The sequence below is a fragment of the Mytilus trossulus genome, chromosome 12 (assembly GCF_036588685.1).
Source record: "Mytilus trossulus isolate FHL-02 chromosome 12, PNRI_Mtr1.1.1.hap1, whole genome shotgun sequence".
Lineage (NCBI taxonomy): Eukaryota > Metazoa > Mollusca > Bivalvia > Mytilida > Mytilidae > Mytilus > Mytilus trossulus.
The window spans coordinates 11,947,480-12,088,972 of NC_086384.1; the positions used below are offsets into that span (position 1 = coordinate 11,947,480).

The following is a 141,493-nucleotide window of genomic DNA, read 5'->3' on the forward strand; positions in this document are numbered from 1 at the left end:
ATATATTACTGTAGAAGCTTAATATGAAATTTAAGCCAAATCAAACATAAACCCTTATTCCAGCCTACGATATGGTTAATAGATTAACCAAATATTAATGTCGAAGTCAGTTCAACCCTCGGAATGGTCTGTACACACAGATTAGACAAATATTAGATGTTAAAGTCGTCTTAACATTTGTTTACATCTTTCAACGGTCATTTGTCCTGTATACTATAATACATGATTTCTAAAGTCTTTGTGATTATGTATGCTGATATGAACTTCTAATCAAATCAAACATTAATTATTATTCCAGCCTACTATATGATTGTTATAGCTAGATTACTCAAACGTTAATGTCAAAGTAATGTCAACCCTCAGAATCGTCTGTACACATAGATAAGACATAGATTAGATTTTAAAGTCATCTTTTGAGAGATGAAAATTATACAATATTTTTAACTTCTTAACGACCACGCGTCTAGCAAAATTAATGCAAAATGTAAAAGGCAAATCTGATAAGCACACACCTAGCCATAATCTTCAAAAGAGGAATCAGTGGTGTATTGTTATGTTGCTTGTCACGAAGGCTTTTAACCTGAAAGTGTCTTTTACATGCACAGTAGTGTTTGATGCGGCACGGGGGTTTAATTGCTATGAGTTTAATGTTTTTATGTGTATATATATTAAGTTATTTCAATTTTGTCTCGTTATTCACAGTACTGTTACATCTTACCAGATCTGGTATATATTTATATAATAGTTCTTGAAAAACTGGTCATTATCGTGATATATGGACTGCCCACAGGACAGTGGTATTGACTAAGATAGTGATAATGACTGAGCCGAAGGCGAGGTCATTATCGCTGTCGCAGTCAATACCACTGTCCTACGGGCAGTCCATGTATCACGATAATGACCAGTTTTTCAAGAACTATTATGTTTATTTCATTGAGAAACCATGTTTTGGAAAATTTTCATAAATTAAAAACGCCTAAAGCGAACTCGAGTAGTTGTACGATTTCTATAGCAAAGAGTGACGACCAGTCGTAGTAATACTACCATTCATTTTAGTGCAACTTTTCAGTATATAAATTCCTAATTAAGTTTTCTTTAATTTTACCGTTAAAGAAAAAATGTAATAAACAATTCAACAACTTAGATATAATATTAAAAACAGGAACATGTTTTATGAAAGGTACATCTGTCTAAACAGAGAAACCACGCCCAACCGCTCATTAACAGAGAAACCACCCCCAACAGTCATTATCAAACTGAAACCACGCCCCAACGATCAATAGCAGACGTAAACCACGCCCCACCGGTCCATATCATGTAAAAGTTCATTAACGACCGGTTTTCTGGTCCGTATTGTTCTGTTAATGACCGAAGGAATTTATTACTGAAGATTAATGAATGTCATGTGACCCCTTTTTATCCAATAAGAGAAACCGATATGAAATAATATATGTTATTCAGGTCTCAGACAGGGTATATATTGTGACATTCCCGGCTTAGAGTTTATATCCCTGAGCCGAAGTCGAAGGGGATATAAGCCCTGAGCCGGGAATGTCACAGTATATACCCTTTCTGAGACCTGAATTACACATATATTACGGATTACCCCTGACTTAATGTTATTTTCCAGTGCAGGTACCGGTTTTTGTTCATATAAGTTGAAAACCGCAATATGTTCGGCATACGCGAAGGATTTTCTTATTTGCTGTGGATATAATTTTTTCGTGTATGTAATAGTTTATAATAACACTTTTAACATTAAATTTAAGTATTAAAAGTGTAAATTGCGTGATTTTGTATCAAAAATGTATTATTGACTGAAGCACGTCATTATTTTCCTTCTGTGAGCCTCTGACAGTCTGATAGCTTTTGACTACGTCACTTAGTAACCGGTGTTATGATGACGTTTTTGAGGTTCCAATTGGGGATAAAAACGTCGTATATACCCCGGCAGTTTCCTGAATATACACTGACATCTCTGTGTTGTTATCCAATCACAAACCTCGACACATTTGTAATCCGTTATAATATATGTTTTGGTATCTTGTTTTGTATGTACATTATATCATTTGGTGTTTTGATTTGTTTCTAAACTTTTCATTTGTTATATTCATATGTGTTGCCATATTCCTATTAAAAAGTGGTTAATTTTAAGTGTTGGACATTTTTATAAACTTTTGAAGAGACGGCATGTGCCAAAGTTGCAATGAAAATCACAAAAAGACTAAGAATGAGACTTTGTAAGATATGAAAATAAAAAAGAGACTGGTTTTACACGGATTTATTTTCTCTCAATCGATTTATAACTTTTGAACACCGGTTACTACATTTGTCTATTTTATTGATGTATTGGTGTTTGCTCCACGTCCAGTTGCAAATTATTCAAAGATATAGGAAGATGTGGTATGAGTGTCAATTTGACAACTCTCCATCCAAGTTACAATTTATAAAAAAGAAGATGTGGTATGATTGCCAATGAGACAACTATCCACAAAAGACCAAAATGACACAAACATTAACAACTATAGGTCACCGTAAGGCCTTCAACAATGAGCAAAGCCCATACCGCAGTCACTGTTGTAAAAACCTAACCTAGGTCATTATTGAAATTTTAGAATTGTGCAAGCGTTGTTGTGTGCGGTTTTAATTGTATAAATTTCAAGTTTGTTATAGTTCAATCAGAATTGATTGTTATGATTCAGTATACATCGTAATCCTTCTGATACAGGATGTCTGTTTTCCGAAATATTTATTGATACTTACATTAAGTTGTTTTGATGTTTCTTTTTTTATATGTCGGTGTTGGTTTGTACACCATAAGGCCTTTGGATATAATAAAAAAAACCAGTACATTTGTACCACTTATCGCGTAGATTGCAAGTAAATATCTTATAAATAAGCTTGTTAGCAATTTGATAAGGGCTTCTAACTTCTTTTCAGGATGATCCAAATCCAATACCTTTACTTACCGATGATTAATTGCAGAAACATGAGACTCAGGGAAATATCGATAGATTTTTAAAATAATAATGAAATACGAGAAATTGATGAATAGTTTTCGATTGGAGGTGAAGACTTAGAGGGCATTAAGAATTGTCATAATATCAAATAACACAATCACTATTTAATGTTCGATGGAAATTAAGTCGGAAATACAAAATCTTTAATGAAAAATTAATATTCTAGTAATTTGTTTTTTTCAAAACTGTAAATATAAACATAAAAAATGAAAAGGAAATTGGAAATCTAGCAAACCCGACTTAATAGGAGTAAACACAGACTGTATAAGGATAATCATATCCAGCTTTACTGGACCGGTATTTTGGTAGTTTATCATTTCACATTCTTAAGTGAGTCAAATGAAGGTTTGTTTGATTCAATATTGAATTTACCTTGACTTGCATGAAAATTTAAAAGAATGTATTACCAAAAAATTGAAATACTTAGTAACATAGATCGAAAAAAATCATATGAAACAATTTACACCTTTTAAAGAAATCTCAACATGCCTTATCAAAAAATGTACGTCAACTAGTTTCTAGATTTGACGTAGCTCTAAATGCTCCCTAATTTGTGTAAAATAATAATATTTTTTTTATAAAAAAAAATTATGTACTTTTCTGATGTGCCATTATTATTGGTCCTATTGACAGATCATATATATTGTACTGTTGGGTGTAAATCATGTTACTATACATAAGTATGTAAAACTAATCACTTTTTAAAAACTGTGAAATCGATACTTCATTAAGGTAATTATTTTAAGTGTTGTCATGCCATGCGAAAACTGTTTCTTCATACCAGATGTTGTTGAAATCTCAAAACAAAAATGTCACGGAGATGTATTGAGTGGACACAAAACAAATATACAAAATGCAGTATTATCATGTTTTTTTTAAATAGCAAGAAATAGTCTTTGAATTTTTCTATAGTTTTGAGAAAGAAAAAAAGTGCGTGGTCTCCGTTTACTACAGTAACTGTAAACATGGTACATTAAGAGGTTTTAATTAAATCACCTATTCGTGTTTTTACAACGGCATTTTGTTTTCTTTTCTACAAAACTTGACTGGAACGCCTCTATATAAAGGTGAGGTAAGACACATTCATATAAGCTAAAATAGTTCAAGCAAATATTTTCAATATTTATTTAATTGTTTCCTGTAAATAACAGCGTAAACAGTTTTTTTTTATATATAAAATTATGTAATTGGTCATGCAATATGAAAAAGAAAATCAATTTACTTTTACAAATTGTGATTTTGATGTAGAGTTGTCTTATTGGCACTCATACCACTTTCTTCTATCTATTAGGCGAAATATAGTAGTACATGTAGTGACGTTGTTTTCTGTACATTCAATGGCAAAAGAACTGCATATTCAAATTGAACAAATGACTGTAAACGTTTCAACGTATATAAATACTTGTACTGTTCTACAACTGAGTAAGATTTAGAATGTGCTAGTTCTTAACATTTCTCAATAAGACACCATATACCACGAAGACTGGCGATGTTGTTGGTGAGAACATTAAACAAATCATTTTGAAACAGATAAGAATATTCACAGATAAAGATACTTTTTTTGTTCTAAATATGTTTTTGTTCTAACTATTTAGATAAACACATGGAAAAGCATTGCACCACCTTGATTTTCTAAAACTTGAAAGATTAGCCTCTTATTTTGGATGGAATATAATAAAAATGTAAAATGATATTGAAACGTAGTTAATGATAACATTGGCATTAAAACGAACATAAAAGGTATAACATTTTTTTTTTGCCCTAACCAAAGTTTTTATATCAAAATGAAGTGTTTTTTGTACAAAAACATGCATTTTATAACTTTTACTGTAGTCGAATTTTACAATGTCAGACATTTCAAAATTAATCTTAAGATGATTGTTCACATCATTGTTGATCGTTATACGCCAAAGAATTATTACTTTGAGCGCAGCTTCTCTCATGCTGATTATCTGCCATCGAGCTGCAGTTATGAGTTGTGGATGACCAATAACAAGGTGTCAATCACATGACTTCATTATTGATAACTTGGTTATTTAAAGTGTTGAAAACAATGAGAATACAAACATCTGTTTTATTGTTTACGAGTACAGTATCTGCATATTTATTGATTAAACTCAGGTAATATTAAAATAATGTTTAACTAGTTCTATTTCAATAAATTATATTTTATATTATTTAATTTGAATTTCAATACTTTTTTCCATGTGTATATATGTTCAAATAACATTCAATATCTCTTTATAAAAACATTGCAAATGAGACAACTATCTAAAAATATTCAAATAAAGTGGATGAAAACATCTTTAGGCAACCGTACGGAATTCAACCTATGTGTATCGTTTGGTTTTTAATTTGTTTTCTTATTTCGAAACAAGTACAGTATATCTTAGCATTTTAACATTTTTAGATTCACTGGGCACCAACCAGTACTTTCAAATATAAATAATATAATATACGTGTTAGTATAGACATTGTTTAGTTTAATCATACCTACTCATTTTAATTGCATTTGCATTTGTATTGATATGTATATTTGATATTTATAGAACGTAGTTATTTCCCTTTAATAAATTATAGATTAATACATTTATGCAAATATCGTGAACCATTTGATAAATCTACTTTGCATTTATCTACCTTTATATAGATTTGAAATGTGTAATATGATATGCCTGGTCCGGAAGAGTTGGGTTATCCAATATTGAATATTACTATATCTACCCTAGCTCAATATTTGACCAAGCCCTATTTTTTATGATGAAGATATTTCGTACTCGTATCAAATGCATTTTGAATACTTTTTTGCAACATTATTTCAATATTTATATATAATTTATATAATCAGGAACAAAATAAACAAACAAAGGGAAACATAGCAAACATATACTTATGACAAACAAAAAAGCATACAATGTATACGTAAACAAAATAATAATAATATAGATTTATAAAAATATAATTTAAAATCGGTGATAACTAGTCCCTTTCATTAGACATAGCGATCGTTTGATTAAGGAACACTCAGCGCCTTATACCCTTTACCTGTTTGAAGTTGATGGTAAACAATGTATTTTTTTACATTACCTTCAAAGCATTTAGATTTTTTATACAATTTTTTTTGATTATTTTCTGTAAACGGTTAAAGCCAGTTTACGGTTGAGGTTTATTCTACAACTCAAAAGAAAATGTTTCTATCATCAAATGTTCTGCAGAACTGACATTAACTGTTTCCACTAGGAATTTGTAGACATCTTCAACGGAATGGTTTGATCTTTTGTATTGAATTTCAAAATTAAAATGGATTAAAATTGATTAGAATAAAAAGACATGTAGTTATTTCCCTTCAATAAATTACTGTTACAGATAAAGGAGTATGTTCGGTAAAGTCCTAAAATGGCCCCTTGTTTTTTGCGTAAATTTCAAATTCGGATTTATTGACCAATATCACAATAAATTATAGCTAATACAGTGACTAGATATTAAATAAGCCATTTTGTTGAAAATTTTACGATTCTGCATTTCATTATGACGTCACAAGTTGTACTCATATTGATTTTTCACCAAAAAATCAATAAAAATGGGTAAATTTCCATAGATTATTGGACAGGAAACATAGAGCGCATACATCGCCAACAAAGATCTTTTGAAATAATGTTTATGAAGACATTTCACATATCTTGTTTGAATATTAAGTTTGTCGACGCCTGCGCTCTATGTTTCCTGGTCCTTAATTTGGTTAAAATCCCTTATCTTGACCTGTTTGGGATGTAAAAATCAACGTGTTAGAATTAAACTTTGACAAAAACAGTTCTGTTTAACTTTCTCACATGTCTTTAAGGCAACTTAAAACATTTATTGTCTTGTAACAATGAACTTTATAATTGGGGCCAAATATGGCACTTACCGAACTTACTCCTTTATGCAAATATTATATACAATTTGATAAATAAACTTCGTTTATCTGTAATTCGTAAATTTTTCCTTTGATCTTACAGCCTAATATTTTCGAGTATCAACGTACTGGCTGTATCACTGACAATATTAGGCAATACATTGTGTGACGTCTTAACTACTGATAAACAGAATAATAGGTAGTTTCGTTTTTGATACTGACTATATCATGTGGAATATCTCAACTCGCCCTAACAGGCTCGTCTTGATATTCAACATGATAGAGTCAGTATCAAAAACGAAAGTACCCATTATTCTATTTGTATCTATCTTTACATAGATGTTAAAGGTTTAATATGGTATGCCTGGTCCGGAAGAGTTTGCTTAACCAATATTGAATACTAATCTACTTCCAGCTCAATATTTATTAGACCAAGCCCTATCTATGTCTTTGTGATGAATACATTTCGTACTTGTATAAACTTCATTTTGAATACCGTTTTGCAGTATTGTTTCGATAGCATCACTGAAGATACATGTATTGTCGAAATGCGCATCTGGTGCAACAAAATTGGTACCGTTGATTTTATTACTACCACTGGGTCGATGCCTCTGCTGGTGGACTATTAGTCCCCGAGGGTATCACCAGCCCAGTAGCCAGTACTTCGGTACTGGCATGAAAATAAGGTTTTTTTGTGTTATTAAAATTTCCTGTTGCAAAATATTAGAAATTATTATAAATTAAGGAATGTATCTCCCTCATGCAAAGCTCTGATTCCTTTCACGAATTTGGCTATACTTTTTGGACCTTTTGGATTAGAGCTCTTCATCTTTTATATATGCTTTGGATTTCAAATATTTTGGCCACGAGCATCACTGAAGAGACATGTATTGTCGAAATGTGCATCTGGTGCAACAAAATTGGTACCGTTGATTTTATTATATCTAATTGATTTAATCTTTGATCAAACTTTAAGTCTCCATTGTAAAACTACTATTGAGACCGGGTACATTCTTAAAAACCGGACGCCTTTATCTTGTACTATTCATTATTTGCCTATGATGATTTCAAGGATCTTATAAAATGACCGGGTAAAAATTAGGCGTTTTTATCTTATAAAATGTTATTTTTTAATTTTAACCTATTTTTCATGTTTATGTTTTTTTCTAGATCTTCTATAACATGTATAAGATAAAGTTAACATTGACATTATGGTAATACCAGGTCAGTCAAGCACTAATTGATACAACTTAGTTAAAAAAAAACACTAAATATTTTGAATACATATTTTTGATCAGGAACAAAATAAACAAATCATAGCATAGCAAATATATACGAATGACAAGACATGTCATGTAATGCTCTAAATCAAGAAAGAAAGGGGTTGTCGCCATATATACTATTGTACTCTTCGTCAAAATATTTATAAATTTCAACAATTGATGAGCTCTAATAATTAAATTGTTCTTGAAAAACTTTGTAGATTTATAAAAATTTTAAATGTGAGGGTCACTCCTTAGTTTGTAATTTAATGTTTATGTTTGTATTATTTACATGTGCTTCAATATTTGATGTAATTGTATATATATTCTCTGTACTATGCAATTTTTTGTAGTTTATGAGAAATAATATTCAATCATTGACAAAAGCATACAATGTATACTTAAACAAGATTATGATAATATATAATCATGACAAGATAGTTTGTAATCGTTGATAAGTAGTTCAGTTCATTAGATATAACGATTGTTTTATAAAGGAATACTCAACTCCTTATACACTCTCCCTGATTTAAGTTGATGGTTAAAACGTGTATTTCAATTTGCATTATCATCCAAATCTCTAAGAATTTCTATACAATTTTTATGGATTATGTTCTGTAAAGGATTGAAGCCGGTTTATGGTTGAGATTTTCTAACAACACAAAAGAAAATAATTCTTCTCTTCAAATGTACTACAGGACTGACATTAACTGTCTTCTCTAAGACATGTTTAAGTGGCTTCAACGGAATGATAGTTATGCTCTTTTTATAGAATTTCAAATTAAAATGGAACAATATTGATTTAAATTATAAAACAATTTGATAACATGTCAATCAACATAAACATCTAATTAATCTGTTTAAACACTTCATCTTTCATTTATTCAACATGACGTTTCGTTGGCAGATAAAGCTTATGGTTTGATTTTGTGAGCTCACGTTGTACGGACTTCTTACTTGTTGAATTTACCTTTGAATTCAGTGTTTTATTTATACCTTATTAATATAGCTTCAATTTTGTGTAATATTCAATATCTAAAAAAAATCATACGGTCAGTTATATCAGCCATTTATATAATGTCAATTAGATTCAATATGAATATGATCCTTCTAATTGGAAAATGAGATGATAAAATGTTTTCTGCGATACTTCTGAATATAAGTTCTAAATTTCATACTTCTATTTCATATTTTTCACATCATATATATAACTATTTTATGTTTTCTTACAGTGATATAAAAAGACATGGATTATATCAGGACTTTACATGTGTTTTGGATATATCTTGTTTTTGTTCGTAAGTTTTTATCTTGATAAACCTGTTTACTCATAACGTTTAATTACATTGATATTAATTATAAAATGATACAGTTTCAATGTTATCAACGCGAATGTATCTTCGTTAAACTGTATCTCCTAACTGAATATACAACAAAATACACGTTTAACTGAACCAATTACGTTTGCGGTCTTGTATGCAACGTTGAACGTCCAAATTTTACTGCTGGAATACATAGACAAATACAAAACAAAAGATGTGGTATGAGTGCCAATGATTAAACTCTACATTCAAGTCACATTTGTGAAAGAAAACAATTAAAGGTCAAAGTACGGTATTAATGAGTGTATTTAGTTTCTGGATAATTATTTCTGGTGTTTTTGTCAACTTTGTATCAGCTCCTAAAACTTTAATTTCTATGAAGCTACTGCAACTTTAAACTATTTACCTATCTTTATTTTGCATAATGTTTTATAATATTATTTTTACAGGTAAAGTGTTTGGACAAGGTAAGATACAAGCATAAAAAAAATGGTTTTACCAGCAAAGATATAAACACGAACACGATAATCGTTTAACAACAAATCCGTCCGTTGGTTTGAACTATTTTGCATATCAATGTCACACTTATTATTTTGTCTTTCTCATCATTTAAGAATCGTAAATGATTGTATGTACACGTTTTAAGTAACTTTAAGTATAAACATGTATATATCCGACAAGTTCACACACATTTGATATATGTAACTTCTATTAAATATTGTTTCTGGAATTGTTCAGAGAGCTTTTCTTTTCTTTTAGCCTTCTACATGGTATTTTATTTACTTATTGTTGAAGACTGGAAGGTGGTCTATAATTGTTAATAGCTACTTCATTTGGTCTCTAGTGGATAGTTGTTTCATTAACGACCTAACCACACACCCTTATTTTTTTAATATATCAACACACATTCTTTTACTATTCCCTCAAACTATTTGTATTAGCAGTTTTCCTTATCATTGTCTTCTCGTCTTTCCTCACAAAGGTTTAAAATTCATAACGTAAAATACCATTACTTTATTCTAGTTAGAAATCAAATTTAACTTATTTTATTATAACCCGAAAAAATCCTTTTCTTATTCATTTCAATTTTAATTAAAATTTAAATGTGAAGTCAGATTCTACCCACACTTGATTTGTTTATGATGAATACTTTATCTATCGTTTTAGACTGTGCAGTACATGATGGTAAATTTTATGGAGATAATACCTGTGCTACTTTACAAACAATTCCACCCTATTATACAAAATACGGTTCAAATATCACTTTGCGTTGTAAGTCTCGATTATTGCAACAATCCGTAGCTGGTTTCAAGTTCTGTCCAGTTGAAATATGTACCCCAGAAGGATGGACAGATGGATATATTTCCTGCGCTCGTAAGTATATATAGTTTGTCTCCTTAGTTAAAGAGCATATTTTGAATTTGCAATAGATAGTGACATATGCATAATATCCTGAATGACCATACAAAGCAGCTAAAATGATATTCTGATGGCTAATATACCGCGTAAGCTATGTGATTCGTTTTAAATCTCGCTGCACATGCTTTGCACATAGATTTGCAACGGCGTTTTCACAAAAGAAACAATTTTGTAAATAAATTATGAAAGATACAGGACATGATATTTAGTATACAAGACGCGCATTAGAAAGATACAGGACATTATATTTGGTATACAAGACGAGCACGAAAATCTTTCGAATCAATGGAACTCGAATTCCAACAGTTACAAGACCACAACAAAAACAAAGTATAAAAGAGGGACGAAAGATACCAAAGGGACAGTCAAACTCATAAATCTAAAATAAACTGACAACGTCATGGCTAAAAATGAAAAAGACAAACAGAAAAACAATAGCACACATGCCACAACATAGCAAACTAAAGAATAAACACCACGAACATATAAACTCATCATAGATACCCAAAAAAGTTAAAAAGGCCAAATAAAGTACGAAGTTGAAGAGCATTGAGGACCAAAATTCCTAAAAGTTTTGCCAAATACAGCTAAGGTAATCTATGCCTGAGGTAGAAAAGCCTTAGTATTGAATAGCATTGCATCTTGTAAATTAGTTATGGAAGATTTTAATTTCAAAAAGGACGAAATCGGGATATAAAAAAAGAAGATGTGGTATGATTGCCAATGAGACAACTATCCAGAAGACAAAAGACCAAAACAAAACAGAAATTAACAACTATAGGTCAGCGTGCGACCTTCAACAATGAGCAAAGCCCATACCGCATAGTCAGCTATAAAAGGCTCCGAAATGACAATGTAAAACAATGAATCTGGTTTTTTTTAAGATTCTAGAATAAAACTATTACCTATCTGACGGCACATTTAGAACGTCTGTAGCAAGTTGCAGAAAAAAAAGTCAGACGTCAGAACATTATCGGAATAGTAGAATATTTAAACTGTAGCTGTCAGCTTTATTTACATGAATGATTATATGTTAGTTTTTAACGATGTAATTTATAATCTAAAACGACCGTAAGAAGCAGAGAGGCAATATAATCCACAGGTACATTAACACTAATAATTCACAAACGAAATGACAAGAACATGGCAAAAAAAAAAGAATAATATCAACAAATAACGTATAAAAGACAAACAACAGTTTACGACACACAAAATAGAACAGGGATGTACGTCAAAGCAACACCAATCCAATGACACCAACCGTCAAAAGATGTCAAAATGTTCAAATACTGTCTTCATAATACATATTTTAGGAACTGAATGCTACCACGAAACATTATCGAAGACATACATGGGAACACGTAGTTGTGGATTTTCTGGGACGCCATGTCAGTTATGGAATCAACAATCACCACACGTGCATTCTCACGTTAGTTCTGACTTCCCTGACCTTGATATCGATCTGGCAATGAACTATTGTCGTGACCCAGGGGGTGCACGTGGTGAACCATGGTGTTATACCACTAATCCAGACGTTACCTGGGAATTCTGTGAAATAACGAAGTGTGAAGGTAAAGATGTATTAAAAGTCGAATGCTAAATAGATTTGTATTTTCATTTTCAGCAGGATACTTTAAAAATGGAATTTGTCCATTTTTCTATACTTATCTTGATTAAAGTCAAACTATCTGATTGATTTTGTTTTCCGTGGTTTAAATGGAAATTGCTATTCAATGTTTAATATTAATAGTTCTTTATCAAACTTTTCAATGATTTTGAATAGTATTGTTCGTTTAGCATGTTGTTTAATATCCTTGGAGTTATATTGTTTTTATTCTGTTGATTTTGATTATTTATGAAGGACACAGCTTTGACTTAAATATTTTTTATTCTTATTCTTATTTTAAGCAATTAAATAAAGATATATTACGAGGGTATACAGAGGGAGAAGGGAATGTTACTATAAAAAAAAATCGATGCAGTTGGAAAACAGATGCTCAATATTTTCAAAAACGGAAAAGTACACACACCACGGCAAAACACTCAATTTAGATACATGACGTGTTGCAGGGTCGACTTTCTTGATTGATTTGTGTTTAACGCCACTATTTTGTGGCAGCCAGTTTTTATTGATTGAGAAAGCTGGATTACATAGAGTGAATCACTGACCTTCGGTATAAAAACTTAAACTTCTAAAAACTGAGATTCGAATCGAACACACTTGCTACGTGCAGAACACACACTCACAACTTCTGTGTTAGGAGGCTGCTGATATAGTACATACAGTTAAGCTACATTTTATCTTAGTAAAACTATTTTTCAAATATGTAAAATTCAAACTTTCCAGACATTACCAAACAAACAGCTACATTTAGTAACTTTAAACAATAACGAAATCAATTGATTTGTATTTAACATGATCATTTTATAACATATCAACTTGTAGAGTTGAATGCAATCAGGCCACCTGGATAAAACGGTTAATGAGTCTCCCTATTAATACTGGTGATGGATAGCGTTGTTAGTTTTATGTAAAAAGTCACAAAAATATTGAACGCCGAGGAAAATTCAAAAGGATAAGTGCATAATTAAATGGCACATCAAACGAATGGACAACGACTGTTATATTCCTCATTTGGCACAGGTATTTTCTTATGTAGAAAATCGTAGATAAAACCTGTTGTTATAGCTAGCTAAACCTCTCACTAAAATGACAGTCACATAACATTCCATTATATTGATAACGATGTGTGCAAAAAAACCATCATAGATACAAATGTCAAAATAGGGGTTTAGCGGAACAGCTATCAACAATGTGTTATAATATTAACCATTATTATACCTCAGTACGTTTTTTCTATATAAAAAGGAATGAAATAGTTGTGCTATTTCATTCCACAGAACCATTTGCCAGTCAATAGTTTCAAAGACTAATGCCCCGGTGAATAGTTTCATAATCATCTTTCCCGTACTATTTTATGCTTTTTTTTCATTGGACGATAATGAAGTCATTGACTACTCTGCTTCGTGACGTATGCTTTGCAAAACATACAAAACGAATCATAAAAAAAGTATAGTTCATCATGTGCAAATACAGTTGTGTGACATTTTTCTTTTCTTTCAGATGATATATATACACATTTAAAAAATTAGTTATTTGTTATATATATATATAAAACACTTAACGACTGTGTTGTTCAGTATAATAAAACACTTAATGACTGGTTGTGCGGGTAATAGCAAGTTTGTTGTCCCTTCGCATACCAACTATTGCTCTCGGCTTTGCCTCGAGCAATAGTTTGTATCAGGGACAACAAACTTGCTATTACCCGCACACCCAGTCAAAAGGGGTATACTATAAAGTTCTTTGAATATTTACAGGACTACCTATGGATTATGGACATTGTGGTAAGTTCAATTATGGCAGTTCGCATATATAAATAGGTGTAATACCACCATTGATTTTTCCCTATTAGTCTTTGTTAAATTGGTACTTTTAAAAAAAATGTACAGTATTTACCTTTATTTCAACCAAAGAAATACTTTGCATGTGTAAAGTTTAATCCTTTCCAGTGATACAGTGAAAAATTCACACAACATTTCATTGCATATAAGAAAATTATCATCACCGGAAGTAAACAACCCAATTTTTACACTATTATTTACTGGTTACCTGCTTTGGTAGCTATGTAACCTCAACGTTCCAAAATATTTTATAAGACCATCAAATAAAAAAAGAAAGATGCTTTCAGACATCCAACATACATATTTACGACTCAGAAAAATTTAAGTGCATTGAAATGCAGGGTTAATTTTCTACAACTGTCAAATTCAAGGGAATATTTTTTAAGGCTTACTTTTGTATGCAACCGGATGTGACGTACCATGATTTGGTGGTATTACACCTATATAGTTTGTACGATTTGCATAGGGCAATTCATATTACGGTTTTGATTCTGCTTTAAGTGGAGATTATCTGGGCACGTGTTGAGACAACGGATTGTTGTTCAAAGTCATTTCTATGTCAAAATCCGACCGTGTAAGGGCTGTTTAGTCAGTCAATATCATTAAAACTTTTTTGTGTCTATATAGTTATGTCAATTGCACTCTATGTTTTTCGAGTAAAGCTTGAATAATTTGTGCATTTTGTAATAGTGTATGCTTCCATTTGTTAACACTCTATACCAATGTTTGCAGATGTATTCTATATATTTCATAGGCCATCACTTTCGCAATTTACGACTTAATATGGAATAACAATAGAAATATATTTTCGGAGAGATGTCAATATGGAACGGAATATTGTTAGAGAAAAAAGTCATTATCATCCTAATCTTCGTTATCTTATTTTCTTTTATAAAATCACAGATTTGTTTCTCCATTTTGAAGCTGATAAATATAAATGATTGTGATTATTGTTTATTTAATGTTCAGTCTCAAAAAGTTCATATATCACAGTGAAACGTTTCTTTTATTAAAAAAATCCGCAGTACAGAAAATATTACCTCATCATGCAATACATCTTTTATCGTATTTGATAAAGCAGCTTCTGGAAACCTAACACCCTTTTTGGGCTACGTTTTATACAGGGCAACTGTAAAAGTATGTTTCCCCTGTTTCATGTATGTCATTAAACATGCGTTAAATCTTATTTTTTTAAACACACGAAAAAAAAGCAGGACATTATACGAATTTGGAACGAACTTAAACATTATTAATAAAAGGCATATACGAATACAACGGTTAATTTAGAAAGAAAGGCGCCAATTTTGTCATTTTTATTTGCCCTGGATATTTGTAATGTCATAGTGGTTTTTTGTACACATGTATAAATGCATATTTCATAGTGTAGTTTTTTTTTTCTTCGTAGACATAGCCACGTTTTCTTTTTGTTTTTACAGCGATAAAAGGAGGACAAATGGCCAGCCGTGATTATTCAAAGACGGATAAAGATTTACCAAACTATTTACAGTTGTATCAACATATGACGAGATCAAAATTAAACTGTGCTGAGACATGTAACTTCAATCCCTTATGTGATTTATATACATTCGATTCTACTGTAAATCGATGTGTTTTGTACGAGTTTAACATGAATGGAAACTATGTATTATGCAGTGGAACAGACAAATGCTTTATTCGACATACTTCATTTATGCTTTTGTAGAGATGTTGGAACACAAGCTTAGTGATAACGTTTGTCTTTTTATTCCTACAGTTATAAGTGTACCTGTATTCTTTGAATAGAGGCAATAAGGTTGTATTTAATCATTTCAATGCATTCGTCTTGAGTTCTTGAGTTACCATCACAGACAATTTGTCGGCCAAAAGTTTTGAAAGGCAACTGCTTTAAAAAAACAATGCTTCCAAAGAGTTATTACTTACCGACATTTATGAAAAAATTGACAAACAAAACAGCATCGATATTGATAATACATTATACAACGAATGAAGATAAAACTGATTGACTAACCAGGAGTATAACAACAATTCAAAGAACGATGCATTTACATATTATCCAGCATAAAGTCACGTGATAATGATTTTCCTGTAAAGTATTAGGGATTGATAAACTTGCGCTTTCTAGTATATTCTCGTATGTATGTTCATGTTTGAATAAAGTATTTTAAATTTCTGTGGATAATAATTAAAAAGAGTATGTTATGCTGTGTATATTCGGTATTTCTGTATTATTAGTATTATTACTTTTGATCGTACCTGTGTTTTCTTGTATTTTGATCAATGGTAGTGTTCATTGTTTTCAATTTTTTCCATTTGATGTTCAACTGTTCCATTTTTTTTGTAATTTTTAGCTCACCTTGCTTGCTGTATAGCTTTTGCCATGTGTTGACGATCGTTGTTGTCTGTTATCCCTCGAAATGGTAACTAGTGTAAAGTGTGTGTTTTTATCGGTCTGTAAAAAAACTTGCAAAGATGCAATGAGTCAGAAGAGCTTTGGAGTAAATGCATTTATTGTCTTGTTCCATGAAAAAAAAAGAAGATAATGACCAGAGTTTCAAAATAAATCTACGTTCCATGTTCATTTAAATTGTCAAATGATTCTGTAATTATGATCTTCTCATCTGAAACTTTTACTTTAATTTCAACCAAACCTAAGGTAAATGATCTTTTAAGTAACAAAGTTTAACTTTTGTGGGTGATGTGAGCTTGTCAATATGGTCACAGTGACTAAATATAGGAAATAAGGGTATAATGCGTTCATTGTCGTATATGTTTGAAAATAATGGGGCAATATGATGGTGACAAAATTATAACAATGCCCACATTTGCTGAATTAATTTTTGAACACTTAAATAATTTATTTAAATGACTGTTTGTTTCTAATTGTCATATTTTTGCCTATTATTTTATAAAAAAAACATAAATTTTCTAGGCACTTTTCCACTTTTATTTTTTGTCTTTCTGATGAGTTCAGCCTTTTTCAACTGATTTTTATAGTTCGTTCTTATGTTGTACTGTTATACCACTGTCCCAGGTTAGGGGAGGGTTGGGATCCCGCTAAAATGTTTAACCCCGCCACATTATTTATGTATGTGCCTGTCCCAAGTCAAGAGCCTGTTATTCAGTGGTTGTCGTTTGTTTTTGTGTTACATATTTGTTTTTCGTTCATATTTTTACATAAATAAGGCCGTTAGTTTTCTCGCTTGACTTGTTTTACATGGTCTTATCGGGGCCTTTTATAGCTGACTATATGCGGTATGGGCTTTGCTCATTGATGAAGGCCGTACGATGACCTATAATTGTTAATGTTTGAGTCATTTTGGTCTTTTGTGGATAGTTGTCTCATTGGCAATCATACCACATCTTCTTTTTTATAAGATCCATTTAATTCTACAATGCGAAACAATCACTATAATAATACAAGTTGAAAAACAAATATCATACATTTGCTGTGATAGGTCTTTGAAGGTCCACACATACTAAGTAGCGTCCTTTAAATGTTGACACCTGTACGGTGTTGAAAGAAACAGTAGATCGTGTATTCAAAATGAAATGATATTTTCAAATCTTAAAATTGTTATTAAATAAACTCATCATAGATATCAGGACTAAATTTTGAATATACGCCAAACTCGTGTTTCGCCTACGAAAGACTCATCAGTGACGCTCGAATCCAAAAAAGTTAAAAAGGCCAAGTAAATTACAAAGTTGAAGAGCATTGAGTACGAAAATTCCTAAAAGTTTTGCCAAATCCAGCTCAGGTAATCTATGCCGGTAGAAAAGCCTTACTATTTCAAAAATTCTAAATTTTGTAAACATTTAATTAATAAATATAACCATATCAATGATAATTCATGTCAGCACAACAACTGATGTCTGGGCTGGTGATACCATCGGGGAAATAAATCTCCACCAGCAGTGGCATTAATTATATTAACTAAAAATCCTTGCAATCACAGGGAAAATTGCGTACTCAAATTCCCTTTTTTTCATTTAACAATTTGGATGAGTTGTATACATTCCACACAAGAAGCGCCAGATGCCATGCAGCCGAATTGTGAGTTTTTAACAAGACAAGGGATCCTAGATATACATCAAGAGCCCATTGAACATCTCCTACTAGTTGGAGACAGTATCCAACAACATTCATGGCAGAAATTCTATTATGAAACGAATTAGTGTTTTTTACATATTCGCGAAGTTTTGCAAGCGTAGCATTTCTTTCTTCATATTCATTTTGCTTGTGCAGAATAAGAAACTTCAACAGCAATGCATAAAAATCAGTATCAAAAGTAGCCCAACTAAGTGGATGATCGAGACTACATTCTTGTTCTGCTAGTACTGCCCTGTGTATTTCAAACTTAATGGGATCTGGAGCCGAGTTGATTTCTGATGGTAAAAACACTAATTCCAAAGCCCCATGGTCTCGTAGTGTTGATGTAAGGCATGGTTGTTCAGAAATAATTCGAAGAGCATAGGCGGGAGAAATATTCGGACTTTGTGGCTCAAATCCGTTCAATTGAAACACTCCTTCAGTGGACAAAACTTCATTGATAAGATTTCGCACACTTCTATATTTGCCTTGACAGAAGTACAGTGTTGCCAATTTAAGCCTTCCTGATGCAGTGTCTATGTTGATGCCACGTTTTAATAACATTTCTGCTTCATGTATCAGTTTTGTTTTTTCTATATTATTTTCGGTTTTGCAGGCCTTCGAATTCAACTGTGAACCCAAACTTATATCGATTAAACGATTTAGAAGTTGCTCAAGTTCAAGATGTTCTGGATCTGTCAAGGAAAATCTTGCTATAAGCAAACGATATTCATGATGTCTTTCGATAGCTTTATCGATGTCGTTTTTCCTGAGGAACTTGAAGGCTGGCTTCATTGCTGATGTGGCTAAGCTAATGATAACACTGAAATACAAGTTAATTATTTCATTTAATAATGCTGGATGTCGCAATGTTGCTGTCAGGACATCAGCGAAGCATTCAATTTCTCCTTCTTCTAGGTTTTCGCTTACTTTACACAGACAGGGGATTTTAAACACCTCAGTCCAAAAATTCTGTAAAATTCGAGATAAAATACTTATCAGCTCTTCTTTTTGCCTCTTATTTAATTTTCCTCGGAAAAGGTTGTTTGTTCTGACAAAATAGTGTGGACAATTTTCGTTTTGTACGCATTCCGAAAGAAATTTCAGACATCGAGAAAAACATTCTCTTATATTATTTGTTTTCCAAAACAATGGATCCGTTTCCTCAGACACCCAAAACATTATTGTCTTTAGTTGATACGATGATATGACATTTGGTAAAACTATTTGTAATATATTTCTTTTAATAAGTTTTAGAAGCATAAAACACTTATACTGCATAGCTGACCAAGTCCAAACCATTTCTTTTTCGATTTGAACGAACGAAAGTCTCCAAATTGTTTCAGATTCATAAGAAGACCCAGTTGGAACAAGAAAACAACCGTCGTCAACACGCTTTGTGACATTCGTCGGTGGCCATAGATATCTTCGTTTTCTTGATAGCCATTCATCCGCCGATTTTGGCCAAGCTTTAGTATAGAGTCCATAAACAAGGTCTGAAGAATGAAACTCTTTAGTAGATGTTTCTGTCATGGCGGGACCATTCCTATATCTTTCGGAAGCAACAATTCCAATTTTTGTTTTAAGTTTTTCTGTACTTATGAGGAGAAAGCCCTTGGAATCAGTATAGCACAGATGTGATATTGGATTTATATCACATTTTGTTAATGGGTGGTATGTTTTGGCGTCAACAACTCTTATCTGTACATATCCAGGTGTTTCATCGCTTTCTATAATAACACCAATTGGAAAGTGTGATTTAACCTCTGTACTATGCGTTCTTTTTAAACGCTCTCCTAATTGATCCACTTTATGTCGATTTGTTTCACAAATAACAGTTATATCCTCATTAACGAACATGATATCTTCATCCGACTCGGAACCGATAAGTGCAGTGCCTTCAATTTGACTACCTATAAAATAACCTCGCATTGGACTTTTTTCTAAATTTGCAATACAGTACATGGCCTCCATCGTTTTGAAGCAAGATATTCTATAATTAATTATATCCTTGGACGCTCCATTTAAATTTAAGCAGTTTATCAATAAAAATGTCTGCTTTCTCTCGTCGTTTGAACTCCCAGTATCATCCATATCCGTTAATTCTATAAAGATAAGTTATAGTTTTTATCAAACTTGTATCATATAATATGTCGTAAAGTAAAGAGTAAAGAGCTCATCGCTAGGATTTCTCAAAATAAACATATTTTAATCCTCTTTATATTACAGTCGATTGCATTGAGTGTGTTGCTAAAGGTAATATATTTAGTTAGCTTGCTTGCTATAGTGTCTAACAAGATTTTGAGAGGTAGACGAAATTGACCTTAATGGGGCTTGCGGGTCTAAATCAATTGTTCTCCCTGTAACAAGTCAGGACAATGGCCATTGTTACATTGTAGTCTGTTTCTATGTGTGTTGTGTCTCTGTTGTGTCGTAGTTCTCTTACATTTGATACGTTTCCCTCAGTTTTAGTTTGTAACCCGGATTTGTTTTTTTCTCTATCGATTGATGAATTTTGAACAGCGGTATACTACTGTTGCCTTTATATTTCCTAATATAGGATTTTTTTTTTATATTTTTTGCATAAATGAACTTTGTCATATACTTAATAGAAAAATGAAATACAAAAAAAATGGGTCACCGTTCATTAGCGCTCACAATCTGCTTGCCAAAGAACCATACATTTTGTAACAGTCTTTTTTTCTGTTGAACTGATAGGAGAAATAAAGGTAATATCGAAATAAAAAAGAGCTAAATTACAGAAATCGCTAAACTTTAAAAAAAAATATTTAGTTTAAGTAAATTTTTTTTGAATACAATAATAAAAAATATAGGTCACTGACGAGTAAAAGAAGATATTTAAATTTTAATGCAATAAAATAGCATTTTTGACCAAAGGGAAATAATTTGGAGCTTTTTCAATGATAAAAACATTTTAAAAGTCATCTTGGGCCAAACCGAATCGATTTTTTATTGATTTTTGTACATATTATAAAGTCATAACTCATAGTGTCATAAATGAAATTTGTAATGAAAAAACAATTCGTTTAAACTTCACTAACTCTGAATGAGAATACCACCAACTAATTTCAGTCGAGTTAAGTACTGAGTCTAAGAAAACAGTAATTGTAATGCCAGGTAAAAAGTTGTTTGCCCTAATAAATTACTCTCCTACTAAAAAGACATAATTGACTCTATGAAAAACACTGTTTCTGATAATCGAATAAAAAGAAGAAGGTCTACCAATTAATTTCATTACAACTTTGTTTTTATATAGGTGATGAGTAGCAAAAATATCCCAAACTAAAGAGATGGGGTATTTTTTTATGTTCGAAGCGGAAGCATCTTGAAAATAAAATTTTGATCGATGCCATTTTGTTTGTTTTTTTTAATAAAAAAAAAATTCTAGACTGTTTACTTACTGTAAATTTTGTATCCGAATGCTGTTTGATAAATATATCTTCACTTATGGAGACAACAGGTTTTCTAGTTCCGAGTCAAAATCTTGAAGGAAAATACTGATTATACTTATTTTGCGCATTAAATTTCTTTTAAGACTATTTTTGACGTAATCTATTATATTTATAGACGAATATAGAAACGGAAGGTAAATACAAACTGGGAAATCCTGAAGTCTTTTATAGTTATACTTCCTTTTAAAGTATCTTATTACCGAAAGATAAAAATACATAGAACAAAAAAAATTAAAATGTATTTCGAAATTTTGTTATCCTTTAATGAATTCAAAGTTCAATATAAGATGGATGTAACCTATAACCCAAGTGTTTACAACTTCATATACAGCTGTAATAATAAGTAAGAAAAGACGGATATTTGCATATTGAATTTATTTTTCTCGTTGCGAGTGTATTCCCCGGATATTGTCATGTTGTTATTGTTGTCATCAAGTGATCGAGCAGTATTTTGAAAGATGTAGATTACGTATTAGCTAGTCCGTGAGCTAAAATGGTCCAACTTGAACTCTAGCCTTGATCGAGAAATCCCCATACAAAGAATCAACCAATTATTTTGTAAAAAAACGATAAATTGACTTGTTTCAATATTTTCTAGGGCAAAATCAAATACATTTAATGGCTTAAACAAAGGAACCAGACTGTCAATACCAGATGCATAGACTGTTTCTGTATTTTACAATGATTTCTTTTTAGAATACAACTCAGCTAAGGCCGTGATCACACCTAACGCCATGGACAGTTAACATGTTTACAATTAGTTTAATGTAATCAGGTAATGTAATATCAAGATTTGTTCACATTTGTATTTAAATGTTCATTACGTAGAATTGTAGACAATTTTTTCGGACAACTTTTCAAGCAGTTAGGGATCGATCATTTGACTTCAAAAAGGAGGGGGGAGGAAATGGATTTTTCCTTAAAAATATTCAGATCCCTAATTTGATAAAAAAAAATCTGGTCATACAGAGGATTAAAAAAAATATTCTGATCAAGAGCTTTCCCAAACATTATAGTGTTAAATATTGAAAAACATTTTTGAATACTAGTATCTAAAAAAACTGAATAAAAACATTGGCGCGTAAAAAAATCTGTTTCAGAAACACCTTTCCCCCTTTTTGAAGTTAAGTGGTTGCTCCTTTATGAAAGCTATTTTGATGATTTGCAGTAGTTTAAAGATACTAAAGATTTCTCGGTTACGCATTAGAAAACGTAAGCTGCATTAGCGTGCTAACAGTCGAAGAAAAAGGACTGCGATATCAAGGATCACTACATTTCTATCTTTTCTGTTTGTTTCTTTTTCTTTTGTTGGTATTCTTTCTCCAAGGAGTATTTGGCAAAAGGAGGGGGTGATGGTTTTTTTTATATTTCTTATGGTATTTGAACGGATCTGAGATACTAGACAAACAAAACAATTTACCTCACACTCTTCTCGGTAATGCATTTATGAGTGAATCGTTGTTTGACCAGTGGCAAATATTTCTGTGTACGTCCAGTCGATTCGGGAAGACCTTGTCCAATGAATTATTTGTTCGGAAATGATGATCCTTCAAATCTTGATAAGGGGTTAGTAAAGCTACGTTAAGTGTTTTTTATAACAAATAAATATATCACGTCTACAAATATTTCTGTAAAGAACATTATTAATAATTGTTATAAATATAAATTTTATTAAAAAAAATCGATTCTTCTGAAAATATGCATTGTAAAAATTAATGTTCTAAATGCCTAGATTTGTGAACACTTAATTAACCTACACAGGGCCTACATTGACTATCAACAGCATGGAGAAAACAACATGATTTAAACTACATGTATGCATTGAGTTTTATCAATAGTAAAGTAATTTTGTTAGGTTTACGTGTGAGTTACACTAACACAACACCAAGTTTTTGTCAATGTAAACACGGCCTAAGATATGCAATTTTTCTTTTAATGATTATAAGTACATGTATCCTTTCTTCCATTGAATCAAATAATTTCTAATTTCATGCTTTTTAATCTGTGCAAAAAAGAATCGATTGTTTGGTTCAAAGTTAAGTAAAGGTAGTTCTCATTTTACAAAGAAGCACTTTATATTGATTCATCTGCTAATCTGCAGGTAAACTATGATGTTTTAATTATTTAATAGACCAATTCAATTCATGTTTTGAAAAAAAAACTGTTGCAAGGTATATATTAGTTGCCGATCGGAGTTGCGGTCAGTGTGCATATAACATTCGTCAAAGATACCATGTTTTTACGCGTGGTTCATGAGAACAAAACTCATTAGCGTTGCTCAAATCAAGACCAAAAAGATAAATCGAATGTAAAACAAAAAAAAACTAATTTATACGGATACCATAGTTAATTAACGTTATTAATTCGAAGGGTTGGAAATTAATAATCTGTTGGTCATTTTTGTAATCTGTAAACCACATGTTTGAATAATCGTTATACACGTCGACATGAGTATTAATAATGTGTTCATTTTCATAGATTTCCTTTTTACAAAACTTAGAATTTTTCGAAAAACAAAGGATAGATTACCTTAGCAGTATTTGACACAAATTTTGGTAATTTTGGATCCTCAATACTCTTAAACTTAATACTTATTTTATAAATATTTTGATATGAGCGTCACTGATGATTCTTATGTATTGACGTATTGAATTATAATCCTGGTACCTTTGATAACTATTTTCCTTCATCGTTTGTTAAATATAAGTTTTTTATGCGAACAATATCAGATTTTAAGATGTGTTACACAAAACATACAATATGTTTTTCTTTGGAAGAAATGTTGTCCAGTAAAACTTATATTGCAATTCAATTTAAGTAATGTTATAGTTTGTTGTTTCCAAAGTTAAAAAAAAATACGACAAATTGCTGCCCATGCGTTCTGAAAGAAGATGAAAGACCAACTCATGTTTATTACTATATGGGTATTTCAAAAATTAACCATACAGAAAAATGCAACAACGATACGTTTCGTGGTTTTCAAAAATCATATCTGAATTTAAGTGTTGGTCGATTTTGGTATGAATATATTATGTTTTGTTCTCGGAAACGATCATATTTAACGAGTTTCTTCTTTTTTAGATAACAATTTGACATTATGATTGATGAAAAATACAAATGTCTTTCCTGTCTTTATATTAAATCTACTACTTCCAAGTAATCAACCATGTTGGTAGTTGTTTCAATTCATTTAAAAAAAATAAAAAAATTGTGTGATCAATCATTGGTATTCGCTAATTCCTCCCCTTTTTATTTAAAGAGACACTTTTCCTTTATTGGGAATACATTTACTCATACACCACATCTCATTTTAGTCAAATCTTACAGACAAAATGACATTAACGTATAACTGATATTTAAACACCACATACCATGCCACTTCTACAAAAGAAGGGATAACAAATATCGTACTCAAATGCTACTTAACAAAGGGATGTTTATATCAAAAATCACAAGCTATCAACCAGCAGAACCACTGAGAAACAACGGCCATTTTCCTGACTGGGTACTGACATTGTATCCGAACAAAATGGAGGGTAAATCCTGGTTTTATAGATAGCTAATTAACATCATACTCGTATGCAAGTTATTTAAAGGACCGTTCTACTGAAACAAATTTTGTGCAAAACAAACCACACAAAGCAACTAAATCTTTTCAAACATACATCAAAGGCATACTACATTAATGACTAGAACATTCAAACGAACATACAAATAAGTATAACAAAGACGCAAACAATACGATAGTACCACCATTATATATTATAATATACACATTCAAAGGATATGGAATGTCGACATTACAGAAACTGATCTCATCACTGTTCAGGGTCAATATTAAATGAAAAAAGTCTAAAAATGAACACCATAGTCATGGCCGTAAATTTTTTAGTGTGAGCAACTCAAAACAAATTGCACAAAATACTCTGTATGTCTTTTTAAAATATGATACACAAATTTCGATTAATAATAGAAAATAATGTGAATCCTTTAATTTAAATAGCATAACTACTAACTTTTGAAATTAGACAGAAGATAGAAGATAGTTCATGAATCTTAATCGAAATATGATCAAGTAAGATCTTGAGTATTTTCCTAAAGTTTCACATCTTATTATTTGGTTGAGAAGAACTGTGGAAAATTCTGAAATGTTTAACTCGAACGCCCAGTGGCAAAGAAATAATCTTGTTGTTCTTGGTGTTCAAGCGGAAAATCTTGTTCTTTTTCTTCTCTCGTACCCTTGTCGTACAATAAACGTTTCCCTGGAGAGAAAAAAAAAACAAATACGAATAAACACATTGCATAAAAAAACGAATTTATTTGGAAAGAATATTTGATTAAAACAAAATACATTCTTGTAGATAATTCACAGGTAGATGTTTAGAGATATGGAGGTAAGTTAATATCTCATCTTATTTTTATTTTAGACCTAAAACGCAAGTTTGATTTTTATAAAACACCGATATTAATTTGATAAAAAAGCAACGTTTTTGAGAAACAAAACAGCGTTATACATCTATCAATAACATTAAGTAAGTTTCTAATGTTAAACCGATCGGTAAACTTAAAATCAGTGAACATCAAACATTTCATATTCGAAGGACTCATTTTCAAAATGACACATTTGAACAATCTAATTAATTTAGTGCCTGTTTCAAAATTAATCTAGTTTGTGCTCTACATATCCGTAAGCAAGGGAATACAGGAACATAAAAAGTCTATTGGATTGTAAATGATTTAATTGCGTTGACATGCAATCAGCAAAAGAAAGATTTCTAAAATTGCATATTTTTGTTTTATTATAGCCTATTATGATTATTCATTTCGAATCCTCGATATCTGATTGGCGGAAACTTGTCATTAATATAAAAAATTACCTTGTAGGCGATTTCAATCCATTTATCAATTGTATAATACATTCTGTTGGAATACCAATTTTGTCTTGTTAGTTCATATCTTGAAAACCTATGTTTTCGCCTGATTTTCCTATTAGCATTCATACTGAATATCACTGAACTATAGAAGTCCATCCAGTATACTCTCCCTGTATTATGATCTGTTAAAACAAACAAAAATGTCATTTTAAGATTTGAATAAAAACAGTCATTAAAGACATTAAAATAAATACTGAATAACAAGACGAAAAGGGATCATACGAAACAATAATCATCATCAATGTTATCATTATGATAATAAAAATAATTAATTAAATACAGAAAAAGCCAGACGTTTATAGTAAAACCTGAATATGAAATATTGTTTGAAACACATTTTTTCACATTTCATTTTTATAAGATACCTGCACGTTGTGTGACCTGTGTAGATAAATAGTAACATATCCGATATTATTTGTGAAACGGTTATTCCATAACGGTCAACCAAACCGTGATGGCGCCCGTAAAATTAACGAAGGGATGATTTCAACTTCACCATTTGGAACTCTTGATTTAATAGCTTCCTTAGCATAACTCTGTGTGACTTGCATGCGTTGAATTTAATTTATGGAGTGTGTATTTCAGTGCTTTTTTTTTTTTGGCGTGTGAATATACGTGTATTTAACGCAATAAGATGTGCAAATCGATAGAGTTTGCAATTATAATGAAGCAAGAACTTTTCAAATGCACCACCTGTACTATTCGTAGTTGATATAGACCTACTTAATTAATTTGTTTGGAAGACGTAATAAAAATGATGGTCCAGTGAAAGGTGTTGTAGGGAAATTAACAAAAGTGAATTTCAACGAGTTTTTTTCACATTTCAGATTATTTGATGCATTACAATGAAAAATTCATACCTCATCTATATAATGTATCTGATTATTATCCTTACCTACTGCAAATGTTAATGTACAGTACTCGTACTGACTTCTCTGACATGTATCAGCATCTAAAGTCTGTCTGTTTTCTCTATCGTTGTCTAAATGTACTCTTTCAAATATATCTTCACCTGCCAAGCCTTGATTGTCAGCCACGAAATATATCCACCTAAACAATTAAAAGCAGCAAGAATAACATCACAATTACAATAATACTGATATCAATTATGATAATAATAATACTATTATTACCACTACTACTACTACTAGTACTACTACTACTACTACTACTACTACTACTACTTCTACTACTACTACTACTACTACTTCAACTACTACTGCTAATACTACTCCTACTACTACTCCTACTACTACTACTACTACTACTACTATTTCTACTACTACTACTACTACTACTACTACTACTACTACTACTACTTCTACTACTACTACTCCTACTCCTACTACTTCTCCTACTCCTACTACTACTACTACTACTACTACTACTACTACTACTACTTCTACTACAACTACTACTACTACTACTACTACTACTACTACTACTACTACTACTACTACAACTACTACTACTACCACTAACTACTTCTACCACTACTACTACTACTTCAACTACTACTACTACTACTCCTACTCCTACTACTTCTACTACTACTACTATTACTACTACATCTACTACTACTACTACTACTCCTACTCCTACTACTTCTACTACTACTACTATTACTACTACAACTACTACTACTACTACTACTACTACTACTACTACTACTACTACTACAACTACTACTACCACTAACTACTTCTACTACTACTACTACTACTTCAACTACTACTACTACTTCAACTACTACTGCTTATACTACTCCTACTACTAAGTCTACTACTACTACTACTACTTCTACTTCTACTACTACTACTACTTCTACTACTACTACTACTCCTACTCCTACTCCTACTCCTACTCCTCTTACTACTACTACTACTACTACTACTACTACTACTCCTACAACTACTACTACTTCTGCTCCTACTACTACTACTACTACTTCTACTACTGCTACTACTACTAGTATTCCTACTACTACTCCTACTACTACTACTACCACTAACTACTACTACTACTTACTACTACTACTACTACTACTACGACTACTACTACTACTCCTACTACTTCTACTACGACTACTACTACTACTAATACTAATACTACTACTACTACCACTAACTACTACTACTTCTACTACTACTACTACTACTACTACTACTACTACTACTACTACTACTACTACTACTACTACTACTACTACTACTACTACTACTACTACTACTACTACTACTACTTACTACTACTACTACTACTCCTACTACTACTAATACTACTACTAATACTTCTACTACTACTACTACTACTACTTTTACTACTACTACTTTTACTACTACTACTACTACTACTACTACTACTACTACTACAACTACTACAACTACTACAACAACACCTACTACTACTACTTCTACTACTACTACTACTACTACTACTACTACTACTACTACTACTACTACTACTACTACTGCCACTACTTCTACTATGATATCATTATGTCATGAACTTTCAATTTAAGTATAGCACGCTTGCATCAAGCTTGAAACATATTCCAGTAGTCCTTGATTTGTAGTTTATCAGAAAAATTCGACAATATTTACATACATAACAATTAAGAGTAGTAATGTATAAAAATCCGGCGAACGAATTGATGAGCTATTTATCTGGGAAAGAATCACACACCAGCACTATATATACAAAATACAATGTGAAAAATGGGACAGTTATATAACAGAGTTCGAATAAAGCTGATTAAATGTCATCGCTCCACCTCCACCAAAGCTAAAATCCCATAACTGCTTAATCATCTATAACAGGCATCAACCTATCAATATGTGTGGTGTGGTTTCTTGACACATATAGTTAAAGTTATATATTGATACCGAAACAATATAATGTCTTGGACACTACATTGGAGAATAATCTAAAATGACACCATTTTTATTTGGTTGTAACATACATTTTTCGGCATTTCTATGCAAAATTAAAGTACAGCCGCTTCAATGTAGAACCAAAAAGACACCATTTGATTTAAAGAAGCTGATGCATTAGCCAAAACTGTCTATGGTAGGATATTAATTGATCCTTGCTTGCCCTCGCATGCTAATACATAAGTTTTTTTTTTTTATTACAACGTTGATGTTGATGGTTTTCATATAATTATATAATATGAATTTTGTTTTGAATATTATAATAAGGTATAAATAAAAGTTGAAAAAGGTAACAATTGACTAAAAGTTTGTCTTTATTCTGGTGATTTTTAGTTCATATAAAAGCTTTCGTTTTTTTTTACATTTTGAGAATTAATAGAATAATTGTGTTGGAAACTGAAATAGTGTCTTTAAATTTCAAACGTCGACAGAGCCAATTGCAACTTATTTTTACATAAAATCAATGTTCACGAATGCAATTTCTTTTCACAGTTTCGTTAATAGAGCGAGCATATTGACTTTCATCATAATTTGCGTGTTTCAATCGTAGGCTAAAATGTATCTTGTATAAATGCATCTATATCTTTGGTAATGTTTTTAAATAACAGGTCACAACATATCAAAAGATATCTATATGGCATATATACGTTATATATTTTATCAGTCTATGGGGGCGTTATCTAAAATATTTCCTTCATTCTTCTTTGAAAAACATACCTGTTAATTGGGTCGATTTGGAATGGATGGTCATCACGAAACTTATTTTCAACACGTGCGAAAAGCTTCTTCTCTGTCCCATCAAGATTAATGACAAACATATCGCTTGTAAAAAAACTACTAAAGTAGCATTTATTATTTATCCAATCTACAGCTATCCCTGTTGCCCAGCCGCCAGAATGTATGGTTTTTATTTCAGAAAATGTCCCATTTGATATTATTGCTGATCGTATTTCGTGGCTACAAAACAAAAAAAATATGAATAGACGGATGAATAGATGAATAGATAGATATATGTATAGATACAAAATTGATAAAGATGCAGTATGATGCAAATATACATACACACATGAAGCTTCCTAGATCACGAATCGCTGATCTAGTAAAAAATCTCATTTCCACATTTTTTTGTTAATCAAGCTAACAATATGCCTACATATTTAAATATGATAAAACTGAACTTGTTTTGAAATGTTAAGATATAGCTTAATTTAGTATTGTTTTTTGTTCAGTATCAAACCTCAAGTTTTGACGTTTTGTATATTAAACAAATACAGGGAAATTGACAATAATTCTTTGGAAATTAGCATAGCTTTGTTACGATCAAAGTATATACCACATTTATAACAGATGTATGTGTAGATATATACAGGAAATCATGGTGTCTGTCTGATTTAACTTACATAACGATCATGAAAACTGTAAAAACAAACACACGCTCGTATACTACTGATAGAAGTAAAATGTTTGATATTGTCTATTTGAGTGAACAGCAGACTGTAGACCAGAATCTACAATTATACGCTGTTATTATTGTCGTGTCATCATATTGCGGGAAGCTTGACTCTTTTGTGTATATTTTATTTATTTTCCCTGTGTTTTTTTTCGTTATATTCTTTTTTCGTATGAGTCATTTGTTCGTGGTCGATGATCTCCTCTTCTATAATGTCGCTTACTCTTCCGATAAATTTACGTTAAGTTGACTTTTAAAATGTCATAGACTGTTAAAAGATATCATCATTGTTTGTCATATACAAATGTGTAAATTCAATAAAGCCTTATCAACATGCAATGACTATTTTTTCTCGGCATATATACCTGTAGAGTCCAGAATCTAGAAACACATTTTCTGTCCAAAGAACCATTCGTTTTTCATAATGAATATCAAAAGATCCTAAAGAACTTTTCCTGTGACTTTTTGTATATAATACATGTTCTTTCAAAGTTCCGCTGTCGAACATCGAAATGCCAGTCTTTGTTAATGCCACTAACGGTGGTCGATCTGAAAACAAAACGTGTACAAAGTGAATATGCAATACTTTCATAAGATATTCTTAAATAGCTTTTTAGGTTTTTTAAAAGTAGATTTTAAACTGGGAATGTGTCATATAAACATCAAATAAACAATATGCAAACTGAATCAGCGAAAAAAATAAACTTAACCAGTCCCTATATATTTAGCCAATGTGTGTGTGGGGGGGGACACAGCAATATGCACAGACAAAATCAGTTGAAAAGTCCCAGTCAGATGTGAGAATAGATAGGTTACAGAAAAAGTTAAGCAAAATGGAAAAGGGAAATTGCAAATATCATTAACATTGCCATTTTAAACAATCTAAAAAAAACTACAGGTAACATATAAAGTGTCGTAAACATGATATTTAAAATATAATTACCTCGAAACGGTCGTTTAGCATAAGAAAGTGTCAGAATTGTTACGAAAATAACTACAGAAAAACAGTAATTCCTCATCTTTCAAATAAACTACCAGAATTTAACGATTAAAGAAATTCAGGCGTTTTTCTCAAATGACAGCTGAAACTATAATACATACAGAACAAAATTTATCATTAAAATTATAATAGAAATTAGATTTTAAAGAATTTACTCAAATAACATATTTAATTTGAAATAATTTCATTGATTGACATTCTATAAACGACACTTACCAAATTATAATAATTGACTAATGAAGGGTAATGTGCTGTTTGACAGATTATTCATGATATGCATTCAATTACCCATATTTACAAGTTTGCTATTTGAATAGATAATGTTATATGTCCTCGAAATACGTCTGTTTGTGTAAAATCAGTCTTCAACCAGACAGCCTGATGTGATGTTTTCTCATAATTTAGAGGCAATTTATTTCATAATTGTGTTATTATAGCAATCCCCCTTGTGGTTTATTTTTTTGTTTCTAGAAGGACACTTATTAAGCTACTATTTGATTTTTTAAAATGACATGAACAAAAGTAATGAATGAGAATAAAATTGAGAATATAAATGAGGAGTATATCAAAAAGACCACAACCCGATCAAAGAGCAGATAACAGTCGAAGGCCATCAATGGATAACACAAAGCGATACAATTTGCACATGGAGGTGTTCCTCTGCTAAACCCTAAACAAAAATATTTAATAGTTCATTGAGAATGGACATATTAATGAACTAAAATTTAAAAACATACAAGACTAACAAAGACAGGAGGCTCATGACTTGAGAAGAGCGCAACATGCAACAGGGTTAAACACGTTTTGTAAGATCTCATATATATATAGCCAATGTAGAATTAAAAAAAACACACAGTAATACATACAATAAAAATCAGTTTAAAAGAATAAGGAGTCCGAAGTTTCAATGGGTAACTAAAGAAACTAAGCAAAATGACAATGATACATAAATTAACAAACGACTACTAGCAGTTGCTAACATGCCTGCTCCGATTGGCAGTTTAACTGATTGGAAGATTATGTTCTGTCATATAAAATCAAGCACACTCCCTCCCGTTAGTGATATAGTAAAATTCCTAAATAAAATACATGAGAATAACAAAACCCGTATCATTAATTATGTTAATGACCTGACAACAGTATCGTAACTATATTCCTATTGAAAAAGTCTGTGGGAATTTCTGGTATCGTTTATATTTACGAATGATGATCCTATACCGATGATAAAAAAATGTGTTGATTAGTTTGTGATATCTAAAACCCTAGTGTAATGATTTGGCTTTCGATAAAATCAAAAACGTTGTTACATACACAAGCGAATGAAACAAGTTGAGATATATAAACACCATTAGATGGTGACAATGGAACGTAACCATCTAAGAGTGGGTAGTTAACAATATAAAATGCAATGAAAATAGAACATCGATCATCTCTTTTAATATATATTGTGGTATCAAGTTTCTCGTTAATGATAAATACATCACGATCCAGGAAAGGGTAGTGTTCATTATTATTAGTATAAGCTTTATTCAATTTCAGATAAATGTCGTTATTATTGAGATTCAATATGAAGGTGATTTTATATCTTTGAATCAGATGCCGTTTCGATGGGACTTTGTTAATTTAAGTCAAAAATTGTAACTCACAACAATACAGAAACAGGTCTGAAATAAGTGGTGCACAGTCAGTTCCCACTGGAATTCCGATAATTTGACGCTAAACGGAATCGTCATAGCGATCACGAATATTACCGAGTAACAATTTAATCGTATGTATAGTATTACAGCAGGTCCAATTGATAGTTATTTTGTTTGTTGTTACAAAAAAGTGACACAAAAGCGTTTGAACATATCTATTCGCATCTTGACTTTTTAAATGCTCATTTATGAATTGTGTGAATTATTATGAGTCAAAGTGGGATACATGGTAGAAAATTCAAGTCGTTGAACAGATTCGAAATCACCAATATAAGCTTGCAATTTATCAAGACACTTCCGATGAATTTTTTTTTGTACCAAGTGTACTGGTAAGTACAAAAGATATTTTAGTAGTGGAACAATGGCTTGAAGACAAAAAACATTTGTATTTGTACGGATTTTGTTTTGCAGCTTAGAAGGCCAGTAGTATATAGTTGGAACCTTCATTGAATTTGGTTGTGCTTGTAAAAAGGTAGCAAAAAGTTTATGTATTTGGTTGTGCTTGTACAATGGTAGCTAACTAAAAGTTTATGTTGGTTACAGATGTCATTTGCTGAAAAATGGAGTCAATTGGAATGTTGGTCATCTCGTGATTTCTTGATGATGTCAACGAATGAAATTTAACTTATTAGTTGGAGACAAACTGACAACGCCATAACAAAACAGAAAAAAAAACGAAAGAGAAAAAAATACTGAGAAAAATAAACTCACAGCAATAAAACCCCACCAAGAATTTGGTATTCTCAGGTGATCCACTGTGTTGCTGATGTATATACAATGTCAGTTTATTTGTCTCATTCGGAGGTCATATTCAAGAAGAAAATAAGACAAGATTAGAGTTACGAAATTAAAAAAAATAGAATGGCAATTGGGAACATGTCGAACAGACAACAACCTGTCCAAGGAGCAAAAAAACGGCCTAAAGTCGAACTTAACAATTGATGACAACATGCCGGTACAATAACAAGCATATTTATTTCATAATCTTTGTTTCTACATGTTTAGGTAATTTTCTTTCAAATAATTTCTGAACTATTTCATGTTGTTGTTTGGTTGCGTGGAACTATGGAATATTCTGAAATGTTGAACTGGAACTCCAAGTGGTAAGGAAATAATTTTCTTGTTTCTGGTGTTTAAGCGGAAAATCTTGTTCTTTTTATCTTTTCGCAATTTCTTCATACCATACAAGTTTCCCTGGAATATTCAAAAATATAAACTGATTTAGATATGAAATAGTATACAAAACTAAAAACAAATGAAAGAAATAACTAAATAAATGTTAGCATCACTCAAGAAAATTGGTGATCGATTTGAGGTATGTAAATTAAATGTATTTTCATGAGATACATACGGTTTAAATTCTGTTCTACGAAACAGACTTTAATACGGTCAAACAATTCTGTTTTTATCCATTTTTTTTTCATTATAAGCAGAATCAATGCAATGTGTATTGTGTTTATATCAGGTGACACTTTGTATGTATTTTCCTGTGTGAAACATACCGTTGCCAGTCACACTTCATTCATATTTATATAGCACAGAAATTAACAACGACTTGATCATTCAAACGAAATAATTTAAAAATATAAGCAACACGGCGGGTGCCACGGGTGGATTTGGATCTGCTGACCTTTTCAGGGCACAATAGTTCATCCCAAGTTTTTGCAGGGGTTAGTGTTGCTATTTTTTTTATCTATGTTTTGTCTTGTGTACTATTATTTTTCTGTTTGTCATTTTCTTTTGAGAGGGTTAGTGCTATAGAACCAGGTTTAATCCACCATTGTCTACATGTGAAAATGCCTGTACTAAGTCAGAAATATGACGGTTCTTGTCCTTTCGTTTTTGATAGTTTTGTTAATTGATTTTGCCATGTGATTATGGACTTTCCGAATTGATTTTCCTCTAAGTTCAGTATTTTTGAGATTTTACTTTTTGTAGCCATAGCGTTGGCAGTTTTTTTGTTTTTATCTATGAGTTTGAATGTGCCTTTAGTGTCTTTCGCTCCTCTTTTATACGTAATGTAAAACTATATCGACGTTTTCATAATTTCGAAATATGTATTGTATACAACCGACATGACAACGATACATCTTAGTGAGTCATTCGACCCGAAGAAGTGGCACGCAACTAATTGTATGATTATTCTACACACACATTTCCCTTTGATAACTTGTCTTTTATCAGCAATAACCCGTTGTTTTCATTAGATCAGAAGACAGTACTTCGATACCGAAATGATATATAACAAACTTTTCTAATATTTATAAAAAAAGAAGATGTGGTATGATTGCCAATGAGACAACTATCCCCCAAAAAAACAAAATGACACAGACATTACCAACTATAGGTCCCCGTACGGCCTTCAACAATAAGCAAAGCCCATACCGCATAGTCAGTATAAGAGACCCCGATATTGTCGTTTATAAATTCATGTCATATAGCTCTTCAACTGCTTCTGTTCTGTTCTTATGGCTTTCAAGTATTCAGCTTCGATGGTTCCTAATGAAACTAAATCCAAAAGAGCAATTTGGACACTTTCAGTTCCAAAGTGATGTTTTAGTTTTTTATGCTTTATATTGATTTTGCTATTCTTTTTTGTCCGTTTGGTTATATAGCTTTGAAAGTATGCAGGTATTGATACACTTGTGACTTTCAGTTTGATATATTCGAGAGTTCAGAATTGACATATATTAAGAACAATCAATTTAAAAAAAAAAGATATTTCCATATTTTTGAACTACGTCGATACCGCTACTAGTTAACTTCTGGTCCATTAGGGTATCATCAGATTAGTGTTCAGTGATTAGTAAGGAAATGATTTTAACACTAACATTTTAAAAGTCGTTGATTTCGAATGTCATTTAGACCCTCAAAGACTCTTAGATTGGCGTACTTTGTGAATATTAATCAAGACATGTACTTCAGGCGCAGCTTTATAACTTGACATTTTTCTTATTAAGAAATAGTTCCATAAAAATGTATTCAATCTAAAAATTCATAATGTGGTAAAAAAAACGTCCGACAAATCCATTACGTTTATGCCTCTAGCAGTCATTTCTGTGTGTTGTATATAACATTACCTTGTAGGCGATCTCAATCCACTTGTCAATAGTATGATGCATTTTGTATTTATTCGATCGAATAGCTCGTTCATATTTTGAAAAGCTATATGTTTGTCTGTTTTCCCCGTTAGCATCCATACAGTGCACCATAGAACTAAAGAAATCCATCCAGAATACTCTGCCTGTAGTATGATCTGTCCAAATACAATTTTGAACTATACGTTTCACATTAACAATTGTATAATAGTTGATAATGTTTGTGATGATACAACTCATAACAAAAATACGATAGGGAACGTTTCTAAAATGAATGGCAAAATCTGTTGTAAAAAATGCTTTTATTTAACTTCATTGTAAATCTGAACATTCTAAAGATTTTGTTATTTCATAACGGAACCAGTAAAAATATACAAAAAATAAAGGCAAAAATAAGAAATTTTTACACTTCGATTCGCCTCAGCAATTTTTTTTTAAAATTCAAATGAGTAAAAGATGTTCTAGGATAAGAGATGTTACTGTTAAAACTTAATATATTTATATATTTCCTCACCTACTGCAAACGCTAATTCACAATTGTACTGGTTTTTATCGAGACAAGTATCAGCATCGATGATTTGTCTGTTTGTTCCATTCATGTCCATGTGTACTCTCTCAAGTATATCATAACTATGTAATGGTGACTTCGCACTTAGAGACACGAAATATATCCACCTTACAAAACAAACCAAGGACAAATGATAATAAGATATAAACAGTGGTAAGATGACAATAGTTGTGAAAAAAGGATGTGAAGATACAAAAGTTATATATGAACTCATCTTGTGGGGAAAAGACCAGCTCCACATGTGGCACCTGTCCCTTTGCTTATGTTCATGTAAGTACATAGCCTTGTTACAAGTTGTAAGTCGGTAGTCACATTCGTGAAAACTCTCAATGCTTGACGAACATTAAAATAATGATCAAAAGACAAATAAAATTACAGTATACAAAACCCAACATAGACAAAACTTAAGACTTAGCAACTCAAACCCCATTATAAACCAATATGGCGATCTCGTGTGCTCCGGAAGGAAAAACAGATCCTGTTCGACACAATTCTGGCTAATGTTGTGCTTTACTTTAGCTCAAAATTACGACTTTGACAAACATGACCAATCTAGGATATATTATTTTGACGATTTTAAGACACCACGTAATAGGGTCAAAGGTTAACTTCTTAGATCATTTGACAAAAGCAAAATTACATGTTATCTTGCTCTGTTGCGAAGACATCTTCCTTCTTTCAAGAGAACACTTTACCAAATGTGTACAGATAACATTTAAAAATGTGTCAGTACCTATTTTAATTTTTTATCTGAATCGTGAAGTCATCATAAGGTTAGGTAAGCCATCCTTCTTTAAAAGTAGACTAGCCCGATAGATGGTTAATATATCTGTCTGTATGTCTGTAGGACTAGACTTCTCCGAGAGGAGGGTAGAACACCTAACATAAAAATGACTTCACGTTTCATCTATAAAAAAAAGCAAGCTCACCACGCCACAATTCTACCTTAACCTACACATGCAATGTATTCTGCTGTAAGTGTACCTGTTCACTGGATCGATTTGAAATTGATTGTCCCCATGTAGCATATTGACGTGTAATAAATGCTGTTTATCCGTCCCATCAAGATTAGTAACATATATATCGCCTGTAAACAATTCTCCAATAAGGTCACTAAAGTATAATTTATCATTTATCCAATCTACAGCGAGTCTTGCTGTCCAATCACCAGTAGAAACGGTTCTTATTTCGGAAAATCCCCCATTCAATAGCTTAGCTGATCTTATTTCATGGCTGGAAATAAAAAAAGTGTTAACGTTTATATGAAAATTAACGATAATAATTGATAGCTAGTAACAGTGGTCGTAAAACGCGTAACCTTTTATAGTGTTTATGGAACGCTTTACGGTTTACAGTGGTTATGAAACGCTTTACACGTTATAGTGGTTATGGCACGCTTTACATGTTATAGTGGTTATGGCACGCCATACCGTTTACAGTGGTTATGGATTACTTTACCTGTTATAATGGTTATGGAACTCTAGCTTTTGTAGTGGTTATAGATCTTTAGATTTTATAGTGGTTATGGAACGCTTTACCTTTTGTAGTGGTTATGGAACTCTTTAGCTTTTATAGTGGTTTTTGAAACGCTTTATCTGTTATAGTGGTTATGGAACGCTTTACCTTTTGAAGTGGTTATGGGACGCTTTACCCTTTTATAGTGGTTAAGGAACGCTTCACCTTTTATGGTGTTATGGAAAACTTTACCTTTTATGGTGGTTATGGAACGCTTTCTCTTTATAAAGTGTTTAAGGAACGCTTTACATTAAAGTTTTACAGTCGTTATGGAACGCTTTACCTTTCATAGTGGTTAAGGAAAGCTTTACCTTTTATGGTGTTATGGAACGCTTTACCTTTATGGTGGTTATGGACCGCTTTCTCTTTATAACGTGTTTATGGAACGCTTTACATTAATGTTTTAGTGGTTATGGAACGCTTTACCTTTTATAGTGGTTATTAAACGCTTTACCTTTTATAGTGGTTAAGAAACGATTTACCTTTTATGGTGGTTATGGAACGCTTTCTCCTTTAAAGTGTTTATGGAACGCTTTACATTAAAGTTTTACAGTGGTTATGGACCGCTTTACCTTTTATGGCGTTATGGAACGCTTGACCTTTTATGGTGGTTATGGAACGCTTTACCTTTTAAAGTGTTTATGGAACGCTTTATCTTAAAGTTTTATAGTGGTTATGGAACGCTTTACCTTTTATAGTGGTTAAGGAACGCTATACCTTTTATATTTGTTATGGAACGCTTCACCTCTTACAGTGGTTATGTTTTGAACATAGCTGTATTTTATATAGTTAGAGGACAGTAATCGAACGCTTTATCTTTCAAAGTGGTCAATTTCTTTGATTTTTATATACAGTAGCTGTTAAACCTTACCATGGTATGGAGAATGGGAATTGAACACTACCGTGTATGGTGGTTATTTGACGTATAGATATGTTAAAATAAATAGATTTACATGCAACATGCAATAAAATGATTATAACCTTCAAGTTACCTATAGATTCCTGACTTTAGCCAAACAGACTCTGTCCAGAAAGCCATTTTCTTTTTATAATGGATATCAATAGATTTAAAATGGTTATAAGTGTGATTTTTCGTATACAATACACGTTCTCGCCATGTTCCTCTGTTAAAAAAAGAAATCCCGTTCTCAGTCATTGCCACCAATGGTGGTCGATCTGAAACCGAAACATGTATTAAAATAGAATTAGTAAAACAATATTATAAGATTTTTAACAGGACCGATCAACAAAATTGATTTTTCATAAAAATACAACTATTGAAGGTTGTTTTGTCATATAATAAAATAATACTGCCATGCAGCAATGTCCTTAGAATCATTATCTTTTCCATAATAAACATACCTCATAGTATAATTTGATAACCGTCTATTGCCTTATTTAAGAATACATTGTGATAATTCTTCGGATATTTTTGTCCAAATGCGAATAACCTCGACAAATTGTACCACCCTCTATTTCAAAACGCCAACTCGAATACTTCAATGTCTGATATCTAAAGCATTCTACATGTTTTTATAAATCAAACAAATGAAGTATATGTCCGTACAATAGTCTCTCTTGGCAATGTTAGGCTCGGATTAACCACTTCATTGTTGTTAAAAATAAGTTTTTATTTAGCATTACAGCCGATTTCAATGAGTGTGTAGGCAAATGTAATATCTTTGGCAGATAATCGATCTATATGTCTGTATGCTTGCAAAAAAAAAAAAAACATTTTAGGAGTGGAAATTTGTGAATGAATTCACTATTATTTTTAAAACACATTTAAAGTTAAAATGTTGTGTCTACATCCTCTTTAAATATAAACAAAAGATGACAACAAAAAGTAAAGAAGCTTTGTTTATAAAGTAATGATATAAAAATATAAAATGTTTGGTATTTGTTTTATTTACCTCGAAAAGGTCGTCTAGAATATGAATATTTCAGAATTGTAAAGATGACAGCCAAATAAAAACACGTATTCCTCATCTTCCAACGAAAATCACATAAATCTAACAAAATAAGAAATTATCAGCTTTCTGCGCTATAAATGTCGTCGAGTTGTTATTGTTTTATCGTAAATGACTCTGAATATGTAGGAATATATAGGGGAGAATTCATGAAAAAGATATTATGTTAGAGAAATTTGTTTTGAAAATTATACACTAAAACAGGGGTTGAGTTTCACAATGTTTCGCTAAATGACATTTATTTAACGACACTGACCTTTCTGATATCGTTCAAGTATTGTTATTAGCCATGTAATAGCTCGTTAGTATTTGTTTCAAAATACCCATAATTGTAAAATGCATTATTTTTTGGCAAATATAAAAAGTTCATTTTTAAATGTGGTCGAAATACGTCTGTAGGTGTATATGGCGTGAAATAACTGAACTAGTATCCTCTCTCCTGACATTTTTGCCATATTTTATGTGTAATATACATAAGATAGAGTGTCCAGTAAGATGTGTTTTTATGGCAAACTGTACGTCACACCAAGTCCACACGAAACGTTCATTTGAAAACTTGAAAACATCTTTCGCCAACACCATTGTTTCGTTAAACAAAAACTGCATGATGTTAAGGGAACGACTATTTAAGTTTAGAAAAAAGGGGGTTCCTAAAAATGTCCTAATCCCCAATTTGATGAATAAAATACTGTGTTCAAGTAGATGACAAAAACTATCCAAATCCAGTTTAACCCCTAACTTCACTGTACCCAAAGTACACCGAGTACCCAAATTGCACCTTTTTAGCAAAGTTGCAGAAGAAATCTTACAAGATTTTCTAGAGACTAAACAATTTGTATTTTTATGATTTGTTACTATGCATGTCTTTCAACCAAGGTATAAAAATATTTAAGAATTGAGTGCTTCTTTTTGTAAATTTATTGGGGTGTAAAAGCGTTGACCGAATGACATTTTGATGTGCGCATGGTCAACGCTTTTACAACCCTATAAAGTTACAAAAAGAAGCATTTGGTACTCATAATTACAGTTTTTAGCTATTACCATGAAAACACGAATTTTATCAATTTTGTATGTTATTCACCTGTGCACTTTATTGTGGGACCAAGTGCTATCATGAGTGAAAAGTGTTATTGAGTGATGCAATTGCCTACGGAATAACACGTGATGTGCAGTTAGCCAATCAAAATAAATTATTATTATGAAACATACATATAATGTAATTATTTAGATATACACACTGAAAAAGCATAGGAGACAACCCGACCAAAGGATAAAACAGCCAAATGCATATATAGCACATGTAGCATAAATTGATAAAAGAATGAATATGATTTAAATGATCAGTCATTTCTATTCCATGATTTTCAAATATTTTTAAACTGACTGAGATTAGCAATTTGTTTAAATCATGATGTAGATTATTCCATACAACATGCATCAGCTGTATATTCATAGTTCTTACCGACCATAGTTTGATGCTGGAAACAGCATGTTCCTGGTTGGTGTAGTGACATATTCATTTATGAGTGTTTTTATCATCGCTATGCATTTTACCAGCTTTTATGCCTAGTTTACACTTATATGTCTTATATGCTTTTAGCTTTATTACGTGACACCTTTTATGCTTTAGTTATATTCTGCTTTTTACCATTATGCTTTTAGTGTTTCATTTTGTGTGGTGTAATTCATTGAATGTGTCACGTATTATGTGTTGAGTTGTTATAAATGTCTTATATGAAGGTCTGGATGAGGGGAAACGGGGGGGGGGGGGGGGGGGGGCGGGCTTTTATTCTGTAAACATTTAATTTTCACCCTGTTTTCTTTAATCTTCAAAAGAATAACCCCATTTTTTCTCTAATCTTCAAAAAATTAGACCACGCATTTCTCTAATCTTCTTTTTTTTGCCCGTTATTCTCAGTCTAATCTTATTTTTTTAAGGGCATTATTCTTTAATCACTTAACCCCATCCAAACCCTCTTATATGTCGGCTAAAAGCTCATTAAGACAAGGTCGTTAACAACTACCATTTGTAAAAGCGCATTAGAGATAATGTTGTATCTGTTTGAATACCTGTCTGATCCCCGCCTACAACTTGCCTGCTATAAATGATCATAAATAAAGCTTAATTATTTGTTATTTATGTTCAGAAACTGCAGTTTCTTTAACGGCAACACTTTTATCATTCTTTAAAAACACACAGTAGACAATTAACAATAGTATCAACATCTGGTTTATTGCACGTTAGCATGCTGTACATAAATTTTGAAATATTATAGAGTGCTCCGAAATTTAACGGAGGTTTATACAGAGCAGAACAATAGTCGCTATTAGGTTGGTTCCTTTCCCCTGTATTCCTTTCTTAGACTATACTTTAAAATCTATGTATCCCTTTGGGAGTGCTCCTGAGAGAGGAGGAAATTACCAGTAACAGTAACAGTAACAGTATTCAACTTGCCCAGTGATCGAAAACGTTTGAGGGAAAACAAAAGCAATCTGTTTTTTTAGTGTTTATTTGTTAAAATGGCCTCTCATATGAAAAGAAGGTATCATCATGTTAAATTTGATGATGACGAGTTTGAAACACCGGCGTTTGAGTTTTTAAACGACAAAGAGAGCAACAAATCTGGCGAAATGAAACATTCTGACGACGACATTCAATTGGAAGATTCAGGGAATGGTAATGCACATTTTCGCAACACATTTTATACTTATGTAATCTGCAGGACGAAATGTTATATTTAAAAGTTACCTGGAGGTCTTATAAGCACTTACCTATGGATACCTATGGATCTTCAGAACAGAACGCTGGCACTGTTGCACCATTATATTCTGCTCTACTTCATCATCGTTGTATATATATTGAAATTGTACGTTTCTCACTTCTGGATAAAATTTCATATTCTGCTTCAAAATCATATATTAATGGTTGGTTGGCCCAACATTTATCTAATCTGTTTTTGAAAGTGTTTAAAGTTTTTGCTGAAATAACTTCTTCAGAGAGGCTGTGTCATATGTACACTACTCTGTTGGTGAAAAAATACTTCCTGAGATCCAGACGACTTCATTGTTTCATAAGTTTCATTGAGTGGCCTTTTGTTGTTTTTATTGTGTAACTAGTGCATCTCTAGCAAACCATTTGTGACTCTGGTGTGATATAACCCGGTCGATAATTTGTACAAATGTACGTCTCTATATATCATGTCACCTCGGAAACAGAGGGTTGGAAGCTTGAGTTTTCGTAAGCGGTCTTCATATTTCTAAGTCTCTCATTGTACATTGTACATGTTGTAGGGAGCATTTTGGTCACTCTCTTTTGCACATTCTCAATACTAGTACTATGTCAGCTTTCCCAAGGATTTTTATAGTAAGATCTTACTATACTAATCCTTGCAGTTACTATGCTTTCAGTGTAGTGTATTCTAAATTATTATGGTCTAGAAAGAAATAATTTATATATTCCTGTTGCTGTTGCTGTGACACCTTCCTACAACTCACAGAAACAATAGCTACAAAGTAAACACGCAATCTTTTAGATTTCATAATTGTTAAGGTAAAATCCCAACTGGGTTTCTGTGTCCAAAATGGAGCTCTTTGAATTCCTTATCAACATGATCAAGCCCCAATTGGTGTTGTTGGGGAAATTAGTGTTACATTGTATTCCTCACCTGGAGCCATCTACAGTACATGATCTATGACAGAGTTAAAATGACTTTCAGATCTATTTAGGTTTTAAATGCTAATGCTTGAGACTCAAAGAGTTTTTCATTAATTATGTTTTATATTATATATTCTACTAGAGGTCGGTCATTTAAAGACGTATCAACCGTATCATATACGTTGACGTATCCGCATCTGCAGATATTTCCAAAAAAACAGTAATGAACCCGAGCTTTAATTTTATGTACTTTCAATAATGCAACTTGGCGACTGAATAATTGATAATGCAAAAAATTTACAAAACAATTTTAAAGAACTATCGAGAATTTGGGAAATATGTAACCCGACTTTTAAAGATATTCCGGATAGTTGGAACAGTTTACATGCATGATAGGAGTGTTTGTGTATGAACTTGTTCTCACGTATAACCAAATTGTTAATTGACAAATAGAGTGATACTCAGTACTTTTTATTACCTTTTATGATAAAATCGCAAATGAACAATACTCAAATTTTCTTACATGTATATTAGAAGTACATTTGATACTTTTTTCTGTTTATTCATATAAGATCTTGAAATATTTTTTTTTGACTAGATTATCAAAGGATTGTGTACGATATTTGTGTACCTGCCCTAGATTGACTCCTTTTTAAGGGCATGTAAAAGTAGCTGATAGAACCCTTATTTTTTTTTTTAAACACCACTATCACAAATATTGAAAGTGTATGTTTGATTGTTTCGAAGAGATTCCTAATAGTTTTTTTTTTAAATGAAGCATGGTCTTATTAATAAGGTCGGGATCACGTACTACTTTTGGATATATCTGCAGATGCGGATACGTCAACGTATACGATACGTTTGATACGTTTGTTAATGACCGACCTCTACTTGGACAATAAGTTAATATGTATCTAATTGATAATGGACATTTTATAATCAAAGTGACAATAATGCCCCAGGGCTTAATCCTTTATCCTTCTTAAATTAAAGACATTGCTAAAAGAGTTGTATTAATTATTTACCTTTCTTTATCTGGATAATAACTTGATTATATTTGTCAACGCATTATATGTATGTAATAATTGATCTTAGCTTATTGTTTAATTCTCATATATATATATATTTATTATTGTTGTGTACAAGTTGTAATGTTGTAATGAGGAAACGAATAGGTAACAGGTTATTTACCGAGCGCTGGAACGGGAACATGCGCGTTAATAAGGTCATTTTATTTATAAGAACACATTATTACCACCAGAGGTATGAACTTAATTGAATTTTTTTTCTAAAAGGTGCAACGTACAACAAACCTATTAAAAGCGAATAAGTAACGAATAGGTAACGAATAAGTAACAGGGTATTAACCGAGCGCTGGAATGGGTACATGCGCGCTAATAGGGTCATTTCATTTCTAAGAACACATTGTTAACACCAGAGACACAATTGAAAATCCTTTTCTAAAAGGTGCAATATACAACAAACGTATCATAATTGAATAGGTAACGAATAGGTAACGAATAGGTAACAGGTTATATTTACCGAGCGCTGGAACGGGAACATGCGCGTAAATAGGGTCATTTTATTTATAAGAACACATTATTACCACCAGAGATATGAACTTAATTGAAAATCCTTTTCTAAAAGGATCAACGTACAACAAACGTATTATAAGTGAATAGGTAACGATCAGGTAACGAATAGGTAACAGGGTATTAACCGAGCGCTGGAATGGGAACATGCGCGCTAATAGGGTCATTTCATCTCTTAGAGTACATTGTTACCACCAGAGATACGGACACAATTGAAAATCCTTTTCTAAAAGGTGCAATGTACAACTAACGTATCATAAGTGAATAGGTAACGAATAGGTAACGAATAGGTAACAGGTTATTTACCGAGCGCTGGAACGGGAACATGCGCGTTAATAAGGTCATTTTATTTATAAGAACACATTATTACCACCAGAGGTATGAACTTAATTGATTTTTTTTTCTAAAAGGTGCAACGTACAACAAACCTATTAAAAGCGAATAAGTAACGAATAGGTAACGAATAAGTAACAGGGTATTAACCGAGCGCTGGAATGGGTACAAGCGCGCTAATAGGGTCATTTCATTTCTAAGAACACATTGTTAACACCAGAGACACAATTGAAAATCCTTTTCTAAAAGGTGCAATATACAACAAACGTATCATAATTGAATAGGTAACGAATAGGTAACGAATAGGTAACAGGTTATATTTACCGAGCGCTGGAACGGGAACATGCGCGTAAATAGGGTCATTTTATTTATAAGAACACATTATTACCACCAGAGATATGAACTTAATTGAAAATCCTTTTCTAAAAGGAACAACGTACAACAAACGTATTATAAGTGAATAGGTAACAATCAGGTAACGAATAGGTAACATGGTATTAACCGAGCGCTGGAACGGGAACATGCGCGCTAATAGGGTCATTTCATCTCTTAGAGTACATTGTTACCACCAGAGATACGGACACAATTGAAAATCCTTTTCTAAAAGGTGCAATGTACAACAAACGTATCATAAGTGAATAGGTAACGAATAGGTAACAGGTTATTTACCGAGCGCTGGAACGGGAACATGCGCGCTAATAGGGTCATTTCATCTATAAGAAAACATTATTACCACAAGAGATATGAACTTAATTGAAAATCCTTTTCTTAAAGGTGCAACGTACAACAAACGTATTATAAGTGAATAGGTAACGAATAGGTAATGAATAGGTAACAGGGTATTAACCGAGCGCTGGAATGGGTACATGCGCGCTTATAGGGTCATTTCATCTCTAAGAACACATTGTTACCACCAGAGACACGGACACAATTGAAAATCCTTTTCTAAAAGGTTGAATGTACAACAAACGTATCATAATTGAATAGGTAACGAAAAGGTAACGAATTGGTAACAGGTAATTTACCGAGCACTAGAACGGAAACATGCGCGATATTATAGGGTCATTTCATCTATAAGAACACATTATTACCACCAGAGATATGAACTTAATTGAAAATCCTTTTGTAAAAGGTGCAACTTACAACAAACGTATTAAAAGCGAATATGTAACGAATAGGTAACGAATAGGTAACAGGGTATTAACCGAGCGCTGGAACGGGTACATATGCGCTTATAGAGTTATATCACCTCTAAGAACCCAGATCTACCACAAGAGACATCAAAACAATTGAAAATCATGTTTTAAAAGGTGCAACGTATGATACACGTATTATAAGCGAATTATAAGCGAGTGATGGAACGAATTTAAAAGGTAATAGCATGCTCCGAAACGATGTACACCCTGCTAACATGTTTAACCCCACCACATTATGTTAGTATATGCCTGTCCCTAGCTATAGACAAGAGCCTGAAATTAAGTAGTTATCGTTTGTTTTTGTGTTACATATTTGTTTTCCGTTTATTTTTTTGTATATGAAATACGGCCGTCAGTTTTGTTGTTTGAATTGTTTGAGGTTGTCATGTCTTGGCCTTTTATAGGTGACTACACGGTTTGGGCTATGCTCATTGTTGAAGGCCGTACAGTGAACTATAGTTGATAATTTCTGTGTGATTTTGGTCTATTGTGGAGTGTTGTCTCATTAGCAATCATACCACATCTTCTTTTTTATGCAAGCGCTAACACGGTGATTTCATCCCGTCGAACCAAGATCCATCTTTAAACATACGGACATAAAGCAGTTAAAAGCATGAAAAGGTAGAATGTATAAAAAACAAATAAGGAACAAATGCGTATCGAACATTAAGTAAAAGAATCGGTTGAGCACAAACACATATAAATAGGTCATAAAAAGATCATTTTACCTCAACAAATTTAGAACTATTACCAGATATAAGAGTATTAACAACTAGATTTGTAATTGATAGCAATAACGAATGGCACCCTTCCCCCTGATGCCATGTGAGCGGCAGCCATTTTGACAATTCCAAAGTCTAAGAGAGCATCTACAGATGTCTAGTAACATTTTTGCAAAGTTTCATTAAGTTTGAACATTTTGAAAATTGGATATTTTTGCTGTTTCCATTGTTACGACGGCCATTTTGAAAATTCCAACTTCAAAATCCAACTCTGCCTATGCCAGTTACTATTCCTGTAAAGATTCATCCAGTTTGCTCAAAATTCTTATTTTTGAAATTTTTGACCTTTTTGCATTGTTTCCATGGTAACAAGACCTATTTTGAAAATTCCAACTCCGAATGCCACATCTTCCAAGGTCGCTTATCATTACTGTGAAGTTTCATGAAGTTTTGAGCATTTTGAGAATTTTGAAAATTTTGGTGTAGTTTCCATGGCAACCTAGTAGTTCCAATGATCGCCAAAATCATCCAACACCTGTATATAGTGGGCACCTACATTGTTTTAAAATATGATGATTCTGAGTTGAAGCATATCCAAACAGTTCAACAAAAATCAAAAACTAATTTTTTTTCACATTTGTGCCGTTTCCATGGTAACGGCAGCCATATTAAACCATGTCATGCCATAATTAAAAAGGGGGAAGGATATTAAAAATCAAATAAGTAACGAATAGGTAACGAATAGGGAATAGGGAATAGGTAACGAATAGGGAATAGGGAATATGTAACGAATAGGGAATAGGGAATAGGTAACGAATAGGTAACGAATAGGGAATAGGGAATAGGTTACGAATAGGGAATAGGGAATAGGTAACCAACTTGGCGCCCATCTTTGTATGATGTGTTGTTTTCTGCTGTTTATTATTGTGTCATATATGTAATTTATGTTTTGATTGCCATAGCATGTAAATGCTTTTTTGCAAATAAATAAATTCATTCATTCATTCAGAACATCATTCTTTTAATATATATTGTGTTATCAAGTTTCTCGTTAATGATAAAGACATCACGATCCAGGAAAGGGTAGTGTTCATTATTTTATTAGTATAAGCTTTATTCAACTTCAGATAAATGTCGTTATTATTGAGATTCAACATATCATCCAAATGTGATTTTATATCTTTGAATCAGATGTCGTTTCGATGGGACTTTGTTAATTTAAGTCAAAAATTGTAACTCACAACAATACAGAAACAGGTCTGAAATAAGTGGTGCACAGTCAATTCTCACTGGAATTCAGATAATTTGACGGTAAACGGAATCGTCATAGCGATCACGAATATTACCAAGTAACAATTTAATCGTATGTATAGTATAACTGCAGGTCCAATTGACAGTTAGTTTGTTTGTTTTTACAAAAAAGTGACACAAAAGCGTTTGAACATATCTATTCGCATCTTGACTTTTTAAATGCTCATTTATGAATTGTGTGAATTATTATGAGTCAAAGTGGGATACATGGTAGAAAATTCAAGTCGTTGAACAGATTCGAAATCACCAATATAAGCTTGCAATTTATCAAGTACTTCCGATGAATTTTGACGCTCTAAAAGTAATTAATTCCACTATCTTTAAAGGCTTTGTTTTAACAATTTATTACCAGGTTTTTTATTGTACCAAGTGTACTGGTAAGTACAAAAGATAGTTTAGTAGTGGAACAATGGCTTGAAGACAAAAAAACATTTGTATTTGTACGGATTTTGTTTTGTAGCTTAGAAGGCCAGTAGTATATAGTTGGAACCTTCTCATTGAATTTGGTTGTGCTTGTAAAAAGGAAGCTAAAAGTTTATGTATTTGGCTGTGATTGTACAATGGTAGCTAACTAAAAGTTTATGTTGGTTACAGATGTCATTTGCTGAAAAATGGAGTCAATTGGAATGTTGGTCATCTCGTGATTTCTTGATGATGTCAACGAATGAAATTTAACTTATTAGTTGAAGACAAACTGACAACGCCATAACAAAACAGAAAAAAAAAACGAAAGAGAAAAAAATACTGAGAAAAATAAATTGACAGCAATAAAACCCCACCAAGAATTTGGTATTCTCAGGTGATCCACTGTGTTGCTGATGTATATACAATGTCAGTTTATTTGTCTCTTTCGGAGGTCATATTCAAGAAGAAAATAAAACAAGATTAGAGTTACGAAACTAAAAGAAAGTAGAATGGCAATTGGGAACATGTCGAAGAGACAACAACATGTCCAAGGAGCAAAAAACGGCTTAAAGTCGAACTTAACAATTGATGACAACATGCCGGTACAATAACAAGCATATTTATTTCATAATCTTTGTTTCTACATGTTTAGGTAATTTTCTTTCAAATAATTTTTCTGAACTATTTCATGTTGTTGTTTGGTTGCGTGGAACTATGGAATATTCTGAAATGTTGAACTGGAACTCCAAGTGGTAAGGAAATAATTTTGTTGTTTCTGGTGTTTAAGCGGAAAATCTTGTTCTTTTTATCTTTTCGCAATTTTTTCATACCATACAAGTTTCCCTGGAATATTCAAAAATATAAATTAATTTAGATATGAAATAATATATAAAACTAAAACCAAATGAAAGAAATAACTAAATAAATGTTAGCATCACTCAAGAAAATTGGTGATCGATTTGAGGTATGTAAATTAAATGTATTTTCATGAGATACATACGGTTTAAATTCTGTTCTACGAAACAGACTTTAATACGGTCAAACAATTCTGTTTTTATCCATTTTTTTTTTCATTATGCGCAGAATCTATTCAAAGTGTATATTGTTGACACTTTGTGTGTATTTTCCTGTGTGAAATATGCCGTTGCCAGTCACACTTCATTCATATGTATATAGCACAGAAATTTACAACGACTTGATTATTCAAGCGTTATCATTTAACAATATAAGCAACACGACGGGTGCCACATGTGGATTAGGATCTGCTGACCTTTTCGGGGCACATTAGTTCATCCCAAGTTTTTGCGGGGGTTCGTGTTGATAAGTCTTTATTGATCTGTGTTTTGTCTTGTGTGCTATTATTTTTCTGTTTGTCATTTTCTTTTGTAGCCATAGCGTTGTCAGTTATTTGTTTTTATCTATGAGTTTGAATGTCCCTTTGGTATCTTTCGTTCCTCTTTTATGCGTAATGTGAAACTATATCGACATATTTAATGATTTCGAAAAATGTATTGTAAACAACTGACATGACAACGATATATTTTAGTGATTCATTCGACTCGAAGAAGTGGCACGCAGCTCATTGTATGGTTATTCTACATACACATTTCCCTTTGATAGCTTGTCTTTTATCAGCAAAAAACCGTTGTGTTAATTAGATCAGAAACTAAGAAAGTACTTAGATACCGAAATGATACATAACAAACTTTTCTAATATTTATAAAAAAAAAAAAGAAGATGTGGTATGATTGCCAATGAGACAACTATCCACAAAAAAACAAAATGACAGACATTAACAACTATGGGTCCCCGTATGGCCTTCAACAATGAGCAAAGCCCATACCGCATAGTCAGTATAAGAGGCCCCGATATTGCCTGTTTATAAATTTATGTCATATAGCTCTTCAACTGCTTCTGGTTTGTTCTTATGACTTTAGAGTATTCAGCTTCGATGGTTCCTATGGAACTAAATCAAAAGGGCAATTCGGACACTTTCAGTTTCAAAGTGATGTTTTAGTTTTTTATGCTTTATATGGATTTTGCTATTCTTGTTTGTCCTTTTGGTTATATAGCTTTGAAAGTATGCAGGTATTGATACACTTGTGACTTTTAGTTTAATATATTCGAGTGTTCAGAATTGACATATTAAGAACAATCAATTTAAACAAAAAAAAAGATATATTTTTTAACTACGTCGATACCGCTACTAGTTAACTTCTGGTCCATTAGGGTATCATCAGATTAGTGTTCAGTGATTAGTAAGGAAATGATTTTATCACTAACATTTTAAAAGTCGTTGATTTCGAATGTCATTTAGACCCTCAAAGACTCTTAGATTGGCGTACTTTGTGAATATTAATCAAGACATGCACTTCAGGCGCAGCAAATTTATAAATTGACATTTTTCTTATTAAGAAAAAGTTCCATAAAAATGTAACCAATCTAAAAAGTCAGAATGTGGTAAAAAAACGTCCGACAAATCCATTACGTTTATGCCTTTAGCAGTCATTTCTGTGTGTTGTATATAACATTACCTTGTAGGCGATCTCAATCCACTTGTCAATAGTATGATGCATTTTGTATTTATTCGATCGAATAGCTCGTTCATATTTTGAAAAGCTATATGTTTGTCTGTTTTCCCCGTTAGCATCCATACTGTGCACCATAGAACTAAAGAAATCCATCCAGAATACTCTGCCTGTAGTATGATCTGTCCAAATACAATTTTGAACTACTAGTATACGTTTCACATTAACAATTGTATAATAGTTGATAATGTTTGTGATGATACAACTCATAACAAAAATATTTAACTTCATTGTCAATCTGAACATTCTAAAGATTTTGTTATTTCATAACGGAACCAGTAAAAATATACAAAAAATAAAGGCAAAAATAAGAAATTTTTACACTTCGATTCGCTTCAGCATTTTTTTTTAAAAATTCAAATGAGTAAAAGATGTTCTAGGATAAGAGATGTTACTGTTAAAACTTAATATATTTATATATTTCCTCACCTACTGCAAACGCTAATTCACAATTGTACTGGTTTTTATCGAGACAAGTATCAGCATCGATGATTTGTCTGTTTGTTCCATTCATGTCCATGTGTACTCTCTCAAGTATATCATAACTATGTAATGGTGACTTCGCACTTAGAGACACGAAATATATCCACCTAACAAAACAAACCAAGGACAAATGATAATAAGATATAAACAGTGGTAAGATGACAATAGTTGTGAAAAAAGGATGTGAAGATACAAAAGTTATATATGAACTCATCTTGTGGGGAAAAGACCCGCTCCACATGTGACACCTGTCCCTTTGCTTATGTTCATGTAAGTACAAACCTTGTTTAATTCGGTAGTCACATTCGTGGAAACTATCAATGCTTGGCAAACATTAAAATAATGATCAAAAGACAAATAGAATTACAGTTATTGTATACAAAAAACACATCATAGACAAAACTAAAGATTGGGCAACTCGAACCCCATTATAAACCGATGGCGATCTCGTGTGCTCCGGAAGGAAAAACAGATCCTGTTCGACACAATTCTGGCTAATGTTGTGCTTTACTTTAGCTCAAAATTTGACGAACTTGACCGATCTAGGATATAAAATTTTGACGATTTTAAGACACCACGTAATAGGGTCAAAGATAAACTTGTTAGATCATTTGACAAAAGCAAAATTACATGTTATCCTGCTCCCTTGCGAAGACATCTTCCTTCTTTCAGGAGTACTTTACCAAATATGTACATATGACATTTAAAAAAGTTTCAGTACCTGTTTTAATTGTTTATCTGAATCGTGAAGTCATCATAAGGTTAGGTAAGCCATCCTTCTTTAAAAGTAGACTAGCCCGATAGATGGTTAATATATCTGTCTGTATGTCTGTAGGACTAGACTTCTCCGAGAGGAGGGTAGAACACCTAACATAAAAATGACTTCACGTTTCAACTATAAAAAAAGCAAGCTATAAGCTAACCACGCCACAATTCTACATTAACCTACTCATGCAATGTATTCTGCTGTAAGTGTACCTGTTCACTGGATCGATTTGAAATTGATTGTCCCCATGTAGCATATTAACGTGTAATAAATGCTGTTTATCCGTCCCATCAAGATTAGTAGCATAGATATCGCCTGTAAACAATTCTCCAATAAGGTCACTAAAGTATAATTTATCATTTATCCAATCTACAGCGAGTCTTGCTGTCCAATCACCAGTAGAAACGGTTCTTATTTCGGAAAATCCCCCATTCAATAGCTTAGCTGATCTTATTTCATGGCTGGAAATAAAGAAGTGTAAACGTTTATATGAAGAATAACGATAATAGTTGATAGCTAGTAACAGTGCTTTATGAACACTTTCCCTTTTATAGTGGTTATGGAACGCTTTACCTTTTATAGTGGTTCTGGAACGCTTTACCTTTTATTGTGGTTCTGGAACGCTTTCCCTTTTATAGTGGTTATGGAACGCTTTACCTTTTATTGTGGTTCTGGAACGCTTTACGTTTTATAGTGGTTATGGAACGCTTTACCTTTTATAGTGGTTCTGGAAAGCTTTACCTTTTATAGTGCTATGGAGCGCTTGACCTTTTATAGTGGTTATGGAACGCTTTACCTTTTATAATGGTTATGGAACGCTTTACCTTTTATAGTGGTTCTGGAACGCTTTACCTTTTATAGTGGTTCTGGAAAGCTTGACCTTTTATAGTGTTATGGAACGCTTGACCTTTTATGGTGGTTATGGAACGCTTTACCTTTTAAAGTGTTTATGGAACGCTTTACCTTCATAGGGGTAAAGGAACGCGATACCTTTTATATTGGTTATGGAACGCTTTATCTTTTATAGTGGTTATGTTTTGGACATAGCTGTATTTTATATAGGTAGAGGACAGTAATCGGACGCCTTTCAAAGTGGTCCATTTCTCTGATCTGTATATATACAGTACATGTAGCTTAGCTATTTAACTTTACCCTGGTATAGAGAATGGGAATTGAACACTACCGTGTATGGTGGTTATTTGTATAGATATGTTAAAATAAATAGATTTACATACAACATGCAATAAAATGATTATAACCTTTCAAGTTACCTATAGATTCCTGACTTTAGCATAACAGATTCTGTCCAGAAAGCCATTTTCTTTTTATAATGGATATCAATAGATTTAAAATGGTTATAGGTGTGACTTTTGTTACACAATACACGTTCTCGCCATGTTCCTCTGTCAAAAAACGAGATCCCGTTCTCAGTCATTGCCAACAATGGTGGTCGATCTGAAACCGAAACATGTATTAAAATAAAATTAGTAAAACAAGGTTATTAGATTTTTAACAGGACCGATCAACAAAATTAATTTTTCATAGAAATACAACTATTCGGATGGATGTTTTTTCATATAATGCCACCAATGTCCTATCATCATCTTTTTCCTTATAAATATACCTCATAGTATAATTTGATAAACTATTGCCTTGTATAAGAATACATTGTTATAATTCTCTTCTGATATTTTCGTCCAAAATCCGAATAACCTCGACAAATTGTACCACCCTCTCTTTCAACACGCCAACTCGAATACTTCAATGTCTGATATCTAAAGCATTCTACATGTTTTTATAAATCAAACAAATAAAGTATATGTCCGTACAATAGTCTCTCTTGGCAATGTTATGCTCGATTTAACCACATCATTGTTGTCAAAAATATAAGTTTTTATTTAGCGTTACAGTCGATTTCAATGAGTGTGTAGGCAAATGTAATATCTTTGGTTAGCTTGCTTGGTAGGTGAACCGTGAAGTCATCGTTAGGTTAGATAAACTACCCTCCATTAAGATAGACTAGTCTGACAGATAATCGATCAATATATAATTCTGTAGGACTATAGGCTACTTCGAAAGGAGGGTAGTATACTTTACCTAACAATAGCCTTCACGGTTCAGCTAGCAAGCATGATAATCTAAGAAATTATCGTTAGCTACACACTTATTGAAATCGGCGGTAAAACTCAATTTCAAACTCGATGTGTCCAAGCGCTTGCCAAAAAAGTTAAAGCCATTTTAGGAGTTGAAATTTGTGAATGAATCCACTGTTATTTTCAAAACACATTTAAAGTTAAAATGTTGTGTCTGTATCCTCTTTGATATAGCATCTAAATATAAACAAAAGATGACAACAAAAAGTAAAGAAGCTTTGTTTATAAAGTAATGATATGAAAATATAAAATGTTTGGTATTTGTTTTATTTACCTCGAAAAGGTCGTCTAGAATATGAATATTTCAGAATTGTAAAGATGACAGCCAAATAAAGACATGTATTCCTCATTCTCCAATAAAAATCACATAAATCTACCAAAAAAAGAAATTATCAGCTTTCTGCACTTTAAATGCCGTCGAGTTGTTATTGTGTTCTCGTAAATGACGTCTGAATTTGTAGGAATATATAGGGGAGAATTCATCAAGTAGATAATATGTTAGAGAAATTTGTTTTGAAAATTATACACTACAACAAGGTTAAGTTTCACAAATATTTCGCCTATGACATTTGTTTAACGACACTGACCTTTCTGATATCATTCAAGTATTGCTTATTAGCCATGTAATAGCTCGTTAGTATTTGTTTCAAAATATCCATAATTGTAAAATGCATTATCTTTTTGCAAATATAAAAAGTTCATTTTTAAATGTGGTCGAAATACGTCTGTTGGTGTATATGGCGTGAAATAACTGAACTAGTATTCCAATGTCATTTCTAATGCCATATTTTATGTGTAAGGTACATAAGATAAAGTTTCCAGCAAAATGCGTTTTATGGCAAACTGTTACGTATGTCACACAAAGTCCACAAGAAACGTTCATATTAAAATTTGAAAACATCTTTCGCGAACACCATTGTTTCATATAAAACAAAACTGTATAAGTTAAAGGAACGACCATTAGGATCAGAAAATGGGGAGGGGTCCTATAAATATTCTAATCCCTAATTTGATGAATAAAGATACTGTGGTCAAGCAGATGACAAAAAAATCCAAATTCAGATTACCCCCTAATGTCACGGTACCTAAAGTGCGCCGAGTACCCAAATTGCACCTATTTAGCAAAGTTACAGAAGAAATCTTACAATATTTCATAGATACTAAACAATTTGTATTTTTATCATTTGATACTATGCATGTCTTTCAACCTAGGTAAACAGTATTTAGATATACTAGTACACAAAACATTCACAGTATTTATCAACAGATGAAGTCATCGTGTATCATCGTACAGCCGAAATAGGTACTAACCAAGCGGGCGTGAGTGATTTTGATCTTACACGGTAAAGAAAAAAAATGTTTTGTTCACATAATATCAATGTGGACTTCAATCTAAACATAATTGCTGTATTAAGAAATGATTTTCTCGAAGGTTGATGTCTTATTATTTTCCCAAAACAAGAACGATTACTAAAAATATGTGAAAATACTTGTCAAACAGGTTGGCCCTCGTCTCATCCGATATATTCTATATTCATTGCAACTCTTTTTTTGATAGAAGGCCACTCTGTGTGTGTAATAAATATAGCTGGTTCAATAATTGTCATTAAAATCTTTCATACATATGTTATTTTTCGATATTTTATACCGAAAGAAACGTTGTGTACGGTGATTAGCTGACCACATAAATCCTTATGTACGGTGCATAGTTAAGTTGTTTTACACCGTACACAAAACTTTATTTTCATACTTGTTCATTACCCCCAAAAGTGTCAACGAATGAGTAATAACAGGTAGATGTATGATTGGTAACTTTTACTTTTGCCATGTATTAGGTTTCGTTCAGATGAAACATGTAAATGTAGTGTTGATATTCACAACTATTTGCTCATAAACAAGTTGAAGTTCATTGTTCTTATTAGAATATCAAAGTTGTTTTATGAATAGGAAAAATCGATGCAAAAATTATTTGGGAGCAGGAAATTCAAATGTTGAGAAATGTACATTGAATATTGATAAAGCAAAACAAAGATCTTTGTTACCATGTTAGTTCAAAATCGGTCATGTCCGCTTGGTTAGTACCTATATCCGGTGTACTGATGATACACGGTGGAAGTGTTTACTGAAAAAGCATATAGGAGACAACCCGACCAAAAAGTAAAACAGTCAAATACATAACTTGATAAACAATGAATATGATTTAAATGATCAGTCATTTCTATTCCATGATTTTCAAATATTTTTAAAGTGACTGAAATTTACAATTTGTTTAAATCATGAGGTAGATTATTCCATACAACATCAGCTGTATATTTATAGTTCTTTATTTATGAGTGTTATTATGATATGCATTTTACTGGCCAGCTTTTATGCCTAGTTTACACTTATATGATTTTACCTTTACTACGTGACACCTAGCTTATGCTTTTAATTTAGTTATATTCTGCTTTTTACCCAATGATTATGCTTTTAGTGTTTCATTTTGTGGTCACGGTGCATTGAAAGTGTATTATGTTTTGTATTGTTATAAATGTCTTATATGTCGGCTAAAAGCTCATTAATTCAAGGTCGTTAAAAACTTCCATTTGTAAAAGCTTATTAGAGATTACGTTGTCTCTGTTTGTATACCTGAACCCCGCCTACAACTTGCCTACTACGATAAATAAAGCTTATTTATTATTTATGTTCAGAAACTGCAACTAGTTTAAAGGCAACAATTTTATCGTACGTTCTTTAAAAAAAAGCATACAGTAGACAATTAATAATAGTATAGTCAGTATTATACTATAAACATCTTCAGTTTATTGCACGTCAGCATGCTGTACGTAAATTTTGAAATATTATAGAGTGCTCCGAAATTAAACGGAGATTTATACAGAGCAGAACAATAGTCACTATTAGGTTGGTTCCTTTCCCCTGTATTCAACTTGCCCAGTGATCGAAAACGTGTGAGGGGAAACAAAAGCAATCTGTTTTTCTAGTGTTTATTTGTTAAAATGGCCTCTCATATGAAAAGAAGGTATCATCATGTTAAATTTGATGATGACGATTTTGAAACACCGGCATTTGACTTTTTAAACGACAAAGAGAGCAACAAATCTGGCGAAATGAAACATTCTGACGACGACATTCAATTGGAAGATTCAGGGCATGGTAATGTACATTTTCGCAACACATTTTATACTTTTGAAATCTACAGGACGAAGTGCTATATTTGAAAGTTACCTGGAGGTCTAATCAGCACTTACCAAGGATTTGTATAGTAAGATCTTACTATACAAATCCTTGCACTTTCGTAAGTTACTATGCTTTCAGTGTAGTGTATTCTAAATTGTTATGGTCTAGAAAGAAATGATTTATTTTCTCCTGTTGCTGTGACACCTTCCTACAACTCACAGAAATAATAGTTAAACAGGTCAGGAATAACCACCAATTAGTGGATTATACTTCAATTGACGTATAATCCACCAATTGAGGTATATTGGAATAGACCAATTGACGTATAACACATTTTTTTGGTAATAAAATTCTAGTGTGAGATAGGAGCATGATTTTGCAACTTGTAACCTATTTTATGACCCTTATTGGGTCCTCCAAAAGTTTTAGTTTAGTCAAAGCCTGCTGCATCTCTTGAGAATGCATGAGTACAACAATTCTTTTGTTGAAACATTTGTACTATTGACCATGATTGACTCTTTATCATGAAAGTCAAGTATTAACAAAGAGCTCCATTCACCTGTTGAGTTGTACTCATGATCACATGACTGCAGACAGTAATGATGTCCTTTGAAAGGTGATTACAGGTAAATTTGCCAATCAAGAATTGACAAGATAACAATAGAAGAAACTGGAAATACAATTATTGATTAAATGCAATATGTTATGTCACTATACTAAACTAGGAATGTTTGACAAGTTTTCATACCATAATATGGTTTTAAGAAAAAAATGCTCCATTTTAGTAGAATAATTTGTTTTGAAAAACAAACAATTATACACCAATTGGTCTATACCATTATACCTCAATTGGTGGATTATACGTCAATTGAGGTATAATCCACCAATTGGTGGTTATTCCTGACCTGTTAAACTAGCAAACTTTTTGATTTCATAATTGTTAAGGTAAAATCCCAACCATGCCAACTGGGTTTCTGTGTCCAAAGTGATGTGATTTTCTGATACAAATGTATGGTGCTCTTTGAATCCCTTATCAACATGATCAAGCCCTATTTGGTGTTGTTGGGGAAATAAATGTTACATTGTATTCCTCACCTGGAGCCATCTTTACATTGGTGTATAACATGCCTACATTTGTTGTCGGAATCATCCGTCATGTGTCCGTAGCAATCCGACCCAAGTATTTCAACATGGTCAATCGTAATTATTTTACCAACCACTGATGAATTGGCAATAAACACGTCACGTCTCCTTATATTTATCGGTTTCTGATTGGTTCATTTTATGGGAAAGTCTAAATGATTCTCATAGTTATGTGATCTTGTTCATGTGTTGTTTCATTTTCATTGACAAATTTGTATCTAACATGTCTGAAAATGGAAACTTGTAACTTATTAGACACACAACTACAATGTAATTTAACACGTCTTGTTAGTTGTTTTTCACGGTATCTTGTACATATTTACTATAAACTTGGGGATAAGTTCTGTTCAAACAAAAAATAACAGTTTTTAAATAAAATCATTTGATTTAAATGACTTTTTTGCTAAACATTTATTTCCTAATTTTCAGCGGTTGGCAAAATTATAACTATTGACATACATGTACATGTACTTGGGTAGTATTGCTAAGAATGATTCCGACAACAAATGTAGGCGTGTTATACAATATTGTAAAGATAAATCAATCAAGATTTATGATATAACAAGTTTTGGTGGGGTTGACAGCCCAGAACGCAGCATATAACAAATATGTCACTGCCCAACATTTTTCTAAAATGCAAGTTAAGTACCTTATTTTGTTATATATTAAGGTATACAGGGAAAAAAATCCTGAAACAAGTGCCTGTGGTGAATGATCATGACATTATGCATGATGATAATCTTTACAATAATTTTGAAGTTTTTCATAATATTTGATCTGTCAAGATGATTCATTTTATATCTGGGAAAAACAGGACATGCATACAACATATCTTTGGTTTTGATTTTTATGTCCTACATTTGTTCACTATCATGACTATGTACATATCCTATAACAAGGTAATTCACCTCCCAAATATCCAACATATACTGGCCAAAAGTCACGTATAAAGACTGGTTGATAAATGTTTAGAAATACCATATAATGTTTTCGAAACTTCAACATGTTCAAGCTTAACTTTATATATAGGAATTGTTGAATAAAATAACTTTTTGTTGATCTATAACCAAGGCCAGTACTATGCTGGTTCCTGACCTGGTTACTCATCTTGCTAGGTTGGGGGAACTAGCTGGTAGCTTTGATATGAATACAGATTCAAAGTTCAATATATAATAATTTTTAATGTTTATTAATCAGCATTCAGTATAGTTATCAATCGCAATAATCACATCATAAGTTCATGAGACATATTAAAACAGTATGTCTAATATCATGAATATCAATTCAATACAACTTCCTAAATCAAAGTCTAAACACAAGTGTAAACTACAAGTGTCAAAATACATGTACAAGTCTATCACACCAGTGTCCAATACGAGACTACATGTATAAGGCAAGTGTCCATTACAAGACGGTCCCTTACTACATCATGTACATGGTCACATGTACATGGTCAACTAATATATATATATCCTTCATTATTTAATTTACATAACATTAATACTCAATATATTTACTTTACATAATAAAGCTTATTTATCTATTTCTCCAAAACCAAGTCTTTGTGACATAACAGTAATAAAATCCTTTTGTATATTAGCACTTCTTTAATCCTTAATTCTCTATTGTCATTTAGACCTCAGGGGTTACATAATGTCAACTTATATTTGTTCCACCTTACAGAAGTTCCAGTGGAAACTTTATTATAACATGTATAAAAAATGTCATAATACCTGTACCTGATGGAACACATATTCTATACATGAACTATTTATTCCGTTAGGAACATCTACTGTAATATTTATTCCTGTGGAAGTTATATTCCAGAATAAATTTTCCATTTGGAACTTACATTATGAAGGAACTTCTATTCCGTGACAGCTTTACCATGTTTACACTTATCTAAAATTGTGAAGATTTATCAAGTAAATTATTTCTAAGCTAGTGCTAAATATCCTAACTAATTCTGAATTATAACAATTATTTGAATTCCACATTTTAACATTCTTGTATCTAAAATATACTGGTTATAGATCAAGGGGAGACTATTCAAGACTTTAAAAAATATAAATCTTAAAATTTGCCTTAACCAGGATATAATTTCTTCCCTATATCATTATATTTTTCTTCATGTATAAACGACTTGAATGTATAAGTACTAGTTTAACCCTAAACTGTCCATGCATCTTCTAATTGAATGACTTAATTTAAAAAAATCTTCAAATGTTTAGCCATGTTAGCAATTTGTATGACTTTCTTTTTTCATTGTATTTAAAACAAAATTAAATGTACCAAGAAAATTACAAAAAAAAACCCAGCTTTACCTTATTATTGGGCTGAATTCCTTTATCAGACAGCTGCAAATTTCTGAATGTTAGATGTCTTCAATAGTTTGACCTAGTTTTAATTACATGATACATATCTTTACTTACAGAGAGTTCTGATGCTGGATTATCTGATGAAGATGATGCCCCAGAGGATGTCAGTTTTAAAACAGGGAAGCAGACAGCATTACAACAAATGAGGGATGCCATCAAGAACATCAATGCTGAGAAAATTAAAACTAAAGAAAAGAGAAGGAAGATAGATGAACAGTTTAAAGAACAAAAGGTATTTCATTGTAGAGATATGGCAATCATCTAGTTACTGGTTACACTTGGATGTCATTTCAATCTGTATGATCAACAGTTTAATTCTTTAAACTTTTTAATGCACATACTGCAGTGGAGGGGGCATTAAATGATCCCCTTGTATGTCTGTACGCTCAAGGATTCAGTGTATGTCCCAATATTGGTTAACGTTCTATCACTTAAGTTTGCCTGAACAAATTGTTTAAAACTGAATCATATTTTTTTTTAAATACATCTAATTTGGACCAATTTATTTAGCCATTTTAAAATTATATTTCTCCATGTTCTCTGAGAAACAAACAGTTTGTATGGTTTGTCTGATGTATTCATGATATTTTCCTCTCTTTTTTTTAGAAAAGAAAGATGGAAGAACTAAAGAATGCAAGACTACCGGAGGATTTCTTGGAAGGAATAGCAGAAAAATTGCCAAGTAGAAAAAACACCACTACTGAGAAAACCAATTCTAAATCTGATATTATAGAGAGAGCCAGTTTACAGGAAGATGGTAATAGTTATTAATCATGAACCTGATTACTATTAATGATATAAACAATACCTGATAACGATGATAATCTGCTACTTGCTCTAATTTTAGGAATTAGTATAAAAAAATGCCAAAATTTAACAAAATTGTTAGAAACTTTTAAATACATATATTTATAAAAGATTGTTTTGCTAAAAAAAAAGAATTATGTGCTACATATGTTCAAGACTTCAAAAAATTCCGAGGAGAACACTTGTATACTATTTTTACTTTAAGGGCAACTTATACATTTTTCACTTAATCCTTTAGACTTCTGCCTACTATTTTCTTAGATTAAGGACAGGGTATGATACTTGAAAAGTATTTGGCAATAACTTCAAATTACAATGCAACGTGTTTATATATAGATATAGGAAGATGTGGTGTGAGTGCCAATGAGACAACTCTCCATCCAAATGACAATTTAAAAAGTAAACCATTATAGGTTAAAGTACGGCCTTCAACACGGAGCCTTGGCTCACACCGAACAACATATGGACCATAATTTGCTATTGGGCTCCGTTTCCTATAACTATAGAAAAGTGATAAAATGTGAATTACTGTAAGAAAACTACATCTAAAGATGCCATTATTTTTATCAACATACAAGTGTATGCTACTCTTCCCTAGAAAAAAAATTAAAATATACGAATTTCAAAGATTCTACAACCGTATTTTTGTGTCGTTTCTCGAGTTACCTTTTGCTTCCAAAGAGCATAACACTGACTGATTTATAGATAATCGTCACCGGCAAATTCGTAACTTTTGCTTTCAAATAACAAAGAACATCGACCAATAAGAATAGTGAGAAGAAAATGCAGAGAACTATAATTATTTATGTAGCAGATGTAAGAACAGTGGCGTGATTTTTGTGTCCGATTTCGTAACGCAATTTTTAGATGATGTAATCTGTTTTGTTGTAATAGAATTCTTAAAAACAATATGCAAATATGAACTCTCGCGAGATGTTCAAACAGGTAAATCCGAGATGATTTACATTCTTACTTTGTTCTTCATAATAATTAAGTTAGAAAATGACGTAATCGTTATGCGTTACATTTCACACGAAACAGAAGTCCAGTTATTTATTAAAATTGTTTTTGTCGTTAAGTTCTAATCATTTCCGGTCATACGTGAAACATGTGACTAACACGTGATAACACCATTACGGCCGGATGTACGAAATACTAGGTCTAAACATTGTTTTTGTTTCCAACGGGATGTTAGCAAACATAATCTGTAGACTTGCTTCGTCTTGTTTAAAAGAGGAAAATACAATTGTCAAAGAGATTGCGCTGGTGGTCTGTTATTTTTCCTATGTGCATAATGTTACATACGATCCTGTGTGAAAATAAATGCCCAATGACTTGACAAAATCGATTTCATATTTAACAGACGTTAGAACACACTTCGTTTCCCGATAATGACGTGAAGACTCCTTGGAAAAATCAATCGAAATTACGTCTCTTATCATTGTACCAATGCTCGTTGGATTGATTTAACTTCAGCAGTAAATATTACTGGATATTTTAGGTGAATAAATATAATTTAATAAAAAATACATGTTAATATACCGTTGCACTTGGAATGTACAAAGTTGGAATCTTTGTCACAGTTTTTAATTAATATTTTTTATTCATGTTCTGCAAACACTTATCAGAAACGCAATAAACTTGTCAAAGGAGAAGTAAACTTTTACCATGCATGACATGAAAGGAAGTACTTTATTGATTTTAGCCCACTAAAGTAGGTTAAAATGTGGAAACCATGTAGATGGTGTACAGGTCACAAGTATCACATTGTGCCTATTTTAAAGATTTTAATTCCAAGTTAAAAGTTTTTTTCTTTACTGGATTTAAAGAATGTTACATTGCCAATGATTTGGAATAAATTGTATATAACTGGAATATCAAAACCAAATATACTCATATGCGGTTTAGCTTAGCGAAAGGTAGTGCGACGTAATCAGTCAAACAAACTTTATTAGATCAACTCTCTAAGGAACGATCGTTTCCATTGGTCAATTCAAACCTTCGACCTCACACCTTCGAAAATAGAACACGTTGAATGGACTGATTATTCACGTATCTGGTCAAGGTCGTTTAAAGCTGCCATCGATGTATTCTCATACATGATTCCAATCACAATTCTAGCTTTTATAAATGTGCATGTGAAATTTATTAATGATTTAATAGTTTTCTGCAATTGGTAGTAAAGTTTAAACTTTAAAATCTTAACAGTTTTCACATCTAAATATTCAATTTAAATGTCTCCTCTAGATCAAAGGACGACATCAAAAGTTCAATGTAGGATAAAAAAAACATTCAAATCACATATTTTTTTCATTTTCTGAAAAAAACGGAGATGGCCAATCATGGCACAGGGGATGATTAAATGTAGTTTATAAACTCCAACGATATACTTCATTTGGTTTTGCTATTCTCGGTTGAAAAACGAACGTAAATTATATATTGTAAATATTTATAGACTGTTGGTTTTCCCGTTTAGATGGTTTTACGCTAGTAATTTTGGGGACTTTTATAGCTTGTTGTTCAGTGGCTCTGTGTTAAAGGCCGTACATTGACCTATGATGGTTTACTTTTGTAAATTGTTATTTGGATGGGGAGTTGTCTCATTGACACTCACACCACACCTTCCTATATCTATGTAAATAGAAACAAACAGTTTTAAAAAAAGGGTTTATTCATTAAATCATTTAAATGTATCGATAAAAAGGTGAGTTTCTTCTTGTACATGCATTTAGTCATCCTTAATTTCTTGATATTTTGTTTATCAGTTTATCATACACGTTTCGTTTTGTATTTCATTGTAAATACGAATACATATACTTTAGTGGCTAGTTCAATAATTTTTACAGCTCTATTCTTACATATAAAAATATAAAATTGAAAGATAAATATAGATTCTTACATTGATTAATTTATAATTTAGGTCCACACATGCATAAGAAATAATCTTCGCCGATGTAAAATTTTAGTTTATTACTACAACCTGCCTTTACTGAATACATTCAGGTGCACCAATGATACGATTAAACTTATTTTGTTTCTATTTTTTAAGGACAATTTTCTCTGTTTATGGTACGCTTATAGCTACATTTTTGTACTGTGTGTATGTTTTATAGCATGAAAATAATAAAAGAGGAATGTCAGTGCAACCCCTGATTAATTATTGGATAAGAATTATGAGATACTTAAGTGACTACGACATTGTTAGGATTATACCCTATCGTCAGTATGAAAGAAATTAAAAGTGGTTCATATATTCATTCGTATAAAAGCAGCACATGTATTTTATTTTATCCTTATATTTCTTATCATGCCGGGTACAAGATAATTGAGTTGTTGCATGCAAAGAACTTAGAATATTACTTAAAACAAAGTATCAGTATAATATTTCGACCCCACTATTTGAAGTTAACAAAACATTTATTTATTTCTTTTGACCAAAGGTTTGTAAAACTATACAAATCATTGTTTTTACGTTCGTAGCGTTCGTAGTAAAATAGTAGATTCCATTGTCAGTCACCTGTGTCAATTCACATGCACACTGACTACATTGTTGTTGTATTTAAATCTTTCGGCCAATGAAATGAGACGTAACAAGTTGTTTGTTTGTGATACGCCAAAATGTTATCAATGAACTATCAAACGCTAAAGTGGACTGCATTTCAGTATATAAATACATTTTTTTGGCTTAAACATCAAGATACAACGATTATGGTATCCTGTATCAATGAAGAAAATATGGAAAATTCTGAATAAATTGTACTAATTGTTTTCAAAACAAGCACATATTTAGGAGTTTTATAATACTGATACATTTAAGATGGATTTTAAGAAAAAGTATACTGTTCAGATTATTTTAAGCAGATTTTGCAATAAAATAAAACTAAAAAAATGCTTTCGGTTTCTTATGGTTTCCTGTCAGGTTTAAAAAAAACTTTAATATAACATTGAAAATAGATTTTAGATATTAACATGAAGCAAGTAACACTAGTAATGGTGTTTATTTATGCCTTTTGAATTATATTGTGCAAAATAAAGAAAATAAAGATTGGTTTCCTGTTTGGTTTCATGTCATGTAAACGGTGAATCAAAATGAATTAATTTTTTCTCGAAAAACTCAATTGTTCCATTCATACTATTCTAACACCAACACAACCCACAAAATAAAAGTTAAAATTTTAGAACTTATAAAAAAGGATACAAAAAGAAACCAAAGGCTGAATACCAAATTATGGTCCATATATATATATGTTATAATTTGCATCAATCTCTCTAAACAAAAGACATTAAAATTATTATTATATTTTATTTAGAAGATGAAGGAAGTTTTGCTGATACAGAAGATGATTTTGACCACAACCCAGATTTCATACCTTTTGAATCAAGCAGGTGAGTAGTCTATAATTATTGAAATAATACTTTCCTTAAAAATAAAAATAATAGGCAGTTACATTTAGGTCTTTCATAGGTATTTATTGATTATCTGTAGAAGTTAAAATCATTTGAATTGAATTCATTTATAACAACTGATCTATAACTGTTTATACAATACATTTCAAATTTGTATGCTCCAACTACGATAGTAGAGGGGCATTATGTTTTCTGGTCTGTGCCTCCGTTCGTTCGTCCGTTCCTTCGTACCCCTTCAGGTTAAAGTTTTTGGTCAAGGTAGTTTTTGATGAATTTGAAGTCCAATCAATTTGAAACTTAGTACACATGTTCACTATGATATGATCTTCCTAATTTTATTTTCAAATTAAAGTATTGACCCCAATTTCATGGTCCACTTAACAAAGAAGAAGATAGTGTGAAGCTCATGTTAAAGTTTTTGGTCAAGGTAGTTTTTGATGAAGATGAAGTCCAATCAACTTGAAACTTTGTACACATGTTAACTATGATATGATCTTTCTAATTTTAATGCCAAATTAAAGTATTGACCCCAATTTCACGGTCCAGTGAACATGTAAAATGATAGTGCGAGTTGGGCATCCGTGTACTTGGGACACATTCTTGTCAATGATTTATGATGAAGATGAGGCCAGTAATCTCCCCTTGTTAACATTTGTAAGTGCTGAACATTATCATCATTTTGTGGGTGTATATTTGTAGACTTTCTCATCTCTTTTGATTATTTATTAGGTCTGACGGAGTTGAGGTACAGCACATCAAAGAATATCAGAAGAAGACGACATCACTTGCCCTCACAGCTGCTGAGTTTAAATACAGACAATTATATGGCAGTAGAATACATAGAGAATCTAGTAAGTGTATCAATGATAGTTGAATGGGATGGATACATGATGTGAATAATAAAGCACTTAAATGCACACCAAAGAGTCCAGTTAAAATCAAGAAAGTGTGAGAAAATATTATATAAGTACTGTAAATTCAGAAATTATTACATGCATTAATTATTACGATTTTGTCATTTTAGACTAGAATTCTATTTTATTTTTGCGATATTGAGAAAAATCCTATTTAATTCATATAAAAATTAAGTATTATTTAATGCTATTATCATGATTTTAACACTGTTAAGACCAAAGACTGTCACATTTTTTGCAATAGTAAAAATATTGCAATAATTTCTGAATTTACAGTAATACAATGTAAAGGGACAAAGAGTTTTGTCAGTCAGTCTAGGTTTCTAATGCAAGCTATCAAAGAATTTTAAAAGTCATGGAACTTAGAATTTGATGAGACTGTTATTAAAGTGAGAGGGTTAGCGCTATAGAACCAGGTTTAATCCACCATTTTCTACATTTGAAAATGCCTGTACCAAGTCAGGAATATGACAGTTCTTGTCCATTCGTTTTTGATGCGTTTTGTTTTTTGATTTTGCCATGTGATTATGGACTTTCCAAATTGATTTTCCTCTGAGTTCAGTATTTTTGTGATTTTACTTTTCCAGTCATTATGACCTAGAGTTGTCTGTTCAGATAAATGTTTTTCAAGAAATCAAATCTGACAGAGTGTTTTTTATAATATAAAAAAGAAGATGTGGTATGATTGCCAATGAGACAACTATCCACAAAGAACAAAAAGGACACAGACATTAACAACTATAGGTTACCGTACAGCTTTAAACAAGGAGCAAAGTTTATGTGACCTACCGAATTAGACTATTTACCGGATTTGTAATCACATAAGCAACACGACGGGTGCCACATGTGGAGCAGGATCTGCTTACCCTTCCGGAGCACCTGAGATCACCCCTAGTTTTTGGTGGGGTTCGTGTTGTTTATTCTTTAGTTTTATATGTTGTGTCATGTGTACTATTGTTTTCTGTTTGTCTTTTTCATTTTTAGCCTTGGCGTTGTCAGTTTATTTTAGATTTATGAGTTTGACTGTCCCTTTGGTATCTTTCGTCCCTCTTTTTTTATACTGCATAGTCTGCTATAAAAGGCCCCGATAAGACAATGTAAGACAATGTAAAACAATTCAAACGAGAAAACTAACGGCCTTATTTAAATAAAAAAATGAATGAAAAACAAATATGTTACACATAAACAAACGACAACCACTGAATTTACAGGCTCCTGACTTGGGACAGGCACAACCATAAATAATGTGGGGGGGTCAAACATGTATAAGACATAATTTAATATGTTTGGCAATAATCTTTTGAATAGTTTAGCTTTGTTTTCAAGAGCTGTGCATACAGATCATGTTGAAGGAGTTTAATTTTTATGCATAAAAATATAGTATATATACCAATACACATAATTAACAGCGCCTGGTGATGTTTGATAGCCTGACCGGATTCCGTCCATAAAGGACCTTCATCAGAGGCAGAATGGTGGATTAATGTTTGCACCCTATTTATATAGATATGGTAACCAGCGGTTGAGTTAACCGGCGGTTGGGTTAACCGGCGGTTGAGTTATCCGGCCGTTGAGTTAACTGGCGGTTGAGTTGACCGGCAGTTGAGTTAACTGGCGGTTGAGTTAACCGGCGGTTGAGTTTACCGGTGGTTGAGTTAACCAGTGAAAAATCCCAGTGGGATTTTCCATGGTTACAATTATCTATATTTAGCTAATGTTCATGTTACAGTAAACTTTTTGACATGTTACGGTAAACATTTTTACACTATACGGTAAACATGTGACCTGAGGATATAACCATATTTGGGCTTTAGCATTGGATAAAGGGTGTTTTAATAACTTAAGAAGTACATAGTAATCATTTAGTCTTGATCTTTGGCTTATGATCCACCTAAATATCAAGTCTTGGAATAGTATTTCATGGTAGTTATGTGATCTTAATGTTTGGCTTATGATACACCTAAATATCAAGTCTTGAAATAGTACTTCCTAGTAGTCATGCAGTCTTGACCTCAGGCTTATGATACACCTGTATATCAAGTCTTGAAATAGTAATTCATGGTAGTCATGCAGTCTTGATCTTTGGCTTATGATACACCTAAATATCAAGTCTAATAATAGTATTTCATGGTAGTCAGGCCTAAATTAAAATATTGTTTGTTTGCTGTCAGCCGACCGACCCAAAAAAATCGCCGCGACCCAAATAATTTTATTGACGTTTTTGAAAAACATTTTTTTTTATTCCGGAATTTTGCCTGTTGCAGTTTAGAATCGAGTGCTGATTTCCGGGTTACATGCGGTTTTGATTTCCGGTAGTCTTTGCAGTGTGTAGCAGGCTATTTGATAAATCTACATCTTTTTATCACTTCGTGCGTTTCCGCAAGTTCCGGTGATTGTTACTTGAAAACGTACATCAACCTAAATTTTGCGGCAAACTAAGTTTGTTACTTCATTTAAACGTGATAAAAGTTGCCTCCAGCAAATGTTTAATCCATTAATTGCATTAAAAACGTCATGTTCCTTTCCAAATAACCAGATAACTTGTCAAACATCGTTTATTTTTGTAAATTTTATTGCAATAGTCCGCCATTGACCGATTTCTATACTACGGATCTGAACCGGACCAGCTATGACCGAAATCCGTACTTTTACAATAATTACTACGGACGCACGGATGGAACAGCTGACAGAAAAATATTGATGCCAAAGGGGGAAATTACGTATTCCGCTCGCATTAAGAGGCTTTTGGTTTCATCTAATTGATTTGTGTATATAATTCCCTATTTTTATTATGGATTGTTTCAAACTATTGATTAAAGTTGCTTAACTTTGAGACTATTATACTATCAATATCAATATATTTTGGCCCAGCTTAATATCTTTTATATTTTTTTGTGAGAAACACAGAATTTCATACACAAGATAGTTTTGAATTAAATTATAATTGATATATTATAATTTCTTTACATTTTTTAAAATAAAATTTTTTTTTTTTTATAGTGCTAGATATTAAATATTTAGTTGGTAGTTTCTCACAAGAACCAGTGGCGGATCCAGGAATTTTCATAAATGGGGGCCCACTGACTGACCTAAGAGGGGGCCTGCTCCAGTTACGCTTCAGTAATTCCCTATATAAGCAACCATTTTTTTTCACAAAAAGGGGGGGCAGGGCCCCCTGGACCCCCCTAAATCTGCCTCTGAGAACCTTAGTAAAACTTAAACAACTTTTAATATGAAATGTTACTTTAATTGTATACTCAGATATGAATTGAACAATATAAAAAGAACATTATTTACATGTGACCCTTTATATTATAGTAAAATCCAAACATTGTAGCGCATCGCGCGAATGAGCACTTCGCTTTCAAATCTCACCACTTCTCCCTATTAATTACAAAAGAGAATTCACCTCCCCCATATAATTCTGAAGTAGTATGAGCACTGTGGCGGTAGTACATTGAAATGTTTCAAAGGTATACAAGTTTAATATTAATTAGCAAATAGAACAACACGACACGTGCAATTGTATTACTAAGCCAGAAAGCACACTACAGAGGGTGATTAAGGATTAAAAGGTGCATATATAATAGCAGTGAATATATCTAGCAGAACACAATAAAGAAAAAAAAGAGCAGATATACACATACATGTATAAAAGAATATATAAGAGGTGAAGGTTATAGCAAGTGACACATAAATGCATGCATATGCAGAGATAAAAGATGTACGCGGCTCCCTTCATTCATACTATTATATAAACATCCAAAATATTTTTCCAGAAAAAAAATAAAATAATTTACCTACCTACCTACCAACATAAAAAATTCTGGGTAGGAGAATGGCAAACAAACAATATTTTAATTTAGGCCTCATGCAGTCTTGATGTTTTAGCTTGTGATACAGCAAAACATCAAGTCAAAACTATTACCCCCCTAACCAAACAAAATTTGGTTCAAGGGGGTGGGGGGGGGGGGGGGCTTCTTATTGAGAATGCTTCATTTAAGCCTTTAGTACTCCTTTCAAGATCAAAGGTAGATGAATATTAATCCTCGGTGTTAAAAAGTTTTCAACACCTTAAGTTTGTAATGTAGGTATTACTTATATACATCAATTTCAGGTAATCGCTAGGCTTACGCTTAGAGCTCCTATGCCAGTGAAAAATCAATAGGCAATATAGGAAAGGTGTTCTGACATAAGTAGTCTCTAAACACATTAGCTCCATGGAGCTTTCGTTAGTAGAAGCCATATTAACTATGTGTATCAGTGAGAAAAATGTAAAAGCATAAAAATATAGTATATATACCAATACACATAATTAACAGCGCCTGGTGATGTTTGATAGCCTGACCGGTTTCGGTCCATAAAGGACCTTCATCAGAGGCAGAATGGTGGATTAATGTTTGCACCCTATTTATATAGATATGGTAACCGGCGGTTGAGTTAACAGGCGGATGGGTTAACCGGCGGTTGAGTTAACCGGCGGTTGAGTTAACCGGCGGTTGAGTTGACCGGCGGTTGAGTTAACTGGCAGTTGAGTTAACCGGCGGTTGAGTTTACCGGTGGTTGAGTTAACCAGTGAAAATTCCCAGTGGGATTTTCCATGGTTACAATTATCTATATTTAGCTAATGTTCATGTTACAGTAAACTTTTTGACATGTTACGGTAAATATTTTTACACTATACGGTAAACATGTGACCTGAGGATATAACCATATTTGGGCTTTAGCATTGGATAAAGGGTGTTTTAATAACTTAAGAAGTACATAGTAATCATTTAGTCTTGATCTTTGGCTTATGATCCACCTAAATATCAAGTCTTGGAATAGTATTTCATGGTAGTTATGTGATCTTAATATTTGGCTTATGATACACCTAAATATCAAGTCTTGAAATAGTACTTCCTAGTAGTCATGCAGTCTTGACCTCAGGCTTATGATACACCTGTATATCAAGTCTTGAAATAGTAATTCATGGTAGTCATGCAGTCTTGATCTTTGGCTTATGATGCACCTAAATATCAAGTCTAATAATAGTATTTCATGGTAGTCATGCAGTCTTGATGTTTTAGCTTGTGATACAGCAAAACATCAAGTCAAAACTATTACCCCCCTAACCAAACAATTTTTTTTAATTTTTATGCCCCACCTACGATAGTAGAGGGGCATTATGTTTTCTGGTCTGTGCCTCCGTTCATTCGTCCGTTTGTCTGTGCGTCCGTTTGTCCGTCCCTCTGTGCGTCCATTCGTCCCGCTTCAAAGTTTTTGATCGAGGTAGTTTTTGATGAAGTTGAAGTCCAATCAATTTGGAACTTAGTACACATGTTCCCCATGATATGATCTTTCTAATTTTAATGCCAAATTATAGTTTTGACCCCAATTACATGGTCCACTGAACATAGAAAATGATAGTGCGAAGTTCAGGTTAAATTTTTTGGTCAAGGTAGTTTTTAAAGGCAGTGCTTTAAGGCCTGACTTTTAAGTCATGAGGTTCATCTTTTCATACGCAATCTTTGCAGGGGGTCTTTTGGCCAGAAATAGATCCGGAAATGTTCGAATTTCTCCTCTTCTTTTTATGGTATGATATGGTTTTTATTTCTTTCATTTACATTGGGGACTAAAGAAACGATCAGTGTGTTTTGTTTGTTTTATAGAACTTGTTATGAGTGTGTATTTTGCATTATAAGCAGTCAACCTGACTACAAACTATCATTATGTGTATTCCGTGCGGAAAGAGGTCGGGTCAATTTCGAGTGTTATCTGACATCTAAAGATTCTTTAATTAGTTCAGATGTTGATATAACAATGAAAAGTCGACTGAACATGATTAATATTGCATCTTCTATAATTCAATGCGGAATTCGGTTTATGAACGAGAAACTGTAAAGCGTTTTCAATTTCGGTATTAGTTATGTATGTTGTCTACGTATTATCCTGGTTCCCGGTACTACGTTCCGGGTATTAGCTTTTTGTGTATGTGATGTGTAACATTACGATCGGGTACCAGCCAATCTACGTGTGTATGTGTACATGATTTCCCGCCAAAATGACCGTTTTACAGCTATGGAAAAAATAGTCCATAAACGTTCCGTATAATGATATGCAAATTCATAATTAATCGTAACTTTTTTTATCTTTGTATAATAAATATAACAAAATGGATTCCACAAAATTGAAAATAGCATTATTTAACGAGGATTTCTCATATTTTTCTCACTTCCGGCGCAGTAATACGTATGTTTTGAAGAAGTTCGAAGAATTTGACAAAGTGAATTGAGAAGGAAACGGAAAGATATAATCCTTGCTATCAGGTAAAACAATTTAAATGTACATAACAAACACATTAACTTCACACAAATAGTACAGGCTTAAGCTTTTTATTGTCTTATACACGACTGTAGTCTAGTCGACGGCGGTGACCTACAAGGTACGGGTCGTACTGGGTCAAGTCTAAATATGTAAACATATCCACGTGCTATTAGGTAGAAAGCATCGTAATGCAATATCTACAATTTTTCCTCCTTTATACATCGTTTAACCAGATATATTTCTCCCTTATAAATCGTTTAACCCGATATATTTCTCTCAAATACACTTAAACACGGGTTGTATGTACGTATCTTTTCTAGTGTTTTCTTGTCCTTATTAAAGTTCATTTGTTGATGTTTAAATATTTTTGAACGACTGAACACAGGAGTGAATGAATGCAACAATTATATATACTGAAGACTTGGGCTGTACAATGATAGTGTACGTATATCATACTGATAATTGTTCTAGCAGTAATTATGTTATTTAGGATGTAATGACAGGAATTCATGAGCTATGCCTCAGGCTTTCTGAAAAAAATATCAATGACAATGTAAACAGGAACAAAACATTGACACGAATGCTGCTCTCTTCTATGTCATAGTTATTTAGGTATGTGTGTTGCACAAGTTTCAAAAAAATTAAGTTATAAAACTTTTTTTCAGGGCACAAACCCACTTTAAAGAGACTTGTCTACTGCCATACCCATCCTAATTTCATGCACCATTTGCAAGCAAGAGACTGAATGGTTTGCAAATTTAAAAATCAGGACGGTGTCCAATTAAAACAAAAGAACTAAACTGGATGAATATTGTAGGAGAAATCTAGAGGAAAGTTTTGATTTGTGAAATTATCTTCCTGAAAAGTCATTCATCCTAGCCTGCAGAAAGGAACTATAACTGTCCACCACCAACTGACGAGCTAATGTTGAGCTTCACATATGGAATTACTCAAATACCATCAATGTCTGTGTTTTCAGCACAGATTTCACAAGTTATGACACAGCTGTGTTTTTTTATACCTGTTTATAGAGTTGTATACTAAATTTTTTTTTTATCAATAAATATATATTGTGTCATTTAAGAACTTGTATTTTGCCAAACGATGCATACTAGTGAATGAAAGTGGTGCAGTTCATTTTGCTTTGGTATATAGAATTGAATTACAATTGTTCATGTTATTGGAATGCTTATAAAGATAAGGAGATGTGGTACAATGTATATGATATTTAGTGAGTTAATCAAGCAAAAGTGAATAAGAAATTGGTATAAGCAGTTACAGGTACATGTACTACTGTACAATCTCAAACAATGAGAAAAACTCATACCGTAAAGAGAATTTTATATTTACAAGTAAGTTTTGTTTTTGCGTTGAATAATTTTCTTCTATTGTTTTAATTGCAAATATTGGAAGTGGTTAAAATGCTAATGAGACAGCTGTTATGGCCACAGAGCCTTAATTGAAAACTTCTTTTTCATTCATACCAGTAGATTTTGCCTGGAGTTAGAAACATATCTTTCAAAATGCACATGGGGGTTTTACATGAAAGATGGTTCATATAGTCATACAAAACCTTCAAGGGGGCCTTCAAATGGAAGCAGGACAAGTCGCCCCACTGGCTAATCGCCCCACTTTTTAAAAAAACCGCCAAAAACTGATTTATCAAATCGCCCCACATGTGAAATTGGTTAAATCATGTTTAATATTACTCCTGCCAACTCGCCCTATTCATAAAAAAAACGGTAATATTTAGATTAATAATATATATATAATTAAAAATAAAAACTCACACCACTTTAATGAAAACTAATGTACACAGAATACAAACAAACCTAAAATTATTTTACTTACTATTATTGATATATACTGAAATTATAATTCTAAAAAAACCCTGATTGTTGAAGAATAACTAAGTTTTGAAGCTTAGTTATTTGCATAACAATTGAAAAGAAACGTTAACCTGTTAAATGTATCATAATGCAATATATGGAATTGAACTTATATTCGATGGGATGACATCTTTTTCCATAAGTGGGGTGAGTTGGCATTACTAAATTCATCCTGGTTAATAATATATTTATCTAGATTTCACCGATTTCCATTAGGTGGGACCAGTTGGCAGGAGTAATATTAATGGGATTTAACACGGTTCACAAGTGGGGGCGATTTGGTAATCCAGGTTGGGGCAGTTTTTTTGTCGAGCCTGCAATTTTTGTCGCAGAAAGCTCGACATAGGGATAGTGATCCGGGGGCGGCGTCGATGTTAGCTCAGTTCTTAAAAGCTTTATATTTTAGAAGGTGGGAGACCTGGATGCTTCATACTTTGTATATGGTTGCCTCATGTTACGAAATTTCCGTCAGTCACATGTCCAATGTCCTTGACCTCATTTTCATGGTTCAGTGACTACTTGAAAAAAAGCTAAAATTTTTGGTAATGTTAAATTCTCTCTTATTATAAGTAATAGGATAACTATATTTGGTATGTGCGTACCTTGCAATGTCCTCTTGCCCGTCAGACAGTTTTCACTTGACCTCGACCTCATTTCATGGATCAGCGAACAAGGTTAAGTTTTGGTGGTCAAGTCCATATCTGAGATACTATAAGCAATAGGTCTAGTAAATTTGGTGTATGGAAGCATTGTAAGGTGTACATGTCCAACTGGCAGGTGTCATCTGACCTTGACCTCATTTTCATGGTTTAGTGGTTATAGTTAAGTTTTGTGTTTTGGTCTGTTTTTCTTATACTGTTTGCAATAGGTCTTCTATATTTTGTGTATAGAATGGTTGTAAGGTGTACAGGTCTACCTGGCAGGTGTCATATGACCTTGACCTCATTTTCATGGTTCAGTGGTCAAAGTTAAGTTTATGAGTTTTGGCCTTTTTTTCTAATACTATATGCAATAGGTCAACTATATTTGGTGTATGGAAATATTTCATGATCTACATGTCAGTCGCGCAGGTTTTATTTGACCTTTGATCTCATTTTTTACAATTCATTGCTCAGTGTTAAGCTTTTGTGTTTTGGTCTGTTTTTCTTAAACTATAAGCAATAAGTCAATTTTATTTGTTGTATGGAAGAATTGTTAGCTGTACATGCCTACCTGGCATGGTTTATCTGACCTTGACCTCATTTTCATGGTTCAATTGTCAATGTTTAGTTTTCTTGGTTTATGTTAAGATTATGTGACAGTTGTAATAAAGCTTTATTATTAGGATTATCAACATAATATCAATGATTAGTAAAGAAGGCGAGACATTTCAGTGTGTGCACTCTTGTTTTTTAAAGTGGGGCCATTTGTCATTGATTCCCTTCAAATATATTCTAATGTGGTTTTTGGCTTCTTCGTGCATTAACAAGCTCATAGCCATTGTTGAATTAATTGTTACCTTTAAAATAGTCGACAAAATTGCTCTTACAAAATTTCCATTTGGGAGCCTTGAGCTCGATGGGGGAAATACTCTGCAAATACTGACAGTTGCCAGGTATGGTCATCAAAAAAGTTGACATGTTACTATGTACATTTACCATTATGTTACTTGGTGTTCTTGCTATAAACACAGTACAGAGACTAGTCAATCTTTGTGAACTATTTTTTATGGGAGTCATAGAATATGCGTATACAATCAATAATTAAAAATAGTCTATTTATATTGGAAAGGAAAAGTTCTTATATGTCTAAAGAAGAGGGACGAAAGACACCAAAGGGACAGTCAAACTCATGAATTTAAAGCAAACTGACAAGGCCATGGCTAAAAATGCATTTCATGGGAGGCACAGAAAATATACTGTAAACATAGACTATAGATATAGGTGAACTAGGTACAGAAGAACTCTGAATCTTAAATTCTACAAACCACCTCTGTTCTATGGAAGATAATGGTATAACTGGACTAGAAATACACACAACCTGTAATTAACTGCCTTTACAGCGCTTTCGCGCTTTGATTGATGAAGTTAAAGTTACATCAACTTGAAACTTATTACACATGTTCCCTATGACATGATATTTCTAATTTTAATTCCAAATTAAAGTTCTGACCCCAATTTTAACAGTCCACTGAACACAGAAAATGATAGTGCGAGTGGGGCATCTGTGTACTATGCATGGACACATTCTTGTTTGGGACTATAATAACGATAATATAGAATTGCTTTTAAAGTTAAAAAGTAAAACTTAATATTTCCTGTAAAGAAATATGGAAGTGCAATTCCCACTTAGACATTTCGTAGTTTACAATAAATCCACGTTTCGGTTTTCTTTTCAGACTCGAAAGATGCATGTTGCATAGCAACAATTTGCTAGATAAAGTCATTAAAAACCTTTTTGTTTGTAAACGTTTGCTTTACAAATCTTTTTAACCTTTACATAACCCGTACAAATCGTTTTAATTTTTTGTTGCTGCAAATCAGTCATACCAGTAATGGGTTCATGACTTCTGAATTTGACAGTGTCCAAGGAAATAAGCTCCACGTGATTTTTAACCCCCATAACAATAACCAAAAATAGCAAGAAAACAGCATAGGGACCTTTATGACAGCTTTTGGTTGGTCATTCTCGACTAAGGTGGGGGAGGGGGGACCATGAAGGCTTTGCCTTTGAATTATAAAAATGGCAATTATTGAAAATAGTGATACTTTTATTTCTAATGAAAATTCAAATAAATATAATTCAAATAAGCAATGAATAAGCATTTTTATCAATCCTTATGTGGAGGGATGAAATATTTTCAATCGCAATACACAGTACACTGTATGGCGTAGACCTGGTTTGTGATGGTGAAAGTTCCTCCATCATTTAATTTCATCCATGGAGATCCCTGATTTAAGTAAATTTGCTTATGTTGTACCATTACTTGAGGAATCTTGCAAAGATTCACTAGATATTTTACATAATTGTTGAAAGTTAAATAAAAAAACACTAAATTTAGAAATTTCTTCATTTTGTCATTGCAGAGTCCTTGCACTTTGATTGTTAAATCATAAAAGGCAATTTTGGTGGTGCTTGGATGAAAGTCATAAAATGGGATACATTTAAAGAATAACAATCTGGCGTTAGCATCACCATAAACATTTTGCATAAAGCTTTATGATCATATATGTATGTTTTGGTTTTTATAGGCAAATCAAAAATGGCAAAAAGGGAGAAAAAGAAAGCAAATAGATGAAGATGAAACGGATACATATAAACCTAAAGAAAGATGAAGAAAGATGAAGCTTTACAGCTCCAAGACTGATGGAAGTGGAGTTTGACATTGACACAATTTCAAATTTTCTCTCATTTGCATAAATGCAATTATGTTTCTTAAGTTAATGTCAAAATATATATAAAATGATAAAATTTGAAACCATTCATTTGTAAATATTTGTAGTATAATTGTGAATAAATAATGTTATAATATCATGAATTGTTTGTGTAAAAAATTTGTTCTTATCAAAATCTCTTTAGTATTGCTTCTTCTGTTAATCCTTCAACATATTTTAATCTTTTAATCAATAATATTCAAATGTGGGCCAGTGATTATCTTGAAGAAAGTTTTGTTTTGACCAATACGAGATCAAAACATGAATATTTCCTTTATAAAAATAAAATATGTGTGGTATAATTGTCAACTAGACATCTTTCCACAAAAACAAGATTATACAGAAACGACCTACTATAGAAAAAAACGTACAGCATTCAACAATGAGCGAATCACATACTGCATGGTCAGCTATAAAATCCCCAAAATGGCAACTGTATTACAATTCAAATGAGAAAATTAAAAGCCTAATTTATGCACAAAATAATGATTGAAGGACAAATATGGCACACATATACTGAAAAAAAACTAAAGGGATCTAAGTCGCCATCTGTATGTACTCGAGATTCCGCCAATCTAGACGCACCCCTTGATTAATTGCAAGGGTACAGCGGATCCATGAACACTCCCTAAGGATTAATGGAGATGTGTCCTTTACAATATTATCCAACCACCAGAACAATCCCCACCCAACACCACCTAAGAGAGCGTGTAGGACACCGGGAAGTCTGTTATTATGGTGGAGGAATCCGAAGTACTCGGAGAGAACCACCGGGCCACTCGGTGGAAACAGACAAACCAGTGAGATATCAGCAGATTGATCTCCAGGTCAAAGTAGGGGACAACTTTGACCAACCGAGTCCCCCAAAGTACCCATTCTAGTTTAAACTCCGGTCTGGGTACCAGAGATGTGTGTGAGAGGGTGAAAATTACCCTTCTGATGTACTGATATTTTTAGCACCCCGAGTGAAAATCGAACTCGGGACCTTCAGCACTGTAGCCATCGGTCTTAACCACTAGACCACGAACTCATATCGTTGTTGATGTTGTTGTTGTGCTGGTAAATTCCTCCGTTGACTTCGGAGCACCCTGTCGTAAACAGGTATATGGTTACCAATCGAAAAGATTGGTGGTGGTGTTCGGAAAAACAATTCAAATATATCATTAAAAGTTCCTTTGTCTAAACTATTGTCTCACACGATATTAAGTTCACAGATTGTTATTATACTCTATTAAGGTTCACTGCCCTAAGATTGTGCAGTTCATAAATCAAATTTCTGCTGATTTCTTCAATGTCTGTGATAATGTCACTTTGAATTTTATATATCCCATTCTGGTTAACATTGAGCAGTCCAGCATACAGTGCATGAGAAGCTCTTCGTCGTTAAATATTTCTTCTGCTGTGTCGGTGCTGATTTTCTAGCCAAGAGCTGCTTTAGTAGAGCTAAATGCTTTGAACGTGGTGACTCTAGTACTATGCATTTAAGGATGAAATAGCATCTGTCCTCAGTGTGTGTTTTACAGAGAAGGCAGGTTTCAGACACTGCATGTTGATTGAATCTTTTTCGATCAGCTTGGAGAGTATAGGTACCTGTTAAAAGTCGAGCTTTGATTGTGGCTTTTGAGATGTCCCTGATGTTGTTCTGAGTTGTTTTCCATATGTTGTGTGGATGTTTGGTAGCCAGTTCTTGTAGGTTTAGATATTTTAATGTTGTTTTCTGTTCAATCTCATCTCTCCAGTACTCTTCCCAGTAGTTGTTGATTGCTGAGTCGATTTGCTTCTTCCATAGGGTTTTACTTGGTGGATTGTTCATAATTTCGAATGCTGTTGGAAGGCTATATTTCTGTAGGATGATCCTTATATGTGTAAACCAGCTATTACTTGTTTCATCCTTCATTGCTAACTGACGTCTGGCAATCTCATGTTCTATAAACTCTGGATGTGAAGCAATGTTGAAAAAGGTGGTCAAGGAGTTTCGCTCTATATGGACTGTAATTGGAGTTGTCCCTAGTCAAGCATAGACTGCAACGTTAGCGCATCTGTCAGGGAGCCCTTGGATCTGTTTCAGTAGTTTTCGCTTGTAGATTTCCAAAGCGTTGAGTTCTTTCTACTGTAATTTTACTAGTTCAAGTCCATTTGTTAATCTAGGCCTGCTAAATGTTGTAAATATTTTATTCGTTACTACAGGATTGATACCATTTTCCCCGTGTAAACCAGCTCCTAGTAAGGCATACATTGTACGTCGTCCTTTTTCTATTCTGCTTTCGATATAATTTTTCTTGTTGGCATTTCTCACTATCCCAATATGAGTTGTTTCCTGGACTTCTGTTATTGTTTCGTTTCCAATTTTCTATTCCTGTGGCTCCCTTCCTCTTTTGGTGTTAAAGATCACTGCATCACTTTTGGAGGAGTTTATTGTGACTTTGTCTATTTTGGTTGAGTCGTTCACTATATTCAGTGCACACTGTAGGTCTATAGGGTTGAAAGAAATCAGAGCAATGTCATCAGCTACTGTGGGTGCCCAAATAAATGTTGTTCCAATTTTGGCCCCAGCATCATGTAGTTGTAATGTTTGAAGAAGTTGATTGTTGTATCTTTTATACAGGGATGGTGAAAGTTTTTCTCCCTGTCTAATGCCTTGTCTGGACTGGAATATTTTGCTCAGGTTGCCTTTCCATTTGACCTTGGTATTAGCTTCTGTTTGTAGCAGCTTAATGAGTAGCCATCTTGTATCCTTAATTCCAGAGTGGTATACTTTTCTGAGGAGTATTTGGTGGTCGAGTTTATCGAATGCCTTTTCTGCGTCCAGGGTTACAACTCCAACAGAGATGTTTTGGTCACAGGCTTCATTAATACCTTCTGTTACTACAAGTCCAGCTTTAACAGGTGATGTCTCTTCTGTAAACCCCCGCTGTAATCTACTTTGTGTGGCTTTGAGCTGATCATTTGTGTCATCTTGGGGAACAGTTTCAAGTATCTTACTCAGTACTGGAGTAACTGCAAATACCTCTGTAGTTACCAGGCAGTTTAGAGTCTTTGTCCTTCTTTAATACTGGAGTTAACAAGCCTGTCTGTAGGTTTTCTGGGATATAGCAGTATATGTGATGATGTTCAGGATGATAGATGTTATATATGTGATTGCGGTTTCACCCCCAAACTTTAGATGTTCTGCAGTTAAGCCAAGGTGGTCTGTAGCTTTTCCATTGGACAGTTTCCATACGGCTTTTCTGATCACATTATCATTTACTTTTAGGATAAGTTGTTTGGATGTTTGGCCTTTGATAAGTTCCTCAATGAGTAGGCAATCAATATTTATCAAATGTTGTACATCTTTGTCATATTCACCGTTGTCCATGGGTGTTGACAAAGTTTCAAAGTGTTTTTTCCAGCCATTTAGAATTTTGTCATCATCATCTAGTATTTCGTCATCTACAATGATTACGTTTGTTTCTCCATGTCTTGTTGTTTGTAAACAAGTTTTTGGTTGAATTCTTGAGATTCAATAATGTTATTGTATTTGGTTTCTCTTATTCTGGATTGTGCTTGTCGCTGGAGTTTTATAAATTTCTTTTTCTTAATTTTCATAACTTGATATAGTTGGTTGTTGGGGTTTCTTTGTGAACCAGTTGTTTTCCAATTGTGGTATGCAATTTTTGCCGCCTTTGAAGCTTCCTCTATTTCGTGGTTCCATGCCCCTCTTCCTTTTGTTCTTGTGACATTCTGTTTTTGAGCATTGTATTTTGGAATAGATGCAGTTCCTGCTTCATGTAGAACATTTGTCAAGTGCATTACATCAAGTGCGATATCAAATTTACAATGTACAGGTGCCTTGTTCGTTTCAAGCAGCTCTTCAATTGTTTGGTTATATACTTGCTTGTCACATTTTTCCCATTTTGGCTTTTTGAATGTTATTTGGCTGGGTATGGTTTTGGGTGTATTTGCCAACTTCTCTACTTTGATTTTACCCATGATTAGGCTGTAGTCAGATGTGTTAAGAGGTTGTAGTCCCATATTTTGTATATCTCCCATTGACTCTGCTGTTTGATTTCTTGGTGTAATGAAGTAATCAATTGTTGCGGAGGCCTTGCCGTCGTAGTGAAAGAAAGTTGCTGTTTCTGGATATTGCTTTGGAATGATCAGATCCTGTTCAGCTATGAAGGATTTTAGTGCTTTGTCGTGATCGTTTTTAGGTTTCCGAAAGAGAGAGCCGTTCATATCACCACCGATTATCAGAAGGTGGGTGTCTCTATATTTGATGATCATTTCTCGTAGACTATCTAGTACCTCCATGTATTTTGTTTTGGCTTGATCTTTTCCTCTGCTTGGTAGTTATACATTTATTTAGCTAATTGGCTTAGGTTTGGCTTCGATTTGAATCGCTACTATTCTTTTGTTCCCATCTGGTAGGCGCTTTATGAATGTGCTTATGCTGTTGTCCCATGGGATAGCAACACCGCCGAAACCTCTTATTCTTCATGCATGGGAGATTTCGTCTTCTTCGTCTGAAAATCTTGCATATGTGTCGTGATTTGGGAAATGTATTTTAAATTCCTCCTATTTTAATAGCAGTGTTCTTGAATAAAGATGATCTTCACCCTTTTCAGTGTGTTCTGTATGTATATAGCATTTCCTCTTACATTCTGTGTATTCAAACTGCCAATTTCTATTATTTCTTTTTCGTTTGGTGTTGGTATACATAATTTTACCTCTGCAGGATCTTTTTACTCGGTTCTAATGGTTCATTATCAGTGTTGTCCCTGTCAGAAGGTCTGCCAGTATCCCCAGGGTGGTTTTGGCTCGGCCATGTCCTATAAAAGAGACCGGAGTTATTCTACCTTCTGCTCCTTGTTTGCTTTTGAGTCTAGTTGTTGGTGGCTATTTTGCTCATTGTTTGCTTGTTGATTTTTGGCCTTTATCTGTATGGATGCAGCCATCATATGTTCATAAGGGTCTTGCTGGTTTTTAATTTGATCTATATCCTCGTTGTATACTGTTTCTGAAGTGTTGTTCCCAGATACATTACACATTGGCTGGATTGTGTTGATGGTTGGCTGTGAGGGTTTTTGTTTCTCCTTCGACTTAATTTCCTTATTTGGAGTATTTCTGTTTCTTGTTTTTACCCCTACTTTGGTTCTTATGATTACTTCAGGTTGTGTCTCTGGTTCCTCGTTATGAGTGTCATTAATTTTACATACATCTTCATCTCGTTTGTTTTGTGCTAGATACTGGTCCTGTGGGTGTTAGAGTTTCTAGCATTTTTTGTTGGCATTCGTAACAGCTTTTTATGTCTGTGGGATCACAGATATTTTGTTTTGTTTATCTTCCATGTTTCTGAAGTCAAGTCTTAGGTGTTCCACTGCGAGAAGTACTCGTTCAATCTTGAGTTGGTTTTGCAAGATCAAGTTGTTTAACTCAGGGCTCTGTTGATTGGATTTCTGTTGTGGTATATAGTCTGCAGCCATTAGTCGTATTCGCATTGTTGCAAGGGTTTTTATCCTTTTCGTTGTTCAGATCTTCTAATCTAGCTATTTCAGCTCGACATGCTGCTAATTGCTGTTCGGTGTCATTGAGCTTGAAGGGTTTTTTCTGCTTCTTTGGTTTCTGGGTTTGTTGAGAGATAGCTTGGTTATCCGCAGCTGGATTAGATTGATTAAAACTACTATCCTCTCTGTTTTCTTCTTGAATTCCAGTTGTGTTGGTTCCATCTAGAATGTTGATTTGCGTAGTATCTTGTATGTTATTTGTTGTCTTCGCCTTCTTTTTCATTACTGTTTGTTAATTTGAACCACTTTAAGAGTTGTTTCATCTTTATTTATTACACTGTTTTCATCTATTTTAGACTCTGTACTCTCCAGTTGCGGACTTTTGTCAAAGATCTTTGCTGTTTTTTGTTTTGCTGTTGTTTGTAGATTTGCAACGGCTTTAAGAATTGTAACATCTTCGTCTATTTCAGTATTTTCATCTATGTTTGACTCTGAGCTTCTGTGTTGTGTTCTTCGGTTACATTCCTTATGCTGTTCCTTTGTCGTTGGGCTGATGGGTCTCTCATCATTGGATTTACTAGTTGGATTTGCATCTGAGTCTTCATTCGTTGAGTTTAGTTCATGACATTCCCTAGGTATTACATTTGTGTCTATGTCTCTTGTATGTTCTTCCAAATTTGTACATTCATCAGATCATGGTAGGATAAATTCATCTATCATGTTATCATTCAGTTGTTTGCAGCTGCTGCAAATAAACTCCAGTTGCTCATTCTCTGTAAATTTCTTTATTTCTTTTTCTTTAAGTTTCTCACATGCAAAATGAATCCAGTTAAGGCATGATGTGCATTCAATGGTGTTCCTGTTTGCCTCCATAGTGCAGATTGGGCAAGTCCATACTTCATCATCTTTTGTGCCGATTTGTTGTATTGTTGGTACATCTTGATTGTTTGTCTCTTTTGCGAAGGTTAAACTGTTATCCAGGCGATCAATGATTGTTCTAATTCTATTGAGCTATTTAGCAGGTTATCTTGTACCCACCCTTGGTTGTTTGACTGATTCAGGTTTTGGTTTAAAATTGGCTGACATTGCTGACCTTGTTCATCAGTATCAGTTGTACCATTATGTGTTTCATTTCTTGATTGCATATTTTCTGTTATGTTGCTGAGTTCTGTTTCAAGCTGTTGTCTTGTTCTATATGCAAGTGATCGATATGTTGGATCATTCTGTATTTCTTGAATTATTCTGTTATGGTCTTCCAAGAACAGATGAGGGTGTCGCCCATTTACCATGAATTTTGCTGTTGTGTGGTAAAGCATGATACAGTATCTGAGTGTACCTTTTCTTTGGGTTGCAGTTTTAGTGTGGATTTGGATATTATGTTCCACGGTAACCCCTTTTTTTATCAGTCCTGTTTGTTACTGTAGCTCTATATTGGTGATTTGGCTCGTTGTGTAGCTTTTCAAAGTACTTGATAATTTTGGCTGAATATAGTTTGTATGTACTTGTATTCATGGTATAATTATGATTTACCAGTTTATTTATGTGCATTATATTAGACGTAAGGTTACATAAGTCTAGCTGTTTTCTAATTGCCCTTCTCTGGTTCAGTTCATATTGTTTTGTTTCAATGCGAGTCTGAGTTGTATTCGGCTCATTTCTGTCTGCAATTCGTAGACTACGTCGTGTTCGATCTACCTGCATGTTTGTATCCATCTTGTTATTTTAATATTCTTTACAGTTCAATGTCACTGATTTTACACTATGATTAGTTGGTGTATTTTATTCTAATTGTTCAGTTTTTCTGATATTTTGAAGTGTTTACACTGTGATGTATTGACTACTATGCTTCACTATTTCTTTTAGATATCTCTGTGAATTTTAATGATGAGTGATAATATTAGCAGAGGGGTCCTAATGCATAAGCTACTATGACTATATTGAACTAATACTAGGTTGATTCTGTGAGTTTGCTTAAGCAGGCTTTATATATATTCTATATGTATGGTGTTAACAATTTGCCAATGCCCTGATGAATATAAGGTGCTATATGTATTATAGAGGATATTATATGTGGATCAATTGTCTTTCACTATCTCTATATCATGCACTGTTTGTTGTTGTTTGTTCAGTTTTAAATACTATGCACTTCCTGCTTCTCTGGTAGATGTAATATATTTTATCACGTTAAAACTATTTTGTCAATATTTAAAAGTATGTTTTGTCTAATATATTTTCATTTGATACGGCTAAGATTAAATTTGGATAAAATGCAGCTTAAAATTTTAAACTCTTTAAAACACTAAAAACGGTTCTTGATAAAACGTAGTAAAAGTTTGTCGGAACTTGTGATTTAAAATATAGAATTTCGTAAAAGTTAAAACCAGAGTTTCCTTTATATGTAGATAGGGCAGTGAACTAATTCGATTGTTTATATTTCAATAACACTATGTACAGTTTATTTGACAGGTCACCAAATAGAAGAAGACGATGTTGCACCACCACCAATAGGATTTTCACTTCGTTTCCACTAAAACCACTATTAAAATCTAAAAAAGTTTTCTCCGTCACCAGGTTAAACTACCACCATTGACCGGAAATTATGATTTTTTTTCATCTTGAATTGCCTTCCCTACTTTAGATAAAAAATAATTATAAATATTAATAAATGACTATATATACCTTACAACAACCCTCATTTTCTTCCGAAATTATTCGTCTATCACATGCATATTTTGATTTGCGGATTAACAGAACCCTTACGCAGCTTCAGTTGCATTCGTGTCAGAATATTCAATTTCCCGGCGAAAGCAACGTATGATTCGGAAACTTCCGGGTTGATGTTATAAACAGGCAAGTGCTGTCCCCTGATTTATTATTACATATCGAGCTCAAAAGTATTAACCATGTTAACGAATAGAACCTTTCTTCAAACGGGGTAACATAAATCATTGACTTTTTCGTAGACACATCAATAAAATGAAGAAGTTACTTAAAATATTGACACGTTCAATGCCGAATGATACGTTGCTTTCGCCGGGAAATTTGAATATTCTGACACGAATGCAAATGAAACTGCGTAAGGGTTAGATGTTAATCCACAAATCAAAATTTGCATGTGATAGACGAATAATTTCGGAAGAAAATGAGGGCTGTTGTAAAGTATATACTAGTAGTAATTTATTAATATTTTTTATTATTTTTTATCTAAAGTAGGGAAGGCAATTCAAGATGGCGACTTAGATCCCTTTAAATTTTTTTTCAGTATATGGATATGGATAGTAAACTGCACATTGCCAGAAAACAAAGAAATAGTGATGGCAACGTTAAATATGTTAATATAGTATTTGCAAATAGACAGGAAATAATAAAAAAAAAATTAAAAACATTGATTTACAAAATTTTACTATGATCTGCTAACCGAGTCCCTGTGATATTTATAAGTCATATATGTTATAATTAAATTTAATGGCGATTTTTATCAATGTTAAAACAAGTCTATCCACAGAGGGTTTTGTGTTAATATATAAAAGCGGCGCCTTATGAATCGTTTATAATCCTAAAATGTCCTCACATACAGAATATATACAGAGCGAAAGTCTTTTATCTGACAAGAATACCCCTATTTAGCGGACAAGTAATTTTTTTTCTTCTGTAACAGTTATTGAATACCAAGAAAGAAAATAAATCCCGAAATTAATTTGAAACTTTGGTACTCAATAGTTTCCCAGCAAAATATTCCAATCCTTTGGGGATAATTAGTGTTCGTCCAGTGGCATATATAACAATTGTGATGACGAATTCCTTCCTTTGTTCGAGAACAATCTTATTGAAATATAAATCTGTGATTTTACTATGTCCACAACTTCGATGAACCAAAGCAAGTTATACCTCGACTTGTATTTAAATCAAATTGGTTCTCTTCTTTTTCTTCTTCTTCTGGTATACAATAGTCTATCGACATTCGATGATTAAATACTGTTGACATGCATACGTGGACTAGTCTTTTTACAAAACTTTTACCCCAATTTATTCGAAATATATGTTTTTTTCTTATGTTCAATGTATACATATATGCGCTATAGTTCCGTAACTTTCTACCCAGTCGTATAAACGAATCGTCGACAAGTGCGTACATTTTTTTAAATCAATTTTTCTGGTATGTTCCAATCTGTCCTTCACTATTGACAATGAGTATATTTGACATTTTCCCAAATTCACCCTTGGAAAAATATTTTATAGATTTTAATTTCATCAAATCTTATTTTTGGGTATGATTTATATTTTTATGAATAATATTCTTTACACCAGAAATGTTATTTATAAACAAGCGTATGAGTTTAGTAATGACAAGTAAGACAAGTAAGAGTTGTATATTATATACATTTGATAGTTCAAAATGGAAAGTTATAAGTTATCGGCCGTGTACACTGATCAATACGGAAGCCGATAAGGGCCATTGAAAAAAAAATTAAAATGATGTCGTAATTACGACATAGCATGTCGTAATTTCGACATAACATGTCGTTATTACGACATCGCTATGTCGTAATTTCGACATGTCATGTCGTAATAACGACATAATTATCATATCGTAATAACGACATAGCTATGTCGTAATCACGACATCGCTATATATAAAATAATATGTATTATCATTGCCAAGAGTCTAAAAAACACAGAAATTTACAACTATAGGTCATCAAAATGCCCCCAATATTTAGAAATGCCCCCGCATAGTCAACTATAAAAGAGGGAGGAAAGATACAAGAGGGGAAGTCCCCAAAATGCTGTGTGGCAGACAATGTTATTAATTTATTATTAGCTCCCTTGGTAAAACTCAAAATTTCATATTTAATGTATGTCATTGTTAAATAATTTACATGAAGCTAATTAATAAGTATCTATTTGTTAATTGCATATAGCTTTTGCTATTGAATTCATTGGTTAAAGAAATTTATTTATATTGTTAAGTTTAATATTTGCATCGTCGCAAAATCTGTGGTTACCTTCTTTGGATACTTTCAGTGAGAAACTCATATATTTCATGGATCCCATGAAATTAATTACAGACCGTGTAAGAAACGTAGAGCCACATGATAATAAATTGAAACATATATGTACTGAGTTGCTATGAAAACGCAACACTTGGTTTTTCAAGAATAAAATTTATATTAGAAATGATAATCTTTCAAAATAAATTGTTCTTGAAATTAACAATTCTAACAATAGATCGATATGAAACAAAAATGTTTCATTGTCATCTTTCCGACGCTATAGGTAAACGAAACATCCAATGTCGAATCATCAACTCACAGTCCTAACAAAACATTTTACAACCCCATTGTGCAACGCAATCTCGACAACGCCGTGGAACTAATCATCACGGACGTTTAATGTGATTTCAAGGAATGTTGTTCCACTTATCCCGCATATCAAACTCAAGCTGACTTTATGATATTGGTGGTGGTTTTCATCGTCTAAACCATGCCCAATCTGATGTAAAATTCGCTCGATGGGACCAGCTATGAAGGATTTTAGTGCTTTGTCGTGATCGTTTTTAGGTTTCCGAAAGAGAGAGCCGTTCATATCACCACCGATTATCAGAAGGTGGGTGTCTCTATATTTGATGATCATTTCTCGTAGACTATCTAGTACCTCCATGTATTTTGTTTTGGCTTGATCTTTTCCTCTGCTTGGTAGTTATACATTTATTTAGCTAATTGGCTTAGGTTTGGCTTCGATTTGAATCGCTACTATTCTTTTGTTCCCATCTGGTAGGCGCTTTATGAATGTGCTTATGCTGTTGTCCCATGGGATAGCAACACCGCCGAAACCTCTTATTCTTCATGCATGGGAGATTTCGTCTTCTTCGTCTGAAAATCTTGCATATGTGTCGTGATTTGGGAAATGTATTTTAAATTCCTCCTATTTTAATAGCAGTGTTCTTGAATAAAGATGATCTTCACCCTTTTCAGTGTGTTCTGTATGTATATAGCATTTCCTCTTACATTCTGTGTATTCAAACTGCCAATTTCTATTATTTCTTTTTCGTTTGGTGTTGGTATACATAATTTTACCTCTGCAGGATCTTTTTACTCGGTTCTAATGGTTCATTATCAGTGTTGTCCCTGTCAGAAGGTCTGCCAGTATCCCCAGGGTGGTTTTGGCTCGGCCATGTCCTAAAAAAGAGACCGGAGTTATTCTACCTTCTGCTCCTTGTTTGCTTTTGAGTCTAGTTGTTGGTGGCTATTTTGCTCATTGTTTGCTTGTTGATTTTTGGCCTTTATCTGTATGGATGCAGCCATCATATGTTCATAAGGGTCTTGCTGGTTTTTAATTTGATCTATATCCTCGTTGTATACTGTTTCTGAAGTGTTGTTCCCAGATACATTACACATTGGCTGGATTGTGTTGATGGTTGGCTGTGAGGGTTTTTGTTTCTCCTTCGACTTAATTTCCTTATTTGGAGTATTTCTGTTTCTTGTTTTTACCCCTACTTTGGTTCTTATGATTACTTCAGGTTGTGTCTCTGGTTCCTCGTTATGAGTGTCATTAATTTTACATACATCTTCATCTCGTTTGTTTTGTGCTAGATACTGGTCCTGTGGGTGTTAGAGTTTCTAGCATTTTTTGTTGGCATTCGTAACAGCTTTTTATGTCTGTGGGATCACAGATATTTTGTTTTGTTTATCTTCCATGTTTCTGAAGTCAAGTCTTAGGTGTTCCACTGCGAGAAGTACTCGTTCAATCTTGAGTTGGTTTTGCAAGATCAAGTTGTTTAACTCAGGGCTCTGTTGATTGGATTTCTGTTGTGGTATATAGTCTGCAGCCATTAGTCGTATTCGCATTGTTGCAAGGGTTTTTATCCTTTTCGTTGTTCAGATCTTCTAATCTAGCTATTTCAGCTCGACATGCTGCTAATTGCTGTTCGGTGTCATTGAGCTTGAAGGGTTTTTTCTGCTTCTTTGGTTTCTGGGTTTGTTGAGAGATAGCTTGGTTATCCGCAGCTGGATTAGATTGATTAAAACTACTATCCTCTCTGTTTTCTTCTTGAATTCCAGTTGTGTTGGTTCCATCTAGAATGTTGATTTGCGTAGTATCTTGTATGTTATTTGTTGTCTTCGCCTTCTTTTTCATTACTGTTTGTTAATTTGAACCACTTTAAGAGTTGTTTCATCTTTATTTATTACACTGTTTTCATCTATTTTAGACTCTGTACTCTCCAGTTGCGGACTTTTGTCAAAGATCTTTGCTGTTTTTTGTTTTGCTGTTGTTTGTAGATTTGCAACGGCTTTAAGAATTGTAACATCTTCGTCTATTTCAGTATTTTCATCTATGTTTGACTCTGAGCTTCTGTGTTGTGTTCTTCGGTTACATTCCTTATGCTGTTCCTTTGTCGTTGGGCTGATGGGTCTCTCATCATTGGATTTACTAGTTGGATTTGCATCTGAGTCTTCATTCGTTGAGTTTAGTTCATGACATTCCCTAGGTATTACATTTGTGTCTATGTCTCTTGTATGTTCTTCCAAATTTGTACATTCATCAGATCATGGTAGGATAAATTCATCTATCATGTTATCATTCAGTTGTTTGCAGCTGCTGCAAATAAACTCCAGTTGCTCATTCTCTGTAAATTTCTTTATTTCTTTTTCTTTAAGTTTCTCACATGCAAAATGAATCCAGTTAAGGCATGATGTGCATTCAATGGTGTTCCTGTTTGCCTCCATAGTGCAGATTGGGCAAGTCCATACTTCATCATCTTTTGTGCCGATTTGTTGTATTGTTGGTACATCTTGATTGTTTGTCTCTTTTGCGAAGGTTAAACTGTTATCCAGGCGATCAATGATTGTTCTAATTCTATTGAGCTATTTAGCAGGTTATCTTGTACCCACCCTTGGTTGTTTGACTGATTCAGGTTTTGGTTTAAAATTGGCTGACATTGCTGACCTTGTTCATCAGTATCAGTTGTACCATTATGTGTTTCATTTCTTGATTGCATATTTTCTGTTATGTTGCTGAGTTCTGTTTCAAGCTGTTGTCTTGTTCTATATGCAAGTGATCGATATGTTGGATCATTCTGTATTTCTTGAATTATTCTGTTATGGTCTTCCAAGAACAGATGAGGGTGTCGCCCATTTACCATGAATTTTGCTGTTGTGTGGTAAAGCATGATACAGTATCTGAGTGTACCTTTTCTTTGGGTTGCAGTTTTAGTGTGGATTTGGATATTATGTTCCACGGTAACCCCTTTTTTTATCAGTCCTGTTTGTTACTGTAGCTCTATATTGGTGATTTGGCTCGTTGTGTAGCTTTTCAAAGTACTTGATAATTTTGGCTGAATATAGTTTGTATGTACTTGTATTCATGGTATAATTATGATTTACCAGTTTATTTATGTGCATTATATTAGACGTAAGGTTACATAAGTCTAGCTGTTTTCTAATTGCCCTTCTCTGGTTCAGTTCATATTGTTTTGTTTCAATGCGAGTCTGAGTTGTATTCGGCTCATTTCTGTCTGCAATTCGTAGACTACGTCGTGTTCGATCTACCTGCATGTTTGTATCCATCTTGTTATTTTAATATTCCTTACAGTTCAATGTCACTGATTTTACACTATGATTAGTTGGTGTATTTTATTCTAATTGTTCAGTTTTTCTGATATTTTGAAGTGTTTACACTGTGATGTATTGACTACTATGCTTCACTATTTCTTTTAGATATCTCTGTGAATTTTAATGATGAGTGATAATATTAGCAGAGGGGTCCTAATGCATAAGCTACTATGACTATATTGAACTAATACTAGGTTGATTCTGTGAGTTTGCTTAAGCAGGCTTTATATATATTCTATATGTATGGTGTTAACAATTTGCCAATGCCCTGATGAATATAAGGTGCTATATGTATTATAGAGGATATTATATGTGGATCAATTGTCTTTCACTATCTCTATATCATGCACTGTTTGTTGTTGTTTGTTCAGTTTTAAATACTATGCACTTCCTGCTTCTCTGGTAGATGTAATATATTTTATCACGTTAAAACTATTTTGTCAATATTTAAAAGTATGTTTTGTCTAATATATTTTCATTTGATACGGCTAAGATTAAATTTGGATAAAATGCAGCTTAAAATTTTAAACTCTTTAAAACACTAAAAACGGTTCTTGATAAAACGTAGTAAAAGTTTGTCGGAACTTGTGATTTAAAATATAGAATTTCGTAAAAGTTAAAACCAGAGTTTCCTTTATATGTAGATAGGGCAGTGAACTAATTCGATTGTTTATATTTCAATAACACTATGTACAGTTTATTTGACAGGTCACCAAATAGAAGAAGACGATGTTGCACCACCACCAATAGGATTTTCACTTCGTTTCCACTAAAACCACTATTAAAATCTAAAAAAGTTTTCTCCGTCACCAGGTTAAACTACCACCATTGACCGGAAATTATGATTTTTTTTCATCTTGAATTGCCTTCCCTACTTTAGATAAAAAATAATTATAAATATTAATAAATGACTATATATACCTTACAACAACCCTCATTTTCTTCCGAAATTATTCGTCTATCACATGCATATTTTGATTTGCGGATTAACAGAACCCTTACGCAGCTTCAGTTGCATTCGTGTCAGAATATTCAAATTTCCCGGCGAAAGCAACGTATGATTCGGAAACTTCCGGGTTGATGTTATAAACAGGCAAGTGCTGTCCCCTGATTTATTATTACATATCGAGCTCAAAAGTATTAACCATGTTAACGAATAGAACCTTTCTTCAAACGGGGTAACATAAATCATTGACTTTTTCGTAGACACATCAATAAAATGAAGAAGTTACTTAAAATATTGACACGTTCAATGCCGAATGATACGTTGCTTTCGCCGGGAAATTTGAATATTCTGACACGAATGCAAATGAAACTGCGTAAGGGTTAGATGTTAATCCACAAATCAAAATTTGCATGTGATAGACGAATAATTTCGGAAGAAAATGAGGGCTGTTGTAAAGTATATACTAGTAGTAATTTATTAATATTTTTTATTATTTTTTATCTAAAGTAGGGAAGGCAATTCAAGATGGCGACTTAGATCCCTTTAAATTTTTTTTCAGTATATGGATATGGATAGTAAACTGCACATTGCCAGAAAACAAAGAAATAGTGATGGCAACGTTAAATATGTTAATATAGTATTTGCAAATAGACAGGAAATAATAAAAAAAAAATTAAAAACATTGATTTACAAAATTTTACTATGATCTGCTAACCGAGTCCCTGTGATATTTATAAGTCATATATGTTATAATTAAATTTAATGGCGATTTTTATCAATGTTAAAACAAGTCTATCCACAGAGGGTTTTGTGTTAATATATAAAAGCGGCGCCTTATGAATCGTTTATAATCCTAAAATGTCCTCACATACAGAATATATACAGAGCGAAAGTCTTTTATCTGACAAGAATACCCCTATTTAGCGGACAAGTAATTTTTTTTCTTCTGTAACAGTTATTGAATACCAAGAAAGAAAATAAATCCCGAAATTAATTTGAAACTTTGGTACTCAATAGTTTCCCAGCAAAATATTCCAATCCTTTGGGGATAATTAGTGTTCGTCCAGTGGCATATATAACAATTGTGATGACGAATTCCTTCCTTTGTTCGAGAACAATCTTATTGAAATATAAATCTGTGATTTTACTATGTCCACAACTTCGATGAACCAAAGCAAGTTATACCTCGACTTGTATTTAAATCAAATTGGTTCTCTTCTTTTTCTTCTTCTTCTGGTATACAATAGTCTATCGACATTCGATGATTAAATACTGTTGACATGCATACGTGGACTAGTCTTTTTACAAAACTTTTACCCCAATTTATTCGAAATATATGTTTTTTTCTTATGTTCAATGTATACATATATGCGCTATAGTTCCGTAACTTTCTACCCAGTCGTATAAACGAATCGTCGACAAGTGCGTACATTTTTTTAAATCAATTTTTCTGGTATGTTCCAATCTGTCCTTCACTATTGACAATGAGTATATTTGACATTTTCCCAAATTCACCCTTGGAAAAATATTTTATAGATTTTAATTTCATCAAATCTTATTTTTGGGTATGATTTATATTTTTATGAATAATATTCTTTACACCAGAAATGTTATTTATAAACAAGCGTATGAGTTTAGTAATGACAAGTAAGACAAGTAAGAGTTGTATATTATATACATTTGATAGTTCAAAATGGAAAGTTATAAGTTATCGGCCGTGTACACTGATCAATACGGAAGCCGATAAGGGCCATTGAAAAAAAAATTAAAATGATGTCGTAATTACGACATAGCATGTCGTAATTTCGACATAACATGTCGTTATTACGACATCGCTATGTCGTAATTTCGACATGTCATGTCGTAATAACGACATAATTATCATATCGTAATAACGACATAGCTATGTCGTAATCACGACATCGCTATATATAAAATAATATGTATTATCATTGCCAAGAGTCTAAAAAACACAGAAATTTACAACTATAGGTCATCAAAATGCCCCCAATATTTAGAAATGCCCCCGCATAGTCAACTATAAAAGAGGGAGGAAAGATACAAGAGGGGAAGTCCCCAAAATGCTGTGTGGCAGACAATGTTATTAATTTATTATTAGCTCCCTTGGTAAAACTCAAAATTTCATATTTAATGTATGTCATTGTTAAATAATTTACATGAAGCTAATTAATAAGTATCTATTTGTTAATTGCATATAGCTTTTGCTATTGAATTCATTGGTTAAAGAAATTTATTTATATTGTTAAGTTTAATATTTGCATCGTCGCAAAATCTGTGGTTACCTTCTTTGGATACTTTCAGTGAGAAACTCATATATTTCATGGATCCCATGAAATTAATTACAGACCGTGTAAGAAACGTAGAGCCACATGATAATAAATTGAAACATATATGTACTGAGTTGCTATGAAAACGCAACACTTGGTTTTTCAAGAATAAAATTTATATTAGAAATGATAATCTTTCAAAATAAATTGTTCTTGAAATTAACAATTCTAACAATAGATCGATATGAAACAAAAATGTTTCATTGTCATCTTTCCGACGCTATAGGTAAACGAAACATCCAATGTCGAATCATCAACTCACAGTCCTAACAAAACATTTTACAACCCCATTGTGCAACGCAATCTCGACAACGCCGTGGAACTAATCATCACGGACGTTTAATGTGATTTCAAGGAATGTTGTTCCACTTATCCCGCATATCAAACTCAAGCTGACTTTATGATATTGGTGGTGGTTTTCATCGTCTAAACCATGCCCAATCTGATGTAAAATTCGCTCGATGGGACCAGCTATGAAGGATTTTAGTGCTTTGTCGTGATCGTTTTTAGGTTTCCGAAAGAGAGAGCCGTTCATATCACCACCGATTATCAGAAGGTGGGTGTCTCTATATTTGATGATCATTTCTCGTAGACTATCTAGTACCTCCATGTATTTTGTTTTGGCTTGATCTTTTCCTCTGCTTGGTAGTTATACATTTATTTAGCTAATTGGCTTAGGTTTGGCTTCGATTTGAATCGCTACTATTCTTTTGTTCCCATCTGGTAGGCGCTTTATGAATGTGCTTATGCTGTTGTCCCATGGGATAGCAACACCGCCGAAACCTCTTATTCTTCATGCATGGGAGATTTCGTCTTCTTCGTCTGAAAATCTTGCATATGTGTCGTGATTTGGGAAATGTATTTTAAATTCCTCCTATTTTAATAGCAGTGTTCTTGAATAAAGATGATCTTCACCCTTTTCAGTGTGTTCTGTATGTATATAGCATTTCCTCTTACATTCTGTGTATTCAAACTGCCAATTTCTATTATTTCTTTTTCGTTTGGTGTTGGTATACATAATTTTACCTCTGCAGGATCTTTTTACTCGGTTCTAATGGTTCATTATCAGTGTTGTCCCTGTCAGAAGGTCTGCCAGTATCCCCAGGGTGGTTTTGGCTCGGCCATGTCCTAAAAAAGAGACCGGAGTTATTCTACCTTCTGCTCCTTGTTTGCTTTTGAGTCTAGTTGTTGGTGGCTATTTTGCTCATTGTTTGCTTGTTGATTTTTGGCCTTTATCTGTATGGATGCAGCCATCATATGTTCATAAGGGTCTTGCTGGTTTTTAATTTGATCTATATCCTCGTTGTATACTGTTTCTGAAGTGTTGTTCCCAGATACATTACACATTGGCTGGATTGTGTTGATGGTTGGCTGTGAGGGTTTTTGTTTCTCCTTCGACTTAATTTCCTTATTTGGAGTATTTCTGTTTCTTGTTTTTACCCCTACTTTGGTTCTTATGATTACTTCAGGTTGTGTCTCTGGTTCCTCGTTATGAGTGTCATTAATTTTACATACATCTTCATCTCGTTTGTTTTGTGCTAGATACTGGTCCTGTGGGTGTTAGAGTTTCTAGCATTTTTTGTTGGCATTCGTAACAGCTTTTTATGTCTGTGGGATCACAGATATTTTGTTTTGTTTATCTTCCATGTTTCTGAAGTCAAGTCTTAGGTGTTCCACTGCGAGAAGTACTCGTTCAATCTTGAGTTGGTTTTGCAAGATCAAGTTGTTTAACTCAGGGCTCTGTTGATTGGATTTCTGTTGTGGTATATAGTCTGCAGCCATTAGTCGTATTCGCATTGTTGCAAGGGTTTTTATCCTTTTCGTTGTTCAGATCTTCTAATCTAGCTATTTCAGCTCGACATGCTGCTAATTGCTGTTCGGTGTCATTGAGCTTGAAGGGTTTTTTCTGCTTCTTTGGTTTCTGGGTTTGTTGAGAGATAGCTTGGTTATCCGCAGCTGGATTAGATTGATTAAAACTACTATCCTCTCTGTTTTCTTCTTGAATTCCAGTTGTGTTGGTTCCATCTAGAATGTTGATTTGCGTAGTATCTTGTATGTTATTTGTTGTCTTCGCCTTCTTTTTCATTACTGTTTGTTAATTTGAACCACTTTAAGAGTTGTTTCATCTTTATTTATTACACTGTTTTCATCTATTTTAGACTCTGTACTCTCCAGTTGCGGACTTTTGTCAAAGATCTTTGCTGTTTTTTGTTTTGCTGTTGTTTGTAGATTTGCAACGGCTTTAAGAATTGTAACATCTTCGTCTATTTCAGTATTTTCATCTATGTTTGACTCTGAGCTTCTGTGTTGTGTTCTTCGGTTACATTCCTTATGCTGTTCCTTTGTCGTTGGGCTGATGGGTCTCTCATCATTGGATTTACTAGTTGGATTTGCATCTGAGTCTTCATTCGTTGAGTTTAGTTCATGACATTCCCTAGGTATTACATTTGTGTCTATGTCTCTTGTATGTTCTTCCAAATTTGTACATTCATCAGATCATGGTAGGATAAATTCATCTATCATGTTATCATTCAGTTGTTTGCAGCTGCTGCAAATAAACTCCAGTTGCTCATTCTCTGTAAATTTCTTTATTTCTTTTTCTTTAAGTTTCTCACATGCAAAATGAATCCAGTTAAGGCATGATGTGCATTCAATGGTGTTCCTGTTTGCCTCCATAGTGCAGATTGGGCAAGTCCATACTTCATCATCTTTTGTGCCGATTTGTTGTATTGTTGGTACATCTTGATTGTTTGTCTCTTTTGCGAAGGTTAAACTGTTATCCAGGCGATCAATGATTGTTCTAATTCTATTGAGCTATTTAGCAGGTTATCTTGTACCCACCCTTGGTTGTTTGACTGATTCAGGTTTTGGTTTAAAATTGGCTGACATTGCTGACCTTGTTCATCAGTATCAGTTGTACCATTATGTGTTTCATTTCTTGATTGCATATTTTCTGTTATGTTGCTGAGTTCTGTTTCAAGCTGTTGTCTTGTTCTATATGCAAGTGATCGATATGTTGGATCATTCTGTATTTCTTGAATTATTCTGTTATGGTCTTCCAAGAACAGATGAGGGTGTCGCCCATTTACCATGAATTTTGCTGTTGTGTGGTAAAGCATGATACAGTATCTGAGTGTACCTTTTCTTTGGGTTGCAGTTTTAGTGTGGATTTGGATATTATGTTCCACGGTAACCCCTTTTTTTATCAGTCCTGTTTGTTACTGTAGCTCTATATTGGTGATTTGGCTCGTTGTGTAGCTTTTCAAAGTACTTGATAATTTTGGCTGAATATAGTTTGTATGTACTTGTATTCATGGTATAATTATGATTTACCAGTTTATTTATGTGCATTATATTAGACGTAAGGTTACATAAGTCTAGCTGTTTTCTAATTGCCCTTCTCTGGTTCAGTTCATATTGTTTTGTTTCAATGCGAGTCTGAGTTGTATTCGGCTCATTTCTGTCTGCAATTCGTAGACTACGTCGTGTTCGATCTACCTGCATGTTTGTATCCATCTTGTTATTTTAATATTCTTTACAGTTCAATGTCACTGATTTTACACTATGATTAGTTGGTGTATTTTATTCTAATTGTTCAGTTTTTCTGATATTTTGAAGTGTTTACACTGTGATGTATTGACTACTATGCTTCACTATTTCTTTTAGATATCTCTGTGAATTTTAATGATGAGTGATAATATTAGCAGAGGGGTCCTAATGCATAAGCTACTATGACTATATTGAACTAATACTAGGTTGATTCTGTGAGTTTGCTTAAGCAGGCTTTATATATATTCTATATGTATGGTGTTAACAATTTGCCAATGCCCTGATGAATATAAGGTGCTATATGTATTATAGAGGATATTATATGTGGATCAATTGTCTTTCACTATCTCTATATCATGCACTGTTTGTTGTTGTTTGTTCAGTTTTAAATACTATGCACTTCCTGCTTCTCTGGTAGATGTAATATATTTTATCACGTTAAAACTATTTTGTCAATATTTAAAAGTATGTTTTGTCTAATATATTTTCATTTGATACGGCTAAGATTAAATTTGGATAAAATGCAGCTTAAAATTTTAAACTCTTTAAAACACTAAAAACGGTTCTTGATAAAACGTAGTAAAAGTTTGTCGGAACTTGTGATTTAAAATATAGAATTTCGTAAAAGTTAAAACCAGAGTTTCCTTTATATGTAGATAGGGCAGTGAACTAATTCGATTGTTTATATTTCAATAACACTATGTACAGTTTATTTGACAGGTCACCAAATAGAAGAAGACGATGTTGCACCACCACCAATAGGATTTTCACTTCGTTTCCACTAAAACCACTATTAAAATCTAAAAAAGTTTTCTCCGTCACCAGGTTAAACTACCACCATTGACCGGAAATTATGATTTTTTTTCATCTTGAATTGCCTTCCCTACTTTAGATAAAAAATAATTATAAATATTAATAAATGACTATATATACCTTACAACAACCCTCATTTTCTTCCGAAATTATTCGTCTATCACATGCATATTTTGATTTGCGGATTAACAGAACCCTTACGCAGCTTCAGTTGCATTCGTGTCAGAATATTCAAATTTCCCGGCGAAAGCAACGTATGATTCGGAAACTTCCGGGTTGATGTTATAAACAGGCAAGTGCTGTCCCCTGATTTATTATTACATATCGAGCTCAAAAGTATTAACCATGTTAACGAATAGAACCTTTCTTCAAACGGGGTAACATAAATCATTGACTTTTTCGTAGACACATCAATAAAATGAAGAAGTTACTTAAAATATTGACACGTTCAATGCCGAATGATACGTTGCTTTCGCCGGGAAATTTGAATATTCTGACACGAATGCAAATGAAACTGCGTAAGGGTTAGATGTTAATCCACAAATCAAAATTTGCATGTGATAGACGAATAATTTCGGAAGAAAATGAGGGCTGTTGTAAAGTATATACTAGTAGTAATTTATTAATATTTTTTATTATTTTTTATCTAAAGTAGGGAAGGCAATTCAAGATGGCGACTTAGATCCCTTTAAATTTTTTTTCAGTATATGGATATGGATAGTAAACTGCACATTGCCAGAAAACAAAGAAATAGTGATGGCAACGTTAAATATGTTAATATAGTATTTGCAAATAGACAGGAAATAATAAAAAAAAAATTAAAAACATTGATTTACAAAATTTTACTATGATCTGCTAACCGAGTCCCTGTGATATTTATAAGTCATATATGTTATAATTAAATTTAATGGCGATTTTTATCAATGTTAAAACAAGTCTATCCACAGAGGGTTTTGTGTTAATATATAAAAGCGGCGCCTTATGAATCGTTTATAATCCTAAAATGTCCTCACATACAGAATATATACAGAGCGAAAGTCTTTTATCTGACAAGAATACCCCTATTTAGCGGACAAGTAATTTTTTTTCTTCTGTAACAGTTATTGAATACCAAGAAAGAAAATAAATCCCGAAATTAATTTGAAACTTTGGTACTCAATAGTTTCCCAGCAAAATATTCCAATCCTTTGGGGATAATTAGTGTTCGTCCAGTGGCATATATAACAATTGTGATGACGAATTCCTTCCTTTGTTCGAGAACAATCTTATTGAAATATAAATCTGTGATTTTACTATGTCCACAACTTCGATGAACCAAAGCAAGTTATACCTCGACTTGTATTTAAATCAAATTGGTTCTCTTCTTTTTCTTCTTCTTCTGGTATACAATAGTCTATCGACATTCGATGATTAAATACTGTTGACATGCATACGTAGACTAGTCTTTTTACAAAACTTTTACCCCAATTTATTCGAAATATATGTTTTTTTCTTATGTTCAATGTATACATATATGCGCTATAGTTCCGTAACTTTCTACCCAGTCGTATAAACGAATCGTCGACAAGTGCGTACATTTTTTTAAATCAATTTTTCTGGTATGTTCCAATCTGTCCTTCACTATTGACAATGAGTATATTTGACATTTTCCCAAATTCACCCTTGGAAAAATATTTTATAGATTTTAATTTCATCAAATCTTATTTTTGGGTATGATTTATATTTTTATGAATAATATTCTTTACACCAGAAATGTTATTTATAAACAAGCGTATGAGTTTAGTAATGACAAGTAAGACAAGTAAGAGTTGTATATTATATACATTTGATAGTTCAAAATGGAAAGTTATAAGTTATCGGCCGTGTACACTGATCAATACGGAAGCCGATAAGGGCCATTGAAAAAAAAATTAAAATGATGTCGTAATTACGACATAGCATGTCGTAATTTCGACATAACATGTCGTTATTACGACATCGCTATGTCGTAATTTCGACATGTCATGTCGTAATAACGACATAATTATCATATCGTAATAACGACATAGCTATGTCGTAATCACGACATCGCTATATATAAAATAATATGTATTATCATTGCCAAGAGTCTAAAAAACACAGAAATTTACAACTATAGGTCATCAAAATGCCCCCAATATTTAGAAATGCCCCCGCATAGTCAACTATAAAAGAGGGAGGAAAGATACAAGAGGGGAAGTCCCCAAAATGCTGTGTGGCAGACAATGTTATTAATTTATTATTAGCTCCCTTGGTAAAACTCAAAATTTCATATTTAATGTATGTCATTGTTAAATAATTTACATGAAGCTAATTAATAAGTATCTATTTGTTAATTGCATATAGCTTTTGCTATTGAATTCATTGGTTAAAGAAATTTATTTATATTGTTAAGTTTAATATTTGCATCGTCGCAAAATCTGTGGTTACCTTCTTTGGATACTTTCAGTGAGAAACTCATATATTTCATGGATCCCATGAAATTAATTACAGACCGTGTAAGAAACGTAGAGCCACATGATAATAAATTGAAACATATATGTACTGAGTTGCTATGAAAACGCAACACTTGGTTTTTCAAGAATAAAATTTATATTAGAAATGATAATCTTTCAAAATAAATTGTTCTTGAAATTAACAATTCTAACAATAGATCGATATGAAACAAAAATGTTTCATTGTCATCTTTCCGACGCTATAGGTAAACGAAACATCCAATGTCGAATCATCAACTCACAGTCCTAACAAAACATTTTACAACCCCATTGTGCAACGCAATCTCGACAACGCCGTGGAACTAATCATCACGGACGTTTAATGTGATTTCAAGGAATGTTGTTCCACTTATCCCGCATATCAAACTCAAGCTGACTTTATGATATTGGTGGTGGTTTTCATCGTCTAAACCATGCCCAATCTGATGTAAAATTCGCTCGATGGGACCAAAATCGGGCGAAACACATGACTTTTGGCCAAGATGTGTGCCAAATGTCTATGTTACCACCACTGACGGTTTTTTTGCACAATGAGTTATTTTTGGTCTACAGAATTCGATATTTACGTTTTACGGTCGTTTAGATGTCACTAAGGAAAGACGTTGGTGCTCTTTAACAATTTCTGCGCAAATGGTTCTTTACGGAAATTGCTCCTAAGGATTTACCATGACCACCATTGAACTCTCGTGACCTTCGTTCACCCATCAGACTCAATATCGAATATATTTAAGACCAAATGTATCGGTCTGGCTAAGCGTTTCTTGCTTTGTGTACCCCGGGATGTCGCTTATCATTTAATGATCCATTTTGGTTGAATTTGTGGATGATTTGGGTTATTGTAGAGGCTACAACTTCAGTCTTCTCGTAGTTGTATGCAGTGAAAGGCTTCATTGGATCATGCCTCAAACTGCATGTCGCTGGTTGTCAGAAATTCCTGGCATTTACTCAAATGTTTATTGCAGTTTCCTTACAATAAGGGCGGGAAAATTCATGACATTAGCCAAGTTTTAAATGACAAAATCGTGAAAATGGTGCGTAGGTTGAAAAGCGGTGAACTCGGTTTATGTACGTTCAAAATAACCCTTAATACTTCGCATTTGTTCCAAAAATCACTCAACCGTAAAGTTGTCGCCAATTGTCTTAAAAGTCATTTTAAACCAACTATACAAAGTTCTAATATAAAGAAAATAAAAATTATAAGATATTTTTGAAAAACAAAACTGTTTTCATTGGCACTCAGTATACATGCGCATTGATATAGAAAGCCAAGCATTCCATCTCCCTTTAAATTAGCGCAAACTTCTTGACTTCTTTGAAATAAAGGTGAACTATGACAGTAATAGCATATGAATATTAGGACAAATCGCGAAGTAAAACATTCTGTGAACTGGAATTAAGTCTTAATTTTGGTGATTGCACTTTATTAAAGTGACGACTTTAAATGATATATTTCGGAGTACTTCCGTAACATAAATTTTAATTCGCATTTTACATTTAGAGGACTGTCTTGGTGTCTCCAATTTTTCTTAGCAAACGTTAGACGAAGTTTAAGTTTAAATAAATCGTTTAAAAGCTATAAACGATCAATAAAAATTGCAAAATTTAACCTGTGTCGAACCTATGTCACCGGGCGGAGTCTATAGCAACATGCACTATTCTTTTTTTCGGCAGCAATCATCAACCTCCTTTTTTAAATTTCAAAACACGATTTGTTTTAATTATCATGAACATTTAATTGAAACTTTCGAACATGTAACGTCGAAAATTAGCGTCTTTAGGATTTTAGACGTTTTCAGACGTTTGGACAAATTGGCTACCGTTTTGTAATGTGTGGAAGCATTTTATTCCTTTAAGAACCAAATATGTAGTAAATAAGAAAAGAATCTTGGCATTTTTTACTCTTCGTGTATCTAAGTTTTGTTTTGATCAATTTTAAGAAATACGCATTAACTGCTTTGAAAAATGAAATATCAACTTGGACAAAATGGCTACCGTTTGAAAAACGACCGTATAGAGAAGATTTTATTTAATCAGCAATATTTGAACTCACACGAGGCATATTTTTGTACTTTTGTTAGATATTAATATTGTCTTACTCTTTTTATTCATTTTCTGCTATATCTACTTATAAAATTCACTTTCAGTCGTTGAGTTAACGAAAAACGTCGTTGGACATTTTTCTTATTCCAGCCTAATATGCAGCCACCGAGTCAAATGAAATTTGGCAAAATAACGGCTTAAACGCCAAAAAGAACCGACACATGTCGTTGTTCCTGCCAAGAATCAAGAAGATCAGAGAATAAGAAATAGGATCACTTTACATATTACATAAGGGTTAAAACCGTTTTCCATAAATGTAACGTTGGATATCCGGGTTTTTTTCACAGAGCTTTCTTATTGAATTTGTTGGTTCGTGTTTTCTAGCATTTTTATTTTGTTTTGCGGATGAAATTTTGAAGATTCTGTTTTAAATCCTAGGGGTTGTAGGAACATCGTGCCCAACGTTTGACAGTAGAAATCAATACTTCACTTGACCCGTATTGCAAGAAACCAACCATGTAGTTTGCGCTTTTAATTAGGGAGACGGAAAGCTTGTCTTGCTTTGGTTGGATTGATACTTCCACATCTTAATTCCTAGAAATGTACTTGGACCTTGTCTGGTTATACGTCCCTTCCCCAGCGGGTATTTGATTAACCTAAGAAAGGTTCTATAAAATATATAAGTTTCTCACTGAAGGTATCCAAAGAAGGTAGCCAAAGATTTTGCGACGCTGCAAATATTAAACTTTACAATATTATAAGTAAATATCTCTAACCAATGAATTCAAATAGCAAAAGCTATGCAATTAACAAATATGTATTCATCAAGCTTCATGTAAATTATTTAACAATGAAATACATTAAATGTGAAATTTGGAGTTTTACCAAGGGAGCTAATAATTAATTAATAACAGCATTTCGGGGACTCTACCTCTGGTATCTTCCCTCCCTCCTTTATAGCATAATGCGGGGGCTTTTCTAATTATCAGGGGCATTATAATGACCTATAGTTGTTAATTTCTGTGTCATTTAGTCTCTTGGCAATCATAATACATATTATTTTATATATAGCGATGTCGTTATATAACGACATGATATGTCGAAATTACGACATAGCGATGTCGTTATAACGAAATGTTATGTCGAAACTACGTCATAGCGATGTCGTAATAACGACATATTATGTCGAAATTACGAGAAAGCAATGTCGTAATAACGACATGTTATGTCGAAATTACGACATGCCATGTCGTAATTACGACATAATTTTATTTTTTTGAATGGCCCTTATCGGCTTCCGTAGAAAACTGATACTCAAAATTTAAAATCGATGGTGATCTCTTATCTAGCTGAATAAAACTTTAATATCTCTAAATTTGAGCATTTTTATACAGAATGAACATAATATCAATTTTTGATTTTTTTTGCGAAGTTTGGAAATAAGATGAAAAAAAAATTACAATGTAAAAGAAATTATAAGGAATTTCAATTGTTGAATATTGAATATTAAACCATCGATTGAATATTTTGAGGGTAAACATATACGCACCTTATCTTGATTATATATAAATACAAACTGGGAGTGTTGTCATATCAGAAAAAAGTAAAATCACAAAATACTTAACTCTGAGGAAAATTCAAAACTTAGTGTCCCTATTCAAAAGGCAAAATCAAAGGATAAAAAACACAAAACGAACAACAAAAACTGTCATATTCCTGACTTAGTACAGACATTTTCAAATGCAGAAAATGGTGGATTGAACCTGGTTTTATAGCGCTAAAACTCTCACTGCTATGACAGTCGCATCTAATTCTGTTTTTTTTTACTACGATGCGTGCACAAAACAGACATGCAACTGCGTATTTGGCACAACCTTTTTGAATTTTGGATCCTCAATGTTCTTCAATTTTGTACTTGTTTGGCTTTATAACTATTTTGATATGAGTGTCACTGATGAATCTTTATGTAGAAGAAACGCGCGTCTTACGTACTAAATTATAATCCTGGTTCTTTTGATAACTACATGGTCGGTAAAATAGTCAAACTATGGTTACAGCAGTCATCACTGTGTTACAATATCAAGACAGACAAACATATACAAAAACATACAAAGCATCTATCAAATAAAAAACACATTCCTTGTTTCGTTTGTTATTTCATATCGGTTGAGAATAATATTCTCTTATTGGATTAAAAGGGGTCACAGGACATTCATTATTCTTCAGTAATAAATTCCATCGGTCATTAACAGAAAAAAACGGATCAGAAAACCGGTAATTAATGAATTTTTACATGTTAAAGACCGATGGGGGTTTCCGTCTGATAATGACCGTTGGGGCGTGTTTTTCCTCTAATAATGACCGTTGGGGCGTGATTTCTCTGTAAATGACCGGTGGGGCGTGGTTTCTCTGTGTATACTGATTTTAAATTACCTTTTAAAAAACATGTTCCTGTTTTTAATATTATATTTAAGTAGTTGATTTGTTTATTATATGTTTTCGTTAATTATAGAATTAAAGATAACTTGATTAAGTATTTATATACTGAAACAAATGCATTAAAATTAATGGCAGTATTACTACGACTGGTCTTCACTCTTTGCCATGAAAATCGTACAACTACTCGAGTTCGCTGTAGGCATTTTAAATTTATGAGAATTTTCCAAAACATGGTTTCTAAATGCAATAATCATATAATAGTTCTTGAAAAACTGGTCATTGTCGTGATACATGGACTGCCCGTAGGACAGTGGTATTGACTGAGACAGCGACAATGACCTCGCCTTCGGCTCAGTCATTATCACTATCTTAGTCAATACCACTGTCCTGTGGGCAGTCCATATATCACGATAATGACCAGTTTTTCAAGAACTATTATATGATTAGTGGGAGAAATCCGAGAAATTATGGACATAATTGTGCAAATCGTGATACAATCATGACATTTGGTATATTGGTGGACTATATGATAATTAAAAAAAGTCAGCTGCTGGCCATAAAAAAGATGGCCACCGTTAATCTTGCAAATGGCGTCTTATCCAATTCGTTTCATTTCGTAAATCTTTTGAAAGCTGTGTAATAAGTATAATCCAATGTAAGTTTTGATAAAACCTTAACTACAGTTTCTAAAGTACGAAAAAACAATTCCTAAATGAAGAAGAAAAGTGAGTTCCGCTCCCAAAATGGCGGTAAAACGTGAAAAATGTCAGTTATATCATTTCTATCAACTAAATAAGAGATAATACTGACTGTTTTAAGTGTAAATGCATATATAGTTTGTAAAGAAAGACATATTGCTTATCTTATAATTATTTGGTATTATCTGACAGTTACCAATACGCTGAAGGCCAGAACGATAGCGTCATAGTTACCAACACAGGTGAATTTTTTGCATCCACATTTTAAAAAATCATGACACGAGGATCAGTGGCCACCAAAGAAGTCCATTTTGGTTTTCGTTTGTCATTGGTTATTTTTTTTTAACCCATCTCATGTGTTCACGACTTGGTATAAATTCGGACGAGCCCAAACATGTCCAACTTCATATGCTCCTCCTTTGGTGTGTTCCAGAAGATTAAAATCGTTTGCATGAAAACAGCAGCATTAATTATGATGCTATTCCACCTACCACAGATAATGATACTGATTTTGTGGTAGGCGGAATAGCATCATAAGGCCGCTGCTTTCATGCAAACGATTTTAATCGTGCCTCCTTAACAGCAAACGGTGATGTTTCCGTACATGATGCCCACAAATACTTCTATGATGTTCATGTCTCTCTTCATACAAAATCGGACAAAAACGTCCATTAAATCGGAGAATACTTGCAATGTCTGCCAAGCTGACCTCTTCACTTTCCGGTGCCGAAACACCCACTATATATATGCACGTAAGAAAGGAAAAGCTGTTACAGTAGGACCAATCAAAGTTAATCTGACATGCGCAGGAAGCCATCGATACTTATCTATTCCTTCAAAAACCTATCTACAATTTGTCTACACCTAATCGTGCGAAAACTGCATTTTCTAATACTACTACATTTATGTCAAAACGATGCAAAACTACTTTTTCAACCATTTTCAGCGGCATGATTATCATAGACAATCATTCGTGTATCTGCTTTTTTCATGGTTATAAAGGGATAGCTGGCAATTATCCGTATTGAAATTGCAAAGAATATTATCACCTTGATGAGTGACATACTCATTTTCATTAGCCTTTAAAGAATGAATTCTGTCGGCCAGAAAGTTGAACAATTCCGTTTTGTTGTCATCTTCAGACAAACTACTCCAAATCATTGGTGTTATTCCAGAACCAACATCGTTCCGTCTAGCACAAATACTTTGCCTATTGTTTTTGTCCCAGCCTTAAAATATTTTTTTAAGTAAACATCAAATCGATGTTTACTCTTATATACTTTTCGAAGGAAGATTTTATGTAAGGCAGTATGATATCATTTGCATAATCATCCAATATGTTTGCCCATAGTTGTGGCAATAAATTAGTCATTGCTTCCCCACCTCCGATAAATGCGTCAGAATTGGAATCAGCTGATGGCAAGTCGCAAAATGGTTATCATCTTAATAACGTGTTATAGTATTCTTTTATTTGTCTTTATTAATATTACTTGTACTGTTAAGTCAGTTTTTTTAGATATTTTTTTGAAGTGACTCTATGGTTATGTAAAACATCATACTTTGAACGACAAAATTATTTCATTTATCAATATTACTTTTACTTATGGATCTTGACATACTATGAATGACAAAACTATTTCATTCAATAATACTACTTTTTCTGTTAAGTCTGTTTTTTATGATATACATTTGACGTGAAACTGTAATTATGTATCCCGTCATACTTTGAACACACATTTATTTTGTCTATTATTATTACTTCTACTGTTAAGTCTGTTTTTAGTTATATCTACTTTACGTGACTCTGCATATATGTATGCCGTCAATCGAACGACAAAATTATTTGTATGTCTACCTGTGCGAATTTCAAACGCGCAATTTTCACCAGTACTGAAAACCTTCTATCCTTTAGGGGTAGACTTTAAAAAGATAAATTATTTCGTTTAAGAAAAGCAATATGAGTATGTTAAATTTGATGTTTACCTTTTTGTGCTTCTTCGTTACATTTGTTGGTTTTATAGTGATATTAAGATGATAGCACAATGTTGATTGCTGTGCCTCTATTTTTGACATTTTAACTCTTTTAGTGTGTTTGTTTTGTTCATGCATTGTTGACAATGTAATGAAATTTGATGCTACTGTCATACAAGTGAGAGGTTTAGCTAGCTATAAAACCAGGTTCAATCCACCATTTTCTTCATAAGAAAATGCCTGTACCAAGTCAGGAAATATGACAGTTGTTATCCATTTTTCCTCAGAGTTCAGTATTTTTGTGTTTTTACTTTTTTTTTAAGTATACCCATTTGCTGCGATTTAATACCAAACCCTGATACAAAAACAGAGGAGCAGTTTGGTTTTAATGGCTAAAGAAGAAATGAAAAGTCTAGAAAAAAAGATTGCAGTTACCAAGTCAGGAGTATGACAGTTCTTGTCCATTCGTTTTTGATGCGTTTTGTTATTTGATTTTGCCATGTATTATGGACTTTCCTCATTGATTTTCCTCTGAGTTCAGTATTTTTGTGATTTTACTTTTTAGTGTTCAGGTTCTCTAGCTGTGCAAAGAAGTTTCCGGTTTCATTTAGCGGCTTTTATATGGAAAAGTTCTATTTCGAATTCATCTGGATAAAAATACCGTTAGCAGATTATCCTTCGTTTCGCATTTCCTTTAAAAGATCGTACTATTTGAACCCAATATCTTGGAGTTTATGTTCATATCTTACCTACTTCTGAATCAACCATTTCCTTAAAAGAGTAAATGTTGTACAAATCTTCTAGAACTGGATTTTCAAACTCGTTTATCACTTAAGAAAGCCTTTAAAGACTTTCAAAGAAATGCTTTTGTGTTTCGTAGAGTCTTCAAGGCGCAGTTCATCTGTCGTAGCATGGCTTTTTAAACTCGTCTACCAGTCTCCTGACCTCTGGTCCAGCTACCATCTTCGTCTCGAAGGGATATTCGATTGAATGTATGGTACAAACATCACCGTTCACGACTCATTATTCTGTGAGTGTGCCTGATCATTTGTAATATAAGAAATCAACTAACTGGTCTTACGTACAGTAAAAAATACCATTTGCAAATTTCATTGCCAACTGTGGGTGATGTTCGTTAAGGGAAACCATATCTTGGAGATGGATCGGTAACCATCGAGCATAATTTACACGATCAAAACCATGATTGGTATCATGTTTGGTATGGACTGTTTGTAAAGTACTAAATCTGAATCATTTTCCTTACACCCGTTGATCAAATATTTGAACGTCACAGAGTCATGAACTATATTTTCTGTGTTTACGCTTTCATAACGGCTGGTATTATAAATTCAACCAAACCGCATGCAGTCATTTGATACACGTGTATATTCCTAATTACATTTGAACATACACGAAAAGCATCTGCCATTCAAGGTGTTGCAAAATTGGCTTCAGTTAGGGCACATGTCCATCAACTATCACGCAATATATCACTCAGAAATTTAAACTAATTAAGCCGTTTTAATGAACAATCCACCAAACACGACGATAAACATGTGTTCTCCGTAAAAAAGTGGCCATTCCAACTGACATTGCTCAGCCAATATTATTATAGTTTGAATGTGTGTGTGTGAATTTTGTTACATTCTCACGCATGCGCAAATATTCATTTCTAGTATATACGACACATATAAAATAGGTATTCTACAAATCTGATAATATTTGTTAGTTAAAGAAGGTCAAAGAAAACGTTTTCTAGAAAAGAAGTAATTCAATTTGGAAAAAACAGCTGTTTTAGAAAAGGTGGTGGCCATCTTGAAAAAACGAAATTTTCTAATTGCCAGCAGTTTTTTCGTAAAAAGTACATAACAATGATGCTTTGTGCTAATTTTATTGCTTGTATCATCATTTGCACAATTCCTGTGATGTGTTTGCTAAGATCCTAGCGCCTCCACTATGTTGTGCGTCAGAAAATGCAAATGTCACAAAAAAGAAATTTTGTCGTTCAAAACTTTTATAATTTCTTATAGAGAATGGTGGTATGCGGCGTTATAAAATCAAAATTTATGTTAGGTATAATTACAGAAACATTTACGCTATAAGAAACAAGGAAACCCCCAAAAAACGCATATTCAAAACACACCAGCAAAAATGAAAGATAATACAAACACATTGACGGGAAGTACCGTGCCACGTCAAATGGATATCACACAAAACAGACCAAACAGTTAAAATAATATAAATAATTGAACAAAGACAAATACAAAACCAATATAACACTGAGTGAAAATTATAAACAGCGTCAGTACGCAGAATCTATACATCAAGACCATCATGTATTATTTGTGAAGTTGATACGGAATATTTATCAACAAGGTACCTTCTGGTGAACTTTAGAAAAAAAAAGGACGAGACGTTCTTTAACATACTCATAGTTCATCAACTTTCTTCTCAGATACTGGTGACATTTTACAAAGTCTGAATAGGAGCTGCAAGCTCTTGAATATCAAATAAGTTGGGAAATTTATATCCCATATGGGTGATCACTCATTGCTACTTTAAATTTATCTTGATTGCTGAATGATAACATTGAATGATTTTTTCAGGAACACATAGAGCAAGATTAATGTCATAACCAACATTCGGTTTTCAAATTAAGGTATTAGAAATCAGGTGGTATAAATATCGTACAGTCAATATCAGACGAATCTCCGTATCGAAAATTGTCAAATAACTTTTTTCCAAGAAATATTGTCGTAAACTAGTTAGAATGTGATATATATATTTATCCTAATTTAGAGTAGTTTCTCGCAATTTGATTGGCTGATATTGTCCTAATAAATTTCAGTACAATTTTTTATTACGTCAATATGAATTATCTCCCTTATTTATTACGTCAATTGGGATCCCTTCTACCATTGACCTAATAATTTAAAAAAAAAACCAGGTTGCTTCATAGTCCTAATATTTAAATTTTTCACAGTTTTAGATTAAATATCTAAAATATATTTGGTTAATATTGTCATTATATTGAATTTAAATATAATAATATGTAATATAACAAAATCAGGATAAATTCGTTACAAAGTGTTCAATTGTCCTAATACGGAATTTCGCCTCACCCGATATAAATTTTATTGACCCGATAAATTCTCGTATTAGGACAATTACGCACTGTGTAACTAATAATATATGTCAAAAGTTGACGCCATTCCTGACAAATATTATCAGTTACACAGTGTGTAAGAGACCTAATAGGATAAATTCAGGGTCAGTAAATTCCATTTGGGATGAGGGCGAAGCGTATATAGCATATTAGGTCACTAGCACACTATGTAACGAATTTATCTTCCCGACTATTTTTATTTGTTGAATTTAGACTAGAGTTGTCTCATTTGCTTTCATAACAAATCTTCTTATTTCTATATTAAAGTGTTCAATATTAAGAACCTTCTTCAATTTGTCTGCATTAAAAAAGTAATGCAAACAATATTAGTTACAGTGCGGAATTGTCCTAGTATGAGAATTTATCGGGTCAATAAAATTCATATCGGGTGACCCGATAAATTCCGTATTAGGACATTTGAACACTGTGTAACGAATTTATCCTGATTTTATAATATTACATATTCATTATATTATTATATTTAAATCCACTTTAGGAAAATATCAACAAATATATTTTAGAAATTAAATCTAAAACTGTAAAAAATTAAAAATATTATGACTACAAAGCAACTCAACTGTTTTTTTTTTTTTTTTTTTTTTTTTTTTACATATAAGGTCAATGGTATGAGGGAGATAATTCCAATTGACGTAATAGATAATGGAAATAATTCCAATTGACGTGATAAAAAATTGTACTGAAATTTATTAGGACAATATCAGCCAATCAAATTGCGAGAAATTACTCTAATCAGGATAACAACTTTTTGATATCGACAACCTTGATATAACAATATTAAACAGAACTTTCAATACGTTAATTTAAATAATCAAACAGTGCTAAGTCGTAAATCCACTACTAACCGTGTATTAAGTTAAGCCCCTTCTCCCTACTAACCTAGTATTGAATATTCACGGTCTCCACGAGGACGCTTTTAACCAATCATATTCCTAGAAATGTATACATGTAGGAGGTAAGATATATAATATTTATAAAACAAAAACACATATCCACACAGTAACACTTATTTATAATTAGTTCTGAAGAACGCATATCATGTTTAATGTATTGTTCGATCAAGTTTGCTATCCAGGATCGATTTGAATTACAAATTGTGTAAATTATATTTTTAAATTACAATAAATAACAAAATAAAGAATACATACAACGTAAATCATATATAAAAAATCTAGACTGATACGATAGAAGTTCAATATTCAGTTGTTTGACTACTGCTGCATATCATGATTTGGAAATCCAAGTAGAATTTTTGTTATTAGTTTTACTATTTTGCTACAGTGAAACATTCGATATGATAGTGTTAATCCAGCACACAGCTTTGTTTAACTATGAAGATAATTCAGGTCCTTAACATTTCAAAATGTTTTGTGTTAAAGGTTCTTCAACATCGTGTATGAATTGGCCATCTAACTATTGTGATTATTTTGAGACGCGCGCCTAATCTGACAAATAATAAACATTTGACGAGTTATATATCATAAAAAGGGATAGGAAGAGATCAAATGTCATTTCAAACTCGCAAGTCGAAAAGAAATCGCGACAACCGCTATGGCAAAACCCGAGAGACAGCGAATAGCCAAACAAGTAAAACCTCTGCACCAAACTTTCTTAAACTGAGCAATACGGACCCCACCAAACATTTCGGGTAAACATTGAACATATTGGTAATTAATGAATGACTCTAAGTTTTGCAATTTTTGCAAATTTGCGATATTTGATGGTGTTTGTACGATGACTACCACTAATTTTCACATTGATACAGTAAATGCAAATCAATACGCTCGGTTGCTGAGCAGTCTAATTAATTTGTTTACTGTATCACTAGCCTGCCAGATACGGGTCCAATCAGGAAAGATGATATTAAAAAAAGCCTTGAAAAGATTAAAAAAAATGGAAAGTCAGGAGGCATAGATGGCATAACAGCTGAGATACTAAAAAAGATACAATATAACAACCACACAGTATTTAAATAAGCTTTACAATATGCTAAGGATTAGAGATGAAATACCAAAAGAGTGGAATAAAGGTCTGATAGTTAAAATAGTAAAGAAAGGAGATAGAAACATGCTGTGATCACTACAGATGCAGAGCACTACTTTCTGTGTCAAGTAAGGTATTCACTAAAATTGTCATCCAAAGAGTACAAGAGGGAATAGACGAATAGCTGAGACAAGAACAAGCTGGCTTCAGAAGGGATAAAAGCACTACCGAACACATTTTTGACTTTAAGAAACATCATAGAACAATGTTCGGAATGGAATGTTCCATGGTACATCAACATTGTAGACTTGAAAAGGCGTTTGATAGCATCTACAGGGAAAGCTTATGGTCCATCTTAAAAGCTTATCACATCCCAGACAAACTCATCACAGTTATAAAACTCGTTCACGACTCATTTGAGTGTGCAGTCATAGACGAAGGAATACAATTGGAATTGTTTAAAGTAAAATCGGGAGAAAAACAAGGATGTGTGATGTCTGGTTTCTTATTGCTGTTATCTATTGACTATGTCATGAAACAAACTATTAAAGATCATGAAACAGGAGTTAGATGTAAATTAACCACAAAACTAGAAGACAGAAGACCTTGATTTTGTTGAAACCTAGCACTACTGTCTTCCAAATCCCAACACATACAACTGAAAACAGATAAACATCAAGAAAATGCAAGCAAAATAGGACTAAAGATTAACAACTCTAAAACAAAAGGAATGAACACCACAAATAACAACCTATTGAAGTTAAATGATAAAGACCTAGTTGATGTTGATACCTTCACTTGCCTAGGAGGAATAGTAACAGCAAAAGGTGGTTGTTACAATGACCATGGACAACAGGATGAAGAAAGCTAAAGGCCAATTTAGCAAAAGCAGATGTTTAAGACAGATACTGAAAATAAGATGGCCCGATACTATATCAAATGAAAACCTCCACATAAAAGCTAGAACACAAAAGCTAATTGATGATATAATAGAAAGGCGATGGAGATGGATTCGCCATGTACTAAGGATGGATACCAACTGTATATGCTAATTTGAACTGACATGGAAACCTGAGAGAAAGAGGAAAGTTGGACGTCCAAAAACCACCTGGAGACCAACTGTAGTACCTGAACAAAAAAATCACTTGAATGGAACAGCTGGCCTACAGCAAGAACAGTACATACAGGCCGTGTAGAATGGATAAAATGTATCAGGGCCTTAAATACCGACGAGTATGAAGAGGATAGATGAGGTGATCACTAGCTCGTCGTCAATACTGAGGTTGCGAGTTCGAATACTGAATATTGAAGGTGCGTTCGATTGCAATCTTAATTAGCTAGAGTAATCTTTTTTCCAGTCGTAGGTTGGTGGTCTTTTTTGGACACATCAGATGAATTAACATACTGACCGCCATGATATATTATGGTAAAGGATATTTTTGCTGAATATCTAATCGGCACGAGGGTGTAAGTTTACACGCAAACATTGTTATTCATTGATATGTTAAGACTTAAATAGTATTGAGAAAAAAAATAATGTCATAGTATTTCACTGATGTTTTAAATCTTAGCAGTTTGCATATTTGAAAACGTTCAAACACAACAAAAATGTAGCTTTTTATTCAAGCCGTGTTTTGCTTAGCTAATGATTTTACGGATACAAACAATACTATAATATTGATATCATTTATCACTACTACTAGCTTTAAAATTTGTTACATTACATATATGTATATATATATACAACTACATTCAACAATCTTGATTATAGTTTATTAGGTATGGATTTTAAATCAGCTAGTTTTCGTACCATTCCTTGCAATATACGATTAACTAGTGTTTAACATTGTTAATCAAATTTACTCATCGAGTAAAATTCCAGTGCCCTTCATCTCCATGATCACCATCTGCAGCCTTCAGACTTCCCAAAATGCTAGTCATGTAAATGAACATGCCGGGACGTACTCGATTGGAGATCATGTATTTTCCATCTGGAAGCCGAAATATATTCCATTCTCTATTTGGAGCATCTTTTTTCATAGTGCCCCATAACTTCATATCAGCCGTTTCCAAATAAACAAAACTCTCTGGCCATTTCACTGATTTGAAGCGGAATGCATTATCAACTCCAGAAATTGCTTCAAACTCGAAACACGTGGCTTGTAAGTCAAGAACGTTATATCTACCTAGAAGGTGACCCCCCCAAACGTTAACCATTTCTACAGAACATTTAGGCCATTTTTCGGAATGAATAACAAATCTCTTTCTATGTAGGGCTTTGGTTAGATCTTGACATACAATTCTTTTAATTTGTAAATATTTGAAAATAGAATTGTGTTCCGTGAGATTGAATAATGCAAAAAATGTTACATTTTCATACTTCGGTTGTTCAAAGATTTTGAGGAACTTTATTTCACTCTCTTCTTCCTTATCAAACACCATTTCAAGACCGGCTAACGTAGGTGACTGCGGATCGATTGAACGAACAACGCAGCAGAGGCGAGTGATGTAAGAATACCTTAAAGTTTGTACGTCCAGGTACATTTTCATTAACTCTATAGTTCTTTTTAAAACATGTTTGTCTTTGCTTGTAATTTCCTTTTCGATTATCTTCTGTAACTTTCCTAAACATTCAGCTCCGTCGTTTATTGAAAATGTCTCTAATCTGTGAACATCAATTTTTGCAAGGTTATCGTGATTCTCTATTCCTTTCAAGTATGCCTCGGATATTTGCAATTTTCTACAGGCTCCGGCAACTTCTTTTTGTAGGTGAAGTATATCAGCAAACTGTGAATCAGTCGATAACTGCTTCATTTGACATGGCCACAGATATTGCAAACAAGCTGCTGGTATTTGCAAACACTCTACACATTTCTGATAGACTTTTCGAAAGTTAATTTTTCGAATGGTATTTCTCATAATTTTTATGATTGTTGTGCATTCAATATATGCATTTGTAATCTGATCTTTATCCAAATTCTTAAAAACTTCCCAAATTTTTTGAAATACGTCAAGTTCCTCATCATCTTCCCATTCTTTGCTCTTTGATTTAACTCGTTGCCAAATGTCTTTATTTATTTTAATGCCTAATTTCGCAAAAATGCTTTCAAGTTTGTCGACATTCTCACCAACAAATTTAGCTATACCCTACAAATTAAAAAAAAAAATTATTATTTTCCCACCAAAAATATGTTATATTTATGTAATAAATCTTAAAATTGAGAATGGAAATGGGGAATGTGTCAAAGAGACAACAACCCGACCAAATAAAAAAAACAACAGCAGAAGGTCACCAACAGGTCTTCAATGTAGCGAGAAATTCCCGCACCCGGAGGCGTCCTTCAGCTGGCCCCTAAACAAATATATACTAGTTCAGTGATAATGAACGCCATACTAATTTCCAAATTGTACACAAGAAACTAAAATTAAAATAATACAGGACTAACAAAGGCCAGAGGCTCCTGACTTGGGACAGGCGCAAAACTGCGGCGGGGTTAAACATGTTTGTGAGATCTCAACCCTCCCCCTATACCTCTAACCAATGTAGAAAAGTAAATGCATAACAATACGCACATTAAAATTCAGTTCAAGAGAAGTCCGAGTCTGATGTCAGAAGATGTAACTAAAGAAAATAAAATGACAATAATACATAAATAACAACAGACTACTAGCAGTTAGCTGACATGCCAGCTCCAGACTTCAATTAAACTGACTGAAAGATTATGATTTCATCATATGAACATCAGGCACACTCCTTCCCGTTAGGGGTTTAGTATCATACCATCATAACATATATGAGAAGAACATAACCCGTGTCATGCCAACAACTGTTTTTAGAATAAATGTGTTTAGTTCCGACGCAAAGACCTTATCAGTGACTCAATATTAACACCAATAGTTATCAAAAGTACCAGGATTATAATTTTATACGCCAGACGCGCGTTTCCTCTACATAAGACTCATCAGTGACGCTCAGATCAAAATAGTTAAAAAGCCAAACAAATACAAAGTTGAAGAGCATTGAGGACCCAAAATTCCAAAAAAGTTTTGCCAAATACGGCTAAGGTAATCTACTCCTGGGGTAAGAAAATCCTTAGTTCAAATATGCAATCTTTAATGACTTCACAACAGTATCGTAATTATATCACTTCTTAATAAGTCTATTCAAAGGTTTTGTAAGTTTCTGAGGTGTATACTGACACCTTTGTGCTTTATAAAGAATATTTCCATAAAAAATTGGATGTGAAATACCTGAACGTATAAGATGTCTGCATGTTGAGCTATATTTACGAATGACGTCTTTATACCGATGGTAAAATTTAGTAAATGTTTTGACTAGTTTGTGATATCGAAAACCCGGGTGTAATAATTTTTCAGTAATACATAAATTTCTCTCGTTAAAATCTAAAACATTGTTACATACACGAGCGAATCGTACAAGTTGAGATATATAAACACCGTAAGATGGTGACAAGGGAACGTCACCATCTAAAAACGGATAATTAACGATAGGAAATGAAAAATCATCCCTTTTATCATAAATTTAAGTTTTCAGCTTTCCGTTAGTGATATAGATATCAAGATCGAGGAAAGGGCAGTGGTCGTTATTAGTATAAGCTTTATTTAAAGTAAGTTCAGCAAGATAAATTTCATTAATATACATACTGAAGTCGTCATTATTGAGAGCCAAAATATCATCCAAATATCTAAAAGTATTATTAAATTTGTTTATCAGATGTTGTTTTGATGGGTCTTTGCTTATTTTTGTCATAAATTGTAACTCATAACAATACAAAAAGAGGTCCGCAATAAGTGGTGCGCAGATAGTCCCCATTGGAATTCCGATAATCTGACGATATCCGGAATCCCCGAAGCGAACAAAAATGTTATCTAGTAAAAATTCAAGGCCATATATAGTATCAAAGCATGTCCAATTGACATAGTTTTTTGTTTATTGCTACTAAAAAATGACCTAAAAGAGTTTGAACATATATATTCACATTCTGATTTTTTGAATGCTCATTTAAATAGGCGTTTGATTTTTTTCTTAATGAGAATGTGAGGCAATGGGTTTATGTCTTACGTAAATGACAGGATTCAAGAACACCAGAAAGAATTAATCCAGCCTGTAATTGAAACAAAACATGCAGTCATATTCGTATTCGAAAATTGTATATGACACTCAATCTGGTTCTACAAAAGAGCTGTTTTTAAGATTTCAATTACGTATGTCACCATTAACAGTAAATCATCATCAAACTACTTGTACATTGTATGCAAGCTATCGTACTCACTGCATTTGTTTGCATCTGTCCTATGTCAGGAACCTTCTGTTCAGTTGATGTCATTTGTTGCTATGGTTCATAAGTGTTTATCGATTATCGTTAGGTTTTTTATAGATAGATTAGACCATTAGTGTTCCTGTTTAAATGGTTTACACTTAGTATTTTATAGTGTCCTTCATAGCATGTTGTTCGGTTTGACCAAATGTTCCGTGTTGAAGACGATGATTTGACCTATAACGATTTACTTTTTTAAAAATTGTTAATTGGACGAAGAGTTGTCTCATTCGCACTTGTACAACAATTTTTATATATCTAGCTATTTGAGCATAAGTTATGCCGTTATTTTTTTTTCTTCGATTGAACTGTTTTACATGTGTCATGGTGGTGCCTTTATAATGCATTGTGGGCTTTGCTAATTTTTGAGGACCTATGGTCGTTCTCCACATGTAGGTGTGTAGTTTCGCATTTTGTCCCCTGTGGATTTTTCAAATATGAGAGCTAGTGTGCAATAAAATTCATATTTTGATAGCTGATTACTACATGTAAAATAGCCTTTCTTTTTTTTATCTTCTTTTTTTACAAACATCGTGGTGATGTAACTGATAAAAATCACTCCATCAACATGATCAATCCTCCAGCCCTTTCACATATTAAGCAATAGATCTACTTATTATTATAGAATATTCAATGAATATAGATTCATCGGGTAATCGGATATTTTTAGCTGACATTTTGGGTATCCGATTGGCAGGAGTCTACTGTACTACCATAAAGATAATTCATAGTATTTTTTTCACTAATTTATTGACATAATACTTGTTGTAACATTTTTTTGTATACAATTAAATCATGTAAGGTGGTATGGGTGTCTTCCTCCATCTTGGATTGAAAAAAACAGAGAATCAAAGGTCCAGATTTTCTATCAAGTTAGCAAAATTTGATGCAGGAATGCAGATATTTTATGTGAATTTTCATTTAAAAAAAACAATTTATAAGAATATAATTTATAAATATTAATATTTTTGCAAATGATGATTATTTTTGTTTTATTAATTTTTTTTTTTCTAATTTGGCATTTTAAGGGGATGTAACTCTAAAACAGTGCATTTTCTGAAGGATTCTACATAGAATTTTCCTATTTTGCATTTTAGCCGAAAAAAAACGTACGGTGACCCTATCTTTTCTTTTGATATTCTCAAAGCTTTGTCTAAAAGCTATCGTTTCCTAAAGTATTTAACAACTCTATCATTTTGTTTAGTTTCTTATTACAAAATGGTGTTTTTTTCATGTATAATCCATACAAAATGTGTCATTTTGTCACGTCCTGTAGCTTGAGAAAATGCGCGGTGAACTATCATTTTTATTATATTTTTCAACATATATCAATAGATAGTACGTTTTGGCAAAGTATGAACAAATTCTATCATTTTTATTTTAGACTCCCATAAAAAATCAATATATTTGGAACAGTTTTTCTAAATGAGGGGTCAAATTAATAAAGAAGATATACATAATTTTAGAAACATCACAAAATTCTTTTGACATGTTTAAATTTTTGAACATTTAATTCTTTATAGATGCATAGTTCTTGGGGAAAAGTTTCATCGAATAATATGAATATAAAGGTGCTCATTTTTACAATGGGTTGTAATGTTCTTCCAATGAGGGTTACCCCTCATTTGGAGTGTTGTTCCCAACCTGTTAAAGGTCCATCTTTGTGCATAATTCAAAATTGGAAATTTTAAACAAGCATCTAATATTGTTACACAAATACATAAACCATGGTCTGCTAGCTACATGTTCATTTTTTCTACCGATTTAATAACTAGAATCATGCAAACAGACTTCAGAAAAAGGCATGTAAGTTTATTATACAAATATGACACTTTTTCTAGACAATCAAGATCGTGCAAAATACTTTGCTACTAATTGTAATGTTTAAAACTGTTGTTGCGCACTAAAAAAAACATGGGTCAAAAGTTGTTGGGTATCTATGTAACAAGTCTTACTATCTTTATGTCCCATTTACGGGCATTGTGTTTTCTGGTCTCTCCGTCCTTCCTGCTTCAGGTTAAAGTTTATGGTCAAGGTATATTTTTATGAAGTTGAAATCCAATCAACTTGAAACTTAGTACACAGTTATCAAAGGTACCAGGAATATAATTTAGTACGCCAGACGCGCGTTTCGTCTACATAAGACTCATCAGTGACGCTCATATCGAAATAGTTATAAACCAAACAAATACAAAGTTGAAGAGCATTGTGGATCCAAAATCCCAAAAAGTTGTGCCAAATACGGCTTAGGTAATCTATGCCTGGGATAAGAAATCCTTAGTTTTTCGAAAATTTCAAAGTTTTGTAAACAGGAAATTTATAAAAATGACCACATAATTGATATTCATGTCAACACCGAAGTGCTGACTACTGGGCTGGTGATACCCTCGGGGACGAAACGTCTACCAGCAGAGGCATCGACCCAGTGGTGTAAATAGTTATCAAAGGTACCAGGATTATAATTTAGTACGCCAGACGCGCGTTTTGTCTACATAAGACTCATCAGTGACGCTCATATCGAAATAGTTATAAACCAAACAAATACAAAGTTGAAGAGCATTGTGGATCCAAAATTCCAAAAAGTTGTGCCAAATATGGCTTAGGTAATCTATGCCAGGGATAAGAAATCCTTAGTTTTTCGAAAATTTCAAAGTTTTGTAAACAGGAAATTTATAAAAATGACCACATAATTGATATTCATGTCAACACCGAAGTGCTGACTACTGGGCTGGTGATATCCTCGGGGACGAAACGTCCACCAGCAGAAGCATCGACCCAGTGGTGTAAATAGTTATCAAAGGTACCAGGATTATAATTTAGTACGCCAGACGCGCGTTTCGTCTACATAAGACTCATCAGTTACGCTCATATCGAAATAGTTATAAACCAAACAAATACAAAGTTGAAGAGCATTGTGGATCCAAAATTCCAAAAAGTTTTGCCAAATACGGCTTAGGTAGTCTATGCCTGGGATAAGAAATCCTTAGTTTTTCGAAAATTTCAAAGTTTTGTAAACAGGAAATTTATAAAAATGACCACATAATTGATATTCATGTCAACACCGAAGTGCTGACTACTGGGCTGGTGATACCCTCGGGGACGAAACGTCCACCAGCAGAGGCATCGACCCAGTGGTGTAAATAGTTATCAAAGGTACCAGGATTATAATTTAGTACGCCAGACGCGCGTTTCGTCTACATAAGACTCATCAGTGACGCTCATATCGAAATAGTTATAAACCAAACAAATACAAAGTTGAAGAGCATTGTGGATCCAAAATTCCAAAAAGTTGTGCCAAATACGGCTTAGGTAATCTATGCCTGGGATAAGAAATCCTTAGTTTACACATGTTTCCTTATGATATGATCTTTCTAATTTGACTGCCAAATTAAAGCTTTTACCTAATTTTCACAGTCCACTGAACACAAAAAATGATTGTACGGATGGGAAATCCATATACTTGTGGGGCTGCTTTTATGGTAATTCAAGTTACCTTTTATTCACCTTCTTCCACCCCAGAGCAATCATCTCTTTGATTTGTATCTGTTAAGAGTCGTATACTAAATTTTATTTTCATATCAATAAATTTATATTGTGTAATTTAAGAACTTGTATTTTGCCAAAGGATGCATAAATGAAAGTTGTGCAATTCAATTTGCTTTGATATATAGATTTGAATTACAATTGTAAATGATATTGTAATGCATATAAAAATAAGGAGATGTGGTATATACATGATATTTAGTGAGTTTATCAAACTAAAGTGCATAAGAAATGGGTATAAGCAGTTACATGTAATACTGTACAATCTCCAACAATGAGAAAAACTCATACCAGTAAGTTTTGTTTTTGCGTTGCATCATATTCTTCTATTGTCATGTTTGTCTTAATTGCAAATATGGGAAGTGGTTAAGATGCTAATGAGACAGCTGTTATAAATGACCACCAGATGTCATTGTTTTCGAAATGAAAAAACTCCTTTTTCAATCATACCGGTAAATTACTTTATCATGTTTATACTGAAATATAATTTTGCTTTGAGTTAAAAAATATGGTAATAAAAATAGTTCACATGTGTAATACTATGTACGTTTACCATTATGCTACTTGATGTTCTTGCAATACACACAGTATGGTGACTAGTCAGTCTTTGTGAACTACTTTTCATAGGTTGGGAGTAATTGAATATGCGTATATTATCAATAATTAAAAGACGTCTATTTATGATAATAAGGAAAAGTTCTTTTAGGTTTTAAAAATGCATTTCGTGGCGAGGTACAGAAAATATGCTGAAACAGTAGACTATGAATATAGGTGAACTAGGTACAAGAGAACTCTTAATCTCTGAAATACTACAAACCACCTCTGTATTATGGAAGATATGATATAACTGACTAGAAATACACACAACCTGTAATTAACTGCCTTTACAGCGCTTTCGCGCTTTGATTATTTGCTTGCTTCCATAAAGCAATTCGCCGAAATATTTTCCGTATGAAAGTGACCTTAGCGTGACCCTCTCGTAAAAATCCGGTGATCGCTATACGCATGGAACTTTCATTTGAATAACCGGTTTGCGGATTGAACATGTTATACACGTGCTCAATATCCATGCTTCTTTGTTGAATGTTTACTATAAGGTGACAATCGATACACTACGACTTCAAAACACGGCAATTATTGAGCTGCCATATTTGTTAAATCATAACAGACATAGTCAAAACAAATTGACGATTATACGATATTTTTGCGTTAGAAATCATGAAATCGTGCAAAGAACTTATTATTTATGTACGTGCCCGTCCCAAGTCAGGAGCCTGTAATTCAATGATGGTCGTTTTTTTATGTGTTACATATTTGTTTTCCGTTCATTTTTTTTTACATAAATAAGGCCGTTAGTTTTCTCAATTGAATTGTTTTACATTGTCATTTCGGAGCCTTTTATAGCCGACTATGTGGTATTGGCCTTGCTCATTGTTGAAGGCCTTACGGTGACCTACAGTTTTAAATTTCTGTGTATTTTGATCTCTTGTGGAGAAGTGAGTCATTCGCAAGCATACCTCATTTTTTTTTTATATAAGTTTAGGATATATACAAGAATTGGAAAAACATTATTTTTCACCAGTCTCTCATTTTATATGACTTTAAATGTTATTTTAAAAATAAATACATTATTAAAAATGGCGTTTTATTATAAAAATAGGTATGAAAAACGTACGGCCTATTTAATTGACTTTTTATGATATCCAGTTTAATGACCAACTTATGGTAGCATGTAAATATTATATTTTCTGGTCTGTGCATCCTTCCGTTCTGTTCAAATATAAAACTTTTTAATTAGATTATATACCAACAATGACTTTGACGCAGACTAAGTGGCGTACTTAAACTGGAAGTATTGTCATCTGCAATTTAAGATTTAGGGTAAAGACATCATAAACAGCCAGATAAAAACATGACCTTGTGCAATGCCAAGTTACAGGTATCGACAGATTGTAGATCCATGAAAATGTATATGTATATAACATGCTAGTAATATTTAGTTAGATTTTAATCTACTGATAACAAAATCAATAGTTATACCAATAAAAACAGTATTGAATGATCTTATTACTGTGTTGAATAGGTAACCTTTTAGAATAAGTTTTTTTTAAAGGAGCAACAAGTTTGTCAGCTAACGTTTCGCCAGTAAACTTAATTTGCTACCATCAAATCTCCAATTGATGCCATCTGAGCTTAAAATATAATACAGTTATCTCCTAAGAAGTCAAAACATTTACTAAATGTTATCATCTGTACAAGGAGACCATGCGTCAATATAAGGGATTTCAACGAGTACTTGAGCACTAAAATATCGCTCAGTAGTACCGATACCGAGCATCGAATGACAAAATGAAACCCGACTATTCGGTTTCTGGTTCAATTTTGTTGCCTTCTTTAAGGAAAAATATTTTTTATTTATAGGAAATTACATATTGATTAAAATTGATCAAAATTAAAATACAAATCGAATATGTGTGTTAAATTGTTAATTACAATTCACTCTAACTTGGGTAGGCTATAACAGGAGTACTAGTTACGTTACAAAATAAGGACATAGCCCTGACCCAGTAAAAGTTAAATATAAAGTTTGTAAATAAGAACAAATTATTTGCACCCTGTGTCGACCTTCAATGGTTTAAGCCATTTGTATGTCATAACAATACCCTTTTCACTTGATATATTGTGTATATGATTCACAAATACAGTTGGTTAGGTTTCTATAGACGCTAATTAATCAATTGATTATATAATTGTCAGTTTACCAAATTAGTGCATGTAGTAAATGAGCGATTCATTACGGTATACAATTTCTTAGACAATTGGGACTGTCTAGTTCTAAACACTAATGTTGATGATTTAGAGTCCATCAGACAACGAACAACCCACAAAATGTAAAAAGGCAAAGGCTTTTATTTTGCAGGTAAAAAAAAAAGGCAACAAAGTATGGTTTAAGCCATACATTATGTAGATGTTTTTTTAGTTGAGACGAATCCTTTATTCGTACCCTTTTACCTTTGGTAAAATTTCTCATGACGATTATTGCCAAATTGCAGAAGAAACATATACGATTTGTTTGATACATAATGAATTTGAACAACTAAGAACATCTATCAAATTCTATCATATAATACAAAGAGTCTTTCCTGGTTATTTATTAAAAAAAGTAGTTGATCACCGATGTTATGTATATATATATATATGTTAGCGGCAATAAGTGGAATTAGCCTTTAAGCTTAAATCCTATGCAATAGACTAGCGCCTAGGCAGTAACTCTATTGCCTAAATGATGTTAGGCATTAGTCTTAAATCCTAGGATTCAAGCTTAAAATGTGTGCAGGCATTTAAACAAGACATTTATTTATTTAAATAAAAATATATTTGTTACATAATAATAGTATGAGAACTGTAGCCTGTTTATCAAAACTATCCTTTTAATCGGTCCTACAAGATATTCTTAGGACAGACATTAAGATAAAATTGGGAACAACGAACGACATGCCTCACCATGCACATTGAAGCTATTTGGGAATTATTTTAGCTAGGATGTCCCTACCACTGTCCTAAGTATTGACGTAAAAGAAATTAGCAAATGAAAAATTTAAACATTGTAAACGATGTAACCAACGACTATAATTCAAAAGCCAATTAATTATTAGAAAATTATTATAAGTTTCAAAATTAAGGGTAATAAATAATTTTGATATAATTATATTTGTACATTTAAAATCTTTGAAACAAAAATTTAGTCAAATAATATAACTTTTTTATATTTGAATTGAACAAACAAATCGTAAATAGTTAAATTAAATATATAATCGGGCATCTTTCATATAAATACTGAGTACTTCAAATATTTTATTTTATTACTGCAATTAACATACGTTTTAATATGAGCAAAAGAAAAAAATCTACTTTTACTGATGCAAAACTGCAGATAAGAGCCCAGTTTCATCCTAAATATAAAAAAGAAGATGTGGTATGATTACAATGAGACAACTGTCCACAAGAGACAGGAAATAAAAATAGCTAATGAGATATGTTATATATAAACGTATTAATTGATAATTTTAAAATATGAAAACTTAATAGAAATTGTGTTTAATTCATTTTGTTATCACAAGTTGTGGCATTGTTATCAAAGACAATTTACGTATCCAAAATGGTGTGAGCAAAATATCATATCTTAATTTTGTCTATATTTGACCAGTTCAAACCAGCTCGACTAGTGAAATGTACACATTTTCAAATAAATATTCTAGATATTCTATAGAATCCCCCCCAATTTTATTTTTTGTAATACCTCAAAAGCATGAAAAAAGTATGAGTTAATTCTGTTTTTAAACTGCTAAAATTACTTAATAAACTTACTTTTCAAGATCTGTCAAATGAATGTATATTTATACTTGCATTATAAAAAATACGATTAAAGAAACTACTTTAGATCAAGAATAAATCACTAAATATACATAAATTCCAGAGTTTACTTATTGCCTTATATTATGTTCGGCAATAGGCTGAATAATTTTTCATCAGATTTCAGGAAATAACTTAATGCCTGAAAATTTCTTAATGCCTAGGTGTTAGCTTATGGCCTAGGATTTAAGCTTAATGCATAATTTCACTTATTGCCGCTAACATATATATGCATACAGACTTGCTCAGTGGTGTTTACATTTCTTTACAGTCACATGCAACGACATGCATACGATGTTTATAGTGGAGACAGGACAGATGCTTTTAACATTATATATTTTCAGTGAGGTCATTGAAATAGATCATCAATAAAATTGAAATATAATGTGATTTATGTTTAGATTCTTTTGGCTGGTGCAATTTCAGAGGAAATAAATCTTATTTACAAACCGTTCGTTGCAACTGTAACGTGCAACGATTTGTTGGAAGCATAGTCGTTTGTGATTAATAAGTAACCTATCTTCATGTAAACGATACCAAGTTGTAGCTACAAATCAATTAAATATTTTTGATAATGATTCATAAAACAAACATTGACATTAAGGGCACTTTTGAATTAATTTCAAAAGTTCAATTGCGGCTCCCAGTTCAAACTACGGTTGGTACGGTAGCAAATCGTGAAACCTGTAAATGTTTAAACGCCGCCAAATTTTTGCACTTGTCCCAATTTCAGAGGCCTCTGGTCAATGTAAGCCTTACATAGTGTATTGTTTTTTAATTTGAGTTCATTTATATGTTTAAGAGTTTACTGTGACGTCTATGTTAACTAACCTAGTAAATATTTTCTTAAGTTTGCTTCCGGTTGAAGGATATTTTTGCTGTGTCGAAGACCTATTGGTGGTATTCGATTTTTTTGTACTCATCGGTCTGATTATTGTCTCTCAGACACATTTACAATGTACATTCTTTATTTACTGAAAAAAACACTTTAAGACAAAAATTTAAATAATTTATAAACAAACTTTTGTGATGAAAGTTTGACAATTTACTAAAATTTGATACATTTGTTTTTAAGGTATTTTCTTTATACATGAATATCTTTTTATATGGTTCATCGTTTTAACCACATTCACTTAAAGAAAGATCAATGTTTTTGCTCCCCACTTTTCTTCTCCCAAAATTCGTTATAAATTGTTCTCTAATATCAGTTATGCTCGTGGTCTTATTTATTCGACTAACATAAATATGCTTCAAATTACAGGGGTTAACGATCAACTCCTAGTTTACTATTCATAGTGATCACTTTTCTTATATACAGTGTGTGCATTGATATGTAACAGTGTATTTGTAAAATATATAGAAAACTTGTCAGAGATTATACAAGTCATGTACATAATAACATGGATAAGTAAAATGGAGAGACAATAAACAAAAGTAAATATCTAAACAAGTTTAGAAACATAATCTTCAAATCGTTAGCACGATATTCTATACAAATCATTATTCTGACAAAATATATTGATAACATCTACTATAATGGTCTGTTTGGGGTCCTTCATTTCATTTTCAAAAATGTCTAGCTCAATTATCTGTCAACTTTATTTGTTTTGCCCCCTTTTCTCTTATCTGTATGATTAAACACTCTATCATGTTCTTTTCGTTATATCAAAGTAAACTCATCATAGATACCAGGACTAAATTTTGTATATACGCCAGACGCGTGTTTCGTCTTCAAAAGACTCATTAGTGACGCTCAAATCCAAAAAAAGTTAAAAAGGCCAAATAAAGTACAAAGTTAAAGAGCATTGAAACCAAAATTCCTAAATGTTTTGCCAAATCCAGCTAAGGTAATCTATGTCTGAGGTAGAAACGCCTTAGAAAAGGACATCATTATTCCCTAGTATTATGGGTTTTTTTTTCTATTGTTTTATTTGTTAGACTTTTATTTTGCACTTTTGCCCATTCCTTCTGTAATCCCCATCTAGACTCTTTACTATTGCTTTGCTTATTCTCAACACAAAAGAACACAAAAGAAACCAGTAACCTTCACATTTTGAATCTGAAATTTACTGCGCTTGAAGAGACGATAAAATATCCATTAGAAAAATATTAAGTAGTTTAAAATCAATTATACATCTCAAATTGAGTTTACAATGTATCATCCTTTCAAAATTTCATGTTTCAGAATCAGTCATTATGCTATCAACACTTTAATGAACGATGGCTATTCTGTGTTTTTTTGTCTCCCTTACCACGATAAACTTGCTGAATCGGTAGCACAGCCTCCTTATAAATTGCGCTCAATCTGTCAAGCATGTTTTTCTGTTGTTTTTTCTTCATTCCTCATTGTAAAACTTTTATCCACTTTATTTGATTGAAACATTAAAATACAGCTAATTACACGTTTGGTGCATTTATGTTGGTATTATGAATTTCAAATTTTGTTTTTCTTTTGTTTATGGGGACAGAATTAAATATAATAATATCACCACGAAAATCGTTAAAATTTTAGGAACATTTGATAAAATAATTTCTAAAGAATACAGGAACTATGCAAAATGGCATGTTATTTTCAGGTTTTAAAAGTTATTCAATTTATTATGATGCAAATACTTTGTAGAATCAGGGATACTACATAATCTTCAAATAAACAACATATAAACGGTGTAGCTCCCAAATTTTAACATTTTTGTTAAGTGTAAAGTTGATTCACAGCTCCGGGTGCACTATTTTCTCTCTTGGTTGGAAAGCCTTTGGCTACAATTACCTAGTCATTTTTTAATATATAAAATTAGGTAAAATAAATAAAAACGATACTGTAAAATAATATGCAGAATTAAACACAAAAACAATACATTTGTTGCGTATTGTACCATGTTAAAGGAAATCAATGTTTTTGATTTTTGTTATGGTATTTGGGTAAAACGGGCAAAAAACTAAAAATTTGTACACATGTTATGAGAAAATGATTGAGAAAACACAATATCTTTCAACGAAAATATCAAAAGGTCCAGTAAAATTAAGTTTATTCTTCAAAAACCAATTTAGAAAATGTGTATGTCTATAATAGCTATAGGTTCTTTTTTAGTGAAAATAGAGTTACTTATTTATGTGTTTCACTTTGGTTTTAGATAGTAATTTTAGGACAGAAGAACAATAGAACTAAAGAATATTACTTGTTTTACTTGTTGTTTCAAAATAAAATAGTGCATGCATATTTAAGCTTACATGCTGCATTATATCTAATGTTCCTAATCAGACAAAAACTTCCTGAAAAGCCAAACGGATTTCCCACAACGCAGTTCCGCAGACCAATTGTTTGATTTAAAAAAAAGGTAATGTGGAACTCATGATAGCAATAAAGTAAAAATAAACATTTAATGCCTACTAAATTCAACATGTAGCAAATCATAAAAAAGAACGCTTTCTTCTTTAGTATGAAATTATATATTTATATCATTGCACGCCATCGAACGTCATCGAATGGACCATTGTATTATAGCGGAAACTATCGCAATTCAATGTCCCTATCGCACCTTTGAGTCCTACATAAAGACTGAATCATAATTCATTGAAAAAATGAAAGAAGGCAAGTTTACAAACTGTTTTCTAAAATAAAAGTTTGTTTCTATTTTTTAAGGATTAGAGGAAATTCAAACCAAAGCTGATAGTAGAAAATCGTGATGCTGACGCCGCGTCAGACAAGATAAATACTTTCTCGAATATATAACGACCATAACGCTTACAGTTAATTGTGTTCATTCGTTTTTATTTTTCACATAATAATATATATATATATATTAGGGTTGTCAAATTGTACACTTTTGCCTAACCGGTATTTCGGATAATCGTTCGACCGATTAACCGGTTAACCGGTAGTTTAAGTTGGTGTTTGAAAGCCTTATCTAGGAACCCTACACATAGATATAAGATGTAATATGAGTGTCAATTATAATCCTGGTACTTTTGATAACTAATGACAACCTTTCATCCAAGTCATAAATACGCTTTTAGAAGTGAAATTTTTCCTTTAGCATTATAAGGCTTGTCCGTGAGGATTCCCAGCGAAATTATATATATATGTGTATTTGTCCTTTTTTTGTAATATATCCATTATTTTGTCTATTCTTAAACGAAAACTTATAGTAAATTAAAACATGATTCTTACCTTACGGTGTATGAAAGCTTGCTCTAAAAGAAATTTTGACATTGTACTGTATATTTGTTAAACTTCCAATACAAAATATACAACCGTCAACTCTTTTCAGTTGTTTTAATGTTGACTAATTGTATATTAACGTCAACATGGTCAAGTAATGCTTCACTGACAGGTGAATGATTTTCAATATGAATTCAAAGTATATAAATATATATCATATTACCTTGCTATGGTGACACATATTATGTTATGCAGAACAAGGTTTGAAACAGATCATCTTTTGGTTGTAGGATATGTGTTAGTTTAATTTGTTTTAGTCATGGTAAATTGGGAATTTGAAAATATATATAGTATGCTTGATATGAGTTTTGTTAAGGAGGCATGATCCATTATATTTATTTCTTTTTGAGCGTGAATTACACACTCTAATGGTGGCGCAATGCCCTCATTCCGAGACATGATGTCCTAAATCTTGAACAAAAAATGTTCATACTGATTTTTTACATGTACGTATTCCCCTTTTGCTAAGACACGTTCCTAAATCTGAAAACAAGACAAACATTTTGTACACACTCAATGATAATGTTTACAATTTACCATTTTAATGTGATAATCAGGATAAAGGTATTCACAAACCTAAAAGATTAATGCTATCAAAAAAAAGTATGATGACATACTCGTATCTTACATTTGTATCAGAAAATGGATCTTCAAGATTTTGTTAATAAATCATTACCTATTGATATATTTAAAACATTAAATTGTTGCATGCTTCCATGGATTTGTCTTTGAAACATGTAAAAAAAATATACAGTTTGTAAAGATGTTTGTGTGAAGGAGCCATGCAGTCAATACTACATTTCTAATCTTTAGAATACTTTCTTAGAAGTTACAGCATGAGAAGTTCTTAAAAAATAAACTGCCTTCTTTTGAATAAATCATTATTCATTACAAGTAAACAAAATATGTCTTTATTGCATTGTTTATAAACTGTTGGCTTGCGATTGGCAAATATTGGTTGTTTATTTTGTTCACATTACTATTGTTGCCAATATTATGCAATTATGTGCGACTCATACAAGTGAGAGGTCAATCTATCTGGAAAACTAGGTTTATTCCAACATTTTCTACATAAGATTATGACAGAACCAAATCCTGAATTTGACAGTTGTTATCCATTCGTGTGTTGTTTTTGAGCTTTTGTTTTGCCATTTGATTAGGAATTTTCTTTTTGAGTTTTCTTCGGAGTCCGGTATCTTTGTGCTTTTACTTTTTGATGATAAGTATAGTGACAGGTGCTCCGGAAGGGTAAGCAGATCCTGCTCCACATGTGGTACCCGTCGTGTTGCTTATGTGATAACAAATCCGGTAAATCGTCTAATTCGGTAGGTCACATTCATGAAAGGAAAGGGGATTGTAGTTACGACGTAAGGAACATATCCGATATCATTTGTGAAACGGTTATTCCATAACGGTCAACCAACTCGTGATGGCGTCCGTAAAATTTACGAAGGGATGATTTCAACCTCACCATTTATAACTCTTGGTTTAATAGCTTCCTTGTGAGCAGCAACCCTCTATCAAGAAAATCATGATAGGAAATGCAAGCACGGGAATATTGTATCAATTGGGAGATATATACCCCGTATGCAGGTGCTGCTGGAATGTTGCTGCTTAGAAATGGAAAGTTCACAATTGGAAAGCTTAGATCATCTCTTTTGTCGTAAAGTTTTGTTTTCAACCGACCCTCATTGTCAATTTCTAGATGTAAGTAAATATGAAGATGACTTAACTGTATCTGTAGTATCCTTTATCTCTAGTTCGATGGGATAGATGCGTTCCACATAGTCACCAAATTTTGAATTATTTAGTGAACAAAAACATCATCTATATAGCGGAAAGTAGAGTTAAAGGATATTGCTAACTTCTTATCTTTCTTCCTAAGAAGTTCCTACATGAAGTCAGCCTCATAATAATAAAGAAATCAGTCGGCAAGTAAAGAATTTACTACAAATTGGTACACATCAAATTAAGGTTAAAAGAGGAACGAAAGATACCAAAGGGACAGTCAAACTCGTAAATCTAAAACAAACTGACAACGCCATGGCTAAAAATGAAAAAGACAAACAGAAAAACAATAGTACACATGACACAACATAGAAAACTAAAGAATAAACAACACGAACCCCACCAAAAACTAGGGGTGATCTCAGGTGCTCCGGAAGGGTAAGCAGATCCTGCTCCACATGCGGCACCCGTCGTGTTGCTTATGTGATTACAAATCCGGTAAATAGTCTAATTCGGTAGGTCAAATTCATGAAAGGGAAGGGGATTGTAGTTACGACGTAAGGAACATATCCGATATCATTTGTGAAACGGTTATTCCATAACGATACATACTTATATGTTGGTTGTGTAGTCTACTGATATAGGACACATATGTCCGTTTGACAGCAATACATAGGGCTAATAAAGGTATAGTTGAGTTTTTGCATGAATAATTTTTCCTCGGAGTTGGGTTTTGTTGTGATTTTACTTCTGTGGTTTATTGTATTCAAACACTAAAAGACGGTTTACTATATCAAAATGTTGACTCAGGACTACATGTTATTCAAAATAAAGTGGATTTCGATGACGTACTTTGTAACCACCGCTCCATCAAAATGAAAGAAACAATAAAATTATAATGGCGTTCATTATCACTGAACTAGTATATATTTGTTAAGGGGCCAACTGAAGGACGCCTCCGGGTACGGGAATTTCTCGCTACATTGAAGACCTGTTGGTGAACTTCTGCTGTTGTTTTTTTTTATTTTGTCGGGTTGTTGTCTCTTTGATACATTCCCCATTTCCATTCTCAATTTTATTTTGCTTAATCACAAATGCATAAAAGTTATAAAAAGTATTTTGTTTATCAATGATCATTCCCTGTGGAGTTTTCCTCTTTCATGAATAACATCATTAATTTGTTGTTTACAAATTAAAGCAAGGCAATAACATTACATTCTTTTTTCTACAACGGATCCGGTTGATTTCTGCACAGTTTGGTCTAGGTGTTTCACAATATATATTCCATATGTTTGTGACGTACCATTGTTAAATTGTCTTTGAAATAAAACCACCGATACACTGCAGACTATAAGACTGTCAACGTTAAGTTACATATCATTAATAGAATTGAGAATGGTAATGGAAATGTGGAATGTGTACTATTTCAGAAAAATTTTACGTCATACTTTACTCCAAAACATAAAAATGAACTTAGATTAAAAGTATACAAAAGTATACAAGAATTACAAAGGCCAGAGGCTCGGAACTTTGTTAGGCGAAGACATGTAATTCGGTTAAAGGGGCACTAGCTACGAGACAGAATCTGATTTCGTTTAGTTAAATCACTAATAAAAGTAAATCAAATAATCATTCATTTTTAGTAATCTATTGGGATCAACTTTGTTTAAAAAGCTACGAAATATAGCTTACGAAATATTCACTTGCAAGTGAATTATTCGACCTCGTTCAATCTGTATTCATGTGACCTTCGATCTAATCCATTAGTTAGAGATTTGTTACGCATGCATAAGTCGTGTTCAGCCATTAATAGGAAAAGAATGTGAACATTGAAAGTACAATAAAGGTGAATCACTTCGTTGACTGATTCGATCCACAATAAATCATTCTTATACAGGTGAAATGTTTAGTAGGTCGCTAGGCGATTAATATTTATGTTTATGCTTATATCGTGTTATGTGACCATCGGCAATATTTGGAGGTCATCTCGATAGTTGATTGGATAGCTTCTGAACTAAAATACACGAAATTGTAATATAAATTATCGTGTATATATGCATTGTTAACTTTTTATTTCAGACTAATTGTGATTTGCATATACGTTTTGGTGTGTTATAAATCAAATATGAGAATTTTAGTCAAATCGGTGAACATGCATGAGTTTGACAGCTAGTGCCCCATTTATATATAATAAAAAAAGAACAATGTAGTATTTATGAAATTTATTCACATCCAATCTAGTGTATAGAATAGAGAACAATATGTCCGCTGTGTACAATCATGAAAAAAAGCTAATCCAAAAGCTCTTGTCGTGCACAAATTAAGCATAAAGCACACAGAAAAGAAGAAAAGATAACGTTTGAAAATAGGCAAACCTTTTAAAACATCTTGTCAGGGCTATATTCAACATTTTCAACAAAATATAACAACTGAAAATGAATTTTATTTAACAGAATGATAAAAAAGATGTACATATAGTTTGGTTTCTATAATAATCTTTATTTTGTAGAACCTTTTAATATGCTGACGGGTTTTCTGTCTAAATAGCGTAATAAATATTAAAAAACAATTCCAGACATATTGTGTAGAACTTGACTGTTGTTAAAAACACAAATTGACCATGACCATGCCACAATGCATCATTTAGTATTAGTGAGGCATTATCTTGTATAAGTAGTATGAAGTAAAGTCACATAAATACTGAACTCAGAAGAAAATCAAATCGGAAAGTCCCTAATCATGGCAAAATCAAATGACAAAACACATCAAAAACGAATGGACAAGAACTGTCATATTCCTGACTTGGTACAGACATTTTCAGATGTAGAATTTATAGATTTACAACATGTATAGATATTTCAAACTGGCATCTTATCTGATCTAATTTGTGAAATATAAACAATGTAAGGCAGAAATAGAGAAACATTAGTGATGAAAATAATGCTGCTCCTGCGTATGCTTGTTTTAAATGTTCTACTATAGGTTTCAATCAAAAGTGATGCAAGCAAAGCAGGTGATCATCTTTCAGGCGACTGGATTTAAGACCATTGTCTCCCAAGACAACAGATAACAGATCGAACGTGTTACTCTGAGGCGAATTGGTTTTTCATATATATATATGCGATAGCTTCGTTCACAACCACTACTGATTGAGGTAAAGGCAAAGTATTTCCTTTAACATACATGGTCTACGAAATCTATGCAAAAGTAGACTCGTCTCAATGGTGTTTCAAATTGGGGTTATGAACGATTACTTCAGCAGTGCATATTCCCATTCTCCGTCTATTTTATAGCGTTTATGAGGTTGAAGTCTAAATGCAACACCATTATCATTTTCAAAAATAGAAAGAGAATCTTCGCTTGATACGAATAGATAAAATTCGTCCATCGTTTCTATGAAGATATTGTCATTAAAATTCGCGGGATATAATTATAGTCCCATTGATTTTAAAGTTGATATTTTTACTGTGGTCTCCGTTCCACACTTGATTGATACACGTAGATGTCCGTTGTTGTATTCTAATTCGTATTTTACAGAAGAAATACCTTATATTATATACTGACTTCTTTAAATCTAAATATCGACTCTATTTTATATATGTGTGTAATTATTCATTTTGTATTTGTCTATACTTGGTTTCAGTATAACGCGTATAACTTGTGTATAACATTTTACGTCACATGTTGTATAAAATACGGAACGCATGTTGAGCTTCTCTCCAAAACCTCGATGCAGATAGCAGTCTCTCTAGAATTTGCTGTACCAAGTAAGAGTACTTGGTGATAATGCAGTGCACCAAGTAGATTTGCAGCACCAAATAAAGTTGCTGGGTGAGAGAGTTTTTAGATGCAGTGCACCAAGTAGGTTTTCCTGCACCAAGTATATCTTATTTGCACCGCCCGCTAGCAGAATTATTTTTACTAAACTTGCTGTCATGAATGCACCTTGCTGTATTACTTATTGTATATAGTAATTAACGTACTATTTTGTTTCATGGACCGCTGTTTTTGATGTATTGTTTAAACAGTAAAGTAATACAACTTATGAACTTCCAATATGATTTTCATTATCACTTTCTTCACCAGGGGCCACAAAACTAACTACTGGTGTATATCCTGACAGGAAAACACCAGAACGTTATAATATGCATCTGTTTTTACTGGTAAAATATATATGTATGACAACTTCACTTTCAATTGGATGACAACTTTTTCTTGTTGGCCGTCATTTTGAAACTTAGAACCTTGGGTTTTTAGGTTGAATAAAAAGAATCACATACTAATACTCATAATTATGTTTTTCTATAGTTTTTGTCGCTAGGTTGTTGTCTCGTTGACGTTTACTTTATATTTCTTTTTGATGCGCACATTTATTATAAACAGTTTCTTTCTTTTAACAAAATATTGATATATGTAGGAAAGCTAGTAATGATTGGTTTATTTGTTTTTGGTGTTTATCTTCACGTTCAGCACTAATTGGCGTTCCTTGGCGGTCAGAGTAGATAAGTGGAGGAAGCCAGAGTGCCAGGTAAGAAATCATCTGACTTTAGAAAGAAAAAAAACTACCGTAGTCCTCAAAAATTAAAGTCGAAACAACCTGCCACGCACGGCTTTCGAACTTTTAAATAACCACGAAGCAATAATTTTACCGATGAAAGATGTTTTTTTTATCATGTGAATTGAAGGTACCTAGAGGTTAAAATGAGACGCGTAAATAAAACTTAAACAAATGATGTCATCAACCAAGTGCATAGTTCATTCATATCTATTATATATAAATATATTTTGCGCCGAAATCCTGTCTCATTTAGAGAAACTGGCATAAAAATGTTATATCTTTTTTCTGTTAAACGTGCATATATATAGGTTTTTTAGTTATCTTTGTCGCTAGCTATATAGGTTTCTATCATAATGACGATTACC

At 32.7% G+C, this 141,493-nt stretch overlaps 7 protein-coding genes across 11 annotated transcripts; 2 read left to right on the plus strand and 5 right to left on the minus strand.

The window, feature by feature from the left end:
* The first annotated feature begins 3,839 nt into the window (after nt 1-3,839).
* LOC134693161 (plasminogen-like) lies at nt 3,840-16,509 on the plus strand. Of its 3 annotated transcripts, none has more exons than XM_063553872.1 (7): nt 3,840-4,087; nt 9,410-9,475; nt 9,949-9,966; nt 10,667-10,873; nt 12,232-12,489; nt 14,300-14,326; nt 15,820-16,509. In XM_063553872.1, the coding sequence occupies exons 2-7, from the start codon at nt 9,424-9,426 to the stop codon at nt 16,083-16,085; spliced, it is 828 nt and encodes a 275-aa protein (XP_063409942.1). In that variant the 5' UTR covers nt 3,840-4,087; nt 9,410-9,423; the 3' UTR covers nt 16,086-16,509. The 3 variants fall into 3 exon arrangements, with proteins under 3 accessions (XP_063409942.1, XP_063409943.1, XP_063409945.1); XM_063553873.1 differs by lacking the exon at nt 3,840-4,087 and adding an exon at nt 5,085-5,141; XM_063553875.1 differs by lacking the exon at nt 3,840-4,087 and adding an exon at nt 9,182-9,229.
* Nucleotides 16,510-18,187: 1,678 nt separating this feature from the next.
* LOC134693226 (uncharacterized) lies at nt 18,188-22,035 on the minus strand. Its single transcript, XM_063553967.1, has 2 exons — nt 21,896-22,035; nt 18,188-20,578 (listed from the first exon to the last, which is right to left on the minus strand). The coding sequence occupies exon 2, from the start codon at nt 20,565-20,567 to the stop codon at nt 18,354-18,356; it is 2,214 nt and encodes a 737-aa protein (XP_063410037.1). The 5' UTR covers nt 20,568-20,578; nt 21,896-22,035; the 3' UTR covers nt 18,188-18,353.
* Nucleotides 22,036-25,899: 3,864 nt separating this feature from the next.
* On the minus strand, nt 25,900-32,323 carry LOC134693446 (uncharacterized). Its single transcript, XM_063554273.1, has 6 exons — nt 32,207-32,323; nt 31,629-31,812; nt 30,531-30,770; nt 27,776-27,930; nt 26,824-27,002; nt 25,900-26,208 (listed from the first exon to the last, which is right to left on the minus strand). Exons 1-6 carry the CDS (start codon nt 32,280-32,282, stop codon nt 26,050-26,052), a joined length of 993 nt encoding a protein of 330 aa, XP_063410343.1. The 5' UTR covers nt 32,283-32,323; the 3' UTR covers nt 25,900-26,049.
* A 2,620-nt stretch (nt 32,324-34,943) lies between these two features.
* LOC134692664 (low-density lipoprotein receptor-related protein 1B-like) lies at nt 34,944-41,232 on the minus strand. The gene is made up of 6 exons (XM_063553132.1): nt 41,055-41,232; nt 40,134-40,317; nt 38,611-38,859; nt 37,573-37,733; nt 37,041-37,216; nt 34,944-35,154 (listed from the first exon to the last, which is right to left on the minus strand). Exons 1-6 carry the CDS (start codon nt 41,128-41,130, stop codon nt 34,993-34,995), a joined length of 1,008 nt encoding a protein of 335 aa, XP_063409202.1. The 5' UTR covers nt 41,131-41,232; the 3' UTR covers nt 34,944-34,992.
* Nucleotides 41,233-43,559: 2,327 nt separating this feature from the next.
* LOC134692070 (nucleolar protein 7-like) lies at nt 43,560-80,849 on the plus strand. Of its 3 annotated transcripts, none has more exons than XM_063552433.1 (6): nt 43,560-43,788; nt 63,070-63,245; nt 63,620-63,770; nt 68,131-68,206; nt 68,957-69,078; nt 80,567-80,849. In XM_063552433.1, the coding sequence occupies exons 1-6, from the start codon at nt 43,632-43,634 to the stop codon at nt 80,611-80,613; spliced, it is 729 nt and encodes a 242-aa protein (XP_063408503.1). In that variant the 5' UTR covers nt 43,560-43,631; the 3' UTR covers nt 80,614-80,849. The 3 variants fall into 3 exon arrangements, with proteins under 3 accessions (XP_063408503.1, XP_063408505.1, XP_063408504.1); XM_063552435.1 differs by having other exon boundaries at nt 68,134-68,206; XM_063552434.1 differs by lacking the exon at nt 43,560-43,788 and adding an exon at nt 59,212-59,468.
* LOC134692069 (low-density lipoprotein receptor-related protein 2-like) lies at nt 50,929-56,793 on the minus strand. Its single transcript, XM_063552432.1, has 6 exons — nt 56,590-56,793; nt 55,434-55,617; nt 54,375-54,623; nt 53,343-53,503; nt 52,860-53,035; nt 50,929-51,168 (listed from the first exon to the last, which is right to left on the minus strand). The coding sequence occupies exons 1-6, from the start codon at nt 56,663-56,665 to the stop codon at nt 51,007-51,009; spliced, it is 1,008 nt and encodes a 335-aa protein (XP_063408502.1). The 5' UTR covers nt 56,666-56,793; the 3' UTR covers nt 50,929-51,006.
* Nucleotides 80,850-119,191: 38,342 nt separating the features above from the next.
* On the minus strand, nt 119,192-120,142 carry LOC134692216 (toxin CfTX-A-like). Its single transcript, XM_063552666.1, has one exon. The coding sequence runs from the start codon at nt 120,140-120,142 to the stop codon at nt 119,192-119,194; it is 951 nt and encodes a 316-aa protein (XP_063408736.1).
* Between the last annotated feature and the right edge of the window lie 21,351 nt (nt 120,143-141,493).

Excerpts from the sequence above, each read along its gene's own strand:
- LOC134692216 (XM_063552666.1), bottom strand. The coding sequence starts at position 120,142 with ATGAAGCAGTTATCGACTGATTCACAGTTTGCTGATATACTTCACCTA.
- LOC134692664 (XM_063553132.1), bottom strand. The coding sequence starts at position 41,130 with ATGAGGAATACGTGTTTTTATTTGGCTGTCATCTTTACAATTCTGAAA. Across the intron at positions 40,318-41,054 it reads TTCTAGACGACCTTTTCGAG|ATCGACCACCATTGGTGGCA; the intron begins GTAAATAAAACA and ends TTTCGGTTTCAG. Across the intron at positions 35,155-37,040 it reads GGATTGAGATCGCCTACAAG|GGAAACTTGTATGGTATGAA; the intron begins GTAATGTTATAT and ends TGAATATTCCAG.
- LOC134692070 (XM_063552433.1), top strand. The coding sequence starts at position 43,632 with ATGGCCTCTCATATGAAAAGAAGGTATCATCATGTTAAATTTGATGAT. Across the intron at positions 43,789-63,069 it reads ATTGGAAGATTCAGGGAATG|AGAGTTCTGATGCTGGATTA; the intron begins GTAATGCACATT and ends CTTTACTTACAG. Across the intron at positions 63,246-63,619 it reads AACAGTTTAAAGAACAAAAG|AAAAGAAAGATGGAAGAACT; the intron begins GTATTTCATTGT and ends TCTTTTTTTTAG.
- LOC134693161 (XM_063553872.1), top strand. The coding sequence starts at position 9,424 with ATGGATTATATCAGGACTTTACATGTGTTTTGGATATATCTTGTTTTT. Across the intron at positions 12,490-14,299 it reads TGAAATAACGAAGTGTGAAG|GACTACCTATGGATTATGGA; the intron begins GTAAAGATGTAT and ends GAATATTTACAG. Across the intron at positions 14,327-15,819 it reads TATGGATTATGGACATTGTG|CGATAAAAGGAGGACAAATG; the intron begins GTAAGTTCAATT and ends TTGTTTTTACAG.
- LOC134693226 (XM_063553967.1), bottom strand. The coding sequence starts at position 20,567 with ATGGATGATACTGGGAGTTCAAACGACGAGAGAAAGCAGACATTTTTA.
- LOC134693446 (XM_063554273.1), bottom strand. The coding sequence starts at position 32,282 with ATGAGGAATTACTGTTTTTCTGTAGTTATTTTCGTAACAATTCTGACA. Across the intron at positions 27,931-30,530 it reads CAAATCGACCCAATTAACAG|GTGGATATATTTCGTGGCTG; the intron begins GTATGTTTTTCA and ends TTAATTGTTTAG. Across the intron at positions 27,003-27,775 it reads TACATTAACATTTGCAGTAG|ATCATAATACAGGGAGAGTA; the intron begins GTAAGGATAATA and ends TTGTTTTAACAG.
- LOC134692069 (XM_063552432.1), bottom strand. The coding sequence starts at position 56,665 with ATGAGGAATACATGTCTTTATTTGGCTGTCATCTTTACAATTCTGAAA. Across the intron at positions 55,618-56,589 it reads TTCTAGACGACCTTTTCGAG|ATCGACCACCATTGTTGGCA; the intron begins GTAAATAAAACA and ends TTTCGGTTTCAG. Across the intron at positions 54,624-55,433 it reads CTAAAGTCAGGAATCTATAG|CCATGAAATAAGATCAGCTA; the intron begins GTAACTTGAAAG and ends CTTTATTTCCAG.